Source organism: Mesoplodon mirus (genome assembly GCF_964341445.2).
Source record: "Mesoplodon mirus genome assembly, chromosome: 3".
In the NCBI taxonomy this organism is placed as follows: Eukaryota; Metazoa; Chordata; class Mammalia; order Artiodactyla; family Ziphiidae; genus Mesoplodon; species Mesoplodon mirus.
The window spans coordinates 146,006-282,370 of NC_138978.1; the positions used below are offsets into that span (position 1 = coordinate 146,006).

At 60.7% G+C, this 136,365-nt stretch overlaps 5 protein-coding genes across 15 annotated transcripts; 3 read left to right on the top strand and 2 right to left on the bottom strand.

Moving 5' to 3' along the window:
* Positions 1 to 10,396: 10,396 nt before the first annotated feature.
* ISG15 (ISG15 ubiquitin like modifier) lies at positions 10,397 to 11,721 on the top strand. Its single transcript, XM_082615105.1, has 2 exons — positions 10,397 to 10,501; positions 10,962 to 11,721. The coding sequence occupies exons 1-2, from the start codon at positions 10,499 to 10,501 to the stop codon at positions 11,592 to 11,594; spliced, it is 636 nt and encodes a 211-aa protein (XP_082471231.1). The 5' UTR covers positions 10,397 to 10,498; the 3' UTR covers positions 11,595 to 11,721.
* Positions 11,722 to 13,620: 1,899 nt separating this feature from the next.
* On the top strand, positions 13,621 to 60,801 carry AGRN (agrin). 3 transcript variants are annotated; one of them, XM_082616324.1, is made up of 43 exons: positions 13,621 to 13,955; positions 16,148 to 16,409; positions 28,006 to 28,053; positions 31,492 to 31,707; positions 31,896 to 32,120; positions 32,209 to 32,433; positions 32,622 to 32,828; positions 33,904 to 34,122; positions 34,197 to 34,391; positions 34,483 to 34,683; positions 34,766 to 34,914; positions 35,000 to 35,105; positions 35,823 to 35,939; positions 36,022 to 36,186; positions 36,342 to 36,485; positions 36,592 to 36,716; positions 36,797 to 36,902; positions 36,995 to 37,309; positions 37,397 to 37,534; positions 37,986 to 38,113; positions 38,273 to 38,387; positions 38,467 to 38,586; positions 38,704 to 39,051; positions 39,277 to 39,469; positions 39,582 to 39,797; positions 40,289 to 40,518; positions 40,611 to 40,745; positions 40,844 to 40,940; positions 41,046 to 41,210; positions 41,325 to 41,436; positions 41,913 to 42,029; positions 42,174 to 42,366; positions 42,449 to 42,536; positions 56,728 to 56,764; positions 56,920 to 57,016; positions 57,259 to 57,338; positions 57,698 to 57,853; positions 58,065 to 58,196; positions 58,928 to 59,082; positions 59,188 to 59,255; positions 59,445 to 59,556; positions 59,666 to 59,763; positions 59,910 to 60,801. In XM_082616324.1, the coding sequence occupies exons 1-42, from the start codon at positions 13,749 to 13,751 to the stop codon at positions 59,694 to 59,696; spliced, it is 6,495 nt and encodes a 2,164-aa protein (XP_082472450.1). In that variant the 5' UTR covers positions 13,621 to 13,748; the 3' UTR covers positions 59,697 to 59,763; positions 59,910 to 60,801. The 3 variants fall into 3 exon arrangements, with proteins under 3 accessions (XP_082472450.1, XP_082472449.1, XP_082472448.1); XM_082616323.1 differs by lacking the exons at positions 56,728 to 56,764; positions 56,920 to 57,016; positions 57,259 to 57,338; ... (5 more) ...; positions 59,666 to 59,763; positions 59,910 to 60,801 and adding exons at positions 43,777 to 44,001; positions 44,484 to 44,587; positions 44,937 to 45,123; positions 45,972 to 46,370 and having other exon boundaries at positions 13,633 to 13,955; XM_082616322.1 differs by lacking the exons at positions 56,728 to 56,764; positions 56,920 to 57,016; positions 57,259 to 57,338; ... (5 more) ...; positions 59,666 to 59,763; positions 59,910 to 60,801 and adding exons at positions 43,777 to 44,001; positions 44,484 to 44,587; positions 44,937 to 46,370 and having other exon boundaries at positions 13,633 to 13,955.
* Positions 48,213 to 55,593, top strand: LOC309800042 (tyrosine-protein phosphatase non-receptor type 11-like; the record flags this gene model as incomplete). The annotated part of the gene is made up of 3 exons (XM_082613854.1): positions 48,213 to 48,226; positions 54,126 to 54,248; positions 55,238 to 55,593. 3 exons carry the CDS (start codon positions 48,213 to 48,215, stop codon positions 55,437 to 55,439), a joined length of 339 nt encoding a protein of 112 aa, XP_082469980.1. The 3' UTR covers positions 55,440 to 55,593.
* Positions 60,802 to 61,592: 791 nt separating the features above from the next.
* On the bottom strand, positions 61,593 to 64,373 carry RNF223 (ring finger protein 223). The gene is made up of 2 exons (XM_082616325.1): positions 64,234 to 64,373; positions 61,593 to 62,781 (listed from the first exon to the last, which is right to left on the bottom strand). Exon 2 carries the CDS (start codon positions 62,770 to 62,772, stop codon positions 62,014 to 62,016), a length of 759 nt encoding a protein of 252 aa, XP_082472451.1. The 5' UTR covers positions 62,773 to 62,781; positions 64,234 to 64,373; the 3' UTR covers positions 61,593 to 62,013.
* A 4,106-nt stretch (positions 64,374 to 68,479) lies between these two features.
* LOC309799330 (uncharacterized protein C1orf159) lies at positions 68,480 to 97,562 on the bottom strand. Of its 9 annotated transcripts, XM_082612283.1 has the most exons (11): positions 97,523 to 97,562; positions 78,113 to 78,151; positions 77,938 to 78,026; positions 76,342 to 76,417; positions 73,693 to 73,779; positions 71,530 to 71,664; positions 70,924 to 70,949; positions 70,779 to 70,809; positions 70,257 to 70,413; positions 69,594 to 69,676; positions 68,480 to 69,454 (listed from the first exon to the last, which is right to left on the bottom strand). In XM_082612283.1, exons 3-10 carry the CDS (start codon positions 78,007 to 78,009, stop codon positions 69,616 to 69,618), a joined length of 645 nt encoding a protein of 214 aa, XP_082468409.1. In that variant the 5' UTR covers positions 78,010 to 78,026; positions 78,113 to 78,151; positions 97,523 to 97,562; the 3' UTR covers positions 68,480 to 69,454; positions 69,594 to 69,615. The 9 variants fall into 9 exon arrangements, 7 of the variants coding, with proteins under 7 accessions (XP_082468409.1, XP_082468410.1, XP_082468408.1 ...); XM_082612284.1 differs by lacking the exon at positions 70,257 to 70,413; XM_082612282.1 differs by having other exon boundaries at positions 68,480 to 69,676.
* Positions 97,563 to 136,365: the final 38,803 nt, after the last annotated feature.

The window sequence follows — 136,365 nt, forward strand, 5'->3', positions numbered from 1 at the left end:
CGGGCCTCCGCGCGGCCTGCGAATCTGACCCCCGCCGGCTGCAGCACCTGCACGAGGCCCGTGACACAGTGGACGTGGAACACCAGCCGCTGGGCAGGAGAGAGGCTGGCTGGCCAAGGTCGTAGACAGGCAGAGTGGTATCACGGGACCAGTGAAGGTGATGCCACAAGGCGGGCGGAGTGACGTCATCAGTCAGGCAGGATGACGTCATGGAACAGAATGTAAGGCTGTCACTGGTCAGGCTGGTGACGTCTCAGGGTTAAGGTCGACGATGACACAAGCCAGATGGGGTGATGTCATGGTCGCTGGTGATGTCACTCTCTTCCAGATTACCCAACAGTGAGCCAAGCACCAGCAAAGTGGGGCTCACCAAAAATGAGGGACACTTGTTAAAATTTTGTTTGTTAATTCAAAGCGGCACTGTGGGGAAAAAAGAGTGCTAAGCTTATTTTCGCGTTTGATGTTTTCGTTCTGAATTCCCTTGCGCCGGCACTCTGGTCTTTTGAGTACTGAGGGTTCCAGCCCACTGTGGCCTGGCGGCCGTCTCGTGGGCATCGCACAGATGTCTCCTGAGGCCCACGGTAGACCCGGCCTGCCCTTGGGGCTGAGGAAGCGTCTCCCGGGCTCTAATCCGACGCGGGGGGCGACGGCAAACCAGCAAAGTTATGTCGCAGTTGCCAGAGACAAAAAGAAATGGGTAGGTTGCTGGGGGAGAGGAAAGCCCTCTCTCGACTGGGTGGTCCAGACGGCTTCTTTGGGTGGGTTCCAGGAAAGGAGGCAGAACTGCAAGGCCCGGGAGGAAGTGGCGATGCCCGGGGTGGGAAGGGACCGCAGGCCCGAGGGAGGAGGGGCAGGGGCAGGTGGGCAAGGGGCTGGGAGAGTCGTGCTGGGCTTTTCGGAGCAGCGGAGTGGGCCGACTGGCAGCTCGGAAGGGTCACCTCGGTGCTAGGCGTACCCAGTGGGTGGGGTCTCCGGCTGGCCCCTTACCCAACACCAGTTCCCGGGGTCCCAGCCCGGGGTCACGGTGTAGACGCCTTTTCTCCTTTCTGAGGCCAACCTAGTCTGGCCCTAGCCTCGCCCTCTGGAACACCCCCCCATCCCACCCCCGGCGCGAAACCGACCTCTCAGCGGTCTGCGGGGGCGCCCGGGGCGGGGCGGGAGGCGGCTACACTGGGTGTGTCTGTGGGCTGTCGCCCCCGAGGCCAGGCCCCAGAGGCGCAGCCCCAGAGGAGGTGCGGGGCGGGGAGTGTTGGGAAGCCGCGGGCATCGGGCAGGAGCGGGCCGTGGGGACCCACCCAGCGCAGAAAGCCCTGGGAGCACTGACTGCCCCGGCGCTGGGGTGGCTGGGACCAGCCCTGCGGTGGATGAGGCCGCGGGGGTCGCGGAGTCCCCACCCCGCCCCCACCCCCGCCGGCGGACTGCGCGCAGGAGAGAAAGCTCGCAAGTGCCCCGCTGGGAAGCGTCGGTGGAACCCCAGGCCGGCAGGCGGGGCGCTGGGACCTGGTCTGGGTGGGCTCAGCCCCCCACCCCCAGGAGACCACACAGGCAGGGGGTTCAGACCGCAAGGAGAGGCTCGAGGAGCCATGTTTGACCATTCTTTACCTGCTAGTGGTTCGCTTACCCTCCGGTACCTGTTTCCTCACCTGTAAAATGGGCCATCTTTTCATTTATCCCTGGGTTGTTGGGAAGATAAATGAGCTCCTATTCTGAAAACACGCAGCACGTGTCAGCTTCAGTTGTTACTGCCTGGGGGAAGGAAGCAGACGCGGGCAGGGAGGAGCCACCTGGACTCACCTCGGCCATGTGCCCCTGTGCACCCTCTGCCCTCTGAGACGCCCCCTCCCCACCCAGCGTCTCCAGGGGCCTGTGTCTTGGCCTCCCAGCCCCAGCCCCGGCAAGGAGCCTTCACTAGCCCAGAGCAAAGTGAGTTTCCCTGGGTTGTCACCCACACCGTCTGTGTGGTCGTGTCTCTGGGCCCTCGTACCTCTGGCCCTCCCCCCACCCCGCCTTTTACATCTGGGCTTGATCTCTGGTAGGGCGGCCTGGTCTCCTGGGGGTCGTAGGGGCTCCCTTGCTCTGAGCAAGGAGGGAGAGTCCTGGGCTGCAGTTGGGAAATAGTGCTGAGGAATACTGACGTGGAATATTGCATTTTCCAAAGATGGCTACAACAACATCTCCCACTCCAAATGCCCTTATGGTGCACCTTGGTGAGATTTTGTGATGACATCGACCAGCAAAGACAGGGGCAGGGGTGAGATGTGAATTCTGAGGCTGGACCTTAAAAATGCCACACACGTTCACCTTGCTGTCTTGGGAAACCCACTCTTGGAACCCATTTGCCCATCTGTGAGGAAGCCCAAACTGGCCCCATGGAGAGGCCCCAAGGAGAGGCCATTGAGCCAGGAGCCCAGAAATCTCAGCTGCCGGACAGGTGATCCCAACCTGCTGCTTCAGAGCCCCCACCTCACGCCTTCCCAGCTGCTCCTGGGTGCTTTGTTCCAATTCTTGATTCACAGAATAGGACAGTTGTTACTGTGACCTTTGGGGGTCATTTGTTACACAACAGTAGTAGCTGGAATAACTAAGATGGCCCAAGCCCTGGATCTGGCCCTCCCCCCCTCCCCCCTCCCCACCCCACTCCCCATCCTGTTCCTTCCTTTCTCTGGCAGGAATAGGGGCGCAGGAGCTTGCAGCCCTGGCTGTCCATCTGACGAGTTTGAGTTGATTTTTGCAAGCCATCAAAGGCCAACTAGCTGTCCTTCTAGATCCAGACTTGAGTGGGCCAAGCCCCACTTGGCTGGTGGTCCCAGGGGCATCTCCAGGGCCCACTGTTGGCCACCGGGTATGGGGAGCAGGGGGCTGAGGCAGGAAAGTCAGTGGGGGAGTCTGTGTGGAAAGACGGGTGTATTTTCCAGGCCAGACACTGGGCTCCAGCCTTGGGTTGGGGGGGGAGGGATGGTCCTCTGCCTACCGTGACAGCGTTCCACACAACAGCATTCAGACAGTGTCCCTTGGGGGTCTGCCACGTGCGATCTGTGAACACGTCCCTCCCAACCGCCAACATGGGGGCGGCACCTGCATTCCCACTCTGCCCCTCAGCATTCCACAGGCATATGAGCCCCAGAACATCAGAGACATCACAGACCAGCCCCTCTGGCACCCCCTACCCTCCTGTTCCTTCCTCTTCTGCCAAGAGGCAGCGGCCTGTGGACTCAGGCAGCCAGGACCAGAGTTGCCAAGTAAGCAGGCTAGAACCGTTGCAGGTCCTCTCCTGCAGCATGGGAGTTGGTCGCTGGGATGATAAAGTGGCAGAGGCCAGGGCTGGAGGAATCCAGCCTTCAGGCTAGAGATGAGGGAAGCAGATACCCAGGACCCAGGCAGAGGCCAGGAGCACCAGGATGCCGACAACGAGGCTTGAGGTTCAAGGGCAGTCCCCACCCCTGTGACTGAGGGGGCGTCTTCCACCCTTACAGGTCATGAGACCAACATACCCTCCCTCGGCCACCTGATGCCAGGTAGTGGGAGCATCCTCCCAACACCTGACGCATGACGGTACCTTCCCCGTGATCTGGGCACTGGCAACATCTTTCTGCTGAATTGGGCGTTGACACCTCTCCACATCTGGGGAGCCATGTCCCCCAACTTCTGGGTGGTGACAGAATCTCCTTCCAACCCCTATCTGCCTGGCACGCTGCCTCCCTGTGGGCCCCCGTGGGTGCTGCTTTTCTGTCCACTGTCCTTGGGCCACCGCTCTGCGGGAGAGGTGAGCTTCCCTGTCCCTCCTGCTTGGCGCGTCCAGACCGGTGTCTTCTTCACCAAAAAAGCCCCAGCTTTGAAAGCTCAGCTTATTAACAGACCACCCCTTGCTTAACAGACCACACAGACTACAGTCGACCGCAACCGTGGGGTCGACCCCGCCCTTCCTGAAGGGTTTACTCCTGGTTCCCCGTCACTTTCTCCAGACACTCTTGTCACAGTTCTTGGTGATTTCAAAATCCATACGGATGATCCTCCAACCGTCTGGACTTCCTCGCCTCCATGGGGTGTCCTGGTGTAGTGTCAATAACTAGGCTCCGGATGCCAGGTGCTGGGCGTTGACTGTAGCTCTCCGTTTCCCACCCACCCTGGAGGCCCCACCCACCGGAAGCCCCGCCCACAGGGGCACAGGTCGGGGCTGGAGCCTGAGGCGGAAGGTTCAGCGCCCTTCGCCCGCTGTTCTAACAGCGTCGCCTGGGGTCCTGCCTCCTTCCTCCACATCCCCAGCCCTTTCTCTCAGGTCCTGTCTCCCGCCCCTCGTGACTCAGCAGGGCCCCAGCTTCTCCTCGTGCCTTTCAGTCCTCTGGTACTTGGGGAAGAAGTCTTCACACTCAGTTTTCTGTCCAGACAGCTGGAGAGGTCTCTGCCCGGTGAGGGAGCCTGACCGAGGCTCCAGCCTGCTCTGCATCTGAGCCTCTCCGAGTTCTCAGACCAACGTTCTGCCAGCATCCTTGACCCTCGGAGTCCACTCCCAATGCTTCCCCATCGTGTCCCACAGCATCTCTGTCTCCCTGATGTGTCCGAACACCCACTTCTGACCTCTTGCTCTCTCACCGCCGGCTGCAAGCCTCCACCACCTTCGGCCTGGATTTTTGCAGAAGCTCTTTGCCATGGCAAGGAGGCCAGTGTTGGAGCCAAGCGCTTGGTGGGGGGAGGCAGGCAGGAGAGGAGATGAGAGGCCCAGCAGAGTCGCCAGACGAAGCCTAAGCTCCTCTGGTCACTCCGAGGGTGATGGGAAGCCATGGGAAAGAAGGTTGTGTGTAGGTCACTCGGCTAATGGGCCAACAACAAATTATGGGGGGCAGAATAGAAGCACGACCTCTGGGATGTATCCGCAGTAGCCCGGGCGAGAGGGGATTGTGCCCTGGATCAGGGTGCACGGGTGTGCGTGCTGAGGACTGCGAACTTCTTGGGAGGGTTTTTTGTTGTTACTGCCGCTGTTAGATCATTGAAGGGCTTAAAAATAAAAGCAAGTGTGTTAAAAAAAATAAAAAATTTAAAAAGAGCAAGCGGGGCTTCCCTGGTGGCGCAGTGGTCAAGAGTCCGCCTGCCAATGCAGGGGACACGGGTTCGTGTCCCGGTCCGGGAGGATCCCACATGCCGCGGAGCGGCTGGGCCCGTGAGCCATGGCCGCTGAGCCTGCGCGTCCGGAGCCTGTGCTCCGCAACGGGAGAGGCCACAACAGTGAGAGGCCCGTGTACCGGAAAAAAAAAAAAAAAAAAAGCAAGCGTGTTAAACATGATATAGATACTGTCTTAAAGGTTTAAGGAAGTTTAAGTTAGTTTGTAAATGAAACCAAATATTAACCAAAGACCCCTTTATAAGTGGCTGTTGTAATTTCATAAATAGGATATTCAGGCAGGTTTGTGACTAGAACTTATATATTTTGTGGTCATGTTATTAGGTGCATACAAATTTAAAATCTTTTTTTTTTTTTACCATTGAACTCAACCTTTTATTGCTATGCAACCTTCTGTATCTAATAATGCTTTGACTATAAGATTTCTTTGTTAATCTGTTAATAAAATTGTTAATGTAGCCACATTGGCTTCCTTTTAGTTAACATTTACCTGGTAGGTTTATTTTCATCCTTTTACTTTCAGTTTCCCATATCCTTATATTTCAGATGATTCGTGTCTTCTGTAAGCCACATAAAATCAGATTATTTTTAACCAGGCTGACAACCCTGGTCATTTTTTTTTTTTTGCGATATGCAGGCCTCTCACTGTTATGGCCTCTCCCGTTGCGGAGCACAGGCTCCAGATGCGCAGGCTCAGTGGCCATGGCTCACAGGCCCAGCCGCTCCGTGGCATGTGGGATCTTCCTGTACCGGGGCACGAACCCATGTCCCCTACATCAACAGGTGGACTTTCAACCACTGCGCCACCAGGAAAGCCCCAACCCTGGTCATTTAGTCCCCCTGGATTTCAGACCTCGGCTCTGTAGAACTGTGAGGGAATAAATTTCTGTTGTTTTAAGCCACCAGTTTGTGGTGACTTAAAAGCCACCAAGACACAGAGACACGTGCTTCCAGGTGCTATCACTTTGCCTGCCTAAAGCCTTTGTGTTTAGTTTCTCTTGTCAAAAGCAGGTGACATTCAATGAGGTAACTAAAAGAAAATAAAGATTCTATTACTGTATGTCAGTAGTAAGAAATCAGGAGGCATATATGCCATGATTTTGTTTTCTCTTTTTAAATTTAAAAATTTTTTTAATTTTTAATTTCTTTTTTAAAAATCTTGTTGTATCTTTGCCATGTTTAATAATGGTCATCTGGGGACTTCTCTGGTGGTCCAGTGGTTAAGACTCCTAGCTCCCAATGCAGGGGACATGGGTTCGATCCCTGGTCAGGAAACTAAGATCCCGCATGCTACACAGCATGGCCAAAAACAAAAACAAGAACAAAATAATGGTCATCTGAAGGAGATTGAGAGAGTTTCACATTCTGTATTCTTTGTTATGCTTCTGGTTTTCTTTTTATAATACTAATATTATTTATGCAAGGAATAAGTCAAGATAGAAACTTAAAATAATATAAAGAAACAATTTTTTAAACTGTTTTGTGCATGTTAACAACTTTGGTGCCATATGAGATTATTTTGGGGGAGGGGAGGTGGAATGATCAATTCATATGCAAAACAATTTGCTTTTCTTTCCAGTCTTTTACTTATTTATTTAAAAATTTATTTATTTGATTTTTAATGTATTTAAAAGTATTTATTTTTAAGTATTTATTTTTATTTTATTTATTTATTTACTTACTTACTTATTTATTTTTGCTGTGCCATGCAGCATGTGAGATCTTAATTCCCTGACCAGAGACTGAACCCATGCCCCCTGCAGTGGAAGCCTGAAGTAATAACCAGTGGACAACCAGGGAATTCCCTAAGTATTTAGTTTTACTTTTAGCTAACATATGCCTGTGATGTGCTATTTGTGATAGTAAAAACTTGGGAATAACCTACATATTCAACAATATGGAACTGGTTAACTAAATTACACTCTATTCTATAATGGACTCATTATACTATGGGTAACATATGCAGCCATGAAAACAACTTGCATAAAAGTATCTGTTTATATGGAAAAATGTTTGTGATATACTTGTGAATGAAGCAGTTTACAAAATGGTGAGAGTAGCATGAGGGTTTCTTTTTTTTCAGTTTTCTTTTGTTTTTTTTTTGTTTTTTTTTTTGTTTTTTTGTTTTTTTGCGGTACACGGGCCTCTCACTGTTGTGGCCTCTCCCGTTGCGGAGCACAAGCTCCGGACACGCAGGCTCAGCGGCCATGGCTCACGGGCCTAGCTGCTCCGCGGTATGTGGGATATTCCCGGACCGGGGCATGAACCCGTGTCCCCTGCATTGGCAGGCGGACTCTCAACCACTGCGCCACCAGGGAAGCCCAGTTTTCTTTTTTATTGAGGTGAAGTTCACGTAACATAAACTTAACCATTTTAAGGTATATAATTCAATGGCATTTAGTATATTTAGTACAACCATCACCTCTATCTAGTTCCAAAGCATTTTATCATTCCCAAAGGAGGCCGTGTCTCCATGAAGCAGTCACACTCCCCATGCCCCGTACCCCCCAGCCCCTGGCAATCACTAATCTATTTTCAGTCTCTATGGACTTGCCTATTGTGAACATTTCTTTTTTTATTTTTTTCTTTTTTTTTTGCGATACGTGGGCCTCTCACTGTTGTGGCCTCTCCCGTTGCGGAGCACAGGCTCCAGACGCACAGGCTCAGCAGCCATGGCTCACGGGCCTAACTGCTCCGCGGCATGTGGGATCTTCCCGGACTGAGGCACGAACCCGTGTCCCCTGCATCGGCAGGTGGACTCTCAACCACTGCACCACCAGGGAAGCCCTAATTATTTTCTTCTTTAACTTTTTTTTGGCTGCGTTGGGTCGTTGTTGCTACGCGCAGGCTTTCTCTCTAGTTGCGGCGAGCAGGGACTACTCTTTGTTGCAGTGCGTGGGCTCCTCATTGTGGTGGCTTCTCTTGTTGCAAAGCACAGGCTCTAGGCACGTGGGCTCAGTAGTTGTGGCGCGCAGGCTCAGTAGTTGTGGTGCACGGGCTTAGTTACCCCTCGGCATGTGGGATCTTCCCCGGAACAGGGCTCAAACCCATGTCCCCTGCATCAGCAGGTGGGAAGTCCACCAGGGAAGTCCCTTAACCACTGCACCGCCAGGGAAGTCCCTTGTGGACCTTTCGTATCAGTAGAATCACACAATATGTGACCTTTTGTGTCTGGCTTCTTTCACTGAGCACCATGTTTTCAAGGTTCATTCACATTGTAGCCTGCGTCAGTGCTTCATTGCTTTTTATGGCTGAGTAATATTCCATTACAGGGATGCCACACTTTGTCTATGCATCCACCTGCTGATGGGTTTGGTTGCTCCCCCAGTTTCTACCATTCATCTCCTGTGAATAGAGCTACTGTTAACATTTGTGTGCAAGCATTTATCTGAACACCTGTTTGCAGTTCTCTCGGGCATATCCCTAGGAGTCGAATTGCTGGGTCATGTCAAAATTCTGTTTAACCTTTTGAGAAATGACTAGACTGTTTTCCACAGTGACTGCACCATTTCACATTCCCATCAGCAATGTATGAGGGTTCCATTTTTTCTACATCTTCACCAACACTTGTTATTATTCCCTTTTTTTTTTTTTTTTTTTTTTTTTGCGGTACGTGGGCCTCTCACTGCTGTGGCCTCTCCCGTTGTGGAGCACAGGCTCCAGACGCGCAGGCTCAGCGGCCATGGCTCACGGGCCTAGCCGCTCCGCAGCATGTGGGATCTTCCCGGACCGGGGCACGAACCCGTGTCCCCTGCATCAGCAGGCGGACTCTCAACCACTGCGCCACCAGGGAAGCCCATTATTCCCTTTTAAATTATTATAGTTGTGCTAACAGGTGTGACATAGTATCTCACTGTGGGTTTGTTTGTTTTTTAAATAAATTTATTTATTTATGGCTGCGTTGGGTCTTGGTTGCTACGCGCGGGCTTTCTCTAGTTGCGGCGAGCAGGGGCTGCTCTTCCTTGCAGTGCACGGACTTCTCATTGCGGTGGCTTCTCTTGTTGCGGAGCATGGGCTCTAGACGCACAGGCTTTAGTAGTTGTGGCACGTGGGCTCAGCAGTTGTGGCTCACAGGCTCTAGAGTGCAGGCTCAGTAGTTGTGGCGCACGGGCTTAGTTGTTCCGCGGCATGTGGGATCTTCCCGGACCAGGGCTCGAACCCGTGTCCCCTGCATTGGCAGGTGGATTCTTAACCACCGCGCCACCAGGGAAGTCCCTCACTGTGGTTTTGATTTGCATTTCCCTAGTGACCAATGATGTTGACCATCTTTTCATGTGGTTGTTGGCCATTTGTATATTTTATATTTTAAAATGTCTATTTAAGTCTTTTGCCCAACTTTTAATTGAGTTGTTTATCTTTTTGTCGTTGAGTTGTAAAAGTTCCTTGTATATTATGGATACTAGACCCTTATCGGACATGTGATTTGCAAATATTTTCTACCATTTTGTGTATAGTTTTTTTTTCACTTTGTCAATAGTGTCCAGGAGTTCATTTTTGTAGAAAATAAGATACATCTCTTTCATTGAAACAATCAGAACAGGGACTTCCTTGGTGGCGCAGTGGTTAAGAATCCGCCCGTCAATGCAGGGGACGCAGGTTCAACCCCGGGTCCGGGAAGATCCCACGTGCTGCGGAGCAACTAAGCCCTCATGCCGCAACTACTGAAGCCCACACGCCTAGAGTCCGTGCTCCGCAACAAGAGAAGCCACTGCAATGATAAACCTACGCACAGCAACAAAGAGGAGCCCCCCACTCGCCGCAACTAGAGAAAGCCCCACGCAGCAACGAAGACCCAAGCAGCCGTGAATTAATTGATTGATTGATTGATTAATTAAAAAACAATCTGAACACATATTGTCATAAACAAATGGTGGTTATCTCTGGGTAGTTTAGATTGTCACTATTTTATGTTATCTGAATTAACCCTGGCAATGATTTCCGAGTTTACTAATTTTGCTGATTGGTAAATGGAAAGTGAAAGTTTCCAATTGTTAGCTCATGTCATGATGTGTGTACGTCTTGCAAAGGACCCGAGGTGTTGGGACATGCGGGGGTTTCTGAACACACACCCCTGGAGGCCGGGATGCTGACACAGTCCCCAGGCCCCGCTGGCCAGGTGGAAAGCCCCAGCTCACCCCTACCTCAGTTCCTTGTCATTGTCATTCTGTTTTGTTTCTGCTATTCACTCCAGGGCCCGCCTTGGGAAAAGGAAACCGAAACTGAAGCTGAATTCGGCTACTGTGTGGCTGGCTCCCCGATACCGCCCTCTGACGTGGTTGCTCAGGCTTTAAAAGGGCTGAGCTGCCAGGGCTGGAGAAGAGCTGAGAGCGGAGAGGCAGCCAACCAGCGTTTGCGGAGGACCTGGCGCCAAAGCCCACAGCCATGGTGAGGCGGGTTTGACAAGTGGGGCAGGTGGGCTCATACCCCTCTCCCTGGTGGCATCTCCCAGGGGCGGAACACCTACATGTGCAAGGCAGGCAGAGCTGCTCAGAACCCCCAGGTTCTAAAGCGTGAGGGGAGGGACGGGGCTCCTTCTGACAGCAGGGTCTGGGTCCTCAGAGGTGGGTTCTGCCCAGTGGCCAACCCTGAGATCCCTTGGGATCAGCACAGGGAGGCATCTTAGCAGGTGAAGGGAGGCAACATGATGGTTGTGGGTGGTGGCTATTCTTCTAGAAATGCCCGCATGCACTCTCCAGCACCTGGCGTGCCCCTCCTGGTGGGTGGGGAGGCTGGAGAGGAGGGAGCAGCATCTCCGGGGTCTAACAGCTTGCCCCACTGCCAGTGTCACACGTGCAGTGGTCCCAGAACTGGTGCCAGGGTCTCTGAGCCTGTGTGATGCCCACAGGGTAGGAACCTGAAGGTGAAGATGCTAGGGGGCCAGGAGATCCTGGTGCCCCTGAGGGACTCCATGCTGGCATCCGAGCTGAAGCAGCAGATCGCCCAGCAGATCGGCGTGCCCGCCTTCCAGCAGCTCCTGGCCCACCCGGACACTCGCAAGGTGCTACAGGACGGGGTGCCCCTGGTCTGCCAGGGCCTGGGCCCCGACAGCGTCGTCCTGCTGATGGTGCAGAGCTGCAAAGAGCCCCTGAGCATCCTGGTGAGGAATGACAAGGGTCGCAGCAGCACCTACGTGGTCCGGCTGACGCAGAGGGTGGCCGAGCTCAAGCAGCAAGTGTGCCAAAAGGAGCACGTGCAAGCCGACCAGTTCTGGCTGACTTTCGAGGGGAAGCCCATGGAGGACGAGCACCAGCTGGGGGAGTACGGCCTCACCACCCTGTGCACCGTGTACATGAATCTGCGCCTGCGCGGGGGAGGGGCAGGGCCAGGAGGGCCGCGGGGAGGGCGCCCCATGGAGCACCAGGAATACAGTTTCAGCACCCTCTGTAGCACCATTCTGCACCCTTCTGGTGAGACTGGGGGAAGGGTGGTAAAAGTGGTAAGAGGGGACCCAGGGTCGCTGGGGGAATCAGCAGGCTAGGGTGGCCAAGTTAAGGGACAAGCCTAGTGGGATCAAAATCATGGCCTCCGCCTGCCCCCAGAGAAACTGAAAATGTGTCCCCACATCTTTGGGAAATTAACTTCTAGAGAAATAAAAAGAGGCATATCTGCTGGAGCCCGTCCCTGTCTTCACATTGAGCCATGGTCAGCCCAAATGGTCTGCACAAATGGTCCCCACTCCTCACATCTGGCTCAGCAGATAGCACAGGGAGGGGAAGGCCTGGCGAGGTCCCAAAGGCCACAAGGTGAGTGTCCCTGGAAGCGGTGAGTCCGTAGGGCCTGCCTGGGCCAGTTGTGAGGGAGGCTTCCGCACACCAGCTGGGGGCTGGGTGCCTCTTGACCCTCCAGGAACCATCAGCCTACACTGTCCAGCCTGCGTTGGTCTGGGGAAAAGTGGTGACAGGGCCTTGGGCACTCACATCACCATCAGGGCGAGCTGCTGAATCAGCAAATACGCCCTCCTTCAGGGTTGTTCATGGAGGGGCCGCAGCCAGTAGGTGGGGGGGTGTCTGGGATGGGGGTCCTCCCATCCACGTGGAAGAGTTTGTCCCAGATAAGGGGCACCTAATTTGGCAAAACTACAGCCACCTCCACACCGGATGCATCTTTCCGTGCCAGTTTTCCACATGAGCCACTCGGGAGCCAGGCTGAGTCAGCCCTGGACACGGGGGTGGGGGTGCGGGGGAGCATAGAACGTACACCTCTCTGGGCCAAAGTCCATGACTCTGGGGACACTCAGTCCTCCGCCTTCAGACTCTTCAGTGGCATTTGGCTGGAGACCCAGAAGCCCCCTTTCTGGTCTGTGGGGGTCCGTATCTGAGCTGGGGGACCCCCCAGGTCTGGCTTGCCTGTGGCAGATATGTGTAGACATGCAGGTGTGTGTGGGGGAGGGCTCCTGGCTCCAACCTCATTTCCTGGGCCCCCAACCTCACCTCTTTGTCATCCTGTAACTTAACAAGTGTAGGCACACCCCCTCCTTTCTTGAACCCCCCCCACCAGGGTCTAGGCGACGTAGGGTCCTCCCGAGGGGCCTCCGCTGCTGCTCACCCTTCATTGCCTCCGGCTCACAGATCTGGGGCTGGCTTGGGTGAGGGGATGTGCGGCAGGCCCGGCCCTGGAGGCACAGAGGGATCTCCTCTCCCTCCCCACCCCCACCATCTTCAGCTAGGTCGGGGTCTAATCTGGACCCTCTGGATCTCGGTTTACCGCCCTGGACCCTGCGGGAATGTCTGGAGAAGCGCCTTGGGGGAGCTGGGGAGGGGGCGTGGCTGGCCGTCCACCGCAGACGCGATCGCCGCCTCGGACAGCAGGGGGAGCCCGCAGCCCTGCAGAGGGTCCGGAGCTGACCCGGGACCGGGAGGTGGGCGGGTCTGCGCTCCGTTGCGACCAATCGCCGCAGCCCCCGGCCCGCATTGGTCCCGGCAGGCCGGGGGTCCCGGGCCGGCCGAGCTTCCGTCCCCAGTTCCAGCGAGGGGCTGGGGTCCCCCGTCAGGTCCCTCCTGCCGGGGGAGGGGCGCAGCCCTGCAGGGCTCGAGGGGCGGCGGGGCCCCGGATCTGGCAGCCCCTCCCCGCGGCCGGGGAGCCCCCGCCGCCCCAGCCCCGGCGCAGCCTGGAGCCCCTTGGAAGTCCCGTCACGTCGCTTCCAGATTATGCATTAACCCGATTTCAGCCGCATTTCCTGGCGGGGGTGGGGAACGTCCGCGCAGGCGGGGGAGGGGCGTCCGTGGGGGTTGCGCCGCAGCAAGGAGAGCACCCTCGATCCCGCCCCGCCCCCGCCCCTCGGCCGGGCCCGGCCCATCACCCACATTGTACCGACCCAGACTGGCCCCCTCCCTCCCCCAGCCAGGCCTCCGCCCGGCGCCGCCGTCCCGGCGCTTTGTTCGCGGCCGCCGCGGGTCGCAGGGCGCCGGGCGGGCCGGGGGCGGGGGCGGGCGCGGGCGGGCCGGGAGGCGGGGGGGGGGGGGAGGCGGGAAGGGGGTGGTGCTGCCCCCGGTCCCGCCCCCGTCCCGCCCCCGCGCCGCCCGCGCTCCCGCCGCCTCCCAGGAGCTGCGTCCCGTCCTGTCCAGTCCAGTCCCTGGCGCGGCCCGGCCCGTGAGCTTGCTCCGGCCGCTTTCCGCCGTCCTCCGCCCGCGCCATGGCCAGCCTGCGGCCGTCCGGCCAGGCTCCCCTGCAGCCACTGCTGCTGCTCCTGGTGGTGGCGGCGCGCGCCCTGCCCGGCGCCGACGGGACGTGCCCCGAACGCGCGCTGGAGAGGCGGGAGGAGGAGGCGAACGTGGTGCTCACCGGCACCGTGGAGGAGATCCTCAACGTGGACCCGGTGCAGCACACGTACTCGTGCAAGGTGGGCCCCCGCGCGACCCCCGGGACCCTGAGCCCCCTTCGGGCCGTCCTGGAAGCCTGGGTTGGGGGCCTTTCCCCCGCGATCCCGGCCCCCTCGCCCGGAGGTCCTCCCATCGCGACGCCGGCCGCCCCGCTGAGACCCCCGCCCCGGGCCGTGGGAACGAGCCCCAGACGCTCCGCAGCACCCGCGCCCGCTCCCTTGGCGACCGCCGACCCCCGCGTGGGGCGCCGGGTCTGGGAAAACTCGCGAGCGCTGGAGGGAAAGTTCTTGCGGTGCCGCTGCCATCCCGCCTCGCGGTGCCCAGGCCCCGGAGACCTGATCGTGTCTGCCCCTTCAACCCAAGCCCACTCCCTTACTGGAAACAAGTGCGCCTCCCCCCAGGGAGAATGTTCGGCTACCGCACCCCCTACCCACCGGCCAAAGAAAAGGAACAGGGGCGAGGGGAGGTGACGCTTTCTGCTTGGGGTGGAGGTGGGGTTTTGGCCTGTGGTCAGTGCTGTCGCCCCCCTCCCCCCAGAGGCGAGAAGGGGTGGTCAGGAGAGAGTGGAGGGGTGCACATCTTATCTCCCAACCCCAGGGCTCCTGGTGGGGCATGCTGCAGTGATGGGTGTGGGGGCCGGAGCAGAGAAGTGGGCGGGGCCGTTCCTGAGCCTCAAGTGTCGGGGTGCAGGGCAGGTGCCCCATCCTGCTCCTGAGAGACCTGGATCTCCTCCGGCCACAGGGAGGGGGGACTTCCCTGGCCTCTCCTTCAGTTGGATCTAGGAGCCCCCTGGGATAGGTCTGGTGGGGTTTTTCCCACAATCTGTTCCTAGGGAGGGCTCAAGGGACCCAGGGCCCTGCCCCCCCTCTGGCCCCTAAAACCACCTCCCGGACCAGAAATCGGATCATTCCTCTTCCTTGGAGATGGGGAGGGGTGGCAGCTTCTTTCAGCCTGGCCTGTTCGGGCTACAGCTGGGATCCCCCGCCGGGCCCCCTCCCCTCCACCACCGCCAGGGCACTTTGCCAAGTCCCTGCAGGATTTTCCCGACTTCCTCCCCGCTGCTCCTGGGTGTGGCTGGGGTGGGGGGAGGCGATGAAAGCCACCCAGCCCTCCCCTGCTAGTTGTCGTCCTTCTAGAGCCTACTGTGTGTCTAGGGGTGGGGGTGGGGAGTTGGCCAAGGCTCCCCCACCTCCCCTGAGCCACTGGAGGGTGGAGGGAGTCCCTGCAGATTTCTCAGACCCGAGGCTCCCAGCAGGGGCGGGCAGGTGGACGGGCCACCATTGTCTTTCATTCCCCATTCTGGAAGTCCTGGCCCCCCAGAGCTCCCGAGGAAAGGGGTGTCTTCCGAGGCGCAGCATGCATGGGCACGTATCCCCATGGACCTTTTCCTTTAGGGCCGCCTGTTCTGACTGCAGCCCCTGCGACCCTCCTCCCCCCACCCCCAGCAGGCCGTGGGCGTCCCAGGGCCTGGTTTGTCAGAGCAGGTACCCTCGGGGCCCCAAGAGCAGAGTGGGGAGGGCGGGGCTGCCCTGTGCTGCCCAGGCTTGATTTTGAGGTTCACAGGCTGCCTTGACCGCACTCACTGTAGGAGCCTTGCAGGAGGAGGGCGTTTCACCTGCTGGGGGGCATGGTGTCTTCGCCCACCCACAGGGCTGCACGGAGCCAAGCTGGCCCGGAGCCCTGAGCTCAGAGCTCATCACCCTGGAACTTCATCATCCACCTTAGCTGCTCCTGGCTCTGCCCAGGGGTGGGCCGGGGCAGTGGGTGGGTCGATAGGGAGAGTGGGGCATGGAAGGCAGGCACCCCAGGCCGGCTGGGTCCCCTTCCCGTAAGCAGCCTGAGCCGAGATGGACATTATTGGAATTGGGGTGGCTGGGGTCACTTAGACCTGGCGGTTGGGGGGCTGCTTCTTGAGGAAAGGGGTGTGTTTGCAGGCCAGGTGTCCTAGTGTGTGACACACATGGGTGGGCAGTGGCATCCATCGTGTGTGTGCTTCCCTGCAGCTTCCTCCTGGGGGGCTGACCCAAAGATCTCCACACATCTGCCCAGGGTTTGGGTCTATCTACTCTGGACATCTGGCCTGAGCAAGTGAGGTGGGAAGAGAGGAAAAAGCCCAGGTGCCAGTCTGGTGTTTGCCTCTGGCCTCTGCGGCCACCCCTCCCCAGTGGGAAGAGGATCACTGACACCTGTGCACCCCCCACGTCCACCCCAGGTTCGGGTCTGGCGGTACTTGAAGGGCAAAGATGTGGTGGCCCAGGAGAGCCTGCTGGACGGAGGCAACAAGGTGGTGATTGGCGGCTTCGGAGACCCCCTCATCTGTGACAACCAGGTGTCCACCGGGGACACCAGGATCTTCTTCGTGAACCCTGCCCCGCCGTACCTGTGGCCGGCCCACAAGAACGAGCTGATGCTCAACTCCAGCCTCATGCGCATCACCCTGCGGAACCTGGAGGAGGTGGAACACTGCGTGGAAGGTGCGTGAAGGGGCGCAGGGCAGAGGCGGTGCCTGGGGGGCAGGAGAGAGTTTGCTGCAGGCGAGCGCACTTGGCATCTTGTGGTCCAACCTCCTTTTCTGAGTCCCGGCTCCCTGGCTTCCCAGCCATCTCAGCTCCAGTCTCTGATCTAAGCAGCGCTCCCCACCCTGGCCCTGGAGGTGCCACCATTCTTGGTCTTGGAGCCAAGTGAGTCCAGCCCTGCAAAGGGACCGGCCTCCTCGTTCCTCCCCTCCCCCTCCGTAGTGCTGCGTACCCCTTCCTGGAGTTCCCTGTTCTAGGAGAGAGGCTGGGACCAGGTGAATGAACATCAGTTGTCTGTGTTCTGCAGAAGCCCAAACATCTGTTTAGACAGGGCCCAGATGTTGAGCAAACTCGTTGGGGTGGGGCCTAAGGGTTGTGCTGGAGGGGGGGCTACCTCGCCATGTGTTCCAAGAGGCCTGTCATTTCTGGGAGGGGCAGTTATGTGGAGTGGGCTGCTTCCAGGAGTTTGAGTGGGGGTGGGATCCCCTCACAGAGGTACAGAACCTTTCCTTGTCCGCTCTCCCCACGTGTCCGTTCTGAATGGCCCAAGAGCATCCCTCCCCCACCCCAGCCTCTGAGAGGTGAGCAGGAATCACATGACCAGGGCTCACCCACCCACCTCAACCCAGGAGAATCCCAGTTGGGGGCTGAGATCCTTGGCTGAGGAATGTAGCAGGGAGAACAACGAAGGAACTGCCCGTCGCCCTCACATCCTGTCTGTCCCCTCATGGCTGCCTGGGAAGGGATGTACCGGGGAGGGCGGAGAGAGGAGAGAACGCTTCCTCCCAGGGCAGTGGGAAGGGTCCTTGACTTCCTGTCCTGGGAAGGTGACCCTGTCCCTCTGATTTGCTCTGTTGGCCAGCAGGGAAGTTCCATCTTCTACCCAACTTACTGCTGTGATGCTGGCTTGGCTCTTGCGGGGTCCTGGGTGGTGGACTCATCTGGCCTGGGGTGGACTGTGCAGGGCAAGGGGCAGGGCCTGAAGTGGGGAGCCCTGTAGCATCCTGCTCAGCCTGTAGTCCGTTGCTCCTGGGGCTGTGTCCGGGGTCCCGGCCTGCAACATCATACACAGAGGCCATTGGGGCTGTGTCCCTGGTCCCTTGCAGCACCAGCTTAGCTGAGGAGGTCCCAGCATGGCCCTCCCACCAGGCGAGGACTGGAGCCCCTGGCCCTGCTCTGGAAGCTTGTGGTCTAGAGAAAAGATGGGAGGGTGGCATGGAGATGGGGCAGGCTGTGGCGTGTGATGCCCAGTTTTGAAAGATGAGTTGGGGGCTAAGGAGAGGGGTCAGGGCGCAGAGAGTCCCCTGTTTCTGCAAGATCAAGAAGGCGCATCATCAACTCTGCAGCTGGACGGGTCCAGCCTGAGGGTCCACGACTCAGTAACTGAGGCCTTCTGTGGGGTCAGAGGGCACGAGGCAGGAGGGCCACCCCGGGCAGAACAAGATTTGCCGTCTCGCCAGATCCTGCTCTACCCAGGCCGGGCCCTGGTTCCGGATACATCAGGCTGGGCAGAGGGACACCTGGGAAGGAGGGCCCCCAGGGAGAGCTCCCAGCGAGACTCCACCTACTGTATGCTGGCTGCCCAGGACAGGGACCAGGCTAGGCCCCCAGCTCCAGTGGGGCCGGTGGGGGGAGAGTGGTGCTGGGACCCACAGGCCAGTGTGTAGCAATGGGGTGAGCACCCAGAAGGGGCCGAGGCCACCAGACTCTTCTGGGGTGGGCCTGCCAGGAGGAGAGTCTTGGGGAAGGAGGTTCGTGGAGAGGAAAGGAAAGGAAGGAGCCTTGACTGGAGCCTGGAGCCTTGTGGTAGAGCCAGGGTGGAGGGGAAGCCCCCAGGGAGAGGCGGGGCCCAGAGTGAGAAGCTTGGGGTCCACTGTAAGGGGCCGGGGAGCCCTGGAAGTTTTGAGCCCATGACACGGATCCCTTCTTTGGAAGCAAACCGGGGCGCCTTGAGGTGCAGGGGCTGCGGGCAGGGTGGGTGCATCCCAGGGACCCCAGTTAGATGGGGGTGCCTCCCCCTGGAGCCTCCCAAAGGCCTGAGGAAAAAGGCCCCCTGGAGCTGGGGCCAGGCTTGGGGAAGAGACAGTCGTCTCCCCACCTCCCCCAGCAGGATGCGGCTGGGAGGAGGGAGATGCCGACCTCAGACCCCAGTCCAGGCTCTCCAGGGAGCCAAGGCCTCACCCTAGTGAGGAGTTAGGGTTAGGGATGGGCAGGGCTTGAACTAAGATGACCCCTCCCTGTCTGATTCTGACCCTGTTCTGTTCCTGGGAGCCCACAGCTGCCCCTGCCCTACAGGGCCCAGAGTGAAGGCTGGGCAGCCACTGATTTGTGGAGGTCACCCCAAGACCACCCAAGACCCCTGTCTCTAACACACCTCTCCCTGGCCCCCAAAAGGCCCACAGCCGCCAAGGTCAGGGGCACATCCTGCCAAGCCCGCCTCCCTGGATGCCCCCAGCTCAACCCCACCTGGGCCCCAGCTCTACTGGGACTGCCTTCCTCAGTTTCTCCCCCAGGGCCTGCAGGGTCTTCCTGGCTCTGGGCCGCTTCCCCAGCCTCCAGCCCCCAGGAAGCTCCTCCCCTGTCCTCCGCCTGGGGAGCCACATTCCGAGCATAACTGAGACAGGTATGTGTCCCTCCCTCTGCACTACCTGTGGGTGAGGGAGACCGCTGCTCTGCTGCAGAGCAGCCTCTTCAGGAAGAAGCCCCTCGTCCCCTGCCTTGTCAGGGAAGCGGCCTGGCCTTTTCCAGTGCCAGCCGCCCACGCACCATGAGCCTACCCAGGCTGGCAGCTGAGCAGGCATCTCCTCCAGCCTTCAGCCACTTTGCCCTGGTCTGGGCAGCACCCATACACTCCCACCACTCTCCCCTCCCCCACCTCATGAAGACTGGGCCTGGGGCCCCCTGAAGCCCCTGAGAGGGACGCAGGCCTGGGGCCCTTTCCCAGGCCTTTCCCTGCCCACTAGAAGCCAGGAGCAGAGAAAGGAAGTGTTGTCTGCCCTCTCCAGGTCTGGCACAGGGACAGGGTCGGTGAGTCTGGCTCTGGCCCAGCTCAGCCCTGCCCAGCCCTGAAGCCCGGGGTCCTGGCGGCCGTGGCCTAGCCTGGCCAGCCTGATTCCAGTGAGCACCCTCCCTCCCTTCCTCCCTGCCAGGCCAGCCTTCTAGGGCCTTTGGGAAGGCCGTCCTATATAGCTCAGGCTGGAGAGGTGCTGGGTCCTGGGCCGCCGGCCCAGCACCGGTGCAGGCCCTGTGGCCTCGGAGCTGGATGTGGGCTGCAGACACCCCCAGACAGGGACTGGCTGTCCCTGAAGCTGAGCGGGGGCCGGTGGAAGTCCAGGGGGCGTTTCCTGGGCGGGCCCCCTCTGCTGTCTGGCACTTAGCTGCTGTACCCCAAGTCCTCTGAGCCTGTCCCACTCCCGCCACATTCCTCCCTGAGGTGGGAGGTGGCTGCTTCCTGTCCCTGTTTCCCTCTTCCAGACTGTAGGTTCTCACCCCACCCCTCCAGAGCCGCCTAGCGCCCTCTCGGCCCCTCCCCCAGGCAGGTCCTCGGAGAGAAGGCAGGCCCAGGCTGGAGGCTGCCCGCCCAGGCTTTCTCCTTCCTTCCAGCAGCCAGGGGTGGGGCATCAGCTCAGGTGGGGCGTGAACCCCCGCTGCCTGTCCTCTCCCCACCTGGGGGTCCGTGGTAGATAGTCAGCGCTAGAATGGACCTGTGCCGGCTTTGACTTCCCCTGGGCCCACGGTGGGCTGGCTGGCGTCCTCTCTGGGGCAGCCCTGGGGGCTTGGGTGGGGGGCTGCTCCTGAAACCAAAGGCCTTTGGATCGTGTCCCTTCACTGTGCCGGACTGAGCTAGTGGAAACAGCTCTTGGCTTTTTCCAGACCCCACCCCATCCCCCTGCTCCACACCCAGAGAACAGCCCTGGCCTCCATTCTCCCCTGCAGATTGGAAATGCAAAAAAAAAGTTGTTTTGAAACTGTCCTCCCCTCTCCTGCTGTCTATACTGGCCTCCCCCAGGGTGCTGAACAGAGTGGATTCCGGTGGGGCCTGCCTGTTCCCTTACAGCATCTCTGGGGGTGCTGGGACCCATGTGCACAGAGGAGAAATTAGATTCACCTGGTCAGGGATAGCTGACCCAGGTGTGGGGCTACAGCCCCCTGCCCCACCAATCCTACAGGCTGAGGTGGGGGGAGTGTAGTGGGTGGCATGGGGCTGCCAGGTAAGGTTAGCAGGGGAGTGGGCCCAGACTTCAGGGCCGTGGATCTAGCCAGAGGTCACTCTCACCATCACCCTGCTACAGTCAGGCCGGCACAGCCTCCTCCAGCCTGCTTTGCTTCCTTCCTAAAGGGTTAATTCCCCCCAGCCCCCTGAGAAGCAAAGCCTGCCCCCACCCCTATCACCACAGGAAGGTGGAAAACAGCTGCAGAAACAGGCCTCTCTCCTGCCCCTGCACCCGCCCCAGTCCTTTGCCTCCACCTGCGGGCTCCAGGCCAACTGACCCCCCGCCGCAAGTGCTACCCTTGTCTAGAGGCTTGGGGCGGCGGGCGGGGGGGGAAGAAAAATGGGCTCCCTTTCCTGTCCTGTTCTGCTGGCCCCAGCCCCCCCTCACCATTGAGATAGGGGAACCATGGCTCCCCACGCAGGCCCCCAAGGCCCAGCCGGGCTGGGGGCTGCAGGCACAATCACTGAAATAGCCCCGGTAACCCTTGACACCCCAGAGTCCCAGAGAGTGCCCACCTCTCATTGAAGAGAAAAAGGGATCTCAGAGATGAGACAGCGCCCTAGTGACAGTGACCCTGATGACAGTGAAGCAGCTCACGAGAGGGCCCTGTGCCCCCACGGGCTACACTGGGGCTCAGGAGGGATCACGTTCCAGGCCCAGGCTGTGGCTGGGAGCCGGGCAGGGGCGACCTAGGCCTCTGGTGGAGTTTCCAGTGGGGAGGGAAGCTCCCCTAGAAGGGGCCTCTCCCCCCAGAGCAGATCCTGAGAACTTCCTCTGAGGAAGGCCCCCTGCCAGGGGCTGCTTACAGCTGGACCTGGGTAGGGCAAGAGGGCCCCTCCCCACTCCCCTCCCCACCGGGGCACAGAGGCACGGGAGGGGCACGCTCTCTGTCCTCCCAGGCCGCCTGCTGTTTCCAGCTGTGTGGCCTGCACGTGCGCCTGCAGCCTGAGGTGTACCAACCGGCACTCGATTCTGATTGAAAGCCCAGCTGGGCTGTGGTTCCTGCCACCCTTGTATCAGCCGGGGGAGGGGACCCTGCAGGCGCTCTGCCAGCGGGCTGGTAGCAGGCAACCTTGGCTTGGGCCCCAGGGGCCTGCCCTCCTGTGGCTCCCGTCTCCTGCCTGCTGCTCCAGTGTCCAGCCACGCCCTCCTCCCACTCCCCGTACCCGGCAGAGGTCTGGGCCCCGCCTCCTGTGGGCTCTGCCTCTGGGTTCCTCGATGCCAGAGGTGGAAGGACTGTGGTAGGGACAGGAAGAGTCGCTGGGGCCACTCGGATTCCCTGTCCCATCTCGTGCCTGCTGGACCCTGAGTCTGGCACCGTTAGGGGTTAGGTGTGGCAGGTCAGGAGAGGCTGTCTGCCTCTTGCCTGAGGTGGGCCTGAAGCTTCCCTGCCCCTCCCACGGGCAGCTGCCTCTGGGCTGCCCCGCGCCGGCCCCGGCAGAAGCAGGCAGTCTGTCCCTCCAGCCACAGATGCGGGCTTCCCGTGTACACTAGGGCGAAATAAGAGCACAGCATCTGGGCCAGACTGTGGCCTGTCCCTGACCCACCAGTGGGGAGCAATGTGCGTCCACTTCTCTCCCTGGAGGGGAGGCGGTGAGGGTCGCTAGGGTCCATTTGTGAATCCATCCGTGGGTTCCTTCCTCAGCCACCCGTCCGCTCACGGCCCAGCAGCAGATCCTCACAGGGCCCTTCGAGGTTCTGGACGGGCTTTCCAAGGAGGCCAGGTGTAGCTGTGTGTGGAGGAGCGAAGGCCAAGGGGGAAGGGTATTCCGGGCACAACAAGGTCTGAGATGCAGGGAACAGCAGGTAGTCCCTGTAGCTTGGCTGAGGGGTGGGAGAAGGCAGCTGCGGGCGTGGTGCGGGCCAGAGAGCTGGAAACCTGCACTCAAGAGCTACAGCCTACTGGCTGGGAGAGGGGGACCCTCCCCTCTGAGCAGGAGCCTTCCCACCTGACGCTGCGCCTTTGCTGCTGGTCCCGGTCACCCTCCCCCACGGGAGAAACTCCGCCTGCACCCTGGCTGCCTCTGCAATCTCCTGTCCTGCGTCTGGTCTTCCGTCTTTGCGGCTCTCTCCTGTCTGGCCGGTATCTCTGCCCTTTTGTCCCCTGCCTTTCTGGTTCCAGTAGGTGTGTCTGTTTGTCACTCCTCTTCATCCTGACATCCAGCTGGTCAATACTTCCAGGAAGCACTGTCCCCCAGCTCAGACCGTTGTGCTGGACTGTGCATCCCTCACTGCCTGGCGTGGCCCTCAGCAGGACACAGGGTCTCCACTCACCAGGCACTGACCACACGTGGGTGCCACCCTGGCTCTTCCAGCTTTCTCTTTCCTCCCGGAGATGGGCAGGGCCTGGCCGAAAGAGGTGGATTTGGGGCTGTCCTGGAGGGGAGGGACCGAAGGCATGGATCAGCTCCACCGCGTCCCCCTTTTCTGCAGGTGCCTACCGTCCCCCTCCTCTGTTCGTCTGGCGCCCCCTGGTGGCTTCAGCCTATGTCTTGGCAGGTGTCCAGGTCCTGGACTGGGCTCCCTCCTCCCAGCGTTCCCCAGGCCGGAGGACCCGCCCATGGCCCCTGTCGGCCTGAGGCCTCACCAGGCTGGCCCCTCCTGGCCTCCTGCAGCCTCCTGAGCCCGTTCTCACCTGGGCCTCTGTAGTTGCCTCTGTCCGGAGGTGCAAACCCCTCTCCCCATCCTTCGGGTTTCTGGACAGATAACCCCGCCTCCCCCGACCCTCCGATCTCTAGTGCACCCTCTGTCCAGGGTAACCTCCCAGGGTGCAGAGAGCCGACCCGACTCGGGACACACCTCCTGCACTGAGCCTACCCCCGCAGGAGCTCAGACGGGCTGCTGAGGGAGGCTGGGCCCCGGGCAGGATGAAGGCTGAGTAATGAGGGAGGAGGGGAGCCAGGGGTCAGCGGCCGCAGCTGCCGTCCAAGCAGCCAGCGGTCGCCACCCTACGAGCTGGTTCTGCTGAGCCCCTTCCCCAAACTCTCACTCAATCCCACCGCCCGGCGGCGCCGGCTAACCGGCAGAGTGTGGTCCCTGCCCGGGGGCTGGTGGGTGGGCACACAGCCAGCGGACTCAAACCTGGGCGCCTCCCGGCCTCGGCCTCACCTGAGGCGGCGATCGGGGCCCGGGCTGGACGCCGGCTCCTTCCCAGCGGCGGGCCCGGGTCCAGCAGCGACGTCCCGCCGTGAAACGCCCATTGTCTGCTGAGGCCGAGGGGGAGGGGACGGCCGTAGCCTGAGACCAGACACCAGGAGGCCGGGGCTGGGGGAAGGGGCCGCCCTGCCCCGTCCTCTTCCCCTCCCCCACCGGGACGGCCAGACACCTGTGACTCCGGGCCGCCTGGCGGCCGGCGCTCGACTGTTCGATGCGCTTCACACACAAGCGGGGTACCCTCGAGGTCCCGGCGGTGGGGACAGGCGGACCCCGCGCTCCGCGGGACCAGCCGAGGCGCCGCCGGCCGCGAGGCCCGACATTAAAGGTGTGTGCGCACGCGCGGTGTGTGCTCGCCGCCGGGAAGGCGGTGCCGCCCCACCCCCACCCCCTCCTTTCGCGGGGAGCTGGGCCCGGCCCCTCCGGTGTGAGGGAGGGGTCATCTGCGTAAGAAAGGGGTCGGCGGGGGGGGGCAGTAGGTAGGACTTCCCATCCTCTCTAGACTCCATTCCCCATCTTCCTTCTCAGGGAAGCACCTGGAGGGGCGCAACCACACCGTGTGCTTGGGGGCACACCCAGTGTGTTGTGTGACTGAGGGGCAAGTTTTGCATTGCATGAGGGCGTGCAGTGTGTATGCACGCAGGTGAGTGTGTGACACCCAGTGCCTGTGCAGACTTTAGTGAGTGGGTGTACATGTATCTGCGTACGTGAGACCTGGGACATCGAGTGTGTGTGTACACATGTGAGCAGTAGCATGGTGCTGTGTGTAAGCCCAGAGGGGGGCCGATTCTTGGCTCGGAGCACCCTCTGTTCCTGGGGTCTGAGCCTGCTGTGGCCTGGTCAGGGCTGAATGATTTTGAGTCTGAAGATCCCAAAATAGCCCGGGTAGCCTGAGCTCCCCTCCCCCAGCTGGCTCTGAGGCCTCAATGGCCCTTTGTCTCTCTGAAGGCATCCAAGCCCTGTGGGGGCTCAGGCTCGGGCTGGGGCTGGGAGGGACCGGGCTGCATGCGGGTCCCCTTTCCCCAGGCCAGACCTGACAGGCCTTGAGCACCGCCGCCACCACCACCACGTGAGCCCTAAGGCCAGCCCATTTGCTGGCAGAGTCCAGGGTCTCTGCCTGGGGGAGGCCTGCCCTGCCAGCACGGGCTCCCCCTGATCCCAGGGCTTGCCCCTCCCACACTCTGGTCCCCTTGCCTCCCCTCCTCCAGCAGGGCCCACCCATGATGTCCCAAGCTGCAGTGACAGCAGACAGGGCCCCTGTGCGGGCGTGTGCCCAGTGCGTACGTCTGTGCTTTAAACCCTGGCACTGTCTGTGGGCCCCTCCCTGAGTCAAGGGATTCAAACTGCAGTCCTGGGGGCTGCAGTGAGAAGTAAATGGGAAATGTGTCACTGCCTGGGCTCACCACACCAAGTTCTGGGCTGTGGGCCAAGCTCTGCCCGGAGGAGATAAAAAGTCAGACCCTGCCCTGGGCGCTCCAAGTCCGGGGCATCGCCACTTTCAGTGTGGTGTGGGCAGTGCCAGGGTGTGGTGAGGTGAGGTGAGGGGGTGGGAGGCTCCCCTGAGGAGAGAGTGAGGCCAGCCAGGGGCCGGGTCTCCAGGAGGCCTGACAGATTGCTACTCTGGGTCCATCGCGGCCCAGGGTTAGGGGGGACCACTTTGTGTATTGACTTTTCCTGCAAGGTTTCAGTAGACCCTCAGGTTCCAGGGCTCCAAGAGGTTTGAAGACCTCCGCTGTGGGTGATGGGGGACCCGGACAGGGTGGGCTGACCCTGCTGGGGTTTGGTACTAGTGTGCCTGGGCGCAGAACTGAAAGGAGTCCAAGGAGATGGACCTGAAGAACTGGGTGCTGGCTGGCAGGTGGTTGTCCCAGCCAAGGAAGGGCGGGGGAGAGCCCAGCCGACGGGCAGGGAGTGAGCGAGCTGTGTGTGGGAGGACCCCAGGGACATGTTTGTGAGGCAGCTGCACACGTGAAGGGGGAGGACGGGAGTCCCAGGTGGGCCGCGCGCCCTGGCCCGCTGTGACGTCAGGGTCTCGACGTTCCCGGAAGGCCTCTGGGGGGCGCTCCAGGCTTGCGGTCTGGGCCTGGAGCCCCGCGACTATTTGTATAACGCTCATTTACATGGGACTCATTTGCATGATCCTGTCACCTCGCGGACGCGAGTTGGGGGTGCGCGGATGGTTTGAGGTGCTGCTGTCAGTTCCTAGGGTGGGGTGGCGCACCCTCTGAATTGAGCCCAGCCCACTCCCCACCTGTGTGTATGTACCTGGAGACGCTACCCCCACAGTGCCTGCGTCGCGCCAGCAGGAGCAGAGACATTGACACGCACACGCAGTAACACGCAGACCGCAGCCCAGAACCGGGTCCTTCGTGCAGGCCGATCCCCCCTGCGGGGACACAAACAGACCCTCGGACACTCCGCCGCGCCGCCGCTCACACGCACAGCCCAGCCCAGCCCGGCCGGGTGGGAGCGGGAGGGGACCCTGTCCCGCCCACCTACTCGCCCCCACTCCGCAGACCCCCACCCCGCCCTCACACCTGCCTTCTCTCCAGCGCCAGCCTCCGCTCCCCCTCATCCCCGACCCCGGCCCCCATCCCGACCTGCGCCCTCCCCAGCCCCAGCGCCCACCTCTGCGCCCTCCCCGGTCCCCCCAGCCGGCCCCCAGCGCCCGCAGCCCCTGCGCTCTCTTTTGTGCCGTCGCCCTCCCGTCCTCATCCGCCCGATCCTCCTTGCGGCGCGAGCCGCGACTCCCCGCGGACGCTGGGGTCCCCGGAGGCGTCTTCCTTTGTCTCTGCTCCCCGCCCTCCCTCCGCGGCGCCCCTCGCCCCTCACTCACCGCCTCGGCCCCGGCCTGGGCGCGGGGAGCGGGCGCGGCCCTCCGCGGCCGGCTCTTTCTTCTCTCCCTCCGGAGGCGCGCTCGCCCCTCCCGCTCGCAGCCGTCGCCGCTCCCGCCTCTGCCGGGGACCGAGCAGCCGGGACCCGCCGAGTCCCGGGCGAGGGGCCGCTCGCCGCCCTTCCCACTCCGACCGGCTTCTCCTGGGCAGCCGCGCGGGCAGGATCCGGGGCTGCGGGACTCCCCGAGGCTGGCTCCGGGAAGCCCGAGCCCAGCGGGAGCCCCGCGGAGAGCTGCTGGCGCCTCCGGCCCAGGCCCTGGCCGGTGTGGACGGCAGGGGTGGTGCTGGCCCTCGGTTCCTCGTCCGCCTCCCTCCGAGCCCAAACTTGGGATTTCTACTCCAGGAGAATTCTGCACACCTCCCTTTATGAGCCTCAAGGGCTGTGGAGGGGGCCTGGCGCCCCCCCCTCCCCAGCTGTGACTGGAGCTGAACTTCAAGAATATAGCGGCTGTCAGCTGGCCCAGGGGTCCAAGAATGGGGCGAGTGGCACCGAAGAGGCCCAAGGGCGCCCCGTGAGGACCCCCACGCCTCAAGAGTGGGGGCTGAGGATCCCGGGCCATGCCTCCACTGCCGCTGGAGCGGGACCCCCGGCGGCGGCGCGGGGTCTCCCTGCTGGTGCGATATTTCATGATCCCCTGTAACGTCTGCCTCATCCTCCTGGCCACCGCCACGCTCGGCTTCGCGGTGCTACTCTTCCTGAACAACTGTACGTCTGTGGGTGTGGCAGCCTCCTGGGCCCAGGTGACCCTGCCTCTCTGCTCGCTGAGGTCCCCTGCCTCAGCGACCAAAGATGAGGGGACAGGCGGGGTCACAGAGAGGCCACCAGCTGTGACGTGGCTCAGATGGGCCACTGCATCTTCTGGGAACACCATGGGTCATTCTCTGGACGCCTGGGCCCCCCAAAGGCTGTCTGTGGGCTGGCGGGGGGCAGGGGCCGGCCCTCATCCTGAGCTACAGAGACAACTTTCATTGGGGGGTTGGGGACAGCTGGCTACGCTGGGAATGAGGGCTTTGGCAGGGCCTGGGGCTCATCTCGGGAATAGGTGGCCGCCCACACCCCTGCCACTGGGCCTCCCTGACAGGTGTCAGACCACGATGGTGCAGCTGGAGGGGCAGAGAAAAGCCAGGGCCTCTGCCGTCTTTGTCCACCTTCGGGGCTCAGAGTGGAGCCAGGGAAGGGATGTGTGCAGGCAGGGGTGACCCTTCCAGGCTGGACAATGGGACAGACTATGGAAGGACTGGCTCGGGCCAGGGAGGGGGCGGCGCCTGACTTGGAGATTTGTTTTTTTCCAGACAAACCTGGGACCCACTTCACGCCAGTGCCCCCAACGCCTCCGGATGGTGAGTGAGGGCTCAGTTGGTGACAGATTGAGCTTGGCAATCTGTGCCTGGAGGGGCGGTGGCACTCTTGGTGGTCAGGGGATCATTCTTGGGGTGTGTACATCAGACATGTTAGCAGTGTCTGGAGCAGCAGGAGGCTGGATGAGGGAACCTGGGTCCTTCCTGGGGAGTCCACAGTGGTGGACGGCAAAGGGAAAGTGGGGTCCGGAGTCCCTGGGCCTGGCCCCATCTTGGCCTCAAAGTTGGGACTGGCTTAGTCCTGGAGCCCAAAGGTTGAGAAATGGGTCAGAAGATGTGTACAGAGGGCGTGGGCGGCCAGGGGCTCAGGCAGAGGGCCTCAGCAGGACCAACGACAGCTGCCTGAGGAGGGATGGGCGGGTCTGTTCCTGGACTGAGCAGGCTGGGCCTGGCCTTCTTGACCTGCTTTGTGGGCTGGGGCCCGGCCTCCCTGGGGGGCTGCTGTAATTAAGCTAATGTGAGAGGGGAAGAGAGGAAGCTGTCAGTGCCTCAGGAGGGCAGGGGAAAGGGGTGGCCTGGGGTCCTCTTGGGAGAGGAGGCTGCTCCCAGTTCTGCTTTCAGTGCCTGGGCCCCCTGCTCACAGGCACGGCGCAGGTCCCTGGAAATACACAAAGGGCCGTCCATACATGGGATGGGCCGTGGGAGGGGGCATGTCTGCCCTGGGCTGGGGGTTTGGGCCCAGGACTGAGCCTCTCACAGGCTGTGGACAAGAGGCCTGGAGCTGGCTGGATTTAAACACCTTCCTCTCTCCCGGCGTCCTCAGCCTTCTCTCCTCAAGCCCCAAGGCCTGCTGTGTCTCTTTTCCTTCACACATGTGTTGGCTCGCCCCACAGCCTTCCGCTTGGGCCCCACACCTGCCCTCTGATCCCACATGGGCCCCACACCTGCCCTCTGACCCCATCACACATTTCGGGACAGCTACCCCACATGACCATCGTCAACCCTCCCAGGCACACACACAGAACATTCTTGGTCACAGGCAGGGCTCAGGGCATGCGCTCCACCCTCCAACCTACCCAAGTCTGGGGAGAGAGTTAAATATACCCACTCCAACCGGCGGAGGCTATAAAAAGCCACCACTGCCTCCGGCATCGCACATTTTGAGGGAGCCTTGGGCCAGGAAGGAGTGAGGCTCCTTCAGGAGGCCAAGCACGGCAGAGCCCCAGAGGTGACGCTCAAGGGCCGTGAAGCTGGCAGGTCTCCGGGCGCCCCACCTGCGCTAGGGAGGGGCAGCCTGCATGATGCGGGTGCAAGTCTTGGGGGATGAGGAACCTACTGGTCATACAGGAGTAGGTGTCCTTGGCCCAGGGGTGAGGACCTTGGGTGGTGTCCGGCTGGACCAGGGTGACCAGAGGGAGAGAGAGGCTTGAGCCCCAGGGCACAGACAGACAGCAGCTAGGCAGGGAGCCCGAGAGGCTGTGCGGTGACCAAGTCCTCGGCCATGGGGTCATGACCCTGGGAGAGACCTTGCTCGGCAGGTCCAATTGAAGCCAGATAGAGCAGCCAGCCAGACGGGGCAAGTGCCCCTGGGTTTGGCCGGGGGTCCCCAGGGCCTTGGGCAAGTGAGGGCTGAAAGCGAGAGGAAGTGCTAATGGGAGAGAGAAGGAGACCGCGGGAGACGGAAAGTGAGGAGCGGGCCTACGAGTAGACGAAGTGTTGAGCCGGGACGGAGGGGGGGCCCAGATGCTGGCAGCTCTCACTGCTCCAGTCATCGCAGCGGCTGACCCCCCACCCGGCACGGAGTGGAGTGCTGGGCCTCTCCAAGCCTTTGCAGGTATCGGCCCATTTAGCCTCACAACAACCCTGGAGGGTGGGTTCTATTGTCCCCGTTCACTGGAGGAGATGCTGAGGTAGGGCGAGGCGATCACTTGGCGGGTGAATGCAGGTGGGGCAGCCTGGCTCCAGGATCTGATGAAGCATCTGCGTGGGTGCCCAGATGAGGTGGGGGGAGGAGAGGGGGGTCGCAGGGAGTTCAGGCTGGGGTATCCATGCTGGCCCCTCCCTTGCCTCCAGCCCCAGTTCACTCAGCCCATGGGGGGTGGGGGCGGGGATTCCCAGACAGACTCGCGGGAGCCTGGGCTGGGCTGTTGCTATGGTGACAGCGCCAGCTCCCTGTGCTGCTCCACGCCCCTCGGAGTTGAGGCTGCTTCCTCCTGCCCCACTGCCTGAGCCTGCTGGGAGGCGATGGGGGGCGCCCCCCGACCCCCATAACTTATTAATGATAAGTGGACCCAATTAAACATTTATTGGATCCAGACAGCCGCAGCCCGTAATGGGCCTGCCCCGCCTGTGGGGGTGTCACCCTGGGTGGGAGTCCTGAGGAGTCAGCCTGCCCGCTGCCCTGACACTGTGCCCAGGAGGGCCTGTCCTGACGGCTCTGCAACTCTGAGCGGGTGTGCTCTGGCGACACTGCAAAGTTGAGAACTAAAATGTTTAAAGAAGAAAACAGTCGGGTCCGCAGGGCCCGGTGTGCTAGGGTCCCTGAGGAGGTCATGCTGAGTGTGAGGTGGCGTGGCAGGGCCTGGGGAGGGGGTGGGGGCGGTGACATTTCCTGAGGTGGGGGCCCAGGAGGATAGGTGAGGAAGGATGAGGTGTGTGGGTGCCCGCGGGGCCCTAGCGAGGGATTGCAGCTGGGAGGCCTAGGAGGGAGGGCAGGCCACGAGCCACAGCAGAGCACGGACCTGGGGGAGGCTGGCTGTGGGCACGTGGAAGGTGGGGGAGTGGGCAGACAAGAGCCCAAGTGGGGACAGGCCTGAGGAGAGGGGAGGCCTCCAGAGAAGCAGGAAGGGGAAGCAGTGAAAAGAGAGGGGTGGGGGCCGCAGGGCACTGGGCTCTGGGCCGAGGGTGGAGCACGTGACCCGACCTCAGATAACCCCACCCCCTGTCCTGCAGCTGTATGACCTCAGGCCGGTCCATGAAAGGCAGAGGAGCTGGTCCTTGGGGAGGTGGCAGGGGCCAGGTGTGGGTGGGGACACTGGAGCAGCTCCCAGGGAGGGAGCGGGGGTTCTGAGGGGTAGGTCACAGTCGGAAGAGGGGCTTTGATTCTGAGGTGGGGATGCTGATTCCCTGTGATAGAGTCGGTCTGGGGGCTGTCTGTCTGTCCTCTGTGTGGGGAGTGGGTCAGGAGCAGATGCAAGGCCCCTTCCGCAGTTGTGGGGCTGAGGCGGGCGGGAGCAGAGAAGGCTCTGCGCGGGGTCGGGGGGGGCGTTGTTGAGAGGGGGAGGGCATGAGGCCCTGGCCGTGATGGGCGCACCCGGGGTTCCTGTGAGCTCCAGCACGAACGCATGTGCATGTGTGACCGTCCGTGCAAGATCCTGGCAGGTGTGCGGACGTTGGACTGTGTGCATGATGACCGTGGGCCTGGAGGCGGCAGGGGCCGGGCCCCTACCCACCCCGCCGCGTCTTCCGCCCCACCTGCAGCGTGCCGAGGAATGCTGTGTGGCTTCGGCGCCGTCTGCGAGCCCAGCGCGGAGGAGCCGGGCCGAGCCTCCTGCGTGTGCAAGAAGAGCGCCTGCCCCAGCGTGGTGGCGCCCGTGTGCGGCTCGGATGCCTCCACCTACAGCAACGAGTGTGAGCTGCAGCGGGCGCAGTGCAGCCAGCAGAGGCGCATCCGCCTGCTGCGCCGGGGGCCCTGCGGTGAGTGCGGGGCGGGGCCTTGGTGAGAGGGATGCGGGGGGCGGAGACTGTGGTGAGGGGGGTGGGGCCTGCAGTTGGTGGGGGCGCGGCGGGGTGGGGTTGCTGGAGCGGGCCTTAGGAGGGATGAGGAGGGCGTGCGCGGAGGGCCGGGCACCGGCCAGTGTGACCCCACCCTGCTCCGTCCACAGGGACCAGGGACCCCTGCTCAAATGTAACCTGCAGCTTTGGCAGCACCTGTGCGCGCTCCGCAGATGGACTGACAGCCACGTGCCTGTGCCCTGCCACGTGCCTGGGGGCCCCCGAGGGCCCCGTGTGTGGCAGCGACGGCACTGACTACCCCAGCGAGTGCCAGCTCTTGCGCCAAGCCTGCGCCCACCAGGAAAACGTGTTCAAGAAGTTCGATGGCCCTTGCGGTGAGCGCTACCCCTGCGCGTGTAGCATGACCTCAGTCAGTGTGTGCGCACAGCGGCAGTGCCCTGACCTCCGCCTTCCCGCCCCCAGACCCCTGCCAGGGCGCCCTCAACGACCTGAGCCTCATCTGCCGTGTGGACCCACGCACGCGGCGCCCTGAGATGCTCCTGCGGCCAGAGAGCTGCCCCCCGAGGCAGGAGCCCGTGTGTGGGGATGATGGGGTTACCTACGGTAACGACTGCGTCATGGGCCGAACCGGGGCCACCCGAGGCCTCCTCCTCCAGAAAGTGCGCTCTGGCCAGTGCCAGCCTCGAGGTGGGCGGCTCCTGGGGGAGGGCCCCGCCCTGGCACTCTGCATGACCCAGGGCCCTGCCTGTCCCCACCCTCCCCTGCATGCCTCATGGGTCCCCACTCATCACCTCATGTGCCCGTGGATCCCCTGCACATCCCAGCATGGGGGCTGGCGTGGTACTCTGGCTCTTCTGACCTCCGTGCCCCCCCAGACCAGTGCCCAGAGGCGTGCAAGTTCAGTGCCGTGTGTCTGTCCCGCCGAGGCCGCCCCCGCTGTTCCTGCGACCGTGTCATCTGTGATGGGGCCTACAAACCCGTGTGCGCCCACGACGGGCACACATATGACAACGACTGCTGGCGCCAGCAGGCCGAGTGTCAGCAGCAGCGCAGCATCCCCGCCAAACATCAGGGCCCGTGTGGTGAGCACCGTGGGCGGGCTCCATGCTGCGAGCAGGCTGGTCCAGCAGTCCCTGCTGCCTGTCATCACATGCCATCTCCATCCTGAGTCATGCTTCTCCTTCCTGGGGTTGTGGGCGACAGCTGGTCACTCTGGGGAGCCTGGGCAGGGCTGTTGTCCGTCAGCGGGCTCTGGGGTGCTGGGATCCGTCAGGAAGGTGCTGCAGCGCCGGGGGGATGGGGGCAGAGGCAGGGGTCCGTGGGCAGGCTCCCTGGGACCTGCCCGACAGCCCTCAAGTCCTCCGGGTCCCACACTCTTGGGACACACAGCCCCCTTAGAGGCAGCGTCTCAGTCGGGCTTCGAGGGACCAGGAATGGGCAGAGACGGCGTGTCCTGCGTGGACTGGGGCTCTGCCCACCTCTAACTCCGTCCCCGTCGGCCGGTCTGTCCGTCTTTCCGGTCTCTCTTTCTGCGTCTGTTTCCTCTCCTCTGCTCTCCCTTCCCTCTTGGCTCCACCTCTTGTGTCTTCCAGCCTGACCTGCTGGCAGGATGAGGTACCGCGCCTGCCGCCAGGAGCCCACAGCCCGAGGTCTGCCCCCCGCGCGGCAGGGGGGGGGTGGCTCGCTGCTGCCTGGCCTTGTGGTCCTCAGAGCAAGTGGACAGACACCTCCTCCCCCGTGTGGCCCTGGGTGTGGCTCTGGGTTGCAGACTCCTCCCCCCACAGAGAGAGCACCCCCCACACCCACGCATGGGTGTCCCAGGGCTGCTGGTGGTCAAGGGTCAGTGGCCTGGGTGGGCTGGTAAACCTGGCCCTCCCACCAGCCCCTGAGATCGGTCCAGAAGCTCCTGTTTCTAGAGGGCAGCCCCGCCCCACACTCATGCAGGGACCTGGGGCCGTCTGAGTCTGTGTCCCTGTCCATGTGTGTCCTGCGTCTGTCCCTTTCTCTGCTGTGTCCTACGCATCCCGCCCTTCTCCTGGTCCACTCTTCCTACACCATCCCCACCCTGGGAAAGGGTCTGCTGCGTGGGGCTGGGGGCTTTGCGCGTTGCCTGGGAGAGCAGGTGGGGACCCTGCTGAGTACCCACATTCTCCCCAGACCAGCCCCCGTCCCCATGCCGCGGGGTGCAGTGTCCATTTGGGGCGGTGTGTGCTGTGAAGAATGGGGAAGCCGAGTGTGCGTGTCAGCGAGCATGTTCAGGCATCTACGATCCCGTGTGTGGCAGCGATGGCGTCACGTACGGCAGCACGTGCGAGCTGGAGGCTACGGCCTGCGCCCTTGGGCGGGAGATCCGGGTGGCTCGCCGAGGACCCTGTGGTCAGTGGTGGATGAGTGGGTCTAGCTGAGGGGTGGCCGTCCTCGTCACCGTGGTGATGGAGCCTTCTCCCCAGACCGCTGTGGGCAGTGCCGCTTTGGAGCCCTGTGCGAGGCTGAGACCGGGCTCTGCGTGTGCCCCTCCGAGTGCGTGGCCTCGGCCCAGCCCGTGTGCGGCTCTGACGGGCGCACGTATGCCAGCGAGTGTGAATTGCACGTGCACGCCTGCACACGCCAGATCAGCCTGCACGTGGCCTCGGCTGGACCCTGCCGTGAGTGGGGCTGGGGGCACCCGGCGGGCTGTGGTCCCGTGCCTCCTCCACCCAGTATCAGCTGACCCCCGCCCGGCCCCGCCTTCTGCAGAGACCTGCGGAGACACAGTGTGCGCCTTCGGGGCCGTGTGCTCAGCGGGGCGGTGCGTGTGTCCCCGGTGTGAGCGCCCTCCGCCCGGCCCCGTGTGTGGCAGCGACGGCGTGACCTACCGCAGTTCCTGCGAGCTCCGCGAGGCGGCCTGCCAGCAGCAGATGCAGATAGAGGAGGCCCGGGCGGGGCCGTGTGAGCAGGGTAGGCTCGGGGGCAGCTGGTGTGGGCTGCTGGGCGCCAGCCTCAGCCAGGACCCCGAGATGACCTGGCCTCCTCCCCGCAGCCGAGTGCGGCTCGGGAGGCTCGGGCTCTGGAGAGCCCGGTGAGTGCGGGCAGGAGCTGTGCCGGCAGCGAGGCGGCATCTGGGACGAGGACTCGGAGGACGGGCCGTGCGTCTGCGACTTCAGCTGCCAGAGTGTCCTGAGGAGCCCGGTGAGGCCCCCCCTCCCCTGACTCCCACTGGGCAGTGAGGCAGGGGCCGTGGCCGCCCACACCTGCCCTGACACCGTTCCTCCAGGTGTGCGGCTCGGACGGGGTCACCTACCGCACCGAGTGTGAGCTGAAGAAGGCCAGGTGTGAATCGCGGCCAGAGCTGTACGTCGTGGCCCAGGGAGCCTGCAGTGGTGAGTGGGCGTGCGGGCGTGTCCGGCTGTGTGTGGGCACACGTGCCTGTTCACAGGTACGTGTGCCCACGGGTGTGAGGCTTGTGGGGGCCCGTGTCTTGTTCGAAGTTGTTGCGTGTCTGCCACGGTGGGCGTGTGTGAACACGTGTGTCGTGTTTGCACTGCGTGCTGTTAGTGACTATCCGTATTTGTGCAGCTGTGGTGCGTGGACACGTGTGGCCGCCGGTCAGCAAGTGTGCACCACGCACCTACTGTGTGCAGGGGGCATCAGTGAACCGGCGAGGCCCACCCTCCGGGCACTTTTTCTTCTGGGAGGAGACTGACAGTGACCGGCAATCGTTGTATCTTTGTGCACGCACAAGTGCTCCTGTGTGTGTCTGTGCGCCGGGGAACGGGATGTACATGTGTGCCTGCCACCTTGCAGAGGCCCGTGAATCTGAGCGTGCGGCTCTGGTTGTATGCGTGTGCACGGGGCTTCACGTCCACGATCTGTGGGCGTTTCACATGTTGCTGGTACTTGGCGTGCAGACACGTTATTGTTCTCATGTGTGGTATGGGGTTCCCACCTGTGACCCGAGCTGCAGACCCCCAGGCCCTGGTGGGAGCCGGCATCAGGAGGGCTGAGTGGTGACAGCGGGGGTGGTTGAGGCAGAGTGGCTGTGCCCAGGTTGAGCGTCTGGCCCTGCCTGGCATCTCAACCCCTGCCCCTCCCTGCAGCCCCCACCTTGGCCCCGCTGCTGCCTGCGGTTCCCCTGCACTGCGCTCAGACCCCCTACGGCTGCTGCCTGGACAACATCACTGCTGCCCGGGGCGTGGGCCTGGCCGGCTGCCCCAGTGAGTACCCGAGCCTGGCCCTGACCCGCAGCCAGGCAGAGCCACGCAGCTGCAGTGACCCTGTCTTGCCCTGGCCTTGCAGGCTTGTGCCAGTGCAACCCACACGGCTCCTACAGTGGCACCTGTGACCCGGCCACAGGCCAGTGCTCCTGCCGCCCGGGCGTGGGGGGCCTCAAGTGTGACCGCTGTGAGCCCGGCTTCTGGAACTTCCGTGGTATTGTCACCGATGGCCGGAGTGGCTGTACCCGTGAGTGACAGGGCCCATGATCGGTCCCCAGCTGAGCACTGCTGCCTGTCCACCCCGTCCCTGTTTTCCTCATCCCCCCTGGCAGGGGCTGGGCCAGGCTCTGGAGCCCGTGGGGAAGCCAGGCACAGGTCTCAGCCTCCTCCCCTGCCTCCCAGCCTGCAGCTGTGACCCCCAGGGGGCCGTGCGGGACGACTGTGAACAGATGACCGGGCTGTGCTCCTGTAAGCCCGGGGTGGCCGGACCCAGGTGCGGGCAGTGTCCAGACGGCCGTGCCCTGGGCCCTGCTGGCTGTGAGACAGGTGAGGGCCAGACCTGGCGCTGCCCCTGGCCCCCTGTGCTGGGGGTGAGGCCGTCATAGGGACGGGGTTTCCTGAGCCAGTGGGCTCTCCCGTGTCTGTGCCCCAGACTCTTCGGCACCCAAGACCTGTGCGGAGATGCCTTGCGAGTTCGGGGCGTCCTGCGTGGAGGAGGCTGGCTCTGCCCACTGCGTGTGCCCGACACCGGCCTGTCCAGGGGCCAATGCTACCAAGGTGAGGTGGAGGGTAGCAGGGGTGGAGGGTAGCAGGGGTGCGGAGGGGCCTCCTCCCAGCATCCGTGCCCTGTGCCCCAGGTCTGTGGGTCAGATGGAGTCACCTATGGCAACGAGTGCCAGCTGAGGACCATCGCCTGCCGCCAGGGCTTGGACATCTCTATCCAGAGCCTCGGCCCTTGCCAGGGTAAGGCCTTACCCACTGCCCCAGACTGACCAGGAAGGCCTGACCCTGCTCTGACCACCAGCCCCGCCACCTGGAACCTCCTCTCCTTACAGAAGACATCACTTCCGGCCCCCGTCCGACATCTGCATCTGTGGCCACCTCAGGGCTTGACCTGAGCAAGGCACTGCCGCCTCCACCCAGCGCCCTCTCCCTGGCTCCCAGCAGTACCCCTCGACCCGCATCGCAACCTTGGACCACTGCCAGCATCCCCAGGACCGCTGCAAGGCCCGTGCTGACCATGCCTCCCACCGCCCCCTCCCTGGCAGCCAGCCTCGCCACATCTGCCTTTGGCGAATCTGGCAGCGCCGATGGGAGCGGCGACGAGGAGCTGAGTGGTGACTTGGAGGCCAGTGCGGCTGGCTCGGGAGGTGAGCACAGGCTCCGGGACGTGGGGGCAGGAGGGCAGGGCCCAGGAGGGCTGCGCCTGGGGCTGGGCTCAGACGGCACCTCCCCAGGACTCGAGCCCCCTGAGAGAGAGAGCGCTGGGACCCCCGGGCCACCCATGGAGAGGGCTTCCTGCTACAACTCGCCTATGGGCTGCTGCTCAGATGGCAAGACAGCCTCACTGGACGCAGAGGGCTCCAACTGTCCCGGTGAGTGGGCGGCCGGGGGCCGGGGGGGAGCGTGAGGAATGGCCTGGACACAGCCAGAGATGCTGTCTTTCCTCCCGGCCACAGGCCTGTCCAGCAGGTGGGCACCCAGGGTTTGTGATCTTCTGATTTTAGCACACATGTGCAAGCGGTCTTGGGGATTCAGTACATGCACACAGAACGTGTGTTCTCGGCCCCCGCGCACGCGTGGGTGCCCAGGACCCCGTGGCTAACTTGTTTTTCCTGTTGCAAAGCCGGCCTGGGGCACTGCTCCAAGGAGTCTGTCTGGTAACCGACGCTAGCCCTGCCCCGGGGTCCCCACTAACCTCATGACCATCTGACTAACCGCCACCTGCCCTGCACCCCGCGTGGCTTGCTGCTGGGGCCTGTGCCCATGGCTGGCCCAGAGGCCAGGCAGGTGCCAGGCAGGACCTCACTGCTCCCTCCCCCGCAGCCACCAAGGTGTTCCAGGGTGTGCTGGAGCTCGAGGGGGTCGAGGGGCAGGAGCTGTTCTACACGCCGGAGATGGCTGACCCCAAGTCCGAGCTGTTTGGGGAGACGGCCAGGAGCATCGAGAGTGCGGTGAGCGTGGGGCCGTGGCCAGGGTGGCAGCCCCTACCCAGCCACTGGCCTTTTTCCCAGGACAGACCCAGAGAAGCGCTGGGCGGGGGCGGGGTGGGGGAGGGCCCAACGGTCCAGCCCGGGCAGCTCCCTGGAGCCCAACTCACTCTCCACCCGCAGCTGGATGAGCTCTTCCGGAACTCGGATGTCAAGAAGGACTTTCGAAGTGTCCACCTGCGGGACTTGGGGCCCGGCAACTCCGTCCGAGCCATCGTGGATGTGCACTTCGACCCCAGTGAGCCCCCACCCCAGTCCCCCCGGGAAATGGGGGGGCCGCCCTGGTCTCCACCACGCTCAGGGTCCCTCCTCCCCAGCCACAGCCTTCAGGGCACCCGATGTGTGCCAGGCCCTGGTCCGGCAGATCCAGGCATCCAGGCGCCGGTCCCTGGGCGTGAGGCGGCCTCTGCAGGAACACGTGCGGTTCATGGACTTCGGTGAGAGCCTGGTCCGGCCGCCAGCCACGGCTTGTCCCCACCCTCCGTCCCCCACGCCGCGCACTGTGCTTGGGATCCCTGCTCCTCGCGGATCCTGACAGCTTCCCCTACCCCCAGACTGGTTTCCTGCGTTCTTCACGGGAGCCACCCCTGCTGCAGCCACGGCCAGAGCCACCACTGTGGCCCGCCTGCCACCTTCAGCTGTGACCCCTCGGGCCCTCTATCCCAGTCACACAAGCCGGCCCGTCAGCAGGACCACAGTGCCCCTCACCGCACGCCAGCCCACCACCCCTGCCCCTAGCCGTATGCCTGCACACCGGCCCCCGCCCCCAGGCATCCAGCAGGTCCCAAGGCCCTGTGACTCCCAGCCCTGCCTCCACGGGGGGACCTGCCAGGACCAGGGCTCAGGTGGAGACTTCACCTGCCACTGCACAGCGGGCAGGGGGGGCGCTGTCTGCGAGAAGGGTAAGGTCATCCACGCGGGGGAGGGGCAGGGAGGCAGAGGGGGCCAGGTTGGGGAGGGCCGGGCCGCCGGGAGTGGGGGGCCGGGCAGGGGGGCCAGGCTGGGGTGGGGGACCGGTTGGACTCCCTGGCCCAGCGCCGGGGAAAGCGCTGGGGGTTTCGGACCGGCAGTCAGAGCCCGGGCAGCCGGGTCCTCTGTGCCCTCCACTGCCCCTCCGTCTCCTGCAGCACCGCGCCCCTCCGTGCCGGCCTTTGGGGGCCACTCCTTCCTGGCCTTCCCCACCCTCCGTGCCTACCACACCCTGCGCCTGGCGCTTGAATTCCGGGCGCTGGAGCCCCAGGGTCTGCTGCTCTACAACGGCAATGCCCGGGGCAAGGACTTCCTGGCACTGGCGCTGCTGGGGGGCCGCGTGCAGCTCAGGTGGGTGGCGGGCGGTTGGGGGGTCAGGGATGAGGGTGGGGGTTGGGGGGCAGGGCCAGCCTGTGGTCCTGGCTCCGTTTGGCTGTCCCGAGCGCCTGTTCCCGCCCCTCAGGTTCGACACAGGTTCGGGGCCCGCGGTGCTGACCAGCTCAGTGCCCGTGCAGCCCGGCCGGTGGCATCACCTGGAGCTGTCTCGGCACTGGCGCCAGGGCACTCTCTCGGTGGACGGTGAGACCCCTGTCCTGGGCCAGAGCCCCAGTGGCACTGACGGCCTCAACCTGGACATGGACCTTTTTGTGGGTGGCGTCCCGGAGGACCAGGCTTCCGTGTGAGCATGGAGGAGGGGGGCGTGGCCCCGACCGCAGACCCCCCGACCTTGGCCCTGATCCCTGACTCTTGGGGTGGCATCCAGGAGGTCCAAGCTCTCTGTGGATAACAAAAGGGTTGGAAGGATGGGTGTGGACCACGGCTGTGACCCTGGCCTCAACCCCAGCCCTTGACTGCAATCCTGATTCTGTCCTGATCCTGAGGACCAAGCTGCCACGTAATCACCAAGGAGGGGCTGGGCTGGCCCTGACCTTCAGTCCCGACCCTTGACTCTCAACCCAACCCGCCTCCTGATTCTGTGGGTTGACTGTCCATCTTGTGAGGATGGGACTGTCCATCTTGTGAGGACCAAAAGAGGGGTTGGGGACGGGTAGCAGCCCTGACTCACGACCCTGGCTGACTGAGGGACGCCAGTGTCACAGTTGGTTGTGAGAGAGGACAGACAGCTCTGGCCTCTGACCCCGACCCCTGACCCTCTCATCTTGGTGGCAGGGTGCTCGAGCGGACCTCTGTCGGCGTCGGGCTTAGGGGCTGTATCCGCTTGCTGGACATCAACAACCAGCGGCTGGAGCTGAGTGACTGGCAGGGCTCTGCGACACGAAGCTCTGGAGTGGGCGAGTGCGGGGACCACCCCTGTGTGCCTAACCCCTGCCTCGGCGGGGCCCCGTGCCAGGCCCTGGAGGCTGGCATGTTCCGCTGTCGGTGCCTCCCCGGCCGCTTTGGTGAGGGCGGGCCCTGGGCCGGGTGCTGGGGCGACTTGTGTGTCTGTGCTTGGGACTCAGGCCTCCCGGGATCCCCACCTGCCTCCCTCCAGGCCCGACCTGTGCTGACGAGAAGGACCCTTGTCAGCCGAACCCCTGCCATGGGGCGGCCCCCTGCCGCGTGCTGCCCCAGGGCGAGGCCAAGTGCGAGTGCCCCCGGGGCCGGGAGGGCAGCCTCTGCCAGACAGGTGGGGACAGCGGCGCTCAGGGCAGGGAGGGCGGTGGGGGCTCTGGGGCTCTGGGGTCAGGGCCTGGCACGCTGTGTGATCCTCTCTTGTCCTCGCAGCCTCAGAGCGGGAGGATAGCCAGCCTTTCCTGGCCGACTTCAACAGCTTCTCCTACCTGGAACTGAAAGGCCTGCACACCTTTGAGCGGGACCTGGGGTCAGTTGGGCAGAGGGGTGGATGAGGGGAAGCAGCCCCCAACCCCATCCAGCCATGGGGTGAGGGGGCATCGAGACACCCCCGCCTGCCCTCCTGTGACCCCAGGGAGAAGATGGCGCTGGAGGTGGTGTTCCTGGCCCGGGGCGCCAGCGGCCTCCTCCTCTACAACGGGCAGAAGACAGACGGCAAGGGCGACTTCGTGTCGCTGGCACTGCACGACCGTGTCCTGGAGTTCCGCTACGACTTGGGCAAGGGGGCAGCGGTCATCAGGTGGGCCGCACGGGGTGCAGGGGGCCGGCCTGGGCGCCTGCGCAGTGTCCCTCAGGCCCCTGCCGGGCAGGCCAGCAGAGCCCCAGTGCGCTCACGGCGCCCCCCCTTCTCCAGGAGCAAGGAGCCAGTGGCCCTGGGCGCCTGGACCAGGGTCTCCCTGGAGCGAAACGGACGCAAAGGAGCCATGCGGGTCGACGATGGGCCCCGTGTGCTGGGGGAGTCCCCGGTGAGCGAGTGTCTCCTGGGCTGCGCCCCCGCTCGCCGCCGCCCTCCCCCTCCCGGGAGGCGCGCGGCCCCGCCCCGTAGCCCGAGCTCACTGGACTCTTTTCTCTCCTCCGCCCTGGGCCTCTGTCTGTCTCCTCTCTGCTCCCACTGCTCCCCGGCCCTCGCTCTGCAACCCCACCCTGCTCGCTCTTCGCTCTTCGCTCTTCGCTCTTCGCTCTCCGCTCTCCGGATGCCAGAAATCCCGCAAGGTACCGCCTCCTCTCCTCCTGCCTCCCCCCTCTTCTGCCGCCTCCGCCCCTAGCGTAGCTCCTCCCCTACTCAGCCCGTGTGGCGCGTCTGTGCTGAGCTCTGCTTCCAGCAGGCTGGAGGGCGCGCGGTGGGTCATCACCGGCGGGCGGGCCCTGGCCTGGGGCTCGGCCTGTTCCTGCCCGGTGGGTGGGCTCCACAGCCCCTCACCCCGCCGCCCGTCCCCCCCAGGTGCCCCACACCGTCCTCAACCTGAAGGAGCCGCTCTACGTGGGGGGGGCCCCTGACTTCAGCAAGCTGGCCCGGGCAGCCGCCGTGTCCTCTGGCTTGGATGGTGCCATCCAGCTGGTGCGTGGGGCGGGGCTGGGGCCCTGGGGGGGGCGGTGCCCTGGTACGGTGTCGAGGAAGGGCCCATCCCAGAGGGGGCTCGTGTCCTCCTGGGACGGGGGCCGTCCGTGCAGCTGGACAGAGGCTCTTGCTCCCCGACCCCAGGTCTCCCTGAACGGCCGCCAGCTGCTGACCCGGGAGCACGTGGTGCGGGCGGTGGGTGTCTCGTCCTTTGCAGACCACCCTTGTACCCAGGCCGAGGGTCACCCTTGCCTCAACGGGGCCTCCTGTCTCCCTCGGGAGGCCTCCTACGAGTGCCTGTGTCCTGGGGGCTTCTCGGGGCTGCACTGCGAGAAGGGTGAGCGCTTCCGGCACAGAGCCAAGGCTGGACGGGGCGGGGGGAGCCCGCCCGAGGCCGCACTCACCCCGCTGTGTCACAGGCCTGATTGAGAAGTCGGCCGGGGACCTGGACACACTGGCCTTTGACGGACGGACCTACATCGAGTACCTCAACGCCGTGACGGAGAGGTAGTGTGCCCTCCGGAGCCAGGCGCCCCTCCGCCCTCCGCCCTCTGGTCCTGTCTGCGCAGCCGCACAGGGCTAGACGTGGGACCCCCCACTCCTGCCCCCCGCTCTGTGCCCACCTCCGCCCCTCGTCCGCCCTCCTTCCTTCTCACTGTCTCTGTCTCTTTGATTCCAAGCGAACTGACCAATGAGATCCCAGCGTAAGTAGCTCCGCCTCCACCCTCACTGTCTCCACCCTCTGCTCCCCACCCACCAGGCAGCACATCCCAAGGGCGAGGGCATCCCCAGTGGAGGAGGGTGGGGCTTTGGGGGAGCTGTTTGTGCTGCCCGGGGCTGCTTCCCAGCTCGGAAGTGGGGAGTCACCCCTTTCCCGGATGTGTGTTGGATGCCAGGCCACCCCTCCACCCCCTGCAGCTGCTCCCCTCGCCACGGGGCACCGGCACGGCGTGCGCACGTGTGCACACTTGTAGACGTGCACACTCATGCCCACGTGTCTGTGTGCATACACGAGCACGTGCGTCTCGGTGTGCACATGAGTCCATGTGCTCCCGTGTGTGCGCACACCCACGTGTGGGGGGGCCATCCAGGGGTCTCTCCCGACCAGGGGCCCTCGGTCTTTGTTCCGTGTCGCCCATGCCCCAGCTGTTCCGTCTGCACCTGGCCTGGGCCGTGCCCACCAGCTCTGTGTCTGCCCGTGTGTGTTGCACGTGTGTCATGGCCAGGGCTCTTGGTGGGTGGAGCCGACGTCCCAGGGTCCTGTGTGTCTTCCGTGGATGCTTGCTCCTCCCGCCTTCCACTGGTGGAGACGGGGTGTGGGGAGGGGCTGCTGCTGGGTCCCGCCCCACCCTGCACTGCAGCCTGTCTGTGCCCCTGCTCACCTGCCTCCCTCTCTTCCTGCATCTAAGCCCTGAAACTCCGGATTCCAGGGCCCTTCCCAGGTGAGCAGCGGCCCCTGGCCCCTGCTGTCTGCCTGTTGCCTTCCCATCTCTCTGAGCATCTCTCTGCCGAGCTGTCCCTGTGTCTGTCCACCTCACTCCTCTGATTGCCCGTCTGGCCCCACCTCCCACCATCCGTCTCTCGGCCCATCTGTCCCACTGGTGGTGTCCACCACCTGCCCATCCAGCTGCCCCGGTGGCATCACTAGCCCTTATGGCCTCTATAGTCACGCCCCTCACCTTCCTACCACCCCTACCCCGTCCCCACCACCCTCCCAAGAGGTCCTGACCAGCCCTCTGCCCACCAGCGAGAAGGCGCTACAGAGCAACCACTTTGAGCTGAGCCTGCGCACCGAGGCCACGCAGGGGCTGGTGCTGTGGAGTGGCAAAGCCACAGAGCGGGCCGACTACATCGCATTGGCCATCGTGGACGGGCGCCTGCAACTGGCTTACGACCTGGGCTCCCAGCCCATGGTGCTGCGCTCCACCGTACCAGTCAGCACCAACCGCTGGTTGCGGGTCAGGGCACACAGGTCAGCAGGGATCCTGGGGCCACCAAGAATAGCAGCGGGCGCTGCCTGGACTTGCCCGGCCAGGGCGTGCCTGGCCACTCGTGGCTAGGGTAGGAGTTTGGTAGAGGAGGAGGGTGAGGAGGGCTGGTGGCCCGACCTGAGGTCACTGCCAGTGCGGGAGGAGGGATGAGGGGGTCCAGGAGCAGCAGTGATGGCCAGGGAACCCCTGATCTGAAAGGGGTTTCCCTGCTCTACCCAGACGCCGGTTGGGGACATGTCCCTCTGGTCTGAGCCTTGGCCATTCCCTCCAGCAAAGCTTGACCCCCAGGAGGTCCCCCTGCCCTTGGCCACCTGGCACTCTCCTGGGGTCAGTGCCACTCCATCCTGGCCCCCAGGGGTGACACTTGGTGACGGTCCCCAGGGTGTGGTGTTGGGGCGAAAGGGATGGAGGGGTCAGGACCTGGAGCCACCTGATGGCCTCACCCCATCCACCACGCCCCCAGGGAACAGAGGGAAGGCTCCCTTCAGGTGGGCAATGAGGCCCCTGTGACTGGTTCCTCCCCACTGGGTGCCACGCAACTGGACACAGATGGAGCCCTGTGGCTGGGTGAGTGAGTGGTGGGGGGAAGCCAGGGGAGGGACAGCGAAGGGTCTCTGAGGGACAGGTCCCATCCCCTGGAGCTGGCAACGAAGAGTGGCACCCCTGTCGGCGCTATCCAGGACAGCAGATGGGCCAGCTGGGGTGGGGCCCTCTCCCCTCCTGTCTTAGCCCCTGCCATGCCCTGGGTGGTGTGGGGCCAGGAGGCTGGAGCTCGTCTGCTGGTCCCCTGGTGACCCCCAGGCACTGGCAGGCTGCAGGTAACTCAGATGATCATTCAGATGCAGTGGGCCCCTCTGCCCGCCAGTGTCTGGCCTGCCTGTCACTGAGCCCAGTGACCTTTCCTCTGTTCCTGCAGGTGGCCTAGAGAAGCTGCCTGTGGGCCAGGCCCTGCCCAAGGCCTACGGCACGGGCTTCGTGGGCTGCCTGCGGGACGTGGTGGTGGGTCGGCGCCCGCTGCACCTGCTGGAGGATGCCGTCACCAAGCCGGACCTTCGGCCCTGTCCTGCCCCGTGAGCCACAATGCAGCCACGACCCACCCCGCTGTAATTATTTTCTATTTTTGTAAACTTGTTGCTTTTTTGATATGATTTTCTTGCCTACGTGTCAGCCAGAGGGACTGCTGGCCCGGCCTCCCTCCCATCCAGGCAGGCGCGCTGCAGAGACAGACTTGGTGCCAAGGGGCTCCAAGGGGTTGGGGGAGGAATGCTGCACATGGAGGGCTTGGCTCACTCAGCAGCCTTGGGACGTGCCCCTCTGCCTTGGGACACCGTGTCCTGGCCTCTCAGGCTGCGCCTGCCCCGAGTATCCACTTGTGCTGGCCCCCGTGTTCCCCAGCCTGTCGGCAGGCCCTGCATACACACACGGCCCATGTTCCATCTGGTGAGGCCTGTGTCCCCAGAGAAGGTAGGCACTGTAGGGTGTACGGGGCCCTTCCTCTGTGCAAGCCCCACAGGGCCTCTCTGGGTTCCCGTCTGAGCCGCCCCTCCTCCCTGCCTGTGCTGGGCAGGACCAGCCTCACCAGGGCCCGCCAAGCCCAGGCCTCTCGAGCCAGTCCTGTGAAACGATGTCACTGTTGAGCCCACGCTGCGCCCCTCCCTCCAGCTGAGTCCACCTGTCCCAGGGCACTGGAGAGCAGAGGCCGGGCACAGGCCTGTTCAGGGCACCCTGGCCCGCAGCTGGCCCTGCCCATCCACCCAGCCACCCTGGGCATGGCTGTGTCCCCCCCTTCCCCCAAGGCCCCACGAGGAGCCCTGAGAGGGCGTGGGGCCACTTGTGACGTGGTGGACGTCACTGCCTGCTTGCCTGGGGGGGCCAGCATCCCCTCTTGAGGATGCACGTCCAGGCCTGGCCACCAACTGCAGAGTCTTTATGTACTGATTTTATTTGACAGCTGGGGTGGCGGGGCTGTTGTCTTTCCTATCCTGGCCCGAGGGCAGCTGAGGACACCGCACAGCAAACCTGTCCAGTTCTGGTGTGAGGAGTGGCTGTCCTTATCCAGGAGTGACCGGGAGCGGGCTGGGTGTCTAAGCCACACCAAGGGGCAGGTGCGGGGTGGTGGAGACGGCTGCAAAGCCAGAGACGCCTTAAACTGCAGTGTTAGGCCTCATCTGGTCCCGTCCCCCCAGCCGCCCTCACCTGTCCTGGTGGGGGTGGCAGCCCCTCCCCCAGCCCCTCCCCCAGCCCGGCTGGGCTGTCAGGCTCAGAGGCTGCAGGAGCCTCAGAAGTCCTGTTACTAACTCCCATCTGTGTTTGTGTCAATCACCGTGAAATAAAGTCTGAACACTTGCAAGAGGTGTTTGCGTCTGTCCACACCAACACCACTGCTCTTGGCCCCACCTGGCCCTGCGCTGCCCGCCCACCCGGCCGGCTCCTGCCCGGGAGCGCCTCGCTGAGCTTTGTGGTGGATGCAGGCTTCAAGCTCCCTTAGGTGGCTCTGGATGGAGGAGGGGGTCCTGTGCTGGGGTGGGGGCTGCTTTTGGCGAGGAGACCCTGAGCGGTGAGTGCGCACACTGTGGTGCGAGGGGCTGGCTGGGTGGGCCTGTGAGGCCTGCACCCCAGGTCGCCTCCTTAGGGATGGCGGGCCTTGCAGGCGGGCCGCAGCCCCCGCCACGTGTGCGTGCGTGTACGCGTCTGCACGTGTATCAGCCTACGTCTGGGTGTCTGTGAGCACAGGATGGGAAGAGGGGCTGCGAGGAGAGCGGGCTGGCGGTACTAAGGGCAAGGAGGGCCTCGGGGGAGCCAGGATGGGGCGGAGGTGAGGCCTGGGGGGAGGGAGCCCTGGTGGGCCGGTGTAGGCTGGACACGGCAGAGGAGGCACTGGCTGAGGCGCAGGGGCACCTGGGCAGGCCGCCTACTGCGTCTGGAGTGGCTGGGTTGAGGGGCTGAGGCCGCCTGAGTGGAGTCCAGGAGGCCGTGGGCTACCAGGCAGAGGGGAAGCTGGGCTGTGGCCTGGCACAGGAGGGAGTAGGTGGGCTCGGCTGAGCGAGGGGAGAAGAGACCCCCATGGTGGGAGGACCAGGAGAGGGCGCTCTGGGAGCTGATGCTTCCAGAGCGAGGGGAGAAGAGACCCCCATGGTGGGAGGACCAGGAGAGGGCGCTCTGGGAGCTGATGCTTCCAGAGCGAGGGGAGAAGAGACCCCCATGGTGGGAGGACCAGGAGAGGGCGCTCTGGGAGCTGATGCTTCCAGAAGGAGGGGCTCTCGGGGCAACCAGTGCTGAGGGTGCAGGACCCTCCCGGTTGTCAGGACCGTGAGGAAGAGGAAAAGCCAAGGAGGGCAAGGAGCACCCTCACCTGCTCTCAGCACCGGTGGTGGTGATTTGGGATCAGGGCTTGCAAGCAGCAGAAGGTTCCAAGCTGGTGGTGTACCACTCCTGAAAAGGTGGGGGGCGCTGGGCAGGCCCTGACAGCCCTAACGGGATCCCAAGGTTAGGAGCCCAGGCAAGGAAGGGTGGAACCCCCAGGCGATTGGCCAGCGGGCCCCAGGGACAAGCCGGCCTGGTGGGGGCAGTTGTAGCAGGAGCAAAGGCCCTGAGGTCAAGGGGGTGTCAGCATCACTTAGGAAGTGTGGCGACTAGGCGGGTGGCAGAGGTGGGGAGAAGGGGAGCCGGCAGCCCAAGCTAGGACGGCTAAGAGGGAAGAGCTGGTTATCACGTGGGCTCCCAGCTCCGCCCCTCTGGGGTCCCCCTCCGGGCCGCGGGGCGGGTGGGACCCGTTCCACCCGCTTCTCTACTTCCGAGCTCCTCCCCCCAGGGTGCGGGGAGTGCAGCCCCTCCTCCCCCAGGACGGAGGCGGAGCTGGAAAGGTTCTTGGGAGGAAAGCACCCAGACGAACAGGACGCATAATTAATCACTTTCCGCGCCGCTCGGACCAGGGCCGCCTGGCGCCTTCGCCCTCCGAGCCCGTGATGTCGCGTGAGCCCCTCGTCCTGAAGCCCGGCGCCCTGTGGAACTGGTGCAACCTCCCAGCACCGTAGCGAGACCTGAGGGCGCGGATCCTTTTAAGGGAGCTCTGGGGGGGCGTGGCCTCTAGGGTGGGCGGGGCGGTGTCCCGGTGGGCGGGGCTCCGGTGGGCGGATCCTCGAGGTAGGCGGGGCCTCCTCCGTGCGGCCGGAGCACCCTGAGCCCAGCAGACATGACCTCGCGCAGGTGAGCCCGGCCGCCCGGTGGCCAGAAGCCGGGACCCCACCACGTGCGGTTCCGGCCGACGGGCGCGGACAGGGGGTGCGGGCGAGATGCTCCCCGGGGCGCCTCCTGCTCCAGATCGGTGGCGCTCAGGCCTGACCTTCTGACAGCCGCCCCCTTCCACGCGTCCCGGGCCAGCGAGGCCCAGCCTCACCCCGGCGGGTGGATAGGACTCTTTCCGATTGGCGCCTGGGTCTGGGTGGGGGGGGTCAGAGGTACCCTGACCCTAGGGAATGGATGGTGCTCTCGGGTGGCAGTGGCTGGAGCCTAGAGCGGGCAGCACGTGTCAGGTCAGTAACAGACCCTCTCTCTCTCACTCCCCTGGACTCCTTGCCTTGTTCCAGGCTCGCTTTGGGCCACCAGAGATGTGTTACACCTGGCGGGGTCCCCCCTTGCCCCAGTCCTGAAACTGGGGCCGTCCTGGAGGCTCTGGTCTCCCCCTCTAGTCGTGGCCCCTTGACCTGCAAGGACCAGCCCTCCCTTGACAGGCTCACCCACCCCCCGCCCCGCCCCTCCTAAGGACCAGGTTTAGGGGTGAGCTTCCTGGCAGGGGTGTGTGTGAGACCCGGGACAGGGCTCAAGTCAAGCCAGCTTCTGGCCTCCGTGAAGAGGGAAGACAGGACGTGTACAGGAAGGGGCCCTTCCTGCCCTTTCCACCAGCCCCCCCACCCACCCCGGGGTGTGCACACACTCCTGTGAGCTCAGACCCCAGCTGGATGTGGACATCAGTGGCGAGCCGCAGTTGTGAGACGCCTGTCGCCACTTCCTGGCACATCTGGAACACCCCCCTCTGGGGCTTGGTGAGGCTGGAGGTCACAGGGAGGGTCGCCCTAAGACCCCGAGTGACTCCCTAGATCAGTGAGGGGGCTGGACAAGACCCGATCTGCGGGGCCAGGGCAGCGCGGCAGCGGTGGGGGCTCCAGAATCCCTAAGGGCTGTGGTGTGGCTGGCACGGCGGCCTGCGGCAGGGCCGAGGGCCTGCTCAGGCTCAGGAACAGTGGAGGTGGGTTGGGTCTCCAAGAACCTGTCAGCCCCAGAGGCCTGTGATTCCCAGGTTTAACATCCAGCTGGAGCTCAGGCAGGAGGATGTTTCGGGGTCTGCCTGGAACCACCCCTCCGGCTCCACTCGGCCTCACTCCTTCTTGTCCCCCAGGCAAGTTCTGGTGCTCAGAAAAGGTCATGTCCGTGTCATGTGCATGTGACCCTGGGCCAGCCTGGGAAAGCCCCGGGTGCGGCTCTGCCCGCCCTCGCCAACCCTCCCCGCCCCACCCTGTGATGACCATCTGGACTGTCACTCCTCTGGCCCCTGGGTCCCTGCCCACACCCCTATCAGGCCTGGGCAGGCCCAACCAAATCCCAAGCGAAGCCCATCCCCCTACACCTGCCCCCACCCTGTGGCGCCTTCCCATCGCCCTGTGGTTTGTGGGTCAACGGGCCCCGTCATCGGCACCACTCGCCCCAGGACTCCGGCGCTGTGGGCAGGGCTGGGGGCAAGTCCTGCCTAGGGCTGTTGTTTGATGTGTTGATACTGGTGCTTGGGAAGGAGCCGGGTCCTACGGGGAGCTGCTGCGCACCCTCGAGCTCCCGCCCGGTTCCAGATTGGAGAGGAAAGCGTGTCTCTGGCTAGTTCGGTTCTGCATAGACAGGACAGGCCTTGGTTCAGGTTCCTCTGGGACCAGGAGGGGCTGGGGGCGGGGGGATGGAGAAGAACACTGACTGTGCTCTGGGGTCCCCAGCCCCGGAGTTCCAGCCTGGGACCCTCCCCACTTGTCTGTGTATCTCCCACCATCATGACAATGTCTTCCCTGCAGGTGTGTCCAGCCCCTGTACCATGTGTGTAAGCATGTCGACAGGCCATTCATGGGTCTCCCAGGGTCCCAGGGTTGGAGCTGTGCCATCTACATTTGGGACACCAAGGCCACACAGAAAGCTGGACCAGACAGTGGCCAGTGGGCTCAGGCTGGGCTGTTCTTGGGCTCCGGAGCACTGACTGGACTCAGCTTGGCCTTGACAGGCCCAGGCTGTTAGACCCATGGGGAGCCCAGTGTGCCCTGCCCACCTCACCTGCCCCTCTCCCAGGCCTGCCTGACCATGTGACCAGGGCAGAGCTGAGTCACCGACCTGCCACTGAGCAGGGAGCCCTTTGGCACAGAAGTGACCCTGGTGTGGAGACTGGAGATGGGACCACCTCGTCCCACCCCTCAGCCAGGGGCCGCCGGCTGCGCCAGCCTGTGGACAACTGGCTCCACCGCTGGGCCTGGTCGGGGGAGCGAGGCCTACCTCGACCTGGGGTTGCAGCTGCTGTGGTGTGAGCTGCTGTGGCCTCTCAGGATACCCACCCCCGGAGATTTCCACCCGATAGACCCGGGGCGGCTTTCGGGGAGGAGAGCGGGACGGAAAGTGTGAGCGGGAGCCCCAGAAAGGACGAGCGACGTGCCCCTCCCCCCGCTCCGCGGCTCTGCTGCGGGGCCTCCCCCCTCTGCCCCTGGTCCCACGCTCTGGGCATCGCCCATCTTGGACTGGCGTCTGAGGCTGCTGGGACTGGGGGAGGCGGCATCTGGGCACAGGATGTGGTTCAGCAGAGTGGGTGGCCCCCGGGTGGGGGGGTCGGAGGCCTTCCTTTGGGTTCCAGTCCCCCCCACACACATGCTGCCATGTCTCTGACGGCACGAGGCCTTCGCCCTTTTCCTGGTGGCCTCGCCTCCTGTCCTGTGATTGGCCCCGGAGGGCATCATGTGGCAGCTCCTCCCCATGGAAGCCTTCCCTGGCAGCTTCATCTGCTGGACCACTCGACCAAATCACCCCCAGGTCCCACTCCTCTAGAGCCAGCGCGGGAGGGAGCTTGAGACCCCAGGCCCAAAAAGTGCCCAGGAAGTGCCCGGCTGGTGGTAGCCCTCCTTCCCCCAGGGAGAGCTGGATAGGAGCTCTGGGTGGCCCTGGGCAGGTCACCTGAGCTTCTGGGCCTCTCTGAACCAGTACAGGGACCCTGGGGAGCCACAGAGGTCAGAACGGAGCCTGTCCTCCCCGGGGCTCACGTCTGGTGATGAAGACACCGGGAGACAGGTAAACGCAGAAGCCTGTACGTGCCCGTCTGCTGTTGCACGTGCCACATGTGGAAGGTGGGGCAGTGATGCAGCTGCAGTGTTGATGGCAGGGGCAGCGGGATGGTCAGGGAGGGAGTGTGAGCCGTGCCCCGTAGGGCCGGCTGGAGGTGGCCAGGTGAGGAGTGAGGTCAGTGAACAGAGAGATGGACAACGGGGGGAGGGGCTTTCTAGTGGGGGGGTCCTTGAGGTGTGTGTGAGCGTCCTGGCAGCCACGCAGGACCACTGGCAAGGTTTAAACGGCTCTGATGTGCATTTTCTGAGAACCCTTCTGTCTGCCATGGCTCTGCTGAGGGTGAAGGATGAGGCCTCGAGGCCTGGAATCGATCCTGCTGTCCAGGCAAGAGCCGGTGGGCACTGGTCCCAGGGCGGTGGGAGAAGTGGTTGGTTCTGGGGTGTTTGGAAGTCAGGATAAGAGGGCACAGCGTTGGGAGAGTGCTGGGGAGTAGAGGGCAGGGACCTGAGTGATGGGCGGGCGGTGACCCCCTTCACTGAGTGAGGACTACATAGAAGAACAGGGCTTCAGGGGCCCTATGAGGAGTTTCGAATTTTGCAAACGTTAAGATAGAGATGCTGTTACCTTTCAGACAGAGATACTGGAAAGAGTTGTGTCTGAGCTTGAAGCTCAGCGCCCAGGTGGGGCTGGAGGTGTAGACAGTGCGTGGACGTGGAGACACGTGTAGGGCACAGGTGGTGGGGCTCCAACACCGCGGGGTCAGAAGGAGGAAGAGGACCCGGGCCGGCTGAGGTGGCAAAGCAGGGGAGTGTGGGGAACTCCCACGTGGAGTGCGTGCTTCTGGAAGGAGGCCCGACCACTGGTCCTGGGAGGCCGGGGGAGACCCTGAGAGCCCAGGGAGACAGGTCTGTGGGGACTCAGGCGCAGATGGGCAGTGTGGACCAGCATAGGCCACAGCTTTCTGTGATGCTGGAAGTCTTTCTTGCCCACCCGCAGTCGACAGCCTCCAGTGGCCACACATGGCTTTCAGCAGTGAAATGTGGCCACTGTGACCCAGGAACTGGGATTATGATTCTGCTGAATTTTAATCCATTCACCTGCACACCCCACACCTGCCATGGACTGTGCATCAGACGGTGCGATGTAGACTGAGCACAGTGGTTCCTTGGAGGGGTCAGGAAGGAGCTGATGGCAGGGACGAAGGGGGCCCAGGAGAGGCAAGGGAGCGGCAGGAGGACCGGAGGAGGCGTGCAGGCTGGCTTTTACGCAAGAGATGTGATCTGATTCCCATTCCAGAAAGATCTCTCTCAATGGGGCGAGATGGTACTGGGTCAGCTGTGGGGCGGGGCAGGGTCTGCCCAGGGCACAGCAGCCCCACCCCATTTGTGCGCGGGTTATGACTGTGAACAACTGGGCGGGGCCTGGGGGGTCGCAAGGCAGCAGAGCTGGAGTCGGGGGCCCCACTTTCCCACTGGATGCAGGATGGGGCAGGACTACCCCCAACACCGTGTGTCACCTGCGCAGTGAGCCAGGGACACACCTCTGAACCAGAGATCCCAAACCCTTCCTGCAGTGACCTTTGGGAGACACAGTGTTGCCAATGGAAGGCCAGTTACTGTGTCACAGTGTCCCTCTGGGGGATCGTGCAGGGACCCTGCTCTGAGACGCTCTGGGCCCACCGCACGAGTATGATTTAATACCAGGCCCAGAAATTCCTGGGAGACGCACGGAGACAGAAGCCACCGGGGTAAAGTTAACAGCAGTCATGACCTCAGCCGTGGGCTCATGTGCAGTCCTGATGAGGTCCCCCTGCCCCGTCCCCCCATCTCCTGCGGGAGGCTGTGAAGGTCAGTCCCAGGGCGGTGGCAGCGGCAGGGGTGGGGTTGAGTCCCTCTCAGCCTGGACCCCCAGCAGAACAGATGGTGACTCTCTGGGCTCGCCCAGCACCCACCACCCGTTCGTAGGTCACTCACTTCTGAATTCAAGTATGTTTGTTAATGCCCAGGCTCTGTTTTCAACCCTGCCGTACACACTGCCCTTGTGGAGCTTAAATCAAGGAGATAGACTACAAGCCAATAAATATGTAACATATGTCCAGAAGGTGACCAATACTGTGAAGAAAAATAAAGCAGAATAAGTGTCTAAGAGTGAGGGGAGAGGGTCCCTCTGTCACTCGATGTGGGCCGGGAGCGGAGAACAGCTGGGGCAGAGGCCCTGAGGGGCACGGCCTGGTGGGGGTGAGGGGCCGGGACTGGCAGGCGGCAACGGGGTGGGGGGCGCTCTCGGGGGTGACGGGCCTGTGGGCTGTGCTCTTGTTCCGGGGGTGCTGACCCAGTGACTGGCGTGCCATGCTGGGGTCCCTCGGGAGAGGGTGGTGGCCAGGACCGGGAGGGGCGGTGAAGGTTGGGGGGGGCCACCAGGGTCTGCTGCTGGGCTGTAAGGGGAGGAAGGGAGCCCTGGGTGGCTGTGGGGGGTCCCGAGTGCCTTCAGCTGAGCTGGGACGCCCGGTGGGCGGTGGGCGGGGGGAGAGACGGCCGAGGGCTTGAGCTGAGGTTCCTGCTGGTGTCCTTGTGGGGGCTCTGGAGGGGGTCTGCCCTCCCCACCTGCCACTGTGGGACAGTGTCTGCCCGTCTGTGTCCCCTGTGCCCCCCCAACGCCCCCTCCTTCCCCACGGACCTCAGACCCTGTGGTCACGGCTCAAGGACGGTGGTGAGTGCAGGGCAGCCCCAGCAGCCATTGTGGGTGTGGTCAGGACTGCCCAGTGATCCTGGCTCTCTCCGTCACCAACTTGCTGCCCTCATTCCAGGTGGTTTCATCCCAACATCGGCGGGGTGGAGGCGGAGCAGCTGCTCCTGTCCAAGGGCCAGCACGGGAGCTTCCTGGCAAGACCCAGCAAGAGCCGCCCGGGGGGCTTCACACTGTCCGTCAGGTGGGTGAGTGGTGCTGCCAGGTGTGGACAGGTCCCGAGGTCCCGCAAGACTTCAAGGGGTTGGAACACCCTCAGCTGGGGGCACAGCTGGGGATCAGGCTCCCCAGTCCTTCCAGAGGGGGTGGGCAGTGAGGACCCCTGCTGGGGATGAGATCTTCGGGGGGAGTCTGGCATTCCTGGCCAGGTGGCCTCTGGGCAGGAGGGGGCCACTTAGAGAGGCCCTCAGGGAGGGCTCCGTGAGGTGGGCTTCGGCAGGGCCTCCCTCCCACCCTCTGAGGGGCCTCAATGGCCGGGACTGTGCCCCCATCTCCTGGGGATGCCGCCCACTGGGGGTCTCACTGGAGCCCTGAAAGGGCCAATGTGCGGGGAGGATGGGCAGGAGGGGTCGCAACCAGCAGAGTGGACAGCCGGATCCGTGTCCACCTGGGTGAGGCGGGTCAGTCTGGGGTCTGGGGAGGGGTCTGCCCAAAGGGCTCCAGATCCTTCTGGGTTTTCTACTAAACCTGGGCAGCAGGCGGGACGAGGTTAGCCCTCAGGATGGACTTCCCTCACCTTGGAGACACAGACATTCTCCCCTGGGGCCTCCCAGGCCACACTGGGACACCTGGGGAAGCAGTCTCGGGGCCCCAGTCCCCCATCCTCTGGAGCCCCTGGGCAGGTGGTCTGGAGTAAGGCAGAGTCTGTCTGGAGAGGCTGCCCCAGCCTCAGCCTCCAGGCCAAGGGAGAGTCAGGCCTGTGATCGACAAGCCCAAGCTTGGCTGCCCCGGGGCAGTGGGGGTGGGGTGCCCACCACCCAGGGTGGGGCCCGGACACTGGCTGGACGGGGAGCTGCAGAGGGGAGGGGCCTGGCCTTGGCTGTGCTGTTCGTGGCAGGGGGACAGCAGAAGCCGAGATCTCAGGGCAGGAAAACCCCAGGGACTGTTCGGGAAGCTGAGGGTGGTGATGGGAGCAGCAACCCCCAACGGCGGCTGGCGCACCGGCCCTTCCAGGCGCCACAACGAGGTGACCCACATCAAGATCCAGAACACAGGCGACTACTACGATCTGTATGGAGGGGAGAAGTTCGCGACGCTGGCCGAGCTGGTGCAGCACTACACAGGCCAGCGCGAGGGGCTGCTCCGAGAGCGTGGCGGGGCCCCCGTGGAGCTCTGGCACCCGCTGAGCTGCCAGGACCCCACGTCGGAACGGTAAGCAGCTGGGTCTGCATCTAGCCAGGCATCTGTGTCTGCACAGGTGTGCGTGCGAGTGACCGAGGGGGCAGGGGCCGCTGGGCATGGCCTCTGGGTATCCTCTGCCCCCAGGACTCAGGGTCAGGCTCGGGCACAGCTGTGGCAAAGCGGAGGGAGCGTCCTGCACCCCCTCCCCTGGGGCTCTGGCCTCGTTCCTTCCAGGTCCCAGGCACCAGCCACAGGGGTGGGTGCGGGGTGGGAGGGCTGCAGACAGCCTGCCCCCTGCCCTCCTGGCTGGTGACTTGGGGAGAGCAGGTTCCCCCAGCCTCGGTTTCCCCATGTGCACTGCGGAGGTCTGAGCCAGCTGCAGCTGCCGAGGAAGCAGGGTGGGGCTGGCCTGGGGAGACCATCCTGCCCCTCCTTGCTGAGGACGAGGCTGCCACCTGGTGGTCAACGTGGGGCACTGCAGAGCCCGCCTGTCCTGCCTCCTGCTGCTTCCTGGGTCGGAGGAGGAGGGTCGGAGAGGTGGGCAGGGCTGACGGAGGCTGGCCTGGGTGCGGGTGCTGCCTGGGCCCCCCGAGGTCTGGGTGGGTCTGTGCCCCTCACCTGGCCAGGCCAGGGCCCCTGGTCTCACCTGTGCCGTCCCGGGCCAGGTGGTACCACGGGCACCTGTCTGGCAAGGAGGCCGAGAAGCTGCTGATGCAGAAGGGGCGTCCGGGCAGCTTTCTGGTTCGGGAGAGTCAGAGCAAACCTGGGGACTTCGTGCTGTCAGTGCTCACGCAGCAGCTGGGCAGGGCAGACCGCCAGGCACGCGTCACCCATGTCATGATCCACTTCCAGGTAGGAGGCAGTGGCCGGGGTTGGGGGGTGACCCAGGGGAGGGGGCACCACCGGCCGCTCACTGCCGCACCCACAGCCAGATGGGAAGTACGATGTGGGAGGTGGCGAGCGGTTTCACACCCTGGGAGATCTGGTGGAATGCTACAGGAAGAACCCTCTGGTGGAGAGGTCGGGGACCGTAGTGCACCTCCAGCAGGTACGCCCCTGGGCACCTGAACCTCGGGCTCTGAGGGGGCTCCTCCACCTGGCGGGGCAAGGGATTCTGGCACGGCCCCACCCGGGAAAAAGGACACCAGGCTGGCGCAGGGTGGCCGAGGGCAAGGGTGTGGGGGCCGGGGCACTGTGGGGCCCACTGGACCCTGCTAAGCTTGGACGCGGGCCTCTCCCTGCCAGCCCCTCAAGACCACGAGAATCAGCGCCACAAGCATTGAGAGCCGTGTGCGGGAGCTCAGCGAGGCCATGGATGCCAGCGAGAAGGCCAAGCTGGGCTTCTGGGAGGAGTTCGAGGTGCCGGGCTGCTGCCCACTCCCCCCAACCCGGCCCCGACTCCCATCCTCTGGGGCTGTGGCAAGGGCCAGCAGAGGGGCGTGGGTCAGGGGGTGTGGGTGTTGAGGGCTCCGGGGAAGGGTTGGGGCCACGGGCTAAAGCCCCGCTTCCCCCAGATGCTGCAGCAGCAGGAATGCCGGCTCCTGTATCCCCGGAAGGAGGGCCAGCGGCTGGAGAACAAGCCCAAGAACCGATACAAGAACATCCTCCCCTGTGAGGCCAGGGCCTGGGGCCACATGGGGGGCCAGGGCTCCATTCACCACATTCACGGGCCCATCTGGCAGAGGGGTCCTGGGGGGTGAAGGCAGGGGTCATTCCCCATCAGCGGTGTGATGCCCCCTCTTGCCCTTTTGTCCTTTGTCTCTGCTCACCACGGGTCAGCGGGCCAGGAAGCAGGTAGGGTCCACGAGCATCCCCTCTTCCCTGGAGACCGAAGCAGCTTCTTCCCTTCCCAGTTGATACCACCCGTGTCATCCTTCGTGATGTGGAGGACAGCGCGCCTGGAGCCGACTACATCAACGCCAACTACATCAGGGTCAGTGTGCATGAGGTGTGGGTGGCCAGCTGCATGCGTGGCCCCGCGTGGATCAAACACCAGTCACCCCATCCCCCAAAATAATGAGCCTGGAGCTCGTGAAGTGATCTGTGGACGTTGGCAAGACAGTAGATATTCAGGGGCACAGTCAGATATTCAGGGTGCAGCAGTCCACAAGGGGTCCTCAGAAGGGTCCTCAGAGCCTGCTGGACTAAATATTGGTTCTAAGACCCTCCCACCCTCGGCAGACTGTGTGTGAGCCGTTGGGCTACTTTGCATATCATTTGCATCAACTTGCATTGGTCCTCTGGCACTTTAATTCCTGGAAACAGCAGGCAGTTGACCCCACCTCCTTTCAGAGTGACCCAGAGGAGAAGCCAGGCCGTGGACCAGGAAAGGTGTACATCGCCACCCAGGGCTGTCTGCCAACTACGGTGGCTGCCTTCTGGGCCATGGTGCACCAGGAGAACACGCGTGTCATCGTCATGACCACCAGAGAGGTGGAGCGAGGCCGGGTAGGGGCTCAGGATCGTGTTCCTCCCCTCCTCCTGCCGTTTGCCCCACTGGACCGGTGCTGGTGCTGGCCCAGCCTTGCTTCTTCAGTCTTAGGGGTGCTGGGGGAGCAGGGAGGGCACTGAAGAGACCCCGTGTGTGTCCCACAGGGCAGAGGGGCAAGGGTGCTGGTGGTCTTCCAGTATGGCTGATGCCATGCCCCCACCCTCCCAGAACAAGTGTTTCCGATACTGGCCAGAGCTGCATGGCAGCCAAGAGTATGGCCGCCTGCGTGTGTGCAACGTTGCTGAGCACCAGGCCCAGGGCTATTGTGTGAGGGAGCTGCAGGTGTGGCGGGCAGACCAGGTGAGACTGGAGGGCAACGAGACCTGTGGGGCCAGGGTCAGAGTGGTCGGGAAGTCCCCGGGTCTGCGCTGGGGTGAGGAGGCCCTGGGCTGGCCCTGCCTCCACCCGACCCCACTGGCCCTGGTGGCTTCCACGTCCCTCAGTCCAGTGGGCACAGGCTTGGCGTGGGCTCTGCTGGGCAGTGTTCCCAATCGGGCACGTCCTCAGCCACAGTTGCCTGGCTCCAGGGCGGCCTCACACCCACATGCACCTCTCCCTCCGGTCCTTCCCTGGGCCGTCTCAGCACCTTCGGCCTCCTTTGTATGTTAGTGGCGCCCATTCCTGTCCCAGGCACAGATCCCTCCTGGCCAGTTCCCTTTGTCTAACCACCTGGGGGGTCCTGCCAGCCTCTGCATTTGGCCTTTCCCAAATAGAATTCACTTCCCAGAAAGCTGCTCCCTCCCCCAGACGTCTTTCTTCCTTTCCCCGGGCACCTGAGCCTCCTGGGGGCCATCTGGGGGTCCCCCAAGCCCTGAATCCCATCTTTTCCTCCCACTCCCTCTTGCTCTGTCTGGGCCCCGCTGGTCACTCCTTCTGGCAAACCCCACCGCGCCACAGCCTGCCTCCTCCCGGTTCAGTCCCTGGGCCCCTCCCCACCGAGGGTCACAGCAGCGTCAGCCCCGACACTGCGCGGGGCGCCTGGGACCTGCCCAGACCCCCCCGGTTGGCGCTCACCAGCCCGCCCTGCCCAGGAGGAGTCACCGCGCACAGTGACGCACTGCCAGTACTTCGGCTGGCCGGACCACGGGGTCCCGGCCGAGCCCACCGGCGTCCTTGGCTTCCTGGACGAGGTGAACCGGGCCCAGAGCAGCATGCCAGGGGCCGGACCCATGGTAGTGCACTGCAGGTGCGACCAGGGACGGGGCGGGGCTGGCGGCACAGGTGCCACCGGGGAAGGGGCCACGGCTTTGTCCCACCAACTGGCCACAGGCCTCCTGGTCCGTCCCCACAGCGCCGGCATCGGACGCACTGGCACAATCATTGTGATTGACATCCTGGTGGACGTCATTCGCAGGCAGGGTGAGCCACCCCAGGCAGGCCCCGCCCCGCAATCGAGCCCCGCCCCTCCCATCTAGCCCCGCCCCGGGTGCCTGCCCCTCCCCTTCCATCTAGCCCCGCCCTCCTGCAGTTGCCGGCCCCGCCTATTTCATCTGGCCCTCCCACCTCCTCCCTGCCTCACCGCCCCGCCCTGAGCTCGCTCATCCCCAGGGCTGGACTGCGACATCGACGTCCCCAAGACGATCCAACATGTGCGGCGGCAGCGCTCGGGGATGGTGCAGACCGAGGCGCAGTACAAGTTCGTGTACCTGGCGCTGCAGCGGTACATCCGGGGCGAGCAGCTACGCCTGCGCGAGCAGGTGGGGGCAGGGCCGGGCCGGGGCGGAACCTGCGGGGGCATCACCATGGTGACCAGCGGCCCCTCCCCTCAGCGCGAGCCGCACGAGGAGCGCGACTCCCTGAAGGTGGGCGCCTCGCCCTCCGACCCTGGCTGTAGCCCCGGACCCGCGCCGTCCCGGGCGCCGGCGGCGTGAGTGGGGCGTCGGGGACTGGGGTTGGGGGGGGCGGAGTCCCGGCAGGGAGGCCTCGGGGGCGTGGCCCGGGCGTGGGGGCGTGGCCCGGGCGAGGGGGCGGGATCGCAGGTGGCCCCCAGCCGAAGCCCGTCTCCGCCCGCAGCACCCCGGAGGCCTCCGGCCACGTATACGAGAACCTGCTGCGCCTCTGGCCGTGAGGGCCCCGAGTGCGCGCGCCCCGAGTGGGGCTGGAGCCGTGCAAGAAGGCGGGAGCCCAGCAAGGCCGGCCCTCGCGTTCCTCCAAAGGACTGTGTTTAGGACTGTGCAGACCGGCGCCCAGCCCGGATAGTTGCGGGGTTGGGGGGCGGGGGTCCCGGGTCTAGCCCCTCAGACCCTCCCTGACCAGGTCTGCACGTCCAGAAATGGTGAGGGAAGGTCAGGAGATCCGGTGTCCCTGCCCCTCCTGGAGGAGAGGAGGCAAGGCTGCAGGGCTGCGGTTTGTCTCAGTGTGGGAGGCCACCAGTGACCACCTGCACGGCGCAGTGACTATGTGTGACCTTGTGTGTGCCACACGTTTGAGTGTCAGCCTGTATGTGGGACTCGAGTGACCAGCAAGTGAGTGCCAGTCTGTGGTCACCAGCGTTTGTGCCCCTCTGCCCTGCATCCTGCATGCCCCCCACCCCTTCAGAGCTGCTTCTCAGCCCTGCCCACAGCTGTGGTCTAGGACGTGGCCCAGGCAGTGGCTCAGTCCCTGCCGTGTCCAGGCCTAGCCCAGACCGTCACATTGCGGTCATGTGTAGACATGTTTGTTGAATGAGAGAATATGTGACGTGCTCGTGTGACCACGGTGATGAGGGTGAGGTTCCGTGTGTGCCTGCCTGGTTTGTGATGGTGTGATGTCACTGGCTTGTGGTCCACCACAAGCTGCACCCTCCCATCACGGATGTCCCTGTGGCTTTGTGGTCTCCTCAGTAAAATGCCTTCTTCGCAGTTCTGCGTCTTTGTCGGGGCCTGGAGAAAGGGAGCATGTGGGTCCCCACGACTGGGCCCAGCTTCCCCAGGGTGTCCCTGAGCCAGAGGCCCAGCTGGTAGGAGCAGGAAGTCCTGGGCTTTGGGGTGAGGGGTGAGGAGGCTGGACCTGTGCAAGCCGGGACCGGCCTGGCCTCTCTGCCATGCCAAGCTGGTGGTGCAGGATTCCTGGGGCTAAGGGCAGAACCGGGTGGGGGAGGGGTGGGGGTTGGCAGGACTCCTGCCCGCCCTTGCGACACTCGCTTCACCAGCCAGGCCTGGCCCGGGAGGGTCTGCTGGAGGAACCTGAGGTCTGTGGGTCTTCAGGACACGCTGGTTGTCGCCAGCCCCGCTTCTGTGCACACTTGGGCTTCGGTTCCCGGGGCCACGGGGTCCTGCGGCCCTCCAGTCAGGGCTCCAGGCAGGACTGTGGGGCCGTGACTTCTGGGGGATGTGGCCTGGTGTGACCATGGTGGGGGCTGGGGAGGAGGGCTCTGGACCAGGCCAAGGCCCCACACCAGTCCCGCCTGCCCCAGGTGCTCCGGGCCCTCCCCATCTCCCTGGGAGAGCCTCACGGCCCCGGGGGCAGCCAGGTCCAGAAGCACCACAGCCCATCCACAGCCCAGAGGGGACCCTCTAGAACCCGCGGCCATCCACCCTAGGTGCTGCTGGGAGTGCGGTCCAGTGGGGGTGTCCTCTGGATTGAGGGTCTTTGCGGAAGGGGCAGACTGGGGGCTTTTCTGGAGGGAGAGGCTTAATGGTGCAGGAAGGAGGACACAGAGGGTGAGGACCCGTTACCACTGCGAGTACAAAGTAATGTATTTAAAACTGTACAGTTCAGGAGGGTGGGCTGGGCTCCCTGCCACTGCCCTCTGTCCCCCTGGCCACCCAAGGGGAGGGGCCAGCCCTGCCTGGGGAAGGGAGGAGCCGTGGGCGAAATGTGAAAATCAAAGAAAGATGGCGAGCCTGCTCCCTTTTCAGCAAGGGGCTGGTCTTGCGGGCGATTCACAGTGTGTACGGGGAGGGGGCCTCGCCAAGCTCTCTCCTGGACCTCAGTCTCCCCATCTGCAAGATGGAAGTTTGGAGGGCGGCCTCTGGGGCCCATAGGGATCTGTGATCCCTGGGAGCTCGGGGGACCATTTTGTCCACCCGATAGGAGCCAGGCCCAGAGAGCGGGGGGCAGGTGTACCGAACCGGGTATGGGTTCCTCAGAGATCCCAGGGGGCTCCTCTGGGATCCTGGGGGTGGGGGCGGTAACCCTAGTTGTCAGCCAGGGACCCAAGCGAGAAGGTGGTGGCGGCTGTGGCGGCGGCGGGGGGCGGCCGGGGGAGGCAGTGCAGGCTCCCGGTCCTGAGCGCGCACTGCACGGGCCAGAGCACCACGCAGAAGAGCGCAAACAGCAGCGCCGCGATGAGTGCCGCGCGCTTCCAGTCGCTGCGGTGCGCCCAGCAGCGGGCCAGGCAGCCCCGACGGCGGGCAGGGCCCGGGGTGGGCACGGGCGCTGTGGGCGTGGCGGGCTTGCTCGGGCTCACGTCCACATACACGAAGCCAGGCGCCGCAGGGCCAGGCGCAGAAGGCGGCAGGCGGCAGCACAGCTTGGTGCCCTCCAGCCACACGGGCTCTTCCCGCCGCAGGTGTGCCGGCATCCGAGCCTGCAGCTGGCGGCTGGTGTGCAGCGCGGGGGCCCCGGCAGCGGGCATGGCCGTGGGCCGCCGGCAGAACGGGCAGGGCACGGCCTCGCTACCCGGCTGGCCTGCGGGCTGGGTGGCTGCCATCCGTGCAAGGCACTCCAAGCAGAAGACATGGGTGCAGGAGAGCTCCTTGGGTGTCTTGAAGATGTTGTCGTAGCCCGAGAAGCAGATGGAGCACTCCAGAGGGGAGGCCACTTTCTCTGATCCAGGGGTGCCAGGGGACCTGGGGCTGCCGGCCGAGCCGGGGGACCTGGGCACTGTGGCTGTGGGTCTGCTCCTGCCGGCAGGCGGCGTGGCCGTGTGCCACACCTGCGGGCCTGATGACATGGTTCTGGGCTGTGGGACAAACAGAGATCCCTGTGAGTGACCTCAATTGCCCCTTTCCTTCAAGGTCTGTCTGTCGCTGTCTCCCTGTCCCTTTCTTGCATCACCCAGAGATTCCGGGAAGGACACTGCCCACCTGCAGGCACCCCCACCAAGTCCCACCTGTCCCTGGCTCAAGGTCTTTCTGCTCAAGTTGTAACCCTGCGCTCCCCAGCCCCTCACCTGCTGAGTCAGGGCTCAGCATCCTGGGGTGTCCCAGCCTGCCTGGGCCCTGTGGACCACTGCTCTGTAGACTCCTCCCACCAGCCCTGGCCTACCTGGACGTGCCACTGGGCAGAAATAAAGGTGATGATGACAATGGCCCACAACAGTTACTATTTACATCGGGGCTCTGCCGGGGTGGGCCCGGGGCACGTGATACAGAACAGCCACGGTGCAGAAGAGGCAGCTCAGAGGCTGGGGTGACAGCCAGTGGGACCCGGGCTCTCACGGGAGGAGTGTGGCTCTGGGTCAGGTGGAGTGGGTTTGAACACAGATCCCAGTGTGGGCGGCCGATTTGGTTGGCGCGCACCCGATCTGCGGGCAGTTGTGTGAGGGTGGGTGCCAGGCCTGGCTGGGTGAGGGTTGGGACTCTGGATCTAGAGCCGGCCTGAGCTGGATGCGCTGCGGGAGACTGGAGGGCCTGAGCAAGCCTGGTGGCCGTGGCCCGAGGAGGAGGTTTGTCTCCCAGCTACGGCCTGAACCTGCAGGGCCACCTGATGCTGGCCCTCAGGGCCTGGAAGTGCTCCTCAGCCTGTGGCCAGGGGAGCGGGGGGGGCGGGGTGCTGGACGAGCCCCAGCCACCGTCTCTAGGCCGGCCCGCCCCCGGGGAGGGTCACACCAGCCACAGCTGCCGTCGGGAGGCAGTGGGACGTCCTCCCCCTCGCCCGCTGCCCCTTCACGGGGCCCAGGCCTCCTCCCCAGGCGGCCACGTGGCTCCTGCTTGGGGGAGGGCAGGTAAGGGGCTGACTCGCCCTTCACCTTCACGACGGACAGGGGAGGCCAGGGCCTTGGGAAGACGCCGGCCACGTGACCCCATGGAGCCCAGGAGGCCCCCCAGGGGTGACCTGACCCTGACGTGCTGGTCAGTCCAGGAGGGATGGTGGGGTGACTTCGCAGGGACGTGCCACGAAGGCTCAGGTGTTGCTGCCTCCTGACGGGGACCGCTGTGAGTCACGGTGACATCACCGTGATGTCACCAGTGCCCCGGCATGGCAGCATGAGATGTCATCACGTTTGGTGCCAGCAGTTGCCGCAGGCCAGGCCGCAGCCTCAGCAGGGTCTGGGGGTGCTGCGGGCTGTCCTCCCCCAGCCAGTTCACCCCACATAACCGGTTCCTTGGCATGGAGGCCCCACCCCTCTGAGGAGGTGCCCCACCCTGAGCCTGTACAGGTGAGAAGTGAGTGCCAGCTGAGCCGGCCTTACCTGGTAGCTGGGGTCAGCGGGGCCCGGGCACGACCCTCTTGGCTGGCACGGCCAGGTTGAGGCCCTGAGCTCACTCGTCCGGACAGCGCTGGGTCCTTCCCCTCCAGGCCAGGCCGGCCTGTGCACTGCCTGGCTGCTGTTCCTCTCGAGGGCCGCCGGGGGGCGGGGGTGGGGGCGGGGGGCGGGGGGCGGGTGTGTGTCCTCCTCCAGGTGTAGAGCGCTGTCTGAGGCAGGTGTCAGTCCTCTGGGCGTGGGCTCCCGGCAGGTGTATTTATATGCTTGCTCGGGATCATGCTGGCCAGGGGCGCGGCCCACTTCCAGGATTGGCTGGCCTCCTGTCCTGTCCCTGGCAGGCTGGGCAGCCAGCCGAGGGCGGGGAGTCAGAAGTGAGAGGTCTGGGGTGGAGCCTGGGGGGGGGGGGGCTGGGGGTCAGTAGGGATCTGTAGTCTGGGCAGGTCTGGGGGGGTGGCTGGATGCCTGGTTGAAAGCTCTCCCCTACCCCCATGGCCCCTGAGATGCTGGAGCAGCCCCTCCGGAAACAGATCTGCTCACCAACCCTGTTCCAGGTGGCGGCACCTGAGCTCCTGGGTGGGCCCCCCGGAGGGTCCCTGCCCCTCGCCCCAGCGCCCACCTCATCCGCGCGGCTGCCCCCACCGTAAGCAGCACCACCCGAACTGGGGCTTCTGCTGACCCCGCCCATCCCCCCCCACTTACAGCCTTTGGGGGCCTGGAGGGAACTCCCTGCTCCGGGTCCAGAGAGTGGGGTGAGGGGTCAGGGCTGGGAGCACCCACGGGCTGAGCCAGGGGTGAGGGCGGGCCAGGCGCCAGGCTGGCCACAGGAACTTGTTTCAGGGGAGCCAGGTCTGCTGGGGCACCTCAGTTACACACGTAGGGCAAGGACTCCAAGGAAGCGCCCACTCAGCCAGGGGAGCCGGAAGTCTCCCCGGGGGACGGGGAGCACTTTCAGCCAGTAGGTACGGGGTCCCAGCAGCCCGCAGGGCCAGCCTGTGCAGAGGCCTGGCTGGAGGCCAGGACGCAGGGGTGAGGCTGTGCCAGAGGGCCCTGGGTCCTAGCCAGGGGCTCCCCCATCTGACACTGGATCCTGGCCCCAGGGTCACAGCAGGCTCTCCCCCACGCCCCGTGGCTTCCCTGCCCCCACCCCCCAGCTGCACGCAGCACACCTCAGTGTGCACCTGATCTAGACTTGGGGCCCAGCCCACCTGAGATGGGACCCCAATCACGAGCCTGTGGGGAGGGGATGCTGGGCTTGGTGAGGCTGGGAGCAGTGGTCCACCCTGGTGGGGGACGGCCCACCTCATCCCCGCCCACCAGGTAGGGGCCCCCTGACCCCTCAGTGGGTAGTCCAGGACCCCCGGAGGCTGCCCAGCCCCAGTAGCACTAGGAGAAGCACTGACAGCCAACAGAAGTCAGAGGTCAGCAAGAGGAAGACCCTCCCTCAGGGTTAGGAAGTGGGTGCACAGAGCAGGCTGCCTGGGCCAGACCCCAGGAGAAGCCACAGCGGGATGGGAGGGCAGCCAGGCCTGCAGCCACAGGGAGGCTGAGGTGTGGGGTGGCTGCGGGAGGGGAGGGGACCTGGGCTTAGGAAGGGGCTGGGGCTCCCCTGTGTGCTCCAGGAAGGCGGAGGAGCCTCAGCCAGGGGCTTGACCAGGGGGTGGGGCTCAGAGGGGGAGGGTGGGGACTCGGAGAAGGAGTGGGGACTCGGAGAAGGGGTGGGGGCCCAGAGAACGAGGAGTCTCTGTGAGGGGCGGGCCAGTCCGTGTGTGACGGGGCTCTGGTTCCCACGAGCGTCGTGACTCAGGGTCGGTCACATGCCGCCTCCAGGAAGCGTCCTCGGTGCTCTGAGGACACCTTCCCAAGGGTTCCTGGGAATCTCCGAGCTCCTCGGTGGACAGTCAGTGCCCAGAGGCAAGGGGACAGGAACACCTGAGGGATGTGCCATCTGGGGTGGTGGCCAGGGCTCACCGCACGGGATCTCAGCACATTTGGGGCCCACCTGGTCCCCACACACCTGCTCGCTCTCCACCTTCACACGGGAAGAGCAGCTGCTCCAGGTGTGAGCGTGGGCTTCGCCTGAGTGGCCGAGCTGTTCACCAACCCACCCCGGCTGGGTGTGCGAGCGCACGTGTCTGCGTGTGCAGGTGTCTGCGTGTGCACGTGTGAGGGGAGCATGGCGGCCGGCACGTGACCCCGGGGCTGGGACTCACTTGCCGGACCAGGCAGAGAATGAGGCCCGCGGCGAGCACCCCCATCCAGTCGCGGCTCTCAGATGTGGGGTCCCGGAGCCCTCAGGACACCTGGGAGTCCTGGGCTGGACACAGAAGCTGTCCTTGGCCAGAGGGGCAGGAGAGAGGCCTGCCCCCCAAGGCCCCCGCTGGCCACGGCCCCCCTGCCCCCAGGACTGGGGTGAGGACCGGCTTCAGATCCCTGAGGGCTGCCGGGGGCACATGAAACAGCCAGTGTGGGGAGGTCCCCACACGGGCGTAGATTCTGGTGTCCCCCACAGGTCAGAGGCTGGGCTGAAGCAGGGGCTCGGGGGGCGCACTTGCGCCCGGCCTCCCCTACCGCCCGCCCATCCCCACACACACTCTGGGCTCCCGACAGGCTTGGTGAGGCCCTCTGGCCTCGAGGGGACTCCTCCGGTCCTGTCCCTCCAGCATCCAGCAGTGAGCTTGGTCCCCAAAGTCGGCCTGGCCTTGGAAGCCAGCTCCTGCTGGGGCCCGGTGCCCAGGCCCCTGCCAGGCCCTCTGCCCTCGGGTCACCCCCCCCAGGCCCCGCTCGCCCTGCCCTGTGCTCCCACCTCCCACCTCTGCAGTGGGTGCGGCCTCTTGCTGACCTCTGACTTCTGACAGCTCTGGGTGCTTCTTCGGCGCTGAGTGAGCGGATGAATGAACGAGCAAGCTTCAGCGTGACCCCAGGGCCGTGCCCACCACCCGCCCCAGGCCGGGCTCACCTCCCGGGGCATGGGGTTCCCCGTGGTGGTTGACACAGTGGGGCTGGGAGGGGACGGGTGCCCCACCTGCCTGCTTTGGCCTGAACTGATTACCCCACACATTGGCCTTATCTTGGCTTCTTACGTGAGGGCCTGGAGTCCGGGTGAGGAACGGGTGACGGAGAGAAACTGGGGAGGCGGCTGTGCATGGTGCCCGGCCCAGACGCCCTGCCCCTGCCGGCTGCCCCACCCCCATCTCGGGTGCCCCCCAACCCTGCCCACTGCTTTCTGGCCAGGATGCCCATCAGGGTCATGGGTTCACGAGTCCAGTGATGCCCCCCCCAACTATTTGGGGGCCTGAGACAGCCGCACCCAGGCCCAGGGGTCTCTGGCAGCTGAGAGCCCAAGGGGCCAAGCCACACAGGCCTGGGAAGTCAGGGGAAGCATCTCAAGTGTGGGGACCAGAGGGCTGCAGGTTCAAATTCAGAGTTGAGTTTTGCCGCCGGGGATGGGGCACAGCTGAGGCTGGGGGCTGCAGGCAGGGCCGGGGACAGGACATTCGAGAAGAGGGGCTCTGGGGGGCCCTGGGGAAGCCGAGGGTCATCTTGTGCCCACAGGAACCCCGTGGGCGACCCACGGCCCCTTAAAGCTGTCAGCCTGGAGGCAGGAGGTTCTCGGGCAGCCGCCCCCCAGAACAGAGGGCAGAGCCTCCCCGCAGCCCTGACTGTGCTGACGCAGCACCCAGGGCCAAGCAGACGCCCCCCGGGTGCCCCGATGGCTGCAAGCCTCAGACGGGGTGGGCCAGGCTCTCTGCCCTGCCCCGGCTCTGGCTGGGACGCCCGAGATGAAGCCTGCTGCCAGTCGGCAAAGGTCCCTCCAAGGGCCACCCACCCACGGGACCCCACCTCCCCAAGGTGCCGCCAGCCTGCACTCTGTACCCACGTGAAGCTTCCTCTTGGGGGCTGTGAGCCGGGCACCACGGTGACCTCCCCGAGAGGCCCCATGGGTGCCCTGGCTGCACGGGGGCCTGCAGTCACTCGTGACTTCACATCCCCCATGGGCCCAGTCACTTTACAGAAAAGCCCCCCTAGGGGGCACCCACACTTTCCCATCTCAGTCCTGATGGCTGGGGGCCACCAGGGAGTCCTGCTCTCATGAGGCAGCTTGGGACAAGCCCCGTTCTCCCAAGGATAAGGTCCTGAGGGCTGAGGGCTCCCCGCCCTCCCCAGTGCAAGGCAGGGCTCGGCAGCAAGGCTCTCCCCCCGCTGAGGAGCAGGTGAACCTCGGGCCAGCGAGAAGGGCCTGAGTGGTTTATTGACGCTGATCTCAGCGGCCGCCCCTCTCGGCTGCCGGTCAGTCATCGTTCACGTCCTGGCGACCGAGCTCGTGTCCATAAACCACAAACACCCCAGTGGGAACCCCAGTGCAGAAAGCAGGAGGCTGGCCACACAGGCCCTGCCGTGGGCCCCGCGGACGTGAACCAGACACCGGAGGAGAAAACGTCAGTCCCCGTGGAGGCTCTGGGGAGGTCAGGCAGCACCCTGCCCATGCTCAGTGGGCACCCCGACGCTCCCCCATTTCCACAGGAACCCAGAGCCGTCCCTCCACATCGGGCCGAGGCAGGGAACACAGGCTGCTGCCTTGGGGCGGGGGCGGCGGGACGGGACGGCCGGCCAGGGCGGCCCCCAGCAGGTCCAGCGAGACAGCCAGTCCAGGCGGCAGTCACAGGTCAACGTGGCCCCGGGTTGACACGTCCCTGGGGGGCCTTGACCTCCAGCAGCTTCAGGCCAGTGTCAGTCCCAAGGTGGATGAGGACCTGCAGTGCCTGGGGCCCAGGCAGGGTGCGGATGAGGGCAGCGTGCCTCTTGGACTTCTACACAAAATGCTTTCCGCTTAAACACAGAAAAGAGTCAGCAGGAGACCAGACGAATCACTCCTGCAGTGCCTGGAAACGGGCAGCTGTGGCTGTGCAGGACAGCCCTGCGGGCGCCTGAGCCCAGGGGCTGGTTTGCAGGCCCCAAACTGCCTGTGTGTGGATGCGGCCGGACCCCCCGAAGGCCTCGGCCTCACTGCTCCCAGAGCAGGTGCATGGGGTCTGCCCACCACGGGCTCCAAGGCGGAGGAGCGCCCGGGTCCTGCAGGTTGTCTCTCCAAGGAGCCTGGACCCCACGCGGCTCAGGGACGGAGGCTGGAGTGATGCCCCGGGTCCATCACGCTGAGCAGCTGTGTGCGATGAGCAAGGCCCGCGGGTAGGCGGTTCGCACTCCACATCTGTGGCCGGAGAGGGACAAGCCAGGGCCACGTGCAGGCCTGTCCTGAGGCCTCGCCGGGCAGCGCCCAGCCTTCGTGTGGGCCCCCCCTCAGCAGCACGCGGGGCTGTGGCTGTGCCACGGGATCAGACGTTGCTCACCCGGGCCTCCACGGAGGAGACGCTAGTGGGGCCCACATCCCTGTCCGAGGGCCGCTCGCGCCGGACGTAGCGCGGCTTCCGCACTGAAACGGGGTCAGAGACAGGTGGGATCAGAGTGGGGCCTGGGGCGGCAGGGAGGGCCTGAGGTCGCGGGCCTCCCTGGGGATCCTGGGAGTGGGACTGGAGCAGCCACCAGGGAGGAAGCCCACTGGCTCCAGCTCCCGGACACCTGGCGCCCCTCGTCCCGGGAGAGGGCCCGGCTCTCCCAAACACAAAGGCACAGGTCATGTGATGCGCTGTAGGGTGGATGGTATCCCCCCTACTACAAACGCGTGTCCATGTCCTAAGGCCCAGAACCTGCGGGTGCAACCTTACTTGGAAAAATGGTCTCTGCAGATGTGATTATCTGATGGGCCCTAAATCCAGCGACCAGTGGCCTCGGGAGAGGGAGGGAGACACAGAGGGGAGAAGCCAGCTGAAGATGCGGCCCCAAGCCCAGGGATGCCTGGAGCCCCAGAGGCCGGGAGAGGCAGGAAGGACCCGCCCCAGAGCTTCCGGAGGGAGCAGGTGGCCTCCAGAACCGTGAGAGAAGACACTTCTGTTCTCCCGAGCCCCCGGGTTGCATACTTTGTTACGGCCGCCCCAGGAGACTGACGCAGGCACCTTGTGCTTGGACATGGCGCCACTTTGGAGAGATCAGACGAGTGTCTCACTGGACAGGGCAGATCTCGCCTTGACCGAGGGACTTCTCTGTCCCCAAGGAGAAGGATGTCCTCACCTGTCCCCACTCCAGACCTCCACACGGTGGCAGGAACACGGTCTGGGGAAGAGGCAGGTGGCCTGTGTGATGTGACCTCTGTGCTCACAGGGTCACCTGTGACACAGCTACTGCTCAGCAGGGACCACAGGAGGGCCCCGTGCTGGCCACTGGCTCCCTGCTCAGGCAGAGCTGGGACCTGGTGGAGGGCTGAGGGCGGCAGGGGTGACCCCTGACCCGTGTTGGGAACACCCCGCCCCCTCGACAGACACAGCATCTCAGGAATAAAAGGGAAAAGGCACGAAAGCTGTGGTTGATGAAGGGGGGCTTGGCCGGCACCCCTGCAGCGGCCACGGGCCTGGCGTTTTGAAATTCCCACCAGAGACGAGGCATCCCGACAGGGCGAGGGACAGGAAGCACTGACGCACCTGAGGATGGAGGTGGGGGAATCATCGCGGCCTTGAAAAGGGGAAAAGGCACAGTGAGAACTGCAGATGGGATGGCCCCCAGCCCAGACACAAAGACACCCAGACGCACACACACGGGGCCTCAGCCCACCCATCAGGTACTTACAGCTTCGCCAGGCTGCAGGCCGGGGGCTGTAAGGGAGAGCACAGGTGTCACCTGGAGGCCACCCAGCTGCCTCAGCCTGGGGGGGCCCTCAGCCTTGCGGGGGGGGGTCCCTCAGCCTCGGGGCAGGGGTCTCTCAGTCTGGGAGGGACCCTCAGCCTCTGCTGCTGGGCCCTCAGCTTGGGCAGGGGTCCACAGGCCTGAGGTGGGGGTCCATCAGCCTGGGGGCTCCACAAGCCTGCAGAGGGTCCCCGGCTCCAGGCTCACTCCAGTCCCTCACTCCTGTGCCCAGCGGTGCCCTCAGCCTGCCCGGCCCCATCTCCCACCACACGCTGGTGGTCCCGCCAGCGCTCTGGGGCCAGCCGCCCCCACCCCCAGCAGACAAGCCGGCCTGCAGAGTGTCTGCCCCCATCACCCTCCACACTGAGACCCCACGACATCCACCCAGAGCACTCCCAGGACGTGACCGCCCCTCTTATCCTCAGGCCCGAGAGCCACGTGACAACCCAGTCCCCTCCAGGGTGCCGCAGATGCGGCCTCGCACCGACACGTGCATCTCGGCCCCAGCCCCGCTCCGTGCCCCCAGGCACACCCCGGCAGGAGGGGTACCTTTGTTTCTTCCATAGAAGACGTCAGGCAGCTTACTGGCACGCTTGAGGTAGAAGAATGCGGCCACGGAGAGGATGAGGCCCGAGCTGATGAGAAACGTCCCCAGGAAGAGGGAGGCTGCCACCTGGGGGCCCCCTGCAAGCAAGGTGAGGGCTGCCGGGGTGCACACCTGGGCTCCCGCGTGGGCCAAGGGGTTCACACACAGGGGTGTGGGTCCCCCCTGCACTCGAACTGCCCAGGACTCAGGTTCTCGGGGGCGTGGGCTGTCAAGACGTTCAGTGATCCTGGCCCCCGAGCCCCCCGTCTCCTCCCTTGACACTCAGTGCAGACTCTGGGGCCCCCACGGCCCTGGCGCGCGGATACACCCCACCTCGCCTCTCTGGAGCTGGTCAGCTGTCACCCGGGGTGGCCCTCCCAGCACCACGATGCCCGCCATCTTCACCTCCACAGGTTCAGGCGGGCCGGCGGGTGGATGCCAAGCTGGAGGCTCTGCGTTTAGGTGCCCGTGGGAAGCGCCTTTCTGACCCTGACACACAGGCACAAGGCCGGCCACGCTAGAGCCTCAGGAGGGACAGGTTCCAGCTACACTGCCCCAAACTTGCCAACTGGAAGCGGGCTCAACACTGGACTGCAGGGGCCTCATCTGCCACCCTCTGCTGCAAGGCCCAGGCCCACATCACAAGAAGCTGGGGCTGTCTGGGCCCACCCTGCCCCAAACACTGCTGGTCGGCCCACGCCAGCACAAGGCCACTTGCTTCCGGTCCTGAGACTCACAGGGAAGGCCTAACGTGTCCTCTGCTGAAGGACCGGGGTCTGGGGGGTCATGACCCCCATCGCAACCCAGTCACCTCAGAAGAGGTGGCTACACCCTGGGGCAGGTCCCGCGCCGTGACTGCAGTGGTCACTGGTGGCCTGGGCACCACACCCCCGCAGCCTGGCCACTCCCTGTGGCTCGGCCAGCATCTCAGGTACAACAGGACGCCTCGCAGCAGGAACAGGCGGGGGACCAGGGCGTCTCCCGTGTCTGCACCTGAGGACCAGGTGGTGTGGAGGGCACGTCTGCCTGCCTGCAGCATCTACAGCCCCCTCCAAGACCTATGTCCTAGAAGAGCCACCGGGAACGGTGCAAGGGGACCTCAGATGCCCTCCCACCTTGGAGAACTGCACATCCTGAGCTCCCAGGGACCAAGGGGCTGGGGGGCCTCTGAGCCAGGCAAAGGGTTAAGACGTGCAGCCCGTTCAGAGGCACGTGGGGGTCCACACCAAGCGACCCCAGCCGCACCCACCCTTTTAATTAATTAATTTATTTATTTATTTATTTATTTTTTGCAGTACGCGGGCCCCTCACTGTTGTGGCCTCTCCCGTTGCGGAGCACAGGCTCCGGACGTGCAGGCTCAGCGGCCATGGCTCACGGGCCCAGCCGCTCCACAGCATGTGGGATCTTCCTGGACCGGGGCATGAACCCGTGTCCCCTGCATCGGCAGGTGGACTCTCAACCACTGCGCCACCAGGGAAGCCCAGCACCCACCCTTTTAAATCAAGCCCAGACCCTGACTTCAAAGCCGGCCGAGCTTCCATACCGTCCGGGGTCCTGCTCCGTGACCAGGGCTGGGTCCCGGTACAGAGCTCTTGGCTGGGGTGGAGCCTGCCCTTGACTGTGGACGTGGCCCTGCCATGGCCAGCACTGGTGATTGGGTCTGCGCTGGGAATGGCTCTGATGGTGCCCCCGTGTCCCCCCAGGACTGGTCCGGTGAGCCGAGAGACTTACCAAAGCTCAGCCGCCCGGGCATCCCTGTGCGCCCCGGGCAGCGACTGCGGGCAGCAGAGCAGTCAGTGCGGCGGCTCCACAGGCCGCCCAGACCCACGTGAGGTCCTGGACCAGGCACAGGGGCCCCGCGGAGGCCCCCTGGGGAGCCAGAGATGCAGCCCAAGTGGGCCGGAAATGAGACAGGGAGGTGGCCGTGGGGGCAGGGCAGCCCCCAACCCACAGCTGTCCTGGGGGGCAAGAGGACTCGGGGAGAGGGCTCCCGGGAGGTGTCCACCGAGGGACAGTGGCCCAGGTGTGGGGACAACGACGAGAACTCCCACCCTTTCCTCCAGAACTTGGAGGAGGTGTGGACTCTTGGTGAGAAGCAGGCAGGGGGAGGGGCGGGGGGACATACAGCCTCTGCACTCGGAGCTGTTATGAGTTCCGTTCCTGCAGCGGATGCAGCTGACGGTCCCGTCCTCGGCCCAGTGCCCGTAGCAACCTGTGCCGGGAGACAGGAGGCTCAGCTCAAAGCAAGGCCACGCCAGCCGGCTGCCTTCCGGGAGCGCTATGCTTTGAGTCTGTAAAACCACATTTATTCCAGGACGCTAGTTTACCCACTCTGGAAGCTTGGATGGATTTCAGAACAAGAACCGCCTCCGCGGGAACCACAGCCAGCCCTCTCTCGCACAGGGATTCCCACCGGCCCCTTGCCAGATGTCTCGGAAAGGGTTGCAGAGGCCCGGATGGGGACCCGAAATCGACAGGTGCCGAGTATACACGCTGAGGGGACCAGAGGCGAGCCCCACCTCCCACGTCCACCAGGAGCTGCAGCACTCCCACTCGGCCGCCACGAGGGACAAGGTCCGTCTGCGCCAGGGTGCTGCTGCTCGCCGGCGGCCCAAGCACATTCGAACCGCATTCCTGCCCTGACCAGCACCGCGGCCAGCGGCCTCCCCACAGCCTGCGGCCCGCCCGGGAGCTGGGAGTGGTCCAGCTCTTGCCAGCCAGCGGTCTGCAGACAGTCCACCTTGCCAACTGCGCCCTTTAAGGGCAGAAATTGTGTCTTACACCTTTATTCCTTCTCAACACCCCGGCACGTAGCACGGGCTGAGAGAACGTACTGGAGAAATACTGGTTGCAGGTGCTGGAGGCCAGCACAGACTTGACCAGCACGCAGTCTACACACCAACGGGTCCCCTCCGAGGAAGGCCTTCCTGCTGTGACGCCAAGCAGATGGCAGGGTCTGAAGAGTGATGGGGGCGGACGGGCTGAGCGCCGTGCCAGGAGGCCACGCCAGACCCAACGTGGAATCGTACAAGTGTCAGGAACAGGCCTTCGTCTCTCGTGAGAACAGGGCTTCTCTTCCGAGGTAGTTGCGCTCCTTCCCTTCACTCGGCATTTCTTGGGAGGGGCTGACCTCTGGGGGGCTGCTCGAGGAGGCCTAGGAGCACGGGGTCCTGGGTACAGACCCGTCGCCAAGGCAACGATTCTCCCGAGAGCTCCCTCCGCCAGCCCCAGGGCGCCTGGGCTCCCTGGTGAAGCTGCCAGGGCTGCTGGCCACAAGCAGGCCCTGCGCTGTGTGCAGAGACAAAGCACAGCTGCGGGCAGGACCAGTAACCAGATCTAAGGAGCGAAGGGTGACTTTGCTGAGCCTTAAAGCCCCGTGAAAAACAGCCCAGGGCCTGGCTCACTGGGTTCCCTGCCTTGCCCAGTGAGTAAGGAAGGTCACCGCCTGGCAGGGCCAGGAACCTCAGGAAGAGGGGAATTCACCCAAACCTATAGGTACTGCAGGCAAAGTCTGGTGCTGAGTCCTTGGCTTGGCTTCCTGGACTCAAGAGGCCCTGTGAAAAGGCCAGCAAAGCAGACTTAAAAAGGGCCTATGTGGTCAGTCGCTGTTGTGGCTAAATTTCCTTAAACAATCAGGCCAAGTTTAGTGAGGCCAGGCTTATTTTTAAGACGATTAGTGTCACTGTGATTCTCTTTGGTAGAAAGGGGGATGGCTGCAGAGAGAAGTGACCTTTCAGTAGGAAACTATGATCTGCCTGTTGGAGCAGATTCCAGTCCTGCTCATCTGGGCCTTGAGGCCCAGCCACCTGTAAACTGGACCGGGTGCTGAAATCTCCCAGTCTCCCTCACTGTCTGGCTCTGACTCTCCATACTATCGTTTCCGCTTCTCTCCCCACCTTCTGACTTGGAATCACAAGGACCAAAACTGCTGTTTCCCAAAGCCCTGCAAACTGATGTGAACTTCGGGCAGTCACCTGGACAGGTTGCGGCAATGGCGGGCCACGGGGAAAGTTCTTGAGAGACCAGGGCTGCGTCGAGGGTCTCCACACTGCCCCCTCCCCACCTACTGCCCACACACAGAGGCCTCACGGGTGGGGGCCCACCCACGATCCTCCTCCTGAACTGAGTCTGATGGGACGGCCTGTCCCAGGACTGAGGGTCAGTGAGACACGGGAGCTGGTGCTTATCTGGTTCTTTTCTGCTTGTTCCATCTGTTTCCTCTCCCCTTTGCCGACCTCCTATCCCACAACTTCTAACCCAAATCTCTCCACGGCTACCAACTTGGCTTTTAATACGTGAAACTTTCTGAAGGTAAAGTTTCCAGTGGGGAGGGGACGAACCCCATATGGGAGCTGCCCCCGCCCCCAGCCAGGAGGAGACAGGAGTCGGCGACCGTGTTACAGTCACCCCCGTCCTCCTCAGCCGCCCCAGTGTTTCAGCCACTTGCCCACAATCGCCTCCCTGTTCAACCTGATGTGTAAGCGCCGAGATTCTGCCACTTATTTGGGACTCCACTTCCTCTCCTGTCCCGTAAAACTTGTACACGTTTCTGTACTTTGCTGCTCCTGTCTTACGTCAGCTTATCTCAGGCCAGCTGAAGCTCCCTGCGAGGGAACAGGCAGTCCTACCTGCCCCCACCCCGCAGGCCTGGAGCCACCTCCTGGGGTCCTGCCCCCACCTCCCAGGACGAGGCCCCATCAGCCTCGCTGCCTCTGCCCACACCTCTGGGCCCTCCTTCCCGAGGCCGTCTAAGCTGGCTTATGCCAAAGCTCACCTGGGCCGCACAGGCTAGTGCCTGGGCAGGTGGCGTTGGTGTCCACCACGTCCACACAACACTTGGGCTGCTGGCCCTAGAGGGGAGATAGTGGTGAGTTTCCAGACCCTGCGGCCGGGCAGCTTGTGCGGGCCAGGCCCAGGGCGGTATCCGCAGAGGGGCTCCCAGCAAGCTCACCCCAACACCTGGGGCTCTGGCCTCTTGTAGTCAGCGTCCGGTGACTGTGCCTCGCTGACCCAGAGCAAGGTGAGGACGCACGGCCACACCGCACGGACGCTCCCTGGGACAGTATTTGGTGTCCAGCGAGCGTTTGGTGACTGAACCAACAACCGAAGGGTTGGGCTGGGACCTGCCAGGGCACATTCCGTGGCACCTGGACTCCCAAAGGCAGGAATCCCTCAGGGGATCCCTCGGGGCCCACCCAGAGATTCAGCTGGGGGTGGGCTGGAGCAGCCTGGTGGGCAGGGGGTGGTCCTCTCCTCCACTGCCCACCCACCCTCCCCTTGGGGCCTCCCTGCAGCCCTTTCTTTTCTCACGACGGTCTCCTGGGTCATGGGAAGAGCCGCCACCTCTCGCCTTGCGGGCCACAGGTGGGCACAGGGCAGGCATTTCAACCGTGGAGTTATTTATATTAGTCGCCACTTGCAGCTGGTGGCTTTGAAAATCAAATGATGAAGCTGCTAAGAAAGGAAGCACATGTGTTTCTGGGCAGTGGTGAAACAGGAAAATGAATCCAGGCCCCCTTGGCCTCCCTAGTGAGAGGCCTGTGCGGCCCTCACAGGGTGTCTGCCCGCGCGCCCGAGCAAACAGCCCACGTTCCTGGACGTGTCTGTGATGCTTCTGCAAGTCTACAGGCACCTCCATCGGGGGTCCAGCTCGGCCCCCACAAAGGGAAGCCCAGGCCTGCGCGCAGGAGTGGGCGCTGCGGGCACTGCACTCACAGACCGGGTGGCGGCAGGGGCCTCGGGGGGCGTCCGGGCAGCTCCGCTCCGTGTGCTCATACCAGCCGAGCTGGTTTCCCAAGACTGGCACACCGTGATTTGCAAGGGGCACCTCAGGGGAGGAATGGTGGGCGCGTTCTGGACTCCAGGGGGCCGAGGCCAAGCCCGAGAGGGATGCCTGGCCGTCCTGTCCCACCCAACCCAGCAGGGGCAGAGTGGCTGGAAGGCTCACCATCCTGGAGGACAAGCAGCTGCGTGTGTGCAGACATGGCCGGGCACCTCCAGAAACCACAGCCTGGCACACCTGTGTCACCGGCTTGGGAGAGCCATGACCTGGCCGAGTCTGAGCCTGAAGTGGGCGTCTCTGTCTGCCCCACTAGCTGTGGCCAGTGCCAGTGGGGGCAGCTCTGTGGAGACCCTATTTCAGCTCCAGAAAGAGGTCTAGTTGGGCAGAGGGAAAGGAGGTTCTAGCAGGCAGAGTGGAGCGGGTGCCGGGGCGGGGCTGTGCGTCTGCTGCCCGCCCAGAGGCACAGGCTCCTCTGACCCTGGCAGTGGGCACAGCCAGCATCTCGGGGGCCGGGACAAGGGCGGCACCTAAAGGTGGAAGGGCGAGCCCCTGGGTGAAGAGCCCACGAGCCATGTGACGGGTGCTCACCGCACTTCCTGAGGATCTACTGGCAACTTCCACCAGGAGGCTGGCCAGGAGGACGGCGCGCTGGAGCGCCATGTCCCGGAGCTCAGGGTCTGCGAGAGAGAGGGGTGCTGTGTGGCCACAGGCGACGCCTGGCAGGGCAGGGCACCGGGCGGGGGCCAGGGCGTAGGATGCTTACCTGGCCCTCCTGGAGCCCGGCAGACCCTCGGTCCGGGGCCTGCAAATCGAGGTGGACAGGTGAGGCCGTGCTGCTGGTCAAGCACAGCCAAACCACGCCTGGGGCTCGGGGTCCAACTGGACTTTTCATCAGGAACCCCCACGGCTCAGCCCACCCGGACCAGGATCCGATGGACTCACTCCCTCCTCCACCAGTTTCCCACCGTTCGCTGCTGCTTCCGGGAAGAAGGACTGAGCAGAGGGGGTCTGGGTGAGCCAGTCCTGCCCCCGAGCTCGGACAGCCCTCCCACCCGCCATCTCATCCTGTCCTCATAAGACCCAAATTCGATTTCCAGTATTTTCACCCAGAGACGGAATGGCAAGGGTGCCTCTGGGGCGGCCAGGCTGGCCAGAGCCCCTCGGTCTTACAGTTTTGTGCCATTTGCCCTGTTGTCATCGTGGAAGGGTGTGTGAAAAACATCCAGCTGGGGCAATAAAAGCCATGACACAGGCAGTACCGGGTACAGGTGCTTCTGGCAGGGTGATGGATCCAGTGAGCAAACAGACAAAACACCACCACAGACTGCAGGTAAACTTCCTGACACTGAAAGCACATGAAACGTGCCAGCCCACGTGACTCAGTGCTCACGGTGCCACACTTCTAACGTAACCGGGGAAACACACCAGCCTGCACAAGCCCGGAAGTAATCGTTAGTCGGGTTTTTATCCTGAAAGGTGGGAACCACAATTATAATCTGTGCCAAACACATAAAAGTCACCTCTAAAAAGACTTTTTTCTTAACAAAAACAGCTGCAGGGTGGAGCTGCACGTGAGGGGGACTGGTTCAGGTTCCAGAGAGGGCGCACTTGGGGCTGGGGGACGAGAAGCCCCTCCGGCCACTGGCCCGGGGCCTGGGGGTCCCGGGCTGGGGTCTGTCCTGCCATTTGTTCTGTGCTGCCTTCAGTCCAGGCTGATGGAGCAGACACCGCCCCGCCCCACCCCACGTCAAGTCCCCCCATTAAAAACACCTGCTCTTGGGCTTCCCTGGTGGTGCAGTGGTTGAGAGTCCGCCTGCCGATGCAGGGGACACGGGTTCGTGCCCCGGGCTGGGAAGATCCCACATGCCGCGGAGTGGCTGGGCCCGTGAGCCATGGCCGCTGAGCCTGCGCGTCTGGAGCCTGTGCTCCGCAACGGGAGAAGCCACAACAGTGAGAGGCCCGCGTACCGCAAAAAAAACACCAAAACCAAAACCAAAAAGAACACCTGCTCTCCCCTGCACCACCCCTGTCTAGAACGTGAAATCCCCTCAGGTGGCAACTAATGATGTCACAGCTGCATTGACACCTTTGATTCAGGAATCAGGTCTCAGTTGACACCTCTGTCTGCTAGTCAGTGGACACGACTGAGCACAGTGTCCACACCGCCCGGCCAAGCCCGGCCGCTGCACGTGGACTGTGTCTTCTGGAATTTCAGGAGAACGGACCACACTGTCCGCGCACCTTGTGTCGGGCTCCTGCCCTTTAGCATGGCCACAGCGATCTTCAGATTCCTCCGTACTTTGCCCTCTCGTGGCTGAGTGGCATCCATTGCAAGGACACTTCCCTTGCCCACTGCCTGCTGATGGCCATGTGGCTGTTTCCACATTTTAGTGGCTAACGCTGCTGGGGATGTTCTTGGGCCCGTTCCTGCACAGTCGCTTGCTTTCCTTCCTCTTGGGTAAATAACTTGGAAGCACCAGGTCAAGGGAGCTCTCTGGGAAGCTGCCCTGCTGTTCTCGGGCAGCAGCTCTGTGTGCGGTCCCAGCTGCCCTGGGCGGCTCACCTGCTCTGGCCCTGCCAGCTAGTGGCCTTGCACCGGTGGGCGGGCAGCGGTTCTCCTGCTGTTCCAACCTGCGCTTCCCTGGTAACTAGCGATAGTCAGCACCTCTGTCCTGCTTGTCAGCCATTCACACATCTTACATCTCTCATAATGTGTCTATTCACATCTTTGGGCCACGTTGTTCGGCTGGGTCATCTGTCTATTATTATGTGCTAACTCTTCATGTATTTTGTCAGATATATGTACTGGAAATATTTTCTCCCATTTTGTGACTTGTCTTTCATTTTCTAATGGGTATCTTTAGAAGAACAAATGTTTTCATTTTGATAAAGTCGAATGCATCCATTTTTTTCTTTTATGGTTCTTGCTTTTTGCGTCCTAAGAAATCTCTGCCTTGACCTCAGGGTCATAAGGATTTCCTGTGTTTTCTCTGAGTTACTTTTGTGTCATGGTGTGAAGTAAAGATCAAGTTCATTTTTCTTCCCTATGTATATCCAGTTGTTGTAGCACCATGTGTTAAAAAGACTTTCCTTTTCGTATTAAATTATCTTGACATCTTTGTTGAAAATCAATTGTCTGTGTGTGGGTCTACTTCTGGACTTTCTATTCTGTTCCATTCATCTGTGTGTCACCAGTACCACACAGTCTCAACTACTGAAGATTTACAGAAAGTCTGAAGTCAGGTAGAGTGAAGCCCAGCTTTGTGTAATTGCTTTGGCAAATCCAGGTCACCCGCATTTCCATGTTTTAGAATCATCTTGTCAATTACTACAAAAAGCCTTCTGGAATCTTGACTAGGATAACTGACATTTTAACAATATTGAGTCTTCTAATCTACAAACGTGCTCTCTCTCCATTTCTTCCAGTTGTCTTTGTTTATTTTTTTAAATATTTATTTATTTATTTGGCTGCGCCGGGTCTTAGTTGCGGCATGCGGGATCTTGTTTTAGTTGCAGCATGTGGGACTAATTCCCTGACCAAGAATTGAACCCGGGCCCCATGCATTGGGAGCACAGAGTCTTAGCCACTGGACCACCAGGGAAGTCCCTTCAAGTTGTCTTTAATTTCTCTCAGCAATGTTCTGTGGCTTTCAGTGAAGAGGCGCTCTTACACATCTTTTGTTAAACATATTACTAAATATTTTGTCTTTAGGTATTATTGTAAATATAATTAAATCTCTAATTTCTTTCTTTCATTTTTTTTTTTTTTTTTTTCTGCGGTACACGGGCCTCTCACTGTTGTGGCCTCTCCCATTGCGGAGCACAGGCTCCGGACGCGCAGGCTCAGCGGCCATGGCTCACGGGTCCAGCGACTCTGCGGCATGTGGGATCTTCCCGGACCGAGGCACAAACCCATGTCCCCTGCATCGGCAGGCAGACTCTCAACCACTGCGCCACCAGGGAAGCCCTCTAATTTCTTTTTTCTTTTTTTTTTTGAACACTTGAATGACCTTTAATGTGCTTAGAACAAATCACTTTACAAAAAGCATGAACACTTTTTAAAACATAACTTTGGGGACTTCTCTTGTGGCGCAGTAGTTAAGAATCCGCCTGCCAATGCAGGGGACACGGGTTCGAGCCCTGGTCTGGGAAGATCCCACATGCCGCGGAGCAACTAAGCCCGTGAGCCGCAACTGCTGAGCCCGCATGCTGCAACTACTGAAGCCCACACGCCTAGAGCCCGTGCTCCGCAACAAGAGAAGCCACTGCAATGAGAAGCCCATGCATCACAACAAAGAGTAGCCCCCGCTCGCCACAACTAGAGAGAAAGCCCGCACAGCAATGAAGACCCAACACAGCCAAAAATAAATTAATTAATTTTTTTAAAAAGTAACTTTGGGGCTTCCCTGGTGGCACAGTGGTTGAGAGTCTGCCTGCCAATGCAGGGGACACAGGTTTGAGCCCTGGTCTGGGAAGATCCCACATGCCGCGGAGCGACTAGCCCCGTGAGCCACAATTACTGAGCCTGCGCGTCTGGAGCCTGTGCTCCACAACAAGAGAGGCCGCGATAGCGAGAGGCATGCGCACCGCGATGAGGAGTGGCCCCTGCTTGCTGCAACTAGAGAAAGCCCTCGCACAGAAATGAAGACCCAACACAGCCATATATAAATAAATAAATAAAAATTTAAAAAAAAGTAACTTTGGCCACTACACAAATTAAAATAATAACAACACAGTCGCATGGTCTGATCCTCTAAACTGGACTTTAGGAATCTCTGAGCCTAGGTATGTTTCTACAGATTTGAATGTTGCTCTGAGAACAGGTGCTCAAAGACGAGTTCCCTCTGTCAATCTCCACAGTTTTCCAAGGTCAAGTTACCTGTGAACCCATCTGCAACCTCACTCCTTAAAAGTGTCCTATGAAATAAACCAGCAGGAAGTATTGGGCAGAAACTGATTCCCAGGAGACATACGGATAAGCAAGTCAAACATTAAACATTCTATTTGAAAGAGAATAAAAGCAAAGAAAGATGCACCAATACACGTCATTCAAGGAACAGAAGTTTCTACTAAAACGCAAAAGTTGCACAGCAGCAGTTACAACTTTTAATGGTATTTTGTTACACTGAAAGACATATCCTGCCATCTATCTTGCAGAGAAACTTTCAAGAGGGGACATGCCTAATCTATCCCATAAACTTAAAAATGGCCAAATTGGAAACTCACCAAGTCGTTTTAGGGATGAGGAGCAGGGCCACAGGCGTTAGGTGCCATCGCTTATGGCCGTCGGGAGTCAGCATTTTGTTCACTAGCCCCCGGCTGAAGCACTCTATCCTTTACTAAAGGACTTCATCCTCTTGCTAAAAACCCGCGCCATCAAATGTCCCCCTGTTCTAACCACAAAGTGGTCTGCAATGTAAGCCACCCGCTCCTTTGTTTTCCTTGAGGCCAGATTATCACCGGCCAGGACTTCTGTATAAGGACCTTCCCCACGCTTGAAGTGGTGTATTAGTCAACCGCAGGCCAGGCTCTTTAACGTTTTCTCTGTTGGGATTACTTCTCTGCCCCGGATGAGCACCTGCTCCGCACCTCTTGGGCTGGGCAGCCCCGGATGTGCTAACTGTCCTAACAGAGGTATGTCCACAGGGTAACCCGAGCCAGTGCTGACTGTCATGGTGACGTGACATCAGAAAGTTTGAAAAGCAGAGTGGGAACTGCAAACCTACGTGAACGGTTCAGGTTAAAACAGTCAAGTTCAGAGTAATACTGGCAGACGGGGAGGAAAAGAGCATGCGAAAAAATGGTCTAATTCATCTGCGTGAGTCGATCACACTTGGTAAGGCGGTGGGACTAGAAGTGAAGAACGGAGAGGAACACTGAGGGGAAAGGGACCGCAATGGAAAGCAACGGTTAACTCAAGGTCAGAGGAACAGAAGCACCTCAGTCTGTGCTCCTGCAAAATATACACAGTGATCTGCCAACTGTCATGCTTCATATGGTGTGTTGCCTCTGGAGTCCTTAGGAGGAAGCGGTGAAGGGCCCAACATTTCAGAGGTTTACCGGGGTCATTTCAAGCTCTGTAGCCCCAGCTCTCAGACAGCGGCCGTCTGATTCTACTATGTCTTGTCCTCCTCTTGAACTTTGTCCACTTGTCCCGCTTCTGGTGGTCCCTTCTCCTTCTTGCTTTTATTCAGCGTGGCTGGTGCGGACCACTGCCAGCTCCTCGCAGCAGTAGCACCCCACCCCCACCGGCCGCTGCCCCCCGGGGACTGAGCCGTTCACTCACTCGCAGTTCCCCTTTTCCAGGCTCCCAGGGGCTGCCGTGGCCTCTAATTGCATTTCATACCAGTTTGCTGTTAGTATACAAAAATACAAGTAAAATTTGCATATTAACCTTGAGTTCTGAGATTTTGCTAAATTCACTTAATAGTTCTAGCAGTTTTTCACAGATTTCTTAGTGTCTTCTATATAATCATGTCCTATGCAAATAAATACAGCTGTACTTTTACTTTTCTTAGAAACTTGTTTTAGGGCACAGCAGCTGGTCTTTGTTAGAGAATATGCACTTAGAAGGAATTTGTGTTCTGCTTCTGATGGGTGTGGCTTTCCACAAATATCAATCAGGTCAAGATGCCTGGGAGCACTGTTCAGATGCTCTATGTCTTTACTGATTTCTTTAGGTCTTTTGTTCTAATAACTGGTGAGAGAAAGATGCTAAAATTGCCTACTATGATTGCTTATTACTCCCTTTATTGGGTGCATTCATAATTGATGTTTTCCTGATAAAACAACCTCTTTATCATTAGAATTTCCTCGTTCTCTTTAGTAATACTCCATATTATGAATCTACTTTATCTGATATTAATATAGCCACTCCAGCCTTCTTACGCTATTTGTATACATACACATTTTTTTTTTTTTTTCTTTTTGCGGTATGCGGGCCTCTCACTGTTGTGGCCTCTCCCGTTGCGGAGCACAGGCTCCGGACGCGCAGGCCCAGCGGCCGCGGCTCACGGGCCCAGCCGCTCCGCGGCATATGGGATCCTCCCAGACCGGGGCACGAACCCGTATCCCCTGCATCGGCAGGCGGACTCTCAACCACTGCGCCACCAGGGAGGCCCTGTATACATACACATTTTGCATTCATTTATTTTCAACCTGTGTTTTTGATATTTAAGGTGAATCTCCCATAGACAGCATGTAGTAGGGTCTTGCTTATTTACCCATTCTGATCATCTCTACCTTTTAAGTGGAGAGTTTAGTCCATTAACATTTAATGTAATTATCACTGTGGTTAGACGTAGGGCTACCATTTTATTACTTTTCTACTTGTTCCTTGGTTTTAATACATAAAAGACTTAATTTTTTTAGAGCAGTTTTGGTTTCACAGCTAAACTGAGCAGGAAGTAAGAGCATTCCCATACACCCCCTGCCCCCACACAAGCAGAGCCTCCCCCACTGTCAACATCCTGCCCCAGACAGGTACTCTGATGAACCTGCACTGACACATCACTGTTGCCTCAAGTCCATATTTACATTAGGATCACTCTTGATGCTGGGCATTGGCAACTGTATAATGAGGCTATGGCTGGATGTAAGGCTACCGTTTTATTCTTTGTTTTCTGCCGTCTCTCTGGTGTTTTCTCTGTTCTCTCCTGTTTTCTCTTATATTATTTGAATATTTTTAAAAATCCCCTTTCAATTTATCTTTTGGTTCTTTAGTTATGATTCTGTGCATTATTTTTATGGTTATTGCTCTAGGACTGCAACACACATCCCCACTGTTTCACAGCCTACTTAGAATTAATACTGCAGCACTTCATGTAAAGGCAGAGCCTGCGGGTCCACAGATCCCCTTCACGGTTCCTTATGCTACGGTTATCATACGTATTTCTTCTGTATGCATTACAAACCCAAGACATGTTCTGATTTTTCCTTTAAATACATATTTTAAAGAAAACATTCCCCCCAGATATGTACCCTTTTTGATGCTCATCACTCACGCATAAAGATCTGAGTTTCACTCTGGTATAATTTTCCTTCAGCCTGGAAAGACTTTCTTTAGCATGTCTGGCAGTACACAGATGATGGCAACAAATTCTATCAGTTTTCCTTCTTCTGAAAATATTTGTATTAAACACACACTCCTGGAGGGTTGACTGTCTTTCTTCCAGAACTTTATAGATGCAGCTCCACTTGCCTTCTGATGATAAGTTCCTAGTCTTTGCGATGCTGTGTGTATGTAGTCTTGTTTCTCTCTGGCTGCCGTCAAGATTTTTAAAGTTAATTTTAAAGTCTTCAGTAATCTGAAAATGATGTGCCTAGGCATGGTTTTAGTCATATTCATCCTGTTTGGGACTCACTGAGCTTCTTAAGTCTATAAATTTATGTTTTTCACCATATTTGGAAAGAGTCTGATTGTTGTTCTTCAAGTACTTCTCCTGCCCCACTGTGTGTCTCGCCTCCCCTCTGGGCTCCATAGTTATCCTGCGTGAGACACTTCACACTGCCCCATGAGTCCCTAAGGCTCTTCATGCTTTTCCCTCAATCATTTCCCCAGTTTTTCTTCAGACCAGATGATTTCTACTGATTTGTCTTTGAAGGTTGACTACTTCCTGTCATTTCCATGCTATTATGCCCATTCAGTGAATTTTTTATTTCAGGTGTTTATTTTCCAGTTCTAAAATTTCCAACTGGCTTGTTTTGAAAAATACTTTCTACTCCTCCACCGCGATTTCCTATGTTTTTGTTCATTATGAGTGTATTTTCCTTTACCTCACTGAACACAGTTACTAAGCCAGCTGTGAAGTGCTTGTTTGATTATCCAACACCTGGGCCATAACACGATTGGTGTCTGTTGACTGTCTTTTCCCTGAGGATGGTTCACACCCCCCGGCTCTTTGTATGTTGAGTAATTTCAGACTGTACCATGTATATTGCAAATGTCATGTTGTAGAGACTCTGAATCCCATTACATTCCCCTGAAGAGAGTTTGTGGTTTTGCTTTAAGGCGATTAATCTCGTTAGATTCAGACTGCAAACTGTGTTGCTGTCAATTATGTGGTAAGCGGCGGCCTCGCTCTCACTCCAGGTGGCTTCTCCCCCTGCCCCGTGTGTGTGCACGGTTCAAGGCTTGGCCAGAAATCTGAGCAGAGTTTATTTGCAGAAGTCCTCGTTCCAGGATTTCTCCCCAGCAGCTGTGGATACCAGCTCCTCCCCTTAGTCTAACGAGGAAGGGCGCGGTCTTTCCACCAGAGTTTTAGCCACCACACCACCCCTGCAGGGACTGTGCTGCCCTCAGAGGAAAGACGTGCAAACAAGAGACACACTGTGTGCCGGCCATGCCTCTAAGTCTAAGCTGCCCTCAGGATCTGCCTGCTGTCCTCTCTTCCAGAGTCCTCAGGTAGCTGCTTTTTAATCTTGTCCAGGGCTGATAACTGCCATCTACGGGAGAGTCATTTGTTGGAGCTGATTCTTCTATGCTGGGAATGACTCCACTGCATGGCTTTTCTATTCAGAAACACAATGGTAGGCACAGAGGTCAGCAACAGGGCACTCGGAGAGAACTGCAGTGCCACCAGAGCCTCGTCTCCACTGGGCAGTTGGCCTCAGGGAAGCAAATGGGGATGGATGCTAAAACACTCTTCTTGGTTAACAACATGAATCCAGTTGCAAAAAGATAAATTTAAGATAATAAGTTATACTTAACATTATTTTAGTAGCCCCTTTCATCTCTAAAACATTCCCCAAAGAATGATCAAATTAATAATCTGAGGTTTATTCTCCTATGAAAAGTAATTTCACACCTTAGAGGTTTGTCACGTACACAGCTCGGGCTGGACTTTCATGCCCATGTTGCTTTGTGAAGGATGAAAAAGTCCCTTTTTGCTGCAGATCCTGGATCTCCAAGGGATGTGAACCTGCTCACTGTGTACTTGCTGTGTGCCAAGCACCACTCTGAGTTATTCACTCATATTAACTCATTTTACCCTCCCAACAATGTCTATTATCGACCCCCTTTTTAAAAAATTATTTTATTTTATTTTATTATTTATTTTTGACTGCATTGGCTCTTCGTTGCTGCGCGTGGGCTTTCTCTAGTTGCAGCGAGCGGTGGTCACTCTTCATTGCGGTGCGCGGGCTTCTCATCATGGTGGCTTCTCTTGTTGCGGAGCACGGGCTCTAGGTGCGCGGGCTTCAGTAGTTGTGGCACAGAGGCTCAGTAGTTGTGGCCCGCGGGCTCTAGAGTGCAGGCTCAGTAGTTGTGGTGCACAGGCTTAGTTGCTCCACGGCATGTGGGATCTTCCCGGACCAGGGCTCGAACCCGTGTCCCCTGCATGGGCAGGTGGATTCTTAACCACTGCGCCACCAAGGAAGTCCCTGGACCCCTTTTAAGAGGAGAAAACAGGCTTGCACAAGATCACACAGCAAGTACATGGCACAGCGAGTACACGGCAGGGTGAGGACTGGCCAGGCCCCTGGCTCCAGAGCCTCTACTTACCCCCAACACTGACCTGGGGTCTGAGGGTTTTCTACAGGGGCCAGTGTGTACTGCTTGTTTTACAACGTTCAACTAATACATTTAGCATGTCTAGCCAAGTACAGTGCAGTTCTACAGAAATTCTCTCTTTCTTTTTTTTTTTTGGCTGCACTGGGAGGCTTGTGGGATTTTAGTTCCCTGACCAGGGATTGGACCCGGGCCCTTGGCAGTGAGAGCACAGAGTCCTAACCACCGGACCCAGAAATTCTCAATTTAGTAAACAAAGGCATCCAAGACTTTAACAATTAAATGTAATATACCTCTAACTATTTTTAAAGACTATTAGCTAAAGTAAAGATAAAAACTGTGTTGTAGAATTTTCTAGCACAAGAAGTAAAATATATGTGGCCAAGAGCACTAGAAGTAGAAGGTGATCACTGGGACCCTCTGTGTTGTTTGTGAAGTACAGGATTAACTTTTAAGGTAGACCATGATAAATTAAACACACATATTTAATCTCTATAGGAACCACTATAAAACAACACAAAAGGGCAGAACTAAGAAGTCAATAAAGGACATAAAACAGAATTTTAAAAACTTGATTCACCAAAAAAAAAAAAAAAAAAGGGAGGAAAGGAGAAACAGATGGAAAAATAGAAATCAAACATCAAGATGGTAGATTTAAACCCAAACACTCTAATAACCGCACTAAATGTAAACAGACTAAATACTCCCTCAAAAAGTAGAGATTAACATCACTAATCATGAGGGAAATGCAGCAAATATACTACTCCACACCCATAAGGATGGCTACTATCAAAAAAACAGAAACAACTGGGACTTCGCTAGCAGTCCAGTAGCTAAGACTCCATGTTCCCAATGCAGAGGACCTGGGTTCAATCCCTGGTCAGGGAACTAGATCCCACATGCCACAACTAAGACCCAGCACAGCCAAATAAATAAATAAAATAAATAAATATTAAAAAAAAAAAAACCCAGAAACAATGAACGTGGAGAAATTTGAACCCTTGTCTGCTGCTGGTGGAAATGTAAAGCGGTGCAGCATTACCATATGACTCAGCAATTCCACTTCTGATTATTACTCAAAAGAACCCAAAACAGGGTCTTTAAGAGATACTTGTACACCAGTGTCCACAGCAGCATTATTCACAACAGCCAAGAAAAAAAAAAAGTGGAAGCAACCCAAATATCCATTGACCAATGAGTGAATAAACAAAATGTGGTCCATCCATACAATGGAATGTTATTCAGCCTTAAAAAGGAGGAAATTCTGGGCTTCCCTGGTGGCGCAGTGGTTGAGAGTCTGCCTGCCGATGCAGGGGACACAGGTTCATGCCCCGGTCCAGGAAGATCCCACATGCCACGGAGCGGCTGGGCCCGTGAGCCATGGCCGCTGAGCCTGCGGGTCTGGAGCCTGTGCTCCACAACGGGAGCAGCCACAACAGTGAGAGGCCCGCGTACCGCAAAAAAAAAAGGAGGAAATTCTGACACCTGCTGTAACATGGGTGAAATAAGCCAGTCACAAGAGGACAAATAATGTATGATTCCACTTATATGAGGGCCCTAGGGTCGTCAAATCCATAGAGACAAAAAGTAGGAGGGTGGGTGCCAGGGCTGGGGAAGGGGATGGGAGTGAGTGTTTAATGGGGACAGAGTTTCAGTTTGGGAAGATGAGAAAGTTCCGGAGGCGGATGGTGGTAAGTGTTGTACAACATCATAAATACACTTAATGCTACAGGCTATATATTTTTAAATGGTAAATTTCATGTTATGTATATTTTACTACAATAAAAGAAATCTGGAAAAAATGAAATTACATAATGCTTATAAAGTGCCTCAGTAAATGGTAGTTATTATAGTTATTTTTTTGAAAAGTAGAGATTGTCATATTGGATAAAAAGCAAGACCAAATGATATGCACTTTATAACAGACAAGCTTTATACATAAAGACACAGAACATTGAAAGCACAGGATGGAAAAGATAGACTATGCAATTACTGAGTATGAGAACACTCATGCAGATATACCGATATCAGACAAAGTAGACTTCGGTCTTTCACAACAATAACAGAGTAAATTCATCAAGAAGATAAATCAATCGTCTTGTATTGATTTGTATGCCCTGAATAAAACCTTGCAAATACATGAAGTTGAGAGAACTAAAAGAAAAAAGACAAATCCACAACTGTGATTGGAAACTTTAATACCTCTCTTTCAATAATTGATTGAAAAAGTAGACAAAAAAAAAAAAAGAGTAAGGATATAAAAGATTTGGGCAGGGCTTCCCTGGTGGCGCGGTGGTTGGGAGTCCGCCTGCCGATGCAGGGGACATGGGTTCGTGCCCCGGTCCGGGAAGATCTCACATGCCGTGGAGCGGCTGGGCCCGTGAGCCATGGCCGCTGAGCCTGCGCATCCAGAGCCTGTGCTCCGCAACGGGAGAGGCCACAACAGTGAGAGGCCTGAGTACTGCAGGAAAAAAAAAAAAAAAAGATTTGGGCAATATTTGACTCAACTGACAATTACAGAATATGACACTCAAAAAAAGTGTAATACACACTCTTCTTAAGTGCAAACAAAATATTCACTAACAGACCGTATGTTTAACAAAACATAAATTGATAAAACAAGTATCAACAAATTCAAAGGGTGAAAATCATACAGAGTATATTCTCTGACTAAATGGAATTATATTAGAAATCAGTAACAAAAGATATTTAGAAAATCTCCAAATACTTGTAAATTAAACAACAGACTTCTAAATAACTCATGGATCAAACATAGGAAATTTTAAAATATTTTTAACAGAAAGATAAAGTGCGACCTATCAGATTTTGTGTAGGAAACTAAAGCAGCGCTTAGAAAAAAATGTATAGTTTTTAATGGTTGTATAAGAGATGAAGACAAGTGTGAAATCACTGACCTGTGCTTCCGTCTTAAGATAGAAAAACAAGAGTGAATTCAACCGTATTAGGCAGATGAAAGGAAATAATTTGAATCAAGATGAAAGGAAAGAAACTGAATTAATATTTGTAAAACTTCCCACCAAGGAAACAGTGAACCCAGACAGCTTCACTAGTGAAGTCTAGCAAAAAACTAAGAACTAATACCAACACTGAACAAAGTCCTTCAGAAAACAAAGGGGAAGGGGACCTGTCCTAGCTCGTTTATAAGGCCAGCAAGCAAGACTCAAACACAGGCCAGCACAACCCCGACAGAAATCCAGACAAGGACATCACGAGGGAAAAAATGCAGACTGACATCCCTCGTGAATACAGACCCCAAACCCCAACAGAACATCAGCAAACTGCATTCAGTAAAACACAGAAACGTGACAGAACACGACCAAATGAGTTTCTTCCTGGAACATAAGACTGACTTGACGTAGGACTTCCCTGGGGTCCAGTGGTGAAGCATCTGCCTTCCAACGCAGGAGACACGGATTCAATCCCTGGTTGGGGAACTAAGATCCCACATGTCGCGGGGCAACTAAGACCCAACGCAGCCAAAAATAAAATTTAAAAATAAATAAATAAACATTTTTAAAAAAGTCTTTGTAACTTCGGGGGAAAAAAAAAAGATTGACCTAACGTACAAAAACCAGTCAATGCAATCAACCACTTTAATAGATTAAAGAGGAAAAAAAGCATGTAACCATTTCAGCAGATGCAAAACGAGCGTTTGACAAAATTTCAGACCCATTCATGATAACTCTCAGCAAACTGAAAACAGGAGACACCCTCAGCGTGCGGCAGGGCGTCTCCAAAAACCCCACAGCTGATGCCATAGTAACAGTGAAGAGGCCAAGGCCACCCAGCCTTAGCAGGTCTAGTCAACAGTGTCCTGTGGCTCAAGCCAGTGCAGTGAGGACAGAAAACAAAGCAAAAGCCACAAGGTTAGAGAGAGGAGTGATCGTGCCTCTGTGCACACGGCCTGGCTGTTCACAGGGAAAATCCTAGGAAATCTTAAAAACCTACTATAATTTGTAGGTGAATTCAGCAATGTTGCAAGAATATAAAGTCAATATACAAAACCAACTGTCATTTCTATATACTAGCAACAAGTAATTGGAAAATGAAACCTAAATAAATATCATTTACAATGGCATTCAAAACAGTCTGTTTGTGGGGATAAACTTAATAAAAGATGTGTAAGACCTGAACACAGAAAAAGATAAAACTGCTGAGAGTTGTTCAAGATCCAAATAATAGAAAGACATACAATAAGGGTATATATATATCAACATGAACACACACACACATATATGTGTGTATCTCCATTCATCCACATGAATGGATTAGAGGACTCAATATTACTAAGATTAATTTCTCCCCAAATTGACCCAATATTTAATATAATCACAATCAAAATTACAGCAGACTTTTTTTTTTGAGGAACTGACAACCTGATTCTGAAATGTATATGAAAATACAAAGAATCTAGAATAGCCAGAGCAATTTTTAAAAAGAAGAGCAAGTGGGACTTCCCTGGTGGTCCAGTGGTTAAGACTCCAAGCTTCCAATGCAGGGGGTGCAGGTTCGATCCCTGGTCGGGGCACTAAGATCCCACATGCCACGGGGTGCGGCCAGAAAGTAAAAAAAATAAAAATTAAAAAGAATAAAAGCACAAGCATGGAGGATTTACACTGCCGTACCTGAAGACTTATTATAAAGTCACAAGACAGTGTGGATTGATGAACAGATAGACTAATGTAACAGAATAGAGAACCCAGAAATAGATCCTCACAAACACAGTCAAATGATTTTTGATAAGATGTCAAAGCAATTCAATGGAAAAAAGAAAGTTTTTTTCAAGAAATGGTGCTGGGACAGCTGGTTACTTACATGGAATAAAAAGTGAAACTACTAGACTCACATCATAGGAAAAATTAATTAGAGATGGCTCACGGAGCTAAACACAAAACTGAATCTATAAACCTTCTACAAGAAACTACAGGAGACTATCTTTGTGCCTTTTGGTTAGGCAAAGACTTTTAAATAGGACACAGAAAGCATGAACCAAAAAAGGAAAACAATTGATAAACTGAACTTCATCAATATTAAAAACTTCTGCTCATGAAAATACACCATTATGGTGGATGTAAACTCTATGCATTTGCCAAAATCCATAGAATGATATATCACAGAGAGTAGACTTTAATACATGCAAAAAAATCAACAATACCCACCAGAATGTCAGGGATGTCAGGATGGAAAGCAGACTGTGACCACTGAATTTAACTGTATCACAACGTGTGACACCAACACACTGAAGGGGACAGGAAGACAGTGTTTTGACTGGGAACTGTAAGACCAACGATAAGAAGAAACCAAATATAAACATGGTACTCAAGGTGATAAATTTGTTTCTCAGAGTGGGGAGGTATATGGGTGAACAATTCTGAAACTGCTTTCTATGTACACTGGGGTGGGACAAATAAGAAAATGATGGCGATGGCAGTGAGAAGGTTACATATAAGCACTTTTGTTACAGACACACAGGTGAACAGATACACAGATATCCATCTGCTAAGAGGACGACAGGCAATGGCACCCCAGCAGCAACGCCCACACCCGCTGCCGGGCCCTGGTTTCTTTCTTTTTTTTTTTTTTTTTTGCGGTACGTGGGCCTCTCACTGCTGTGGCCTCTCCCGTTGCGGAGCACAGGCTCCGGACGTGCAGGCTCAGCGGCCATGGCTCACGGGCCCAGCCGCTCCGCAGCATGTGGGATCTTCCCGGACCGGGGCACGAACCCGTGCCCCCTGCATCGGCAGGCGGACTCTCGACCACTGAGCCACCAGGGAAGCCCTGGGCCCTGGTTTCTAAATCCCAGTCTCCCATGAAACGCACCAGCGCTCTCCGGAGAACTGGGTGACTCTAGGGCTGAGGCAGGAACACAACAAGAAGAAGTGAAGCTGGACTGGCTGGCAGCGCAAGAAGGGAAGGAAGCGCTCACAACCAGGGGCGGGGTGTGGGAGGGGACGGCAACGACGAGGTCCTGGCGGCCAAGGCTGGAACGAGGTGAGCAGCCAGACCAACAGCGCGGAGCTGCGTCCCCGCCAAAGTGCAGACAACACCCACGAGTCCAGCCTCCTTATGGGACTCCAGACCACACGGTGGTCTTCCCCTGAGCTTCGCTCCCACCCCCGGGAGGGAGGGCTGCCCCTCTGAGTGGCTGCCAAAGAGACGGGAGGACAGGACAAGGAGCGACACTCCTGGGCAGATACCCCCGAGCCAGGTGACCAGGCCGACAGCCCCCGTGATGTCGTGCGGACGTCAGGTGCCCTGAGGTGATGTGACGAGAGCGCCACCTCACCTCTGGAGTCTTCTTTCCAAAAACCACAACCCCTGTCTAACCAGGAGAAAACCCAGCAGACAAACCCCAAATCAGGGACATGCTACAAAACACCTGAGCAGTCCTCCTCAAAACCGTCAAGGTCACGAAAAAGTAGGCTCCCGGATGGGACCCCGGGCAGAAAGAGGACCCTGAGGCAGCGCGTGACCTGCAGCCTGGAGCGCGGGGAACAGTAACGGAACACCGTCGCGTCTCTGTTTCCACAAGTGGGCCTCGGTCTGCATCTTTCTGTAAACCTAAACCACTCCAAAAGAGTTTAATTTTAAAAAGACGCTATTAATAATGCGAATAGGCAAGTCAAACAATGGGAGGTAACACTCTCTCTATATATATATACATATATCTGACATGGCTTGTATCCAGAAGACCTAGAGGAAATTACAACTTGATAATTTTTATGATTTTGTTTTATTTATTTATTTTTGGCTGCATTGGGTCTTCGTTGCTGCGCGCGGGCTTTCTCTAGCGGTGGCGAGCGGGGGCTACTCTTCGTTGCGGTATGCGGGCTTCTCATTGTGGTGGCTTCTCTGGAGGAGCACAGGCTCTAGGCTCGTGGGCTTCAGTAGTTATGGCACGCAGTCTCAGTAGTTGTGGCACATGGGCTTAGTTGCTCCGCGGCATGTGGGATCTTCCCAGACCAGGGATCGAACCTGTGTCCCCTGCATTGGCAGGTGGGTTCTTTATCACTGTGCCACCAGGGAAGTCTCTACAACTTGATAATTTTTTTAAAAGGCAGGGGACTTTCCTGGTGGTCCAGTGGTTAAGAATCCACCTTCTAATGCATGGGACGAGGGTTTGATCCCTGGTCGGGAAACTAAGATCCCACATGCTGCGGGGCAACTACTGAGCACATGGGCCACAACTAGAGAGCCCGCGTGCTGCAACTACAGAGCCCATGCGCTGTGGAGCCTGCGCGCCACAACTAGAGAGAAGCCCACGTGCCGCAGCGGAGGATCCTGCATGCTGCAAGGAAGATCCCATGTGCCACAACTGAGACACAGTTTAAAATAAATTATAAAAAAATAAATATTTAAAAATTTTTTTAAATTAAAAAAGGCAAAAAACTTGATCAGATGCTTCAAGCAGGTGTCGCAGACGGATGCATGCCCAGCATCACTGCTCAAGGAGATGCAGATGGAAGACACTAGTGCACACCGCCCTGCCCACCAGGCCCCACACAGCAGTCTTACGCCCACAGAACACAAGTGCAAGAATGTGCACGATCCCATCACCCAAGACAATGCCAGCAACCCACCCAAGTGCCGTCCCAGGTCGGGCATTGCGCTGTGGACAGCCAGGACACTCCACAGACCATGGAGTCTAACACAGCACCATGAAGGAACGTGTCAGAAATCAGAACCATGCCGGATTCTGGGGGGCAGGGCTGGGAAGGCTTATGAGGTCTCAGTCAGCCCAGGGCAGCTTAGACAGACATTGTTCCTCACAGAACCGGGGCTGGGAGGCCCAAGGTCCAGGTGCCAGCAGATCCGGCCTCTGGTGAGGGCCCTTCCCGGCCTGCAGATGGCCGCCTTCTCGCGGTCCTCCTGGCCTTGCCTTGGTGTGTGAGCAGGGAGGGGGGTCTCTGTCTTCCTCTTGTTATCAGGGCACCGATCCCCTCATGGGCCCCCCTCACCCTGATCACCTCCCCGAGGCCCCACCTGCAGACAGCATCACGCTGGGGGTCAGGGCTTCGACACAAGGATTCAGGGGACACAACATGAGGGAACCTTTAGGGATGACAGAAATATGCTCTATCATGCCAGTGTGCAAGTTACACAGCTATATACATTTGTCAAAACTGGGCAAACTGAACCTATGCACTTCACTTATGTGGATTATATGTAATCACGAACTGAATAAATGCAATTCATTTTCTATTTTGAAAATCTTATTGAAGCCAAAAATCTAAGGAATTGGGTCCAAAAATTTCTACAAGGTAATGAAAAGTTTGGTGAGAATTTAAATTGTACCATGTGTTCTTTCATGACTCTCATTTTTCCTTAGAAGCATTGGTTTCAAGGAAGAAGTCACTGTGATTCTGAACAAGTAACAAGTCAGGTACCGGGGCGGGGCGGGGGAGAATTATTCAGGTCCATCAATAGCTGTTGGGTGCTGGGCCAGAAAACCACATAAACAGCTCTCCGACAGGAGGCCCTGCCCGGGTGACCATGGCAGGGGGCGGACGCGATCTTCCAGCCTTGCGGGCAGCTGTGGCTGGAGAAGGGAGAGGGGCAGGTGGTCACCAACTTCACAGTTCACGTGTGCTGCCCTTTCCCTCTCCCACCGTCGAGCACAACGCAGGAGGGCCCGCTGCATTTCCAGCGCCTCCGTGCGGGTACCTCCAATCAGCCTCTCAGCGAGCAAAGGGCGCCACGGGCAATATGAGAACCGCGGACCTTCTCATTCTCCTGCTTCCCATTCTGAAAATCCCCCCACGATCAAGGAAGATCAGCGCAGTGAACGATCTGACCGACGTAAGGGACACACTCCCGGCTGCTGACACTTACGGCTCGGGGGCCTCAGCAGCCCCGAGACGGAGCTGCCGGTTGGACCCTTGGAGCCCACCTGGGGGGTCCTTGGCCTTGGGGACGCGGGATTCCCAGTGCTGTGGTGACCAGAGGTCGTTCTTCAAGTGAATTACGCGACAAATCACAGCTTACCTCGCGGCACAGGGCGATGCAGGGAGGGGCGGGCGGCGCCCTCGGGGTGCGGGGGTGAGCACCCTCGAGCCGCGGCTGCTCCGCCTTTGGGAGGAGCGCCCAGGGCCAGGTGGGGTGAGCGTGTGCCAGGAAGAGAAACTTTCCGGAAAACCCAGGTTTGATTTCCTTCTAGGAGCTCCTGAGATCACCGTGGCCGTTCAGACTCTGGCTAACCCAGGCTGCTGCGGAGGTGCGGGGAGGAGCAGAGAATCACGGGGCCCAGCTCTGCCCCCGGCCCCGCAGGGGCCCGGGGAACAGGACAAAAGGGCCACCCTGGCGCTCGGGCACCAAGGAGCTGCGTTGGCTCGAACGCTGCTCCTTGAAACGCTGTGATACGCGCGTCCGAACCCCGGTCTCAATTAAACCGAAACTAAAGCATCAATTAAATCGTCCTGGTGACGACGCACACAGACCCTGCTAGACCAGACTGGACACTGTGGGGGCGATATATCCACCGCGGGCCCTCCCGCGCGGCCGGGGCGGCGGGGGGCGCGGAGGAGCAGGGCGGCCGGACCCCGGGCCCTCCGCCCCTCCCCGCCGCTACCGCCCGGCCCGGGGTCCACACCCTGAGGGCCGCCCCCCGCCCTCCCCCCGCGTGCCCGCCCCCGGCCCCTCACTCACCCCCGCGCCCTTCGGGTTCCTCTTTCGTACCCCCCGCCCTCCAGGCGGTCGCGCTGCGCCCCCTGGGACTTGTAGTCTCTCCACAGCTCGAGCCTGGGTGCAAGGGAGCGTGGCTCCCAGCCCAAAACTACACCTCCCGGCGGTCGACGCGAGAGCCCGCCCCCGCCATGTAGGTGCCAGGCCAGGGTTCTCGCGACATCTGCAAGCGCGCGCGGAGCGGCCTGGGAAGTGTAGTCTAGGGCCCTGAATAGGGCAGCGGAAGCGACGGGAGGCCTGTGCAGGACGGGAGGCCAGCTGTTCGCGGACGCTCGGCGAGGCTGCCCGTCGGTGTCCGGCGGGGCAGCGATTCCGGAGACAGCGCGGGGCTACACAGCCGCGTCTCGGAGGGCGGCGCCGCGCTGCGAACAGGGTTCCGGCTGCGCCTCTGGAATCGGCCTGGGGGCCGCTCCCGGCGCCCGGGGGCGCGGCCCGCGCTCGGGCGCGGTGGACGGCGGGGCCCGGAAAAGGCCTCTGTGGGGTTTGCAACCTCTGTGCGCGGTTCCCCAGGAAGGACGCTGTTCCTGGGCTGCCCCTCGCCCAGCTCTGCCAGTTTCGGGACCTCAGGCGGAGCCCTTCTCACGGGGTGGGGTCGGGGTACGTGGGATCCCCGGGGCCTCGTCCGCAGCAAGGCTGCCTCTGGGGAAGGCTGTGACGAGGAGCTTGGAGAAAAGAGAGTAAGACCGACCACCGCCCTTGTCGTGCTTTCTGTGCCGTTGGGCGGGGGCCGACTTTCCTCAAGGGCGGCTGCTCGGAGAGCAGCGTCTGGGCCGGTTGCACCGGGACGGGCGCCCACGCCGAAGACTGCGGTCCGCATGGACGCCTATAACACGGGCATTTCGCGTCTCTCCAGAACTTCCTCATTCAATATGCAGAGGGGCGGATGGGAAAGACGCGTGGTCTCGGGTTTCTTTGAACTGGTGAAGCTGGTCGGACTGGTGGTTCTTTCCACGAAAGCTCCCACCCCGTGGCCTTGTGGTGCCTCCTGGGCGCTGGGAATGCTCCCCAGTCAGCCCCAAAGACCATGGGGTCTAGGTGACAGGACTGTTGGCGTCCCAGGCTGGTTTGTCCCGACAGGATGACACCGGAGGACGTCCGCCTTGGGGTCTCAGGCTCTGCCTCTGCTCTGTGTCCTGCACGCTCCTCGCTTCTCAGCACGTGGGGTCGCATGTGTGCGATCAAAGGGCCGGGACCCCGTCGGCCTCGGTGTGGGCATCGGAGTGAGAGTCGGGTGCAGGTTAGGGTCAGGGTCTACAGGTGTACGGAGTACTGTAGGACAGCTGGCACCAGCCTACGCCTGGCCCCTGGACTCCCAGTTGGCTTCTGCACCAGCTGGCCATCCGGCCCGAATTCCACGGGTTCTCTTCCCCTTGGGAGCCGCCTCAGGACGTTCAAACCAAGTTTGAATGTCCAGAGTTTTCAACAGAAATAAAGCATCTTGCGGTGTGAGGTTACTCTCCAAGTGAGAGTCCTGGGGCCGAAGGACAAGTCGCATTTGTGTCTTCTCTTCCCAAGGACAGCGGTAGCTGAGTTTCTTTAGTTGGAGGCGGGGGCTTGATCCCAGGGTGGCCCTCGGGGGCCTCCGTGGGAGGAGCTGATGTCGGCTCCAAGAGCGATCTCGTGGCACTGCTTTCCCGTCTGTCAGAGATGGGAGGGGGGGCGCTCTAGGCATGCAGGCTTCAGTAGTTGTGGCTCACGGGATCTAGAGCGCAGGCTCAGTAGTTGTGGCACACCGGCTTATTTGCTCCACGGCATGTGGGATCTTCCTGGACCAGGGCTCGAACCCGTCTCCCATGCATTGGCAGGCAGATTCTTAAGCACTGCGCCACCAGGGAAGCCCAATGGTGTGACTCTTGATGGCGGTGGTAAAGTCTCTCAAGGACGGAATTGTGCCTGGGAATGTGACAGCTCTCGTGGGCCTGTGTGGTCGGGAGGAACCTGCACGGTTCCTGCACTGGGATGTTTGAGAAACATCCTTGGGCAGCAGAGCAGCATCTCTGCCGCGTGGGGGCCCCGCACCCGCCCGCCGTGCCTGTTGCAGAATCATTGCTCCGTTGGACTTAGTCCACTTCCACTTTCTTGGTTGTTCTCTGAAGGCAGGGGAAACAGTGTTCTTCGCTGCCTGCTTCAGCCCCACGTGCCCCTAAGGTCAGGCCATCCGTTAATAACAGATCATTTAATATCACGGGGTGACCTTCTCACTCCAGCGATTCTCAGTCCTGTCAAATGTGGGTTTCCTGAAAATGCTGCCAAAGAAGCCTGCAGACAGATGAAGTACATGCATCCTCGACTGACTGACTCCCTGCAGAGTCCCCAACAGGTGGCTGGAGTCTGGGTCAAGGTGGGCGTTCAGTGGGGAGGAGGCTTGGTTCAGGTTGGGTAAAGGGTCCCCAGGCTGGTGACACAGCAAGGCAAGGGCTCTGAGGTGTCTTTTCGTAGGATCTATTGAAAGCCTCGTGTTTACATTTTTTTTTCCCATAAAGTTTCTGAAATGAACAATAAAATTATCTGCACCTTTTATCTTTCCTTGTAGGAGTTTCTTGAAGGCTCATGTAACCCGCTGTCCCCTCGACACCTCTGCTTGGAAGTCTCATCCATACTTCACACCCGTGGGCCCACAGGGAACCCCCATCTCTCTAAGCTGAGGAAGTTTCTTCTACTTCTACTTGGTTTTTCTGTTTGTTTGGTAACTGGGAATGGATGTTGGGTTTTGTCAAAAGCTTTTTAAAAAATCTATTGAGAAGAGTCTGTTCATGTGGTGAATTACATTGATTCTCTAACGTTAAACCAACCTTATGTTCCATCTGGTCATGATATGTTACCCTTTCTATATATTGCTGTGTCAATTTGCTAAGATTCTCCAAGTTAAGAATTAATTTGCTAAGAATTTTTGTATCTGTGTTGTGAGGGACATCGGCCTGTGGTTTTCCTGTAAGGCCTTTTTTTGATATCAGGGTCATGTTGGCCTCATAGGAGGGTTAGGGTTAATCTCCTCTTGAATTTTCCGGACCAAGTAGCAGAGAATTGGTCTTGACTCTTCCTTAAATGTGTGGTAGACTTTTTACCAGTGAAGCCATCTGGGCCTGGAATTCTCTTTGTGAGAAGGTTTTTAACCATAATTTCAATTTCTTTAGTGAAGTTATCTACTTATGTCTGAGCAAGCTTTGGAGATCTTTGGTTGGTTGCCAGATGTGAATTGACCTTGGTGTTGGACAGTTTTGTATTCCATCAGTATTTGAGCTTTGTTCTAGGATGCACAAAAGTTACTTGGAAAGAGTTTGACCCTTTTGGATCTTTCTTTTGAGCTTTGTGAGGAGATTCTGGGCAGCACTCACTGTTCCTCACCCCTGAGGCCGGCCCATCTGACTGCCCTCGCAGCCCCCGCGGGTCCGAGTGTGCACGGGGGCTCGCCTGTGCCTGCCCCTCTGCGGCTCCGTCCTGGGCACTCCAGCCGCACTGGGCCCTCTGGGCCATCAGCTCCATCTCCTGATTCGGGGGTCCCTGGGCCCCGCATCTTGGGGGTCGCTGTCCTCGGTCACCCGATGTCCAATACCTTGAGGGCGGTCGTCCCCTGGATCTTGCCTGCGTTTTAGCTGGTTGGGGAAGGGGTGATCGGCTCTGTGGCGCCATCTAGCTACGAGCAGAAGTCTGTTTCTATTTTTGTTTTTATCTCCAGCTCCACCCTTTCCTTCCAAACTCCCAGTTCCTGCTCCTCAGAGAAAACAGCCCTCTGAGCGTGTATTGTGGTTCCCCCCATCCCCAGCAATACATGTGAAAGTTATGCTGACTTTCTGGGTCAGCTTCCAGTGTTAGCTGTCAGGTGTTTGCTCTGGGCAGCGCCGTGTTGGACTCGCCCCCAGCGGCCCCCCGCACAGGCCTGTCTCCGGGCAGTGGCATCCAGGGCCATGTCGTCAGGGGTGTGGAGTGTCAGGGCTCAGCCAGCTCCCTGAGTGCCAGCCCCTGCCCTGTAAGGCGGGCAGGGGGTTACCTGGCCCCCTCCAAGGGCAGGGAGAGACCCGGCAAGGCCTGGGGAGCAGTGGGCGGCGGGGGCGGGACACGTCATGGATGTGAGGAAGAGTCTGTGTCAGGTGAGTGGCTGCTGGGCGGTGGCCCCGTATGGTCCAGACGAGGCTGAGAGAGCTGTTCTGGGACCTTCTGAGGATCCCCAAGAGCTGCACAGTCCCAACTCCATCAGCTTGGTGGGGAATATGAGGACGTCTCTTAGGAGGCCATCCGGTTGAAGAAGAATTTGCAGGCTAAAATGGAAAATATATTTACTGTCTTAAGGACCACAGAAATGCCAAATCCCTTAGAGCAGTCACGTGGGGGGAGGCTCCCTGAAGGCCACAGGGAGCAACGTGGGATGCGGGCCGGCTGCCAGCAAAACCCGCCAGGGTCAGCGACTGGATCTAGCCAGCATCCCGCAGAAATCTCTGCGGTTGAGGTTTCCGCCTGGGCCTGTGTGCAGACTTTCCCTGAGTGGGCGCCTCCCCAGCTGGGGCGGGGGGGTTGATTCACTGTGGGGAGGGCTAGGAGAAACAAAAAGTCAGGCGCTAATATTTTTGTGTGTTGAAGTGGGATCAGTACATGTTTTGTGTTTGTCGTGCATATCCTGTTGAGATGGTGAACTTTGCCACCAAATCATCGTTCAAGGGAGGACATTATTTACATTTGTTGCTTTAAGATGAAATCCTACTAAACTTATATAAGTAAGTGTTGAAAATTTAAGAGAATTTTTGAAATAACCTACATATAAGTTTAATTAAAATAGGTATCTGGCAGTTATTTAATTGGGAGGATTTTGTTGGTTCAGATAAAGTTTAAAAGGAAATAGAATGTCAGGAATTCCCTAGCGGTCCAGTGGTTAGGACTCAGCATTTTCACTGCTGGGGCCCAGCTTCAGTACCTGGCCGGGGAACTAAGATCCCACAAGCCGAGTGGCGAGGCCAAAAAAAAAAGGAAAAAGAAAAAGAAATAGAATGTATTACATTTGTAAATAGTTTAAAATATTAGAAGGTGGGCAAGAGACATGAAGAGACGTTTCATTGAACAAGGTCTACAGATGGTGGATGAGCGGATGTAGATATGCTCAGCGTCATTTGCCATCAGGGAAATGCAAGTTAAAACCACATGAGGGGGCTTCCCTGGTGGCGCAGTGGTTGGGAGTCCGCCTGCCGATGCAGGGCACGCGGGTTCGTGCCCCGGTCCGGGAGGATCCCACATTCCGCGGAGCGGCTGGGCCCGTGAGCCACGGCCACTGAGCCTGCGCGTCCGAAGCCGGTGCTCCGCAACAGGAGAGGCCACAACAGTGACAAGCCTGCGTACCACAAAAAACAATTAAATTAAATTTAAAAAAACCACATGAGGTACCACCACTCACCCATCAGAATGGCTAAAATTAAAAATAGTGACAACACCGAACGCTGTCGAGGCTGCAGAGAACCCGGATCGCTCTTGCATTGCTGGTGGGGTGTGAAAGGGAACAGGCCCTGGAAGGCTGTCTGACAGTTTCTCATAAACCGAACATCACCTACCGCATAAGCTGGCAGTGGCACTCCCGGGCATTTACTCCAGAGAGACGAAAACTGATGTCCACACAAAAAACTGATGCTCACAGCGGCTTTGTCTGTAAAACCCAAACCTGGCAACCACCCAGGTGTGCCAGGTAGCAGAGCAGGTCAGCCAGCTGTGGGGCACCTGCACCAGGGGGGCTGCGGGCACTGGCTGGGTGAAAAACAGCCAGTCTCAAAAGCACCCTTATTCCTGAAATGACAGAGTTATGGAGGTGGAGAACAGATGACAGTGGGTGGGGGCAGCTGGAAGGCTCCTTGCAGGGGCCACTCTTCACCTGACTGCGGGGTGCTCCCGGGATCACACGTGGGACCAGGTGACAAGTAAGCACACAGCGAGCAACGCACGGTTTTGGGAAGATGTTCCCGTCAGGGAAACGGGGTAGCTTGTCTGCCCCGTCTGGACTTGACCATCTCAGGGTCTTTGTTTCTGTGCCGTCTCCTGAAACCCAGTGGCCTTTCTCATGCTCGGCTTTTCCTGTAAGATGGCTGCTCAGACAAAGGGTTCCCAGCCCCTCCACATCCTGCCGCTGCAGAAAGGGGGAACCCTCTGGCTGGGCCAGGGTCGCCCAGAGGAGCCTGAGGCACAAACAGCCCACACCCCCGACCCAGGGCTCCCACAGTGCCTGTGGGCATTTCTGTTGCGTCAACCCAGGAAGGAGGTACCCCGGGCGCCCAGGGAGCAGGCGTGCCCAGGCTCGCCTCCCACTGCTTCCCGCTCCTGGAAGGGGGGGGGCAGACAATTATCCGCTCTGCACTGGGTTCCCTGGGGGCTGCCCTCCCCCGCCCCCACAGTAAGAGTGTGTTCTCTGCAGGTACTCAGAAGGTGATATGGCCTGGGCGGGAATGGGCAGGCTCAGGACCCCCAGCCCCACGGAGCCCCTCGGGCCTGTCCCCCACTCCCACCCCCGCTGGGCATCTGCACAGCCCAGGGAAGAGCAGGTGAAAGTCCTTAGCTCTTCCCAAGCAGCCCCTTACGCTGGGGGAGGCCAGTCACCAGCTAATTCATTGCCCGCAATTAGAAGGTGGCCTTAATTGCTCTTTACAACCCTACCCCCCACCCGGCCCTCCCCAGCCTGGCCCGTTTCCCTGGGCTGTGGGCTGCCTGCAAATGTCCTGCAGACCGATGGGTGGGACTGTCATCTGAAGACCAGCAGGAAGCCGTGCCGGGTGCCCAGACACTCCACCCGGAGCTTACATTCCAGGGTCCTCACCGCCTGGGGACTGTGTAGTCACCGGTCACCTGGTGAAGGGCTGGGTGGGGACAGCAGCTTGGGGGTGCCGGCCTCCTGGACGCCGTGCCTGCCAGGCAGACCTCTGGGCCCCACGTGCGCCCGGCTCACAGCTGAAAGACCAAGAGCACGTTTAACCTTTGCTAGAAACTTCTCAGAGTTCCAGGGACCAAGCCCAGCAGGGAGGCCAGTCCCCTGCTTGTCATTAGCAAACCTCTGGGCTGGGCTGGGATGACCTGGGTCTGGCTGCCTCTGGGGCTCAACCGTCCCTGGCTGGGGCCCTGGGGATGGCGCGTTCCCAAGCCAGCCTGCAGGTGGCGCCCTTGTGCATCAGGCGGCCAGCGCCTCAGCTGCCCCAGGCCCTCGGACTGCAGAGGGAGCCGGCCTGGGCCTGGACCCTTTCCTGGAGGCACAGAAATGCGTGTGTGTGTGCTCCTGGGCTGGCACTGAGGCCCCCTTCCCTGGGGAGGAGAAGGGGACCCCGCCTCGACCAGCGACACCCAGTGCCTCCCTGTTCCAGGAACCCCAAAACCCCCCACCATGGCTGCCTGGGGTCCCCAAAACTGGGAGCAGTGCTGGGACAGCCCCAGCAAACTCAGGCTGTCAGGCCTGCCCAGCACACAGGGCCCCGCCCTCATTTTCTGTGTCGTCCCTGGGACTTGGAGGGACTGTTCCTTCCCCTGCAGCCGTGTTCCTGTACCTGGTCTCAGACCTCAGACCCCCCTTCCATCCGATCACACGGCCCCTCGCCCTCACCATGGGAGGGTACCGGTCGGTTCCTGGGCCTGGATGCTGGGACCCCCAGTGGCCCACCTCCCTGACCCACACCCAGGCCGCCCCCACCCACCGAGGCCCGCGTGGCCACAGCCACCCATTCACCCAGACACGCGAGTCAGGGTCTCAAGAAAGAGACCAGCAGGACACACATGGACAGACAGAGATTCATTATGAGGACTTGGTGGTCATGGAGGCCGAGAGCCCCGGGGTGTGCAGTCGGCCAGCTGGAGGCCCCGAGAGTGTGGGGTCGCTCTGGGCCAGAGGCTGGAGGCATCCCCTTAGTGGGGAGGAGGCCATTCAGGCCCTTGACATATCAGCCGAGGCCCACCCTCACAGGAGGGCCATCTGCTTTCCTCTGCCCACCGATTTGTGTTAATCTCATGGAAAAACGCCTGGGACGAGGTCTGGACACATACCTGGGCTCCCCGTGGCCCAGCCAAGCTGACGCAAAATCAACCCAGACCCTGGCTTGCTGTGGGAACTTGGGACTGCGTCGGAGCTGCTGCAAAGAGTGACAAATGCATAGGATGAATGCACACATGTGTCCGTGAAAAGCAGATTGAATGCTTGGAAAGCCTGGTGGAGGACACGTGTCCCCACGATTCCCCGGACGGCAGGAACCGCCACAGGGCCGGCTGCGCGTGGCCGGCATTCCTTAGAGTCAGGTTGACTCCAGATGTGCATCTTTTCAAAACTCCTCCCACTTTATAGTCTTATCCGACCAACTGCCAGCCCATCAGCAAAAACAAACGAACGCCCACCAAGGGACGAGTGGCTTCCAGGACACAAACCAAATGCACTGATCCTGACCAGTGCCCCGGGATCCCACGGCCCCGAGCAGCCCTGCCCTCCGACTCCCGACTCACGGCTCACCAGACTCAGTGCGAGGAAGAGGGAGGCGGCGCGTCCAGGGCTGGTCATCAGGCGGCTGCAGGACCCTCCCCGTGGAGCCTTGTGCCACACCAGCCACTCTGGTTTCCCAGCCACAGAAAGGCAGAGACGCTGCTGTTTCCAGGCACCGTGCTGGGGCCACCTGTTATGCAGCAGCACCTGACTGACACGGGGTTGGTCTGGAAGTGCCTTTTCCTGCCTCGTCCCCCGTTGCTCAGGACCAGCCACGTCCTGGCTGACCTCTGGGTGGACAGAGCCTCCCCTGCACCTCGATTCCCGGGATTTCCCCTGCCTCTGTCCTCCTCGGTCCCTGGGCTGGCCTTTGCCCCGGGCCAGGGTCAGCTCTGCTTTCCCATCTGGACAGGGTGGCTGGGAACGCGGCCGGGCCACAACCCCACGCCCCGTGGGCCCTCCAGGGCGGCCATGGGGTCCTCCGACTTTCAGCCCATGTAATACTTAACCCTGAGCACTGAGCACCAAGCCCCACCCTGGGCAAATATTTATTTGGCAATTAAGGGCTCAGCAGGACGAAGGCCACGGAAGGTTCTCACAGCCGCAGAGGCACAGGAGTAAACCGCAGTGGCCGGCTGGTGGGGAGGGGGGAGGGGTCATCAGTGTGGGGGCCCCGGCTGTGGGAGGGGAGCTGGCTGCACCTTGGGGATTTCGGGCCGCTCCACAGCAACGCACCACCCAGCAGGAGGCCACGCTTGAGGGGCTTTGGACATCCATCCCCAGTGCAGGGGGCGTGGGCAGCCCGCACAGGATGTGTCCCACAGTGTACTGATGCCCCAATAGCAGGACCGGAAGCGCCTGTACCCTGCGGGGGCCGAGGCCTGGAGACACACCCGAGGGTGGCAGAGCCCCCAGCCTGGGGGTGGAACGGTGCCCTTGCCCCGGAGCTTGGATACAGCATTGGGACTGCTGCAGGCCGCTCCTGACGGCACCACCCCCAGCCCTTGCTCACCGTGGAGGGGCCGTGGTGGGTATGGCATGTCCTGCAAGGCCTCAGCTGGACAGGCTCGAAGGCCAGGAAGGGGGCTGTGGCCTGTCTCCTGACCACAGCGGCAGTGTGGACAGGGCTGGGCAGGGCTGGGCCCAGAGCTGGCTTCCGCCTGGATTCCAGCCAGGACACCTCCTGCCCAGGCCCTTGGGGTGCCCTGGAGGGAGAAGCTGGGTGGGGGCTGTGTCCTCGGTCTAGCCTCAGTCCCCTCGCCGACCCCCAGGAATCTCCTGGGCAGGTGCAGGTGCCACCCAGGCAGACCCTGTTCCCCTCTGCTCTCTGGGCGCTGGGCCTGCGGTCAGGTGCGTGGAGGGGCCACACGCCACAGAGCCCAACCCACATAGAGCTGAGCCATCCAGGGAGTGATGGTCTTTGTCCCAGTCAAGGGCTGACCGCCAGCTGAAAGAGAGCCCCAGGGTCCCAGGCAGAAATGTGAAGCATCGCCATCGCAGATCCTGGCAGGGCGCCTCAGCCCCCGGGGGCAAGAGCACACACGTGGAGCTGGTGAGGATGGACAGCAAGGGGGGCGGTGGGAGGGGAAGAGGGGGACACAGGCCAGGGGGGCCGGGGAAGCCCCACAGTTCTGACTGGGGGCAGCCCCCCTCTCTGGCCACCCTGGAGTGTTGGCCTGCGGTGTGGTCCCAGTGTCCCCAGGGAGCAGCACCAAAGGGACCACGGTGCCCGGCCTTCCGTGTGGCTCAGGGTGCAGCCAGCCTGCAGAGCCTGGGGGCCGGTTCTCCACCTACTTCTGACTGGATCTGGGAGGAGCCAGGAGGCCTCCCTGTGGCCCATCTGTAGAGTGGACGTGAGCCGGGGACACCAGTGGGGCAGCCACCTACCAGGCCGCTGGCTCTCTGAGCTCATCCCTGGAATTCTGATCAGAAACAGGCAGCAGGTCGCTCACCCAATGACCCCAAAACCAACTTGTTATGCACAGATAATACAGGCCGACCTCTGCGGGTTCCGTTCCAGACCACCCAACACAGCGAATGTCACAATAAAGTGAATCACGCATTTGCTTTCCCAGAGCATATGTTATATTTACACTGTACTGTAGTTTATTAAGTGTGCAATAGCATTATGTCTAAGAGAGCCAATGTGCACTCCTTAATTTAAAAATACTTTATTGCTAAAAAATGCTAACTGTCATCTGATAATGCAGGGTTGCCACACAAGTTCAAGTTGTGAAACACACAGTATCCGCGAAATGCAACGAAGACCACAGTGTGCCTGCATTAGGTTGTGCGGCTACCGCGCCCCATCAGGGAGGTGTCATAGCAACAAAGTGAGAAGACACAACATGGCCTTGGATGGAGCGAGTGTCACTGGGTCTCTAACCCAGTCTCTACTTGCTTGGAGTCCCTCGCATCAGCGCACAGGAAAACGTGTGTAAGGCAGCGAACGGAGATGCCAGCGCCTTCCGGGTGCGGTGGTGCTGCTGGCGGCACCCTCCCACAGTCCAGCACACCTTCCCCCATGAGTACTGGCTGCGTCGCCAGGGAAAACTGTGCCGCATGCCGGCGATCTCCTGCCCGCGGTGTGGCTCCACGGCTCTTCCTGCGTGAGTGGGGCCCGTGGGCACCCCGCAGTTGCCTCCCACTGCCCGGCTCACTGCCAAGGGCCCCTTGGTTAAACACGGGAATTGCCGACCACTTTTAAGAGCTGCTGCCTCCCACCCAGGGGCCCACCGAGCCCCCCACCCTGGGGCAGGCCTTGCAGCGGGAGCCACAGAGAACAGCACTTGTCGAGCGTTTCTGGCGGCAGCGAAGTGCTGGGCACGGCGGGCTCTCTTCTCATCTCCCGCGGCCTCGGATCTGTCTTGCAGTCCCAAGGCCTGGCCTCCGGCTGCTGCACTGCCCAGCGCCTGCATGGGCTGGAGGGCCCGGCGCCTCACCATTCTTCATGGAGAGCTGGGGGTGGTCGCAGGTTCCAGCCCGTAGGCTTCTCGAGGCCACATTTCACCCCAGAAGGAAGCCCTGCGGAGCTGATGCTACATCACTGCATCCCTCTCACCCCGGGGAGAAAGCCTGGTGGTTGGCCTTCTGAAGTTGCAGAAACTCAGCTCACGGGGCCTCGGGGGAAAGGCCTTCTCCATCACCAGAGTCCTCGGCTGCTGCTCCAGCCTTGCAGGCCCCTGCCTGGGCCCCGGGACTCGAGGCGGGCTGGAGCCTGGTGGAAGGGGCACCCCACTGGCTGGCATGGGCCTGGGAGCTCCCCAGACTTTGGATTCTAAGGGTTCTGACCCTGGTCCGACCCCAGGCCCCCTGAACTTCTGACAGCCTGGACCTGGACATGCCTCTCCAGGCACACCTTCCCAGCCGAGGACCAGGCTGTGTCCTCAGCAGCCACACAGCAGGGCTGGACCTGGTCCTCTGTCACTTCCCGCTGGGGAGTGGGGTGACACGGGCACACGCACACATGTGCACACGCTCCGAGGAGGTCCTGCCAGCCGCCTGTCAGTGCTCTGCCACCACACACACTGGTGGACACGGGAAGCCGTCTCCCAGTGCCCCCAAGGGCTGAAAGAGCCTCACGGTTGGCGCTGCCCTTTTCTACTCCGGGCATCTGAGCCATCCCTGCAAGCAGAGGTGATTGCCCCAGAGGCACAGGACAAAGAGGCTGTCACCACGTGGAGGCTGATGGGGGGCCAGCTCTGACACCAGCCCTGGCGCAGGGCAGGCCCGGGCTCCCCTGACTGGGGTCAGACCCTTGTCCCCCTGTCTGGCGTCAGACCCTTGCCCTGACCCAGTGCTTTGCTCCAGGGACACCGCTGACCCCCGCTATTGGGGGTCGTGGTCATGGTTCCAGCACCGTGGCCTCCCTCCCACCCTCCCTGGCCTGGACCAGCTGGCCACCCCCATCCTCAGACCTGCCCCTGGGCAGCAGGGCCCCTCCTGGCCTTTGTCTGCTGCTACTACTTGTCACTCCCTCCCGGGCGAGGGCACCTCATCCTTCGCCAACTCCCATACACGCGTGGTTTCCCCGCAGATCTGATCCTGCATTCCACCAATGGTCCCTCCAGTTCCGGCTGCCCCGGACATAAATTTCCCCCAAACTGGGTGAGAGGAGCAAACACACACTCCGAGATCCTGCAACTGCACCCCTTGGGTTTGTGCTCTTCACCTGTTTCTCTGGTGGTGCCCTGGCTCCCCCAGCAATGTTACGAGTCTGAACAAAATTCACCCCTCGATGCTGTTTTTCATGTTTCTCTGATTCTTGGTGCTGGATACTTGCCTAAGCACAGCTTCCTGGAGGTGATTCCCCTGTGAAAAGATGTTACCTTGAGGCCAGAGGATTCTACGTGTCAGTTCTTCAAATATCTTTTTTTTTTTTTTTTTTGGCCAAGTCACGTGTCTTGTGGGATCTTAGTTCCCCAACCAGGGATTGAACCCATGCCCTCTGCAGTGGGAGCATGGAGCCCTAAACACTGGACCGCCAGGGAATTCCCTCAAATATCTTATATGTCGGGACAGTAAGCTCTTTTCGTGTCATGTTTTCCATTGGAAATGATGAGACGTGTTCCTTGTTCCTGCATATGATGATTTGTTTCCTGATACGCTGTCTCCACTCCCCTTGCCTGGATTCTCTGTCTGAGAACTGCGTGAGCATCTTAAATGCCAGTAGAATTCACATCCTACAAAAAGCTAACACCTGAGTCCCTGTGAGGACTCCACCAATGGTCCCTCTAGTTCCAAAGGGGCCTCATGATGCAGCCGGATGTCAAGGAAGGGACCTGCCCACTGTGTCCACTGCTGGACCCCGGCGCCCAGCACAGAGAATGTGGACAGAAGGCAGTCTTCCTCGTGTTTGGAAGCTTGGTGCTCAGTGTGCTGTGTCTTGGGCCACCCCTGACTCCTGTGCATTGCACACCTTCCCATAGATGAGCAAAGGCTAAGGGAGGTCAGGGCTGAGGAAGGTCAAGCAGCTCTGTGGGAAGGTGCCCTGCTGTGCGGACTTGCAGCGAAGGGGCATCATGTAGGGTTTGCCTCTTAACATCAAGATCCTCTCTGTAACCAAGGAAATGCAACAGTGCATTAAAAACAGCACATCATGAGCAAATGGGCTTGTAACAGGAATTCAATAGATTAAGGGAGAAAATGTGGTTACCTTATTTGATTCAGAAAAAGCTTTAAATAAATTTCAAAACCTAATCGTGATTTTTAAAATACCTTTTTAAAAACTTGCATTAAAAGTGAAGTTCGGGGGTTTCCCTGGTGGTGCAGTGGTTGAGAGTCCGCCTGCCAGTGCAGGGGACACGGGTTCGTGCCCCGGTCCGGGAAGATCCCACATGCTGCAGAGCGGCTGGGCCCATGAGCCATGGCCGCTGAGCCTGCGCGTCCGGAGCCTGTGCTCCACAACGGGAGAGGCCACAACAGTGAGAGGCCCGCGTACCACCAAAAAAAAAAAAAAAAAAAAAAGTGAAGTTCAGGACTTCCCTGGTGATCCAGTGGTTAAGACTCCACGCTCCCAATGCAGGAGGCCCAGGTTTGATCCCTGGTCAGGGAACTAGATTGCACACACTGCAACTAAGACCCGGCGGAGCCAAATAAATTTAAAAATAAATAAATGAATAAATAAATAAAGTGAAGTTCACTAACACGATAAAGTTCACACATCAAAACCTCATAGCAAACTTTACACTAACTGGAGAAACTTCCAATGCATTCTCTTTAAGATCTGGATGAAGTCAAGGCTGCCCCCTTATCATGGCTACTGCCTAACATAGGACTGGCGATCATGGCCAACATGATAAGGAAAGAAAAACAAATGAGGCATATGATTATAAGAGAAGAGATAAAAAATCAATATTATTTGCAGAAGATACAATCACCTATCTAGAAAAAACAGTAGAACAGATGGGGAAACTTTAAGAGTCCAATAAGATTGCTGAATAAACGACCAATCTACAAAAATCAATAGTATTGATTGGAACATTAGGCTGAGTGAGAGATAAACCAGTCACAAAAGGACAAACAATTATGATTCCACTCATATGAGGTCCCTGGAGGAGTGAAACTCGAAGACTGGAAGTAGGAGGCGGGGTACCGAGGGCTGGGGAGTGAGTGTTTAGTGGGGACAGAGTTTCAACTTGGGAAGATGAAAAGGTTCTGGAGGTGGATGGTGGTGATGGTTGCATGACAACGTGAATGTGCTTAATATCCCTGAGCTGTGCACTTAAAAATGGTTAAATAGTAAATTTTATGTGAGGCATATTTTATCAAAATAAAAAAACAATAGTATAGGAATGAAGCCAGACAAGTCACAAAAGTCACATATTGTATGAGTCCATTTCTATGAAATATCCAAAGTAGGCAAATCCATAGAAACAGAAAGCAGATTGGTGGTTGCCAAGGAGCACAGGCAGTCACCGTGTGATGGGGACAGGGTTCCCTCGCAGGGGAGACAGTGCTAAGCAGCTGCATGTAGAGGGGCTGTAGCTGCACAGCATTGTGAGTGTACTAACTGCCACTGGGACGTACACTTTAAAACGGTGAATTTTATGTTATGTAAATTGCACCTCAATTTTTTTAATGAAAAAAATCAATAATATTGCTCTATACCAGCAATAACCCGTTAGGAAAAAAAGAATTCACAATAGCAAGGAAGAAAATAAAGTATCTAGGAATCAACTCAGGCAAGAATATACACAACCTGAATGGAGAGAACTGTAAACTGAGATAAAGGCTGGGGTGCTGACCTGGGTCAGTGGAGAGGTCTTCTGCCTTCTTGGGCACAAGAACAACGTTACACACAGACATTGCCTCTTCCTAATTAATCTGTAAGGTCCATGCAATCCTAGTCAAAATTACAGTTGGAGTTTCACAGGGACTAGACCAATTTACTCTAAAATCTATGAGAGAAAACGTCATGAATAATGAGGTAAACATTTTAAAAAAGAGGGAAGAGGGGAGCTAGCTCTTCCAGATGTTGGGGCGCATGGCAAGGTGACAGTTACACAAACCAGGCAGAAACGACATGTAGGCAGAGGGACGGGATGGGTTGCAGGCACAGACCTTACAGTCATGTGTGTTTAGTGTACGATGACAGGGCTAGATGGAGTAACCAGGATGGGGATGGGAAGCAGGCTCACGGTATAGAGCACGTGCAAGACAGGTGGTCCAGGGAGAGCCTGTCGGTGACACCCGGCGGCCTGGGAGAGCCAGGGAAGGAGGCCTTAGACACAACCTCAAACGCACGAACCCTCGGGCAAACAAGGGATGCATTTGATTATAAAAATCAGGATTTCTGATCAATGGATAGGCAGAACTGGAGAAGATTATTGAATGGGCCCATCCGTAGGGACTGTTATCTAGGTACACAAGGAACTCTGCAATTTAACAGGAAAGGAGAGGAAACCTACCCAAAAAGTGAGAAAATGATCATGTTTCAGAAGACCTCGTGTGAGGACACCTTCAAGCCCGTTAGCAGTTAGAGAAACACACGTGAGTCACCAGGAGGGGCCATCTCACCATCAGACTGTCTGACATGGAGCACTGGAGTGTGTGTGGGCATGGGACCCATAGGTGAGTGTAGACAGGGTGGGCAGGTGTGGTGGGGCAGCCCGGCTGGGGACGTGGCCAGCTGGGTGAGGGCATCCCCAGAGAGCTGTATGGGGATGGCAGGCATGTGTGGGTGGGCAGCCTGAGGAGGGCGACTCACAGGATCTGGAAGCTCAGGGCTACACAGATGCCCCCTGAAATCCAGTGCTGAGTGAATGGGGGGATGGGAGGAACGTGGGGTCAGCAGTGCCGGCGCCCAGAACAACCAGTTCAGCCTGTGGGGAGACCCCTACAAGCAGGATGGGGCGGGGGGGCGGAACCGGCACCCCTCATCCGAGGTCGGAAGGACTGAAGCCCTCTTGCCCGAGGAGCCCCAGCCATGTGCACCCAACCGGCTGCACCAGCGGTCGGGGTCCTGGTCGTGCAGTCTTGCCCAGGTCCCCTCTTTCCTCACTGCCCCCTGGGTGACCACCATGCCAGCAGGCAGGCCCTGAAGGGCCTCCCCAGCATGTGTGTCCCTGGGGTTTATTCCCAGCATGGGCTTGTGGCTGCCCAATCCACCCTCCTGATTGCCTGCTGTCCCTGAGTAGAGCCTGCGGTGTGCAGGGGTCACATGCTACCGGAGGAATGTGGGGACCCCGGTCGGGCGGGGTGGCGGGAGCCCCTCTCCGGCCCCACCTGCCCAGGCCCCTCGTGTCCGGCCTCCCTGCTCAGCCTCACCTCTGGTTGCTGCATGGGCGCCTCACCCCCAGCCCCCCACCAAGCTCAGCCTCCAACGCGCAGGGCTCCCTAGGGCGGGTCCTGGGGCTCTGAGCCCAGGGCCCACGTGGCGGCACAGAGCTGGGCCGCCCGGACCCGTCCTTTGGTGGTGGTGATCCCGTGTCCTGGGGAGGCCAGTGCCCTCCCTCACGGGGTCAGTGGGCCTTGCCTGGGCCACCTTGAGCATCAGTCACTGCTGTCCCAGAGCTGGAGAAAATCGAGGTCTTTTTAAAGGAAAGCCCTGGTTTCCCAGCTCACTGTGTGAAGGCCATCCTGGGGGGCAGGGGGGCGGCCAGACTGCCCCTCCCCCGTCGTGGCCACAGGGCCCACAGGAGCTCGAGCGGCCCCTGCCACGTGCTGCGGCAGGGTCACGGGTCCAACCTTGGACACGCACAGAGCTAACCCCAGGCTGGAAGCGAGCGCGCAGGGTGCAGGGGTGGCCCGGCTCGGCTCCAGCAGTTTGAAATAGGAGGCTTTTGGAAGGAATCACAGAACCGGTGTGGGGTTAGAGGCCAGGGAGGTGGGCGCTGCGGGCGGGAGAGCTTCACGTCCAGAGAACGAGGTGAGACCAGCCGGCTGCTCGCCTGACCGCCAGCAGGCTCCCCGAGCCCTGTAACCACTTCTTCTCTTCTCTTTCTCTTTTTTAGCCAAGGCAGGTTTCCCTGGTATTGTTGAGGGCTTTGCTCCTGAGCGAAAGCCCCCTGGCATTCTGTGTAGACAGGCACTGCACACAACCTTGGTTTTCTCCCAGGCAGAAGTTAAAAATTATTCAAGGCAGAATTCCTGGGCTGTGTTGCAGAGGCCGGTTGTACCAGGCAAAGGCTTCCACCGCATCCCCCGGCCAGGCCGCGATAAGGCAGCCGGGGAGCCAGCCTCGGCGACACCGCCCGCTGCCCTCGTGGGGACCAGGTAGGACTGCGGCTCCCAGGCAAGCGCTGGGGAGAGCTTGTCTCGTGGGGTCTGTGGTTCCCCCGTGGCTTCTGAGCACAGCTGGCTCGAAACATCCCTTCCCCCCAACTCTAAAGCTTTTCCTTCTGAGCGGCCGTCCAGCCCTCGGTCTCTGGGGCGTCCCGGTGGGGCCACTGGGGACGTCCCAGCGGTGAGCGCAGGAGCCATGCCCTGGGCCGGGGGCGCCTGTGGGGAGAGTGGGGGTCTCTGGGAGAGCGTTTTTCGGCTGGAGGGGTTTTCCAGAGAGCCGTCTGTCTCTGCTGTTTGTTGGGTGATGGGGTGGGGATCGTGCCCTCTGCACACATCTGGGGGAGGTGGAAATAGCTGGGCAGGCTGGAGCCCCCCAGCAGGCCACGGGGGACGTTCTGCCGCACTTGAGGAGATCCCTGGGCTCCCCCAGGAGAAGTTGGGGACCTCGGTGACGTTTGTGGGTGTTTTCGAGCTTCCAGCGGGCCAAGGTGACTGTTAAGGCCCGAAACTGTTCAGGGGGCCTGCCTTTGACCAGCCACCTCTGAGAACAGCCGGAATCCAGGGCCCAGTAGGAAGGGGGCAGGTCTGAGACACCTGAATTTACATGACAGTGGCCAGAAGTTTCTTTCAAGGGAACCAAATTTATTCCACTTAACAAGATGCCTGTGTCTGTGAATTACCCCAGAGGTGTGGAATTCGGAACTGGCTAGAGCAGGACCAGCTTCCTTCATCAAAGCTGAAATTCAGTCCTACCCTGGGGGTCGCGGTAACAAGAGGGCACAAAAGAAATAAGACGTGGGCCTAAGACCTGGGACCGCCCCACCACAGCGCTTACCCCGGGGGTCTCCTGCAGGATGCGGTGGAGGCAACACCACCTGACTGAGAAGGTGGACTCGGGGTGGAGGTGCTGGACCCCACGTGGCCTCATGATGGGAAAACCCAGAGAAACGGGCTGTGTCCCAGCAGAATATCAACTGTCAGAGAAGAGGCGGGGAACGTGGCGAGGTTGGGGATGCAGAAGAATCGGGCAAGGTGACGAGAGACACTACCCAGAAAACACAGTGAAAGCAGACAGGTCCACAGCCAAGTTTGATTACAGGTCCTTCCAGCATTATGGAAACAGTTCCCAGGCCACAGAGGGGGGTTAGGGCACCAGATGAGTTTTAATTTCATTTTTGTCAAAGTTATACTTGCATGTGGTTTAAGAGTCAAGCATTTCTGCAAGATTCGGGCAAATGCAGTCCCGCCACCCACCCACACTGGCCACGGGGGCCACCGTTTCTGTCTCCCAGATAATTCCTGCACTCTTTACCAGCATCTATGCAACAGCATGATTGAATGACAACTTCTCGGGGTTTCAGATTTCGGTATTGTCTGTTGAATTCACCCCAGGGAAGTTGGGTTTATTTCTTCTTCCCCTCTCCCCCACATACTCGGGTCCCCCTGTTTTTCCAAAGGAATGATGTTATAATTTTAGTTAGCTCTGAATTCAGCGGTTAGATTTGTGTTCCCGCCAGGCCTGTGACAGGCCATGGTTACTGTTCCAATCAGAACATGTGTTGTTTTCAACACATGTTGAAACATGTGTTGAACACATGATGTTCATCATCGCCTTCCTTTTTCATGCTTGCTGAGTTTTCTCTGCACTCATGACTAATTCATCCTCAGACTCTCGCCAGTGGCTTAAGTTCAAACACACGGGTATTTCTGAAGTGGTCCGTCCAGGAGCCTCCACCCTTTGCCCGTGGTGGCCCGTCCTCCTGGGTCTACATCAGGGCTGCTCCCTCCACCCCTGAGATCTCCCCTGGCCTTCACCCAGAAGATTCCCTTTGCTTCTCCTGGTTGGATTTTCCTGGCCCCCACACCCTCCTTTTTCTCAGTTCACTCCTGCCCTGGTGGAGCACGTCCTTGCTGAGAAAGGGCGCCTGGCAGACACGTGGCTTTCGGTGCCATGTCCTTCCCCCGACGTGGAGGCGCGTTGCTGGGTGTAGAGCTCCAGCCCAGAACCACGTCCCTCCAAAGTGGGACCCCAGCTTCTGAATTTACCTGCTGCTGTGGGTAAATTCAACCCCACTTTAACTCCTGATCCGTGGTGTGAAACTGGCTTGTCTTTTCTTTTTATTTTATTTATTTATTTATTATTTTATGGCTGCGTTGGGTCTTCGTTGCTGCCCACAGGCTTTCTCTCTAGTTGCGGCGAGCAGGGGCTACTCTTGGTTGTGATGCGGGGGCTTCTCATTGCGGTGGCTTCTCTTGTTGCAGAGCACAGGCTCTAGGTGCGTAGGTTCTAGTAGTTGTGGCACGTGGGCTCAGTAGTTGTGGCTCGCGGGCTCTAGAGCACAGCCTCAGTAGTTGTGGCACACGGACTTAGCTGCTCCGTGGCATGTGAGATCTTCCTGGACCAGGGCTTGAACCAGTGTCCCCTGCATTGGCAGGCGGATTCTTTTTTTTTTTTTTTTTTTCGGTATGCGGGCCTCTCACTGCTGTGGCCCCCCCCGTTGCGGAGCACAGGCTCCGGACGCGCAGGCCCAGCGGCCATGGCTCACGGGCCCAGCCGCTCCGCGGCACATGGGATCCTCCCAGACCGGGGCACGAACCCGTATCCCCTGCATCGGCAGGCGGACTCTCAACCACTGCGCCACCAGGGAGGCCCTGGCAGGCGGATTCTTAACCACTGCTCCACCAGGGAAGTCCTGACTTGTCTTTTCTTCCTGGAGGTTTCGGGGCTTCTTTTTGTCTTTGGTGTCCTGACAGTTCGCGCAAATGACCTTCATGTGGGTTCCCTTTCACCCTCTGCCAGGTGCCCCTTGGCTCCGCCAGTCTGGAAATTCTTGTTCATTATTTCCAGGAAATTTTCTTTAATTATTAATTTTAAATTGTCTCCTGGCTTCTGTTTTCTCCGTTCCCTCTTTCATGGTAAATATCACTGAGACGTGGGACCTCATAGGTGGGACCCAGGGACCCGATCTCTTTTTCTGGGTCTTTCAGCTTTACTTTACAACTCCTTTATTGAGGTTCATGTTTGAATATTTATTTCTAAAGCATTCTGATCTTTTTCCGTGATCACAATACTTTCTCTTATTTCTTTGAGGAGATTAATAATAGTTGTGTGGGTTTTTTAAAGTTTTCTTCTCCTTGTACAGACTCTGCCTGGAGAACTGCAGTAAATAGATTTTCCCCTGTTTCCTTACAGTCACACTTACTATATCAAAGTTAAAACTTGAACATAGCAAAATAATCCATAAGCAAAGTCAGCATCAATTTGAGAAAATATTTTAATGCATATGACACATGGTTAAAATAAATATTATATTAAGAACTTAGAAACTGACAAGAAAAAGACAAGAAACTCTGTGGAAAGATGGGTGAAGGCTATGACCGGGAGATCCACTGAGCAAATCCAGGAGCTGTTAGACTTGGGAACGTCCAGATTCGCTGGCGTCAGGGAAGCGAGAATCACAGACACCGGGTCAGTGTCCAGGGAGCGGAGCCTGGGACAGGGTCCTTGTGAGAGAGGCACGTGGAGAGGGGACCCGGGAGACGCGGCCTCAGGGAGCAGGGGGCAGCCAACCTACCCCACCTCAGTATGGGTCACCGCCCCAAGGGTGACCTCCCAGGAGGCCTCAGAGAACTCTGGTCAGCAAGGGCCGTGCACCTACCAGAGGGGGTCCGGGGAGGGCACCTGGCTTCTTCAGAGGTGAGATGCTGCCGGGGATGCGTCACACTGGCAAAAATTAAAAAGCAAAAGCACGCATCGCTGGAGGGGCCAGAGTATGGGCAGCTGGCTCTCACTTGTAGACGAGCTCAGGGCTAGGCCGTCTGGTCACATCACACAATTAGAAGCATCTGCAAATCCCGACTCTGTGGGATGCCTTCAAGGACACCAAGCAGGGGTGATCCTGCGGCATCTCATGGCCTCTCTTGGGGTGGTGGGTGCAGAGCGAGCGCCGGGTGCAGTTGGCCTGCGGCGGCCGTAACAAAGCGCCACAGACCCAGGGCTTATACAACAGAAGTTAGTTTCCTCCCAGTCCTGGAGGCTGGAAGTCTGAGATCAGGGTTCCTGTGCGGCCTCTCTCCTCTGAGGGCAGAGGGCTGTCCCCCCACGTCCTCCCGAGGTCTGTGTCCTGATCGCCTCTTCTTACAGGGACCCCAGTCAGATTGGATCAGAGCTCACCTCACTGGCCTCATTTTACCTTAATCCCCTCTGTAAAGGCCCCATCTCCAAACACAGTCACATTCCGAGGTTCTGGGGGTCAGAGTTTCAACATATGGATCTGGGGAAACACAGCTCAGCACACAGGGGGTTAGTGTGCAGCCCCTCCAAGGAGGGGAGGCGTCCAGGTGACCTGGAGGGGTCAAGGCACCGGTGAGAAGTGGGACGTTTATACAACCCGTCGCTCTTGCAAAGGCCCCAGTAAAAATCCACAGTTACAGAAGCGTACGCTGCAGACCACACGCGCTCATGTTCTATGTGTAAGCGTCAGAGTTTTGTGCACAAGGAGAAAACACAGAGGAGAGTGAGCTGGAGTGACACTTGGTGACTCGGGACATTGGTAGAGGGAGGGGGCAGTACGGTCCACCCACACGGTCACGCGAAATGATTTAGGCACACGTGTCTCTGCGAAGAACAAATATATTAAAATACCTTTCACAGGAAGAGAGAGGGCACATGCATGGGGTCTGAGGGGTGACCGAGGTGGGGGCCCTGGTCTGTGGGTGGAGTCCCGGTGGGGGTTGGTCTGTACGTGGGGTCCCGGTGGGGGTCCTGGTCTGGCTGTGGGTCCCGGTGGGGGCCACGGTCTGAGTGTGGTCTCCCGGTGGGTTCCCTGGTCTGTCTGTGGGGTCATGGTGGGGACTGGCCTGTCTGTGGAGTCCCGGTGGGGGCTGATCTGTCATGGGGTCCCAGTGGGGGCCGTGGTCTCTCCTTGGGTCCCTGTGGAGACCCTGGTCTGTCTGTGGGGTCCCGGTGGGGCCCTGGTCTGTCGGTGGGGTCCCGGTGGTGGCCCTGGTGTGTCTGTGGGGTCCCAGTGGGGACTGGCCTCTCTGTGGGGTCCCGGTGGGGGCTGGTCTGTCTGTGGGCTCCTGGTGGGGGCTCTAGTCTGTCCTTGGGGTCCCGGTAGGGGCTGGTCTGTCTGTAGAGTCTCGGCGGGGGCCCTGATCTATCCGTTGGGTCCCGGTGGGGGATCGTGTGTCTGTGGGGACCCGGTGGGGGCCCTGGTCTCTCCATGGGTTCCCGGTGGGGGCTCTGGTCTGTCCGTGGGGTCCCGGTGGGGGCCCTGGTCTGTGTGTGGGGTCCCGGTGTGGACTGCCCTGTCTGTGAGGTTCTGCTTGGGGCTTTTCTGCCTGTGGGGTCCTGGTGGAGGCCCTAGTCTGACTGTGGGGTCCCAGTGGTGGCCCTGGTGTGTCTGTGGGGTTCTGGGGGGGATTGGCCTTTCTGTGGGGTCCCGGTGGGGGCTGGTCTGTCCGTGGGGTCCTGGTGGGGCCCCTGGTCTGTCCGTGGAGTCCCGGTGGGGACTGGTCTGTCTGTGCGGTCCTGGTGGGGGCCCTGGTGTCTACCTGGGGTCCTGGTGGGGGCTAGTCTGTCCTTGGGGTCCCGGTAGGGTCTGGTCTGTCTGTGGAGTCCCGGCAGGGGCCCTGGTCTATCCGTTGGGTCCTGGAGGGGGATCGTGTGTCTGTAGGGCCCCGGTGGGGGCCCTGGTCTCTCCGTGGGGTCCTGTGGGGGCTGGGCTGTCCATAGGGTCCCGGTGGGGGCCCTGGTTTGTCCATGGGGTCCTGGTGGGGGCCCTGGTCTGTCCGTGGAGTCCCGGTTGTGGCCCAGGTCTGTCTGTGGGGTCTCGGTGGGCACTGGTCTGTCTGTGGGGTCACGGTGGGGGCCCTGGTCTCTCCATTGGGTCCCCCTGGGGGCCCTGGTCTGTCTGTGGGGACCCAGTTGGTACTGGTATGTGTGGGGGGTCCTGGTGGGGGCCCTGGTCTGTCTGTTGGGTCCCGGTGGGGGCCCTGGTCTGTCCGTGGTGTCCCGGTGGTGGCCCTGCTCTGACTTTGGGGTCAAGGTTGGGGCCCTGGTCTGTCTGTGGGGTCCCGGTGGGGACTGCCTGTGAGGTCACGTTGGGGGCGGGTCTGTCTGTGGGGTCCCAGTGGGGGCCGTGGTCTGTCTGTGGGGTCCCGGTGCGGGCCGTGGTCTGTCTGTGGGGTCCTGGTGGGTGTCCTGGTCTGTCCGTTGGGTCCCGGTGGGCTCCCTGGTCGGTCCGTGGGGTCCCAGTGGGGGCCCTGGTCTGTCCCTGGTGTCCCGGTGGGGCCCTGGACTGTCTGTGGGGTCCCGGTGGGGGCCCTGGTCAGTCTGTGGGGTCCCGGTGGGGGTTGGTCTGTCTGTGGGGTCTCCGTGGGCACTGGTCTGTCCGTGGGGTCCCGGTGTGAGCCCTAGTCTGTCTGTGGGGTCCCGGTGTGGACTGGCCTGTCTGTGAGGTTCCGCTGAGGGCTGTTCTGTCTGTGGGGTCCCGGTGGGGGCCCTGTTCTGTCTTTTGCATCCCGGTGGTGGCCCTGGTCTGTCTGTGGGGTCCCGGTGTGGACTGGCCTGTCTGTGAGGTTCCGCTGGGGGCTGTTCTGTCTGTGGGGTCCTGGTAGGGGCCCCGGTCTGACTGTGGGGTTCCGGTGGTGGCCCTGGTCTGTCTGTGGGGTCCCACTGGGGGTTGCTCTGTCTGTGGGGTCCCTTTGGGGCCAGGTCTGTCTGTGGTGTCACAGTGGGGGCCCTGGTCTCTCCGTGGGGACCTGTTGGGGGCCCTGTTTTGTCTGTGGGGTCTCAGTGGGGACTGGTCTGTCTGTGGGGTCCTGGTCGGAGCCATGGTCTGTCTGTGGGATCAGATGGGGACCCTGGTCTCTCTGTTGGGTCCCTGAGCAGGCCCTAGTCCGTCTTTGGGGACCCACTGGGGGCCCTGGTCTGTCCGTGGGGTCCCGGTGGGGGCCTTTGTCTGTCCGTGCGGTCCCGGTGGGGTCCCGGTGGGGACGCTGGTCTGTCCATGGGGTCTCGGTTGTGGCCCTGGTCTGTCTGTGGGGTCCCGGTGGGGATTGGACTGTCTGTGGGGTCTTGGTGGGGGCCCTGGTCTGTCCTTGGGGTCCCAGTTGTGGCCCTTGTCTGTCCATGGGATCCCGGTGGGGGCCCTGGAGTGTCCGTGGGGTCCTGGTGGGGACCCTAGTCTGTGGGGTCGTGGTGGGGGCGCTGGTCTGTCTGTGGATTCCCGGTGGGGGCCCAGGTCTGTCTGTGGGGTCCCGCTGGGGACCTGGTCTGTCCGTGGGGTTCCAGTGTGGGTTCGTCTGTCTGTGGGGTCTTGGTGGGCACTGGTCTGTCTGTGGGGTCCCGGTGTGGATTCGTCTGTCTGTGGAGTCCCGGTGGGGGCCCAGGTCTGTCCATGGGGTCCCGGTTGTGGCCCTGGTCTGTCCGTGGGGTCCCGGTGTGGGTTCGTCTGTCCGTGGGGTCCCGGTGTGGATTCGTCTGTCTGTGGAGTCCCAGTGGGGGCCCAGGTCTGTCTGTGGGGTCCCGCGGGGGCCCTGGTCTGTCCGTGGGGTCCCGGTGGGAGCTGGTCTCTGTGTGGGGTCCCGGTGTGGGTTCGTCTGTCTGTGGGGTCTCCGTGGGCACTGGTCTGTCTGTGGGGTCCCGGTGGGAGCTGGTCTCTGTGTGGGGTCCCGGTGCGGGCCCTGGTATGTCTGTGGAGTCCCGGTGGGGGCCCTGGTCTATCCATGGGGTCCCGGTGGGGCCCTGGTCTGTCCGTGTGTTCCCGGTGGGGGCCCTGGTCTGTCTGTGGAGTCCCAGTGGGGACTGGTCTGTCTGTGGGGTCCCAGTGGGGAACCTGGTGTCTCCCTGGGGTCCTGGTGGGGGCTAATCTGTCCTTGAGGTCCTGGTATGTGCTGGTCGGTCTGTAGAGTCTCGGCGGGGTCCCTGTTCTATCAGTTGGCTCCTGGTGGGGGATCGTGTGTCTTGGCTGTGGGTTTCCTCACCTGTGAGAAACAAGGGGTCAGGAGGGCTGACGTCTTCTCTCCGTCCTGAGAGAGGCCTGGTGTGAACCGCAGGGGGCCTCTGCCTCACCGCCCGCCGCCCGCTCCCCTTCCAGGGCCACGGTGGGCACCCCCCACCCCTCAGGCTGGCTCCCCCCCAACCCATCCCCCTCCACCAAAACCAGGACACCCCAGCAAACCATTCCTCACGTCCTGTTAACACCAGCAACACCGGAGGGGCCGCTGGGCTCCCCGGGACAGTCACACGTGGTCCCCAGCAGGGAAGGTGACCTCGAGGGAGCAAGGGTCCCCAGCACTGCGTCCCACACGGGCAGGCAGGCTTCGGGCCACGGGGTCTCACCCTGTCCTGCGGCGGTGCCTACAGGACCCCAGGTCCTCCGTGGGCAGGGTGCCAGCGTCTCCCAGGGTCCTGCTGAACAGGTGTCCAGACCGTGGCCACACAGAACCCCCAGAGGAAGCAGCTACACCAGGGGCCTGCGGCAAGACCCACGTTTGTGTGGGCAGAGCTGTCCCCCAGGAAAGGGGCTGAGGTGGGGGGGCCACTGCAGCCCTCGGCCTATGGCGGGGGAGGGGCCAGCCGAGCTCTGAGAATCGGGGGTGGGGGGCCGGAGACGCCGGGTGGAGGGGTGGCCCTGGAGGGCTCTGGGCTGAGAGTCTGGGGGCCGGTGAGTGGAGGACTGCGGGGCCGGCTGGGCTGGCAGGTGTTGGGTGGCTGCGGCCGCCTGGCAGAGAAAGGCGAGCTCAGCCGTGGTCTCATTGGGAAGGCAGTGTGGAGGGGCTGCCGCGGCCTGCGGGGCTGGGGCCTGGGGGGACGGTCAGCCTGAAGCCTCAGAAGCAACGTTTGAGCTCCAGGCCTCACTGAGCGGGTTTCTCCCTAGAGGCGGCTCTGGTCACGCCCAAGGACAGAGCACGGGGTGGGGGCCTCAGCTCTTGGGGTGCAGCTCGACCCCGGGGCTCCTGGCAGCACAGGGAGAAGCCGCTGGGCAAGCACCCCAACCTGCCCCAAGGTGGAATGGAAACACAGAACTTTGGACGGCTCTGATGTAAGCAAACAGACGCCCACCTTCCACAGCAGGTTGGAGGCGGTGCCGGGGCTCTGGTCCCCGGGGGTCCCCACCCGGGCAAGGCCTGTGGGAAGACAGTAGAGGGTCCTTCTTCTGGTGGGACGCATGCAGTCCCGCCTTCCTTTGCCTGGTGGATTGGAGCACAGGTGCAGATCTGCAAACAAAGGTGCGGTCGGCCAGGCCGGCTTAACCCTTCCCTGGGGCGGGGCAGGGCCGTGGGGGCAGAGGCTAGCGGGGCCAGCGGCGCTCTGCCCTGGGCGTCCGGCCACGCGCCCTCAGTGGGGAGAGTGGAGCTGCACCCGAGCCCGGCCAAGCAGCTGTCTGCCACCCCCACCCTGGCCCACCCCGGTGGTCCTGCCAGCAAACAATGCCCAAATGCAGGCGGGAGCCAGCGCCCCTGCAGTGGCCTCCCTGTGGGGAGCGCCCCTCCCAGGGTAGGGAGGGCGCGGCTGGGCGGGGAGCTTTGTGTAAGGAAACCCGAGCCCAGCCAGGTGCCCAGGTGCCCAGGTGCGGGGGCGGGGCTGGGTCTCCTCTCAGGCTGCGGTCAGAGCTCACAGAAGGGGTGGGAGGGGAGGGGGGTTTTCGAGCGGCCAAGGTCCCCCCAACCCCTGAGAGGCCCCCTCCCTTGAGCGCAGTCCCGCACCCGTGAACTGCAGGGGGCTTGGAGCAGGGCAAGCAAACATTTGCTCCTCGGGGACCATCCTTTTGGCCCCATCACCAAGTCAATCTCGGAGAGGGTTCCCAGGAAAGGTCAGACCTTTAGGTTGAAGGGGCTTTGCTGGTGGAGTGTCGTGGCTCCCCGTCCGCCCCCCTTCCCCAACCCTCTGTGGATCCTGGGGCCCCCTCACAGGCCCTGGGCCCCCCAGCCCTCTCCAGTGTCCAGAGCCGTGGGTCCTGCTGGGACCTCGGCAGGGTCCCAGGCGCACGGGACACCCTGAGCCTGACTGTAGGAGCATCCCCCTGGGGGTCTGGGGACCACGGGGGTCTCTTGGAGACCGGACCCCTCCAGCCCTGCGTGGCCCACCCCAGGGGTGTAGCACAGCCACTGGGCCCAGGTTCAAACCGCTGTGACCCGGGGAGGTCCAGACTTTGCTGTCACAGGAGTCAAGGGAAGCCTTTGGGACGAGTGGCCACAGGCATTAGTGGGAAGGGAGTGGGGTCTCCTGAGGCTCTCAGTGTCCTCGGTGGGTGGGGGATGGTGGTGGTGGTGGTGTGTGGAGGCCTCGCTGCCCTCTGGGCACAGCCCACACCCCCAGGGGGTCGGGGGTCAGGGGCCCCTCCTCCTGTCCCTTCCTGGTGACTCTGCCTGCTTCCTCCTCTGGGTTCCTGGCGCTCCCCATCCACACACACGCTTCGGTCACACACCCACAATCCCACATTCCCCGTGCACAGCCTCGTGCACAAACGCACACAGAGGGGTGTGCACCTGCGGCTGGCGGCCGGGTGACAACGCACTGCAGACGCTCCCGGCCCCATCCTGGGTGCTCGTCTCATCCAGCCCTCAGGACGAGGGGCTGGGCAGCCCCACCGACGTCCCCCAGAGAGGGAGGTCTCACCAGGATGGGGCTCTTGCGCGCTCTCGGCCCGGCCTGGCGGCTGTTCTCACCCCAGGCTCCACCTGACTTACGCCACCAGCTCCTTCCATCCTCCACCTTCTCCAGAAACAGGGCACGACCCCTCCACCCCCACCCCAGGTTGCCCCTTCAGGAAACGCTCCCTGTTTCCTACCTTCCATCACACGCTGGACATTCGGCAACTCGTCCACTCCTGACGGCAGTGAGAAAGACATAGCAGAGGATTCAGAGGACGAGGGGGGGCGGGGAGGGGGGTGCTGGCCGCAGGTCTGGAGACGGACAGCTGCCGCCCCGCGCTCACCGGGGCTCCTGGGCAGTGCAGCGCACCCGCTTGTCCAGGAAGCTGAGTTTAAACTTGTGCCCCTTAAAGGCAGCATCCTTTGTCCTAAGACCGTGTGCCCCCCACTTACTGATGTGACATGTTGTTTGCTCTGTAACATGTGGGCTGGGAGACGGTGGCATTTGTCAATGTCCTTTTCATCAGATTAAATACGTGCTGGTCCCCAAAGTCCAGGACAGCGGGGCTGGGTCTGCGCTTTTGAAGGGAGGAACAGAACAGCAGCCAAAAGCTGGGCTCCAGTGTGACTGGATGGACAGATGGAGGGTCTAGGGGCGGCCCTGCCTGGGGCCTGGCGGTCGGGAAGCCTACTCGCTACCCAGCTGTCCTCACGGGTGTGTCCGGCTTTGGGGCAGCACCGTCCTGAGTGTGGGCGGCCATGGGGAGGGGCGTCCTGGGGAGGCTGCGTCCTAGAGCTCAGGGCGCCCAGTGTGGTGGCCACCGGCCTGAGGTCAAGAGAGCCTGCGGGGCAGCGTGATCTAAGACAGCAGGAGCCGCCACTTCGAATTTAGATGCTTTGCTTTTCGATAGAGATGTGCTTTGCTTCTATTCACCAACCTGTGTAACAATAAAAGGCCTTTGGCCGAACCCAAATGCTCTGGGCTTTCAGGACGTGAACCCCCCTTCACGTAGGGCTGCTTTTTGCTTCTGGCTCTGGCCCTCAGCTGGGATCTGCTTTGGAAAAGACAAAAGGCAGAGGAAGGGGTGGGAGGAGGAGTGGGGACTGCGCGGAAACGAGGCGCCTCAGCGCCTCTGGGTCTGTTCTTTCTTCTCTCTCCCCCCCCCACCGCTGTTTACCACCCCCCTTCTGCCTGCTTGAAATCCCACACCCTGTGGGTCTGTTTCCGGTCTCTGCTGGGGCCACTGGCCTGTCCTCCTGGACTCGGGCGAATGCCCCCATGCTGCCTTTCCCTCCAGACTTGTCTCGGCGGGTTCTGCCACCCCCGCGCCACCCCCACCCCACCCCCGGCGCTGGCCTCGGGGTCCGCCCTGGTGCCACAGGCTCCTCCCGGCAGCGTCTCATGCGGCCCCAGCTCAGCGCCCCGCCCTCCCTGCAGCACCCATTCCCAGGCCAGGGCATTCCCAAAGCCCTCAGGCTGGCACCCCTCCCACCCTGGCAGACCCCTGCCCAAGGCCCCAGGGCCTGAGCTGGTCTCCTCTGGGGACCCCTGAGGAAAACTGTCACTTTGAAAACAGGATAGGAACGCAGAGGCTCGTGCCAGGTGGACCCCCCTCTGCCCGGCACCTCTGATGGGTTGCGGTCAAAGCTGCGACCCCGAACCACACATCCACTTCTCCTTGGCCGTTATGCTCGAACACCCGAGGAGGGTGCCCCGGGGACACCCCCGCGGGTACCTGCCCTCATGAGCCTCCCTGAGCTGATACACTTGTGTCACACACCTGTGTGCATCCCAGGCCTGAGCGCCGTCAACCCAGAATTGGACCAGGACCATGGAACCCCAGACGAGCCCCTTGGAGGTGCTCTCTGTGTCCGTCCACGGGACGCTGGGGCCCAAGTGCGCTCCTGTGTATACCTACACCTGCCACCAAAGACCCCGGGGTGACCAGACGCGAGAAATAGGTCGATTCCCCAAGGGGTCTGGGGCAGCAGCCGGGGGTGAGAGCCCATCCCTCAGAGGGCAGGACAGGTGACTCAGACCCCAGTGGGGTGGAGGAGACCCCTTCCATGGATGTGTGATGACGGGGGTGGGGACCACGTCCCCTGGGGGGCACAGGGGTGCAGCCTCTCCCCTCCTGCTGGGGCTCTCTCCTCATGGGGTGCGAGACCCCCCGAGAGGCAGGACCCCCGCCTCTGACCGTGAGGATGGAGGGCAGCCAGCATGACGGTGGGCTGGGAGCTGCGCTCTCAGGAAACGAGGTGCAGCGCCCGGCGCCCACAAAGAGGACCTGGGTGTTCCCGGCTCTGGTCACAGTGGCTTCTCCCTGACAAGGCAAAGCCCGGGGCCAGGCTCCGCCGGGTGGGGGCAGTGGGTGCAGCCACCCCACTTGGGGGAGGCTCTGGGAGTCTGTAGGGTGAGGCCTGAGGGGGGAAGCTCCTGGGGGGAGGCACAGCCATGTGGGGCAGGGTGGGACAGGACAGTGTCCTGGGGTGACTCGTGTCATCTCATGGACACAGGGACCCTCCTGGACCCTTGGCGGGCCAGGAGGAGGGGTGGAGAATCCCCGGATGGACTTTTCCCCTGAAAGACCCAGAGCCCGGATGGAATCCGGCAGCTGAAAGTTGAATCGTGTCTCGAAGCCCCTTCCCAGTCGCCTTGTGCAGCCAACGGCAGGAGCAGGAGTGTGGAGCCGGCTGCAGTTTAGATTTTGTGAGCGTTTTGCCCACAAGGTATAATGTTGTCCTGAAGTCCACGCTACCTGCCAGCCTTCCCGCTGACTCCAGTGCAGCTTTGTCAGCAGCTCACGGGTCCCCACGCCTCGCTGAGGTATTTTACGGTGGCAATAACAGTGAGACACCTCTGTGCTTTGCTCCCTTGGTTCTGGAGCCGGTGGGGCCACACTGGGCCCCCAGCACAGGCCAGCAGGCCTGTTCTCTGCAGCCCGGTTGCCCCTGACGATGTTACTTTGTCATCCAGCCCCGCCCTGCCCGGACAGGAGCCCTGTGGCACCAGGCTCCAGGGGCAGCCCCTATGGGCCAGTAAACAACCAGACCGAGTGGGTGAGGGTCTTCCAGAGGCTCCTGCATCCCTGGGCCCTGGCCCAGCCCTGACCCAAGGCTGGGGGCGCTGTGGATGCTGGCAGAAACAGGTGGGACCGCAGAGGACGTAAGGAGCCACGCTGGCTTGGGGTGTGAAGGCCCATGCGCCTGGGTCCCCAAGGTGTGGTGCCAGGCAGGGCCCTGCGCTGCCCCTCAGACTGCGCCTAGACCTCGGGGAGGGGGCAGGGTCCACTGCCAGTGAGGACTTGGGGCACCACCCAACCCACCTGCTCCTTCGGGCCGAGCAGGACAAGGGCTCATCGCCATCATCAAAGCAGCCCCAGTTTCTCCCTCCAACTGTACCCTCCCCACCTGCCCCCTGAAGTCCTCCATGTCCAGAGCTGAGTGCTGGCACGACCCCTCCCCCAGCCTGCCTCTTCCTGGGGCCCCCACCTGTGCACTTCTCCCAAAGAGCTCTCATCATGTCCACTCCCTCCCCCATCCCCACCTCCGTGGGCCAAGCGTCCAGGCCTGTCCGAAGGGGCCTTCCCACACCCTCTCATCACTCACTGCACCCACGGGGGTCTCTCCACTGGGCCCTCGGACCCCAGCGCCCCGCTCACCCCCCAGGCCTGGCCTCCCGGGCTGCAGCCCGCAGGGCACCCCACTGCCTGCAGCTCACTGCCCCTCAGGGTCAGTCTGTGCTACTCCCCACAGCGCGGCCGCAGCCTCAGGAGCACAGGACCCCGGCTGCCCCTCGGGGGAAACCCACCCTCCCACGGCTTCTGTCGGGTTTGTTCCTGGTCCCCAGGCCCCACCTGTGCCCGCCCCTCCCGGCACCACCTCAGCTCCCACGGCTGACCGACCGTGGCTGCAGGAAACACCATCCGGCAGCCTCCTCCTCACGTGGTCAGGCCCAAGCCAGCCCTCGGGGTTAACGCCATGCTCCTGCGAGGGAGCCCCACTGGGCCTGTTCGGGGGCCTCCTGGGGACCCCACTCTCCCACCCCGTCGTCTTTAACCCCCCCACCCAGGGGCCCTTCCAACTCCTGCCCCCTCTCGGCCTGCCTCCCGTCAGTCTCCTCCCTCCGGCTGCTCAGCCCACACCCTCTCCAAGGTCACAGTGACCTTCCTCTGCCTCCTGGCCTGGCCCCGGCTTCCTCCCCCCACCCCGCCTTGGTGCTGTCCTCAGATGCTGCCAGGCCCCTCCAGCTCCCCCCACCTCCCCGCCGGGGCCACCTCTGCCTCCCCCCACCCCCCCTAACGTTGCTGGCCTGTCCTGGCCAGGGCTGTCCCTTCCCCAGCTCCTACATCCCAGACCCGGGCCCAGCAGCAATGCTCGAATCCGGGGCTAGAGTTCCTGAGTGTCTCGGAAGAGGCCAGACCCAGACCTAGTGCGGCCAGGCTCCTGTGCTCCATTCCCCCGGCCCCCCAGCCCCCATCTCCCTGTCCCCACCCCCGCCCTGCCACCACCCCATCCCCTCTGGGCCCCTGGCCGCAGTTTTAAGCAGAGTTGCGTCCACCAGGGAAGGAGGCTCGGCAGCCTCGGTCCCTGTCATCAGGCCTCTCAGCGTCTTTCTTAAAATGTCAGCTAACAGATTCTTTCCCAACTGCTGTCCGCACATTTGGGGGTCCCAGCTCTCGGTGCCCCTCCCCGTGTCCAGCGAGGGGTCTGGGCTCTTGTGTCCAGGGGAATGGACTCCTCACCAATTAGCTCTGATACCCATGAATCTCATGGGAGTTGATCCTCCAGCCACCAACACCTTGGGGTCAGCTGGCCGGCCTTGCAGGCCACTCCTGGGTTCCAGGCCCACAGACCCACTTCCTGCCCTGGCCCCAGCTGACCTGTCTCACCATCACCTCGCACTTACTTGCCCAAAGCTGGGACCTTGTTTCCCCAACCCTGCCCGCTCCCCACTCTGTTGCCCCACCGGCCCCACCCACGCGGGGACCCCTCGCTCTCGGGGCGCCCTGCAGACCCCACCGTGGCCCTCTCAGCCTCCTCTGCTGCCCGTGGGCGTCGGGGCCCAGACCATGAACAAGCGGCGGATGAGTGGATGCCACATCGCCTGCCGTGTGGCCCAAACGGCAGGCGGGGATCTCCTGCTGGAGCCTTCGACAGCATGGGGTGGAGGACAGGGACCAAACTGAGCTGTGGGCACGTGGGGTCCATTGATGGGGAGGGGACGTGTCCAGACCACGAGTCCAGGAAACGAAGGCACCGTGGTGGTTCCCAGGCTGGAGGGCTACCTGGTGGGTCTTCCTTCAGGGTTCTGGAACTAGATACAGGTGGTGGCTGCACAGCACCGTGAATGCACTGAATGCCACAGAACCGTCCACTCTAAAATTGTTCATTTTATGTGAATTTCACCTTAATTAAAAAAACAAACTCCCTTGCGAAACACGCCCCCACCCAATCCCATCAGACTAGGACCCGGGGACTGCGTGGGTCCCTCCCCACGACGCGCCCCGCGGCGGCTGCCCCCCACCGTTTCTGTCTCAGGGACCCCTGAATGAGCCCTGGGCTCAGAAGGCCGCCTTCGCCCTGGAAACAGGAAAGCCAGTCTTCCATCCTGAGCATCTTCCAAACAAACCCGCTCGATGCCAGGTGGGCGGCCCCAGAGCACAATTAGACTCCAGCGAGTGGAAAAATAGGGGTGTAATTTTTCTTGAGCCCCATCCCCCGAGGTGGCCCCAGGCATCTCGGTGACACTTCCCTGCCTTTGGAGACCAATTACCCAGGCAGAGGGGATGAGAGCGGGCCCAGTGGCCTTGTTAACTCACTGCCCCTGTGGGAGGGGGCCCAGCGAGGGCGGCTGGTCCAGGGCCCAGGGCAATTCAGCGGGGCCCCAAGGGCCTGCAGGTGCAGAAGGAGCCTGGCTGCGCCCGGGCCCCCCGGTGGGCTCAGGCCCTGCCAGCAGGAGCTGAGGGCGGGCTCTCCCCAGAGGCTGAAGGCGACCAGCAGAGCCCTCCCCGCCGTGGCAACAGCCCAGCTGGTGCCTGTCTTTCCTGGTGACTGGGTTGCATCAGACAGGCCGCCCCACAAGGGCCCTGGCAGCCCCTGAGGCCGGGGATGCGCCCCGCCCAGCACACCCGGGCCCCCGGGCCCAGGCCAGAGCTGCCTGGGCTTCCAGGGCTGTGAGGGCCCCGCCCCGCCTCCCTCGGGATCGCCATAGCAGCCCCTCCTCCCCTGCTGCCGCTCAAGCTGCTAAACGCAGGGCTTCTGGACGGTTTCCCCTCTGTCCTCTGTGAGGCAGCCGCTCAAACTCACTCAGGGGCAGGGCCAAGCTACGGGCTGGTTCTGGAACAACTTCTCCCGCGGCTACTGACCCCTTAGAGACCTCTCAAACTTCCCGTAGCCGGACCCAGCGTCCAGGGCCCAGAGCAGAAGGAGCCCAGGGTCTCGCTCCCCATCACCACCCCCCACCCGGTGGCACCGCCCTCCAGGTGGCACAGCCCAGGGTCTGACTCTGACGGCCCCGCTCTGTACCCCTCCAGGCAGAAGGGGCCACAGACGGGCATTTGTGGGCAGAGGTGGCGTGGCTCCAGGACCCTCCCCTGGCTCGGGGCAGCTGCTCCCCGAAGGGCGCCCAGAAAGTTGAAGGGGGCCTCACCCCACTGCACACGTGGCTCCCTGCCCCCCTCCTCCCTGGAGGTCACCTCACCGACCCCAGGCCCCTTCTACGCCAGCCGCCAGCACCCCCGCCCCCAGGGCCACACCTGACTCTGACTCAGGGCACAGGACGAGGCTCTGTCCATCCAGTCTCTCCCCCTGCACTGTCCATTCTGCCCCTAAGAGGAGACCCCGTAGAATAGGCCCCTGCAGGGAGAACAGGGCAGAAACAGCCAAGGGGCCACCCGGGAACGGAAAAGAGGGGTCCCCAGGTGGGACCCCAGAGAAGGGATGGAGGACGGGGTTGCACAACCCAGAATGATCCCCTTGCTGACCCTGCCTGACCCCTCCTTGACCTTCTTGCTGACCTCACTGACCTTCACCCCGACCCCCTCCTGACCCTCTTGCTGACCTCCCCTGACCTCCCCCTCCTTCGTCTGACCAGGGTTTCCGAGCCCTCACTTCCTGCCGGCGCTGGGGACAGTGGGCTCGCGGGGCCTGCAGCCTGCTGGGGGTAGGGAGTTAACGGAGAGAGAAGGAGACCCTCCCAGAGGAGGGGCAGCGTGTCCACCGTCCAGGAAATCCCCCAGAAGGCTATGGCTGGGGTGGGACGAGGGTCGGGTAGAGCCAGACGGAGCGGGCAGTGGGGCCTGGGCTGCGAACGGGGGCCGCTCGGGGCTCTGACTGCCACTCGAGAGGGTGGGTCAGGGTGAGAGGGGAGAGTCTGCACTGCAGGCAGCCACGTGGGCTGAGCCAGGCAAGGATCAGAGGCTGGGCGCCAAGGAGGCTGCAGACCCCTGCGGGCACAGCTGGGGAGCTCCTGGGCCAGCACCAGTCCAGGCGGGGGTCCTGCTGGCCCGGGACCGCACTCAGAGCAGTGAGGGGACGAGGGAGGCAGACGTCCGCTAGGAGCCCGTCGCCCTCCCCGCTGTCTGGGGGCTGGTGGGCAGGCTCCCCCATCATCAGTCCACTCTGGCTCTGGAGTCCCCACCCTCTCCCCCGAATCTGAGAATTTTCATGCAAATTAGATGCTAATGGTGGCCGCAACTGATGATTTGGGACGCAAATCAGAACCACCTGCACAAACGCCGCTGCCCATCCTGCTGGCCTGGGTGTGGCCGCCTGGTCCCGGTGAGGGGTGGTGAGCAGAGTGGAGTGGGCCGGTGGGAGAAGGGGCGGGGTGTGCCCCTCTCAGGCTCCCCAGGAGGCAAAGTCGCCCCTGTGGGTGGTGGGGCCGCTGGAGTGTGGGCGCCAGGAAGGGCAAGCGTCCCTCACGGTCCAGGGCCTGTCCCGGGTGCCCACCCCATCCCGGCCCGCCTCACAGGGGCACTCTGTCTCCTGCCCCCGCCTGCCCTGTGGGGCCAGAGCCGGGAAGCCCAGCCTGTGGGAGAGGCCGGAAGTACAAGGCCACTTTTTTTTTTTTTTTTTTTTTTTTTTTTGCAGTACGCAGGCCTCTCAGTGTTGTGGCCTCTCCCATTGCGGAGCACAGGCTCCAGACGCGCAGGCTCAGTGGCCATGGCTCACGGGCCCAGCCGCTCCGCGGCACGTGGGATCTTCCCGGACCGGGGCGTGAACCCGTGTCCCCTGCATCGGCAGGCGGACTCTCAACCACTGCGCCACCAGGGAAGCCCCCCAAGGCCACTTTTAAATAAAGCCAGCCCTAGTGGAAAGTTGGCCTTGGACGCTTCGCTGTTGCTTCACCTCCTTGTGGGGAAACACCAAGACCGTCCCTGGCACCTGGCACCAGTGGGGGAGGGGCGCAAAGACCCACCCTCCCATCCCCTGTGCTCCGGCCTGAATCTGGGCCTGCGCAGCTTTGCGTGTCCCCTCGAAGTGGTGGGAACTCCGGCGTCACTCACTCACTCAGCCATCACCTGCCCACCCATGGGGGCAGCCGCGCCCAGATGCCTGGTTAGCTGTGAATGAGGCCAGACCCACATCCCACGGGGCACATAACTGGCAAACACCGTCTGGGTGCGGCTGCCGGGTGGGGTGCGGGCCGGGCTCCAGGCAGCAGGTGCCGAGGCCTCACTGAGAGGTCACGTGGGGCAAAGACGCCCAGGGTGGGCTGAGGGGCCACGGGGGGTGGGCGCTGGCAGGGGGCAGGGGCCGGTGTGTGTCGACTCCGCTGAGCTGGCGGCCTGCAAGGGCAGATGCAGGGCAGCCGGGGCCGGGGCGCCGACCCAGGGGAGACGGCGGCGGTCAGAGCGGACGGTGCCGGGGCCGGGGCGCCGACCCAGGGGAGACGGCGGCGGTCAGAGCGGACGGTGCCGGGGCCGGGGCGCTGTGAAGGCACAGCCAGCCCTCCCAGGGCTGGGGCGGCAGAGTCCAGGGGACCGGGGGGCTCCTGGTGGACACAGGGTGGGGCCGTGGGAGGCAGGTCCAGGAAGGTCAGTGTCTATTAGACACAGCAGAGGCAGAGGACCAGGGCGGGGCGATGGGACCTCCTGGGCTCGGCGGCTGTGTTTTGGGGGGGTCCTTGTTCATCGGACAAAGACACAAGTGTCAGGGGTGAGGGGTGTCCAGCTAGCAACTCTCTCTCGAATGTCCTAGAAGAAAGAAACGGTATTTGCTGTGGGCTGTGCCCCCCGAATCCCTGTGTCGAAGCCCTGACCCCCAGCGTGATGTTGTCTGCAGGTGGGGCCGCGGGGAGGTGATCAGGGTGAGGGTGGCCCATGAGGGGATCGGTGCCCTGATAACAAGAGGAAGACAGAGACCCCCCTCCCTGCTCACACACCAAGGCAAGGCCAGGAGGACCGCGAGAAGGCAGCCGTCTGCAGGCCGGGAAGGGCCCTCACCAGAGGCCGGATCCGCCGGCATCTGGATCTTGGGCCTCCCAGCCCCGGTTCTGTGAGGAACAGTGTCTGTCTGCGCTGCCCAGGCTGTGGCCATTGGCTACAGTCACCCAAGCTGACTGGTTTGTATTGTACTCGCCACTTTTCTGTAAGTTTGGGGTTGTTTCTAAATAAAAAGGGTAAAAATGCCAGGAAGGAAAGACTGAACAAAACAAGACCCCAAACAGTGCTGGGCCCTCCCTGGGGCTCAGCAGGCCCGGGCCCACTGGGGTGGGGAGGGGAGGCGGCGGGCAGCTGCAGGGAGCTCTGAGGTCACCGTCGCCCAGGTAAGGCGTCAGGACCCTTGGCAGGAAGCAGGGAGTGAGAGGCCACCACTGACACCATCCAGGAATTAAGACCGCGTGGCCTCGAAGGCGCAATGTTCAGTCTGGGCTAAAGGCATCCAGAGACCCGGGGGTGGGCGTGACCTGAGGGCCCCAGAAGCTGAATGGAAGCGGGGAGGGAGGCCCAGGCAGGAGAGGGCCTTGGCGGCTGGGCGGCCGGGCTGCCAGGTTGGGGGTCAGGCTGCGGGAGTCTGGGGCTCCGTTTGAAAGAGTAAAGATGTTGGTTTGGGGGCTGCAGTGGCCCCCAAGGCTGTGAGGAGGGCACCTGGCACTCCCCCACCTGGAACGAGGATGAGACCTGGGGCCTGGGGTGAGATCCCGAAGGAGGCCAAGGGTGTGCTGGACGGCTGGCGATGGAGCTGGGGCTGCAGGGGCAACCCCCCACCCACCGCTGCTCCAGGCCCTGCTGAATGGTGGAGAAACGGGGGCCTCGGTGGATCTGCCGAGTGGGAGGGCTGTGGCCCTTCTCCAGAGGGTTGCTGCAGGGCCGGCAGAGGGACATCGGCGGAGGCCTGGGGCTCCCCAGCCAGGCCACCCCTGGGTCTGAGGCCCCTGTTGCACCCGGCAGATGGGGGTCGCTTTCAGTGCCAGCCCCTGGGGAGGGGCTGAGCGGAAAGGGCCACCCCTCCTCTCTTGAGTGCTGGGCTTGGGGCTGACGCCCATGGACGTGGGCTCTCTGGGAGACAGTGATGTTCGGAATCTCTGGCTTTGGCAGAGGGTGGGGCAGCT

Coding starts and splice junctions, on each gene's coding strand:
- LOC309799330 (XM_082612278.1), bottom strand. CDS start 78,009: ATGGCGCTCCAGCGCGCCGTCCTCCTGGCCAGCCTCCTGGTGGAAGTT. Junction 76,418..77,937: donor GTAGATCCTCAGGAAGTGCG/GTGAGCACCCGT, acceptor TCTCCCCTCTAG/GGCCAGCAGCCCAAGTGTTG. Junction 71,665..73,692: donor CAGCTCCGAGTGCAGAGGCT/GTATGTCCCCCC, acceptor CCTTGCTTGCAG/GGGGCCCCCAGGTGGCAGCC.
- AGRN (XM_082616324.1), top strand. CDS start 13,749: ATGGCCAGCCTGCGGCCGTCCGGCCAGGCTCCCCTGCAGCCACTGCTG. Junction 34,123..34,196: donor GGCTCGCCGAGGACCCTGTG/GTCAGTGGTGGA, acceptor CCTTCTCCCCAG/ACCGCTGTGGGCAGTGCCGC. Junction 58,197..58,927: donor AGGTGTGGCGGGCAGACCAG/GTGAGACTGGAG, acceptor CGCCCTGCCCAG/GAGGAGTCACCGCGCACAGT.
- RNF223 (XM_082616325.1), bottom strand. CDS start 62,772: ATGTCATCAGGCCCGCAGGTGTGGCACACGGCCACGCCGCCTGCCGGC.